General features: G+C 39.9%; 6 protein-coding genes across 12 annotated transcripts in view; 3 read left to right on the top strand and 3 right to left on the bottom strand.

Moving 5' to 3' along the window:
• Window positions 1–33,682, top strand: part of iqsec3a (IQ motif and Sec7 domain ArfGEF 3a) — a 96,735-nt gene extending 63,053 nt beyond the window's left edge. For 3 of the 5 annotated variants that reach the window (XM_034862978.1, XM_034862981.1, XM_034862982.1), the window contains 10 exons: window positions 3,835–3,996; window positions 9,035–9,157; window positions 14,070–14,236; window positions 16,646–16,785; window positions 21,665–21,790; window positions 23,027–23,126; window positions 23,436–23,594; window positions 25,736–25,828; window positions 26,171–26,214; window positions 30,278–33,682. In XM_034862978.1, the coding sequence (XP_034718869.1) occupies window positions 3,835–3,996; window positions 9,035–9,157; window positions 14,070–14,236; window positions 16,646–16,785; window positions 21,665–21,790; window positions 23,027–23,126; window positions 23,436–23,594; window positions 25,736–25,828; window positions 26,171–26,214; window positions 30,278–30,847 (1,684 nt within the window). In that variant the 3' untranslated portion in view covers window positions 30,848–33,682. Of the gene's footprint in view, window positions 1–3,834; window positions 3,997–9,034; window positions 9,158–14,069; window positions 14,237–16,645; window positions 16,786–21,664; window positions 21,791–23,026; window positions 23,127–23,435; window positions 23,629–23,933; window positions 24,075–25,735; window positions 25,829–26,170; window positions 26,215–30,277 lie in introns of those variants that run through there. The other 2 variants (XM_034862979.1, XM_034862980.1) reach the window with 2 other exon arrangements.
• Window positions 33,683–35,631: 1,949 nt separating this feature from the next.
• Window positions 35,632–48,782, bottom strand: slc6a1l (solute carrier family 6 member 1, like). Its single transcript, XM_034862983.1, has 15 exons — window positions 48,535–48,782; window positions 46,500–46,898; window positions 45,076–45,207; window positions 44,364–44,464; window positions 43,910–44,019; window positions 43,641–43,773; window positions 41,658–41,792; window positions 41,467–41,570; window positions 41,253–41,377; window positions 40,217–40,329; window positions 39,170–39,301; window positions 38,655–38,757; window positions 38,221–38,321; window positions 37,117–37,284; window positions 35,632–36,615 (listed from the first exon to the last, which is right to left on the bottom strand). Exons 2-15 carry the CDS (start codon window positions 46,738–46,740, stop codon window positions 36,520–36,522), a joined length of 1,794 nt encoding a protein of 597 aa, XP_034718874.1. The 5' UTR covers window positions 46,741–46,898; window positions 48,535–48,782; the 3' UTR covers window positions 35,632–36,519.
• Window positions 48,783–58,606: 9,824 nt separating this feature from the next.
• LOC117938782 (sodium- and chloride-dependent betaine transporter-like) lies at window positions 58,607–72,785 on the bottom strand. The gene is made up of 15 exons (XM_034863646.1): window positions 72,557–72,785; window positions 71,810–71,944; window positions 71,235–71,375; window positions 70,886–71,006; window positions 70,164–70,217; window positions 69,373–69,502; window positions 68,034–68,168; window positions 65,971–66,074; window positions 65,752–65,876; window positions 64,800–64,912; window positions 64,591–64,728; window positions 63,856–63,958; window positions 60,825–60,925; window positions 59,824–59,970; window positions 58,607–59,238 (listed from the first exon to the last, which is right to left on the bottom strand). The coding sequence occupies exons 1-15, from the start codon at window positions 72,744–72,746 to the stop codon at window positions 59,071–59,073; spliced, it is 1,905 nt and encodes a 634-aa protein (XP_034719537.1). The 5' UTR covers window positions 72,747–72,785; the 3' UTR covers window positions 58,607–59,070.
• Window positions 72,786–73,628: 843 nt separating this feature from the next.
• Window positions 73,629–78,125, top strand: LOC117938783 (protein mono-ADP-ribosyltransferase PARP11-like). 3 transcript variants are annotated; one of them, XM_034863649.1, is made up of 8 exons: window positions 73,629–73,808; window positions 74,060–74,184; window positions 75,116–75,236; window positions 75,386–75,461; window positions 75,813–75,885; window positions 76,198–76,325; window positions 76,568–76,719; window positions 76,815–78,125. In XM_034863649.1, exons 2-8 carry the CDS (start codon window positions 74,068–74,070, stop codon window positions 77,129–77,131), a joined length of 984 nt encoding a protein of 327 aa, XP_034719540.1. In that variant the 5' UTR covers window positions 73,629–73,808; window positions 74,060–74,067; the 3' UTR covers window positions 77,132–78,125. The 3 variants fall into 3 exon arrangements, with proteins under 3 accessions (XP_034719540.1, XP_034719539.1, XP_034719541.1); XM_034863648.1 differs by having other exon boundaries at window positions 73,631–73,956; XM_034863650.1 differs by lacking the exon at window positions 74,060–74,184 and having other exon boundaries at window positions 73,632–73,808.
• Window positions 78,126–78,362: 237 nt separating this feature from the next.
• On the top strand, window positions 78,363–80,355 carry LOC117938784 (protein mono-ADP-ribosyltransferase PARP11). The gene is made up of 7 exons (XM_034863651.1): window positions 78,363–78,642; window positions 78,768–78,882; window positions 78,973–79,042; window positions 79,178–79,241; window positions 79,419–79,552; window positions 79,642–79,793; window positions 79,884–80,355. Exons 1-7 carry the CDS (start codon window positions 78,541–78,543, stop codon window positions 80,180–80,182), a joined length of 936 nt encoding a protein of 311 aa, XP_034719542.1. The 5' UTR covers window positions 78,363–78,540; the 3' UTR covers window positions 80,183–80,355.
• Window positions 80,356–85,236: 4,881 nt separating this feature from the next.
• On the bottom strand, window positions 85,237–137,713 carry tmtc2a (transmembrane O-mannosyltransferase targeting cadherins 2a). Its single transcript, XM_034863878.1, has 12 exons — window positions 137,290–137,713; window positions 113,650–114,265; window positions 102,782–103,616; window positions 102,223–102,337; window positions 101,372–101,457; window positions 100,462–100,646; window positions 100,233–100,311; window positions 99,002–99,123; window positions 95,808–95,889; window positions 93,253–93,367; window positions 91,079–91,142; window positions 85,237–87,583 (listed from the first exon to the last, which is right to left on the bottom strand). The coding sequence occupies exons 1-12, from the start codon at window positions 137,370–137,372 to the stop codon at window positions 87,389–87,391; spliced, it is 2,577 nt and encodes an 858-aa protein (XP_034719769.1). The 5' UTR covers window positions 137,373–137,713; the 3' UTR covers window positions 85,237–87,388.
• Window positions 137,714–141,750: the final 4,037 nt, after the last annotated feature.

The following is a 141,750-nucleotide window of genomic DNA, read 5'->3' as shown; positions in this document are numbered from 1 at the left end:
TATACTGTGTATATATACTGTGTATATATATATATGAGTGTGTGTGTGTGTATATACAGTATATGTTTGTGTGTATGTGTGTATAAATGTAGATAAGTATATGTATGTATGTATGTATGTATGTATGTATGTATGTATGTATGTATGTATGTATGTATGTATGTATGTACTGTAAATCTCAGTACTATGTGTTGTGACTGAAAGCAAGCTAAAAACATACTTACTCAAATAGTCACCTATAGTTAGCTAAACGTAAAGAATAAATGGTTGAAATCTTAGACTATATATTAAAATGGACGGCCTGACAGCTTTCAATAGTGAAGCCAAAACATCTCAATAACCGCCCTAGTGTATGGCTGCAGTCAACATCATAGGCCGTGCATGTTAGCGGATTGGACATTGGCCGAACTGAAAAAAAATCAAAGTACACTTAAAATGTTTCCTAAAAATGGTTTCTGTCATTTTAGGTATTCTTATGCTGATGCATATTATGTTCAAGTGTTTTTTCTGCACAAAGGCATATGCAAATGTAACCAAACCAATGTGAACATTGACAGTTTAACAGTATGAGAATTGTATTGTTACAATATTAATGTTCAACATCCTGTTTGAAATCATTCAAAAATTTAAAAGTGAAACCATTAACCAGATTGTATTATTAGCACACAAATCATCTTTTTTGAATTCCCAATTGTTGAAAGTTATGGGCATTGTTGAATTTAAAACTGCACAATGTTTACATTTACATTGAGATTCAAACAAACTGATTTACCGTTTAACATGAGTGTCTAACAATAGAGACGGGATATCTTTTAAGAGGTACATTAATGTTTAAACAACCTCTTGTGCAAACTACTGTTAAAACGTGAATTTCTGTGTGTGGGTTGACCTTACGGAATGGACTAAACAATGACAACAAACAAAGCCATACCATTATACAGTTTAAAAATAGATTAAAGAACAATAATTCAACAAAACAGAATCATTATTGTTATTGTATAACTATAATTTTTGCATTTTACACACGCACGTATGCATATGTTGTAATTGTTTTTGACACTGTGAAGTAGGGGCAGGACTTTATAAGCATTATTCTTCCGCCTGCTTCTCCGTATTCTCTTGATTTTTCAAGATAAATAAAAGAATAAATAAAGGAATAAAGAATTAAGATAAAGTGTGAAAAAAGGGGGTTAGGGTACTGGGCATTGGCTGCATTTGAAAAGGTTGTAAACCACTGCTAAAAACCCCAAAAATGCAAACTCAAGATAGGAAAAGCAGCAATAACATTATATTCTTGCCTTTTCAGCAAAAGCACACTTGATGGACAAGAGCAGCGCTTTGCAACAGCAAGTCCACATTAGTGCAATGAGTCAGGGTTTTGAAGGGTTTAAAGTCACAGCACACAATCGTGTTACCACTCAGAAAAATGCACAGAGGCGCTAACCAGCCATCAATCTATCACTGGTTGGTAATGAAACAGAATGTGAGCATCTGGAGAAATAGGCAACATGCAGTGCCGACAGTTAAGCACTTGTAAAAGCCATAAAACACAGCTCTGACGTACGGCCACTGTGCACATCTGAAATAGCTCTAAAATAGAGGGCCAATAAAAGTGGATATCAATGTGATGTGCAAAGTATGTATTTATGGTAGGGTGACATTCTAAGATGGGGAAAAAGGTGTCTGTGCAACAAGGAGGGAAGCAAGAAAACATGCGAGGGCCAAAGATGTCTGGGCCGGTCTGGGCATGGAGCAGTCTTTTTAGGAGTTTAGAAGGACCTAGAATGACATCTGGGTCCTTTTTGGCACTGACTCTTGCACTTACTCCTGTTTTGTGTGTTTGTGTGTCTTTATGTTGCAGTCTTGTTCCCTTTTAATTCTTTATCCTTGTAAGAACCCAGTTTTCTGTCTTAATCAACTGCTCCACCCACAAGTCGTCAGACTTACATTACTAAAGAGATCATTTGTCCATGTTCTCCAAAATGATCCATTTGACAAGATTGGAAAACTAAAACTACTTGAAGGCTAAGGTTGGTTTCAAACCAATGTTGACTGAAGGCAATCCTTTCTCCTGAAAATAGTGTATACTATGCTGAAATCACAGTACTTCCACCTTTGCTACTGAGTAAGGACAATCCTCTACGCGATCACAAGAGTTCCGTGTCATTGGAAATGTAAACGGGTTTGTTTTCAGCATTTGAAGTAACAACACATGCTTGTGATTGTCTGATGGGGACAGTCCCGTTCTGCACCAGTCATCTGAATCTATCCATCTTGTAACTCATGCACCATTTCCTCTCTTTCCGTCCGTAGCTACACCCCCCCCCTCGCATCCAATGCTGATTATGAATAATAATCACCATGTGCGACCCATCTGTTGTTGGACAAACATCAAATGAGTGATATCTGCCAAATTCATTTGGCGAGACATCACCTTCAGCTGAGAGGGTGAGCCAGAAGCAGAGAGTGGGATGAGTCTGTCGCAGCAGATGCTTTCAGGCAGTCCAGCCTGCACTCATCGTCCTCCCTCTCTGTCCTCACATTCCCATTCCCGCACATCTGCTCTGTCTGGTTTTCTTCCAGACTCCTCCTTCTATCCTGCCCTTTATCCCCCTCTCCGTTCCCCTCCCCTCTGTCCCGCCCTTGCCTTATAAACCCATTAGCTGTGACACACACACACACACACACCCAGCTCTGTTATGTAAAGGCTATGGTTTAAACACTGTATAAAGACTGGAGAGGGAGAGCTGTGGCAATATGCGGTGGCCCCCCAGCAACTGTCCTCTGTGTCTAATAGGGTTATAAATAGTTAAATGAATTGTAAGACAAGCCATTTTTAAAAACAATAATACCAACTTTTGGTTTATAAGACATAGAATTTAAAAAATGACCTTGTCTTGGTTTAAAGCGAGCCTATACTTTTGTAAAACAGCAGCCAATGTGGCCACAAGTGACAATTTCCAAATACTAAAATAAAGTAGCACAAGACTCATTGATGTCAGTTACGCAGAATATCCCTTTAAAGTCTGCTAACATTCTGCTAATATTGATATTAATATTAGTCATCGCAAGCTGCTGTTCATACCAGCAAGTAATGCTAAATCAGCTAAACTCCAACCGTGTTTTTTATTGCTCATGTTTAATTTGTTTAATTTATTCAAACAATAATGTGGGTGGTTTAAAGTCAAAGCAAGAACGTTTTCAAAGCCATTTCAAGTTTTTTTAGGTTGATATGCAGTCTTCTAGGCAACCAATAAAGTCTAAGTTTGGTATGCTGTTGAACTTCATCAGCTTGGAGAAACAGTGAAGAATGGGTTAATAAATCACTGAAAAAATAAAAAATAAAAAAATAAAAAACTTCATTCAAACAAAATCTTCTAGGGAACGTCTCCATGCATATAAGCATGGTTTTAAATCTGCATTCTAGATCAGACATTATTATTCTGGGAGTGTCCTCTGAATTTAACGATGTTGATTTGTTAATGCATGTTGTAATGCAGCGCGGGAATGAATGCAGATGTGATTCTGCCTTGTGTGTTTTGATCACTTTTGAGCAGTATCCACCGTGCAAGTGTGCACAGTGAGCGCCAAACGTACAGACTATTACAATAAATAAATAATGAACAAATAAAGGATGTAGCTCAGTGTTGGTGTGGATTACTGCTGCTAAGTGTGGTTAAGTATCTTAAAGAGCAAATCATCTGTCACAGTCACGCTACTACCACCGAAGTAGAGGACATAATTTGCATCTGTTCAGTTTCAAAACACTGCTAGGTCACAGCCAATATTTCCTTTCACTCATTCAGTCTGATTATTCTCTTTTGTTTGTTTCAGAAACCCTGATAAGGGCCTTCAGTTCCTGATCTCCCGAGGCTTCATCCCAGATACACCTATTGGCGTTGCCCACTTCCTGCTGCAGAGGAAAGGCTTGAGCCGACAGATGATAGGCGAGTTCCTCGGAAACAGCAAGAAGCCCTTCAACAGAGATGTCCTAGAGTGAGTAGCACATATTATTTCCAGAGGACCGTTATAGGATAATTTACCGCTCCTCATGAAGTGATTCTCCTAACTAATCTTTCCATTTTCTAGGAGATCAGGGTCAGGGTTAACTGGAAAATCCTAAGCTTTGTTAGCCAAAATATAGTGGTTGCTGGTTGTGTTGATACCTGAGCCAACTGTGCATAGGGTTTTATAGAGTACATATTTCAAATCTGTATAGGGGTCAAATGATTCCCTGAAACCCTAATTTAAAACTTAAATCATAACTTCAGGATCCACTAATGTCAAAGCTGTTATTTTTGCAGACTTTAACCTTTTATTAAATTTTTTTTCTCAGTAAACTAAATGAAACCAGCTGAAATTGAAGTGTCATGATGCAACAAACATCTTTCATTTTAATACCTTGCAGTACAGTTTGCTTTTTACAGAATAAAAGTACAAAAAAAAAACAAAAAAACAATGGGTTTAGAGATGCCTCCTTTTGTATTACTCATCAAATAAATGTGTGGACACTGCAACACACTCACGTGCACATGACTCGCTTCTCCTTGTAAGTTTCCTTCCATGTCATTGACCTGATTGGCAGTGCTTGCTATAAAGCTGCGGGGGTCTTTTTCTTTTCTCATTTTCATCTTTGAAAAAATTCCTTACTTTCATTCATTTGTGTTTTATTTTTATTTTATTACATTCTCCCATTCGCCAGTTACTTCTAAATTTGCATATCACCCGGAGGACGTACAGCAGATCTTACTTTTATCCTCCCTTTTGTCCAAGTTATGAAACACCAATAACACTTTTAGTCTTTTCAAGGTTAGACATACACGACACAGCACTCTACCTAGTTGTTCACTCAAGGCTGTCTTCATCTAATATCCTTTTTTTTCTTAAATGGACACCATCATGGCTCCAAATGCATTGCATTAACAGGATTATGCTTTTAAGGCTTCAAACTCCAATTCACAGCATGGATATATTTCAACACAGGTGACATTGGGATATATAGATGTATTATTTTCCTTCTTTTGCCACAGAACAGTCATACATCCTTACTCTGCGTGGAAGGGATGTTGAAGAGAAACATGATAGAAGAGTGCAAAGTATGTGAGAGAGCACTTTCGATAAAGTGTAGTCACCGGAGAGCGGATTGCAGTCTAATGTGAAAATCACTCATGTTGATTTACTGCGTGCGTGCGTGCTTGTCTATGTTAGTGTTTTGTTTGTGTTGTCTACTGTATTCCTGGTATATCTTCTTCTTGTACTTACAAAGCTAATTGTGCCTCATTCCCTTCACATTTCTCAAAGCATTAACAACAATAGTTAAAACATCTAAAGTCAATTATGCCAAATTGTGGTTAAAGATTTGGGATCCAAAAAAAGTGGCACCCCGAGTACTAATTCGCCGATAATGTATTGTACTTGTTTAGCAGAAAAATGAGATCTGTATTCAAATTGTCATCTATTAGGCTCCTCAAAATATTGTTCCATCTGGTGTGTGTGTGTGTGTGTGTGTGTGTGTGTGTGTGTGTGTGTGTGTGTGTGTGTGTGTGTGTGTGTGTGTGTGTGTGTGTGTGTGTGTGTGTGTGTGTGTGTGTGTGTGTGTGTGTGTGTGTGTGTGTGTGTGTGTGTGTGTGTGTGTGTGTGTGTGTGTGTGTGTGTGTGTGCGTGCGCGCGCGCGCTTTGTAAACACACAATTTTGCTATGCAGACAGATGTGTCTACTCCCCTGCCAGGTACTGTGCACAGATCTACCAAGTGCATGCGAGATAACAGTAATGTGTGTATATGTACATGTGTCTTTGCCAGTGCACTTGTGTTATTATGTTTGAGTGTGTATGGTAAGGAGATAGGAGGGGGAGGAGAGGGCTGATGTACTAAGGCTAGAGAGCATCTCATCTGACATTACATAAACAAGGAGTGACAGCCGGGGAAGAGGGGAGCGAGAGGTGGTGGAGCGAGGAAGTGAGTCATGAAGAGAGCTATGAGAGAGGCTCGACAGTCAAGGGAGTTGATCAGAAGAGGATCAAGTGAGAGTCACTGTGTACTATAAACTTAACCCATATGGGGTCTTGCTCAGGCCTTTTTGTGTGAATGCATGTTGTGTGTCTGTTTCTTGTGAGTATTCTGGTGTCCCACCAATGCAGGCATATGTATTAAAGTGAGTGTGGATGGTTGTTAGTGGGAGTGTCCGGCGTGTCCCTAGCCGCTAACCTAATGTGGTCTGGTATACTGGGGTAGGCCGCAGCTATACACAACCCTACACAAGATAAGGGGGTTAGATAATCAATGGATAGTTGAATTCATTTATTTGTTAGAAGCAGCAGCATCAAGTATATTGTACTAATGGCACTTTTAGTCAGGGTGGTGCCTGTAACTTGTAGTAAAACATGAAGGAACACCGAAGGTCACTTCAAAAACAAAAAAAGGACATTCATATTATAATCATCCCATAAAGGTGTTGAGGTTCACGCTAGGAACATGCAGTAGAATTGCTGAGGAGGATCTCAGTGAGCGGGCAGGGGTAAAAAACTTCCAGTTGTCACCATAGAGCAGCGCGAGACCACCTCCCCTCCCGGATGAGCGCGGTTTACAGATGTAAACAAATCCCTGTGTGCGGGACTGCTTGGTTCATGTGGTGCAAAATCCAGCCACTAGACTTTTAACTGATGCTAGATGTAGGGCACACATTACACCAGTGCTGGCCAATCTTCATTGGTTACCTAAAAAGTGCAGAATTAATTAAAAAATTCTTTTAATCACCTACAAACCACTACACAGACCGGCCACGCTTTATATTTCTGAAATATTGTATTGCATTGTATTGTAAATATTCCATGCAAGAGGCATTATAACATGCCTCTTGCATGGTTTCTATTGTTTGAGTGTTTTGCCTCCGTTTGTCTTCATTCTGTTGTTTTTATTATTGTTACCTTCCATTTTAACTGTGTATTAATCTTGCACTGTACAGCACCTTGTAACCACGGTTTTTAAAGTGCTTTATGGAGAAAGTTTATGTACTTGCTTACCTACTTAATAGTACATTACTAGTTGAAGCTATACAATATATGTATGCATATGTATGTATATGTATGTATGTGTATAAATATGTTTACAGTATATGTATATACTGTATACGTATATATGTATGTATTTTTATATATATAAATACTGTATATGTATATATAGATTTACAGGTAAATCTACACAGATAGATATATGTATGTAGTACTTTATAATTAATTAACGGTTAATTAATTCAATAATAGTTAACATATTGTAAGAGTAGGTTTCACTGCAGTAGGAGCTGCAGCAGTAGTAGTTATAGTTAGTTATAGGAGCAGTGACTGGAGTAGTAGGATTATAGTGCGTTACATTTACCTCGGAAGCCGGAGCTGGGAATGACGTCACCCCTGAGATGAATGCGTCACAGAACCATTTACAAATCAGATAGTTCATTGTGTGGTAGGGTCTAGCCAGGTTAGCCACTGTTAGAAATTCCAATTGATAACAACTAATTACGTTGTTTTTTGTGCATACAAACCGCATAACAAGTCCACAGAATGAAATTAGACAGGACTGTGTGTACAACTAATGACTGTATTAGTTTTTCTGCATGCTAATAACTGTATGTTACTACAGATTTGTTGGATTTTGAACTTGGGGTGTTGCCAGGTTGTCCAAATTCCGAGGTCGTAAATCCGAGGTCAGTCCAACTTTTGAGTACAAATGGAACGCACCCTTAGCAAGTTACAAGTAGTAACAACTGTACTTATTGTCGCTGTGGTAGTAGTATAGTTGTAGTAGTAATGGTAGACATACTGTAGTAGTAGACCTGCTCTGGGTCAAGTAGTAGTAGTTGGTTAGTTCAATAATTGGTAGTAGGAATAATGTGCATAGGACAAGTAATAGTAGTAGTAATAGTAGTTCTAATTGTGACTGGAGTAGTTGTAAGAGTAGTACTATAGTATTAGCTGTAGTAGTAGTAGTAGGTACAGTAGTGACGGTCGTAGTGATAGACCTTTGAGAAATATTTCGGATTATATTATATTATTGTATATAATATATTAGAGGAGGACTGCTAGGTGTTGTTCTTGTAATACTAGTGGTGGTAGTGCTAGTGCTAAATGATATGGTATACAGTTCATTGTAATTGTATTGTGAGTTGGTGTGTATCATGTTGTGAAACAGGTTGCATCAGGCAGTACTGTAGACTCAGCTATCTGACTCTTTTCCGCTGGAGCAGCATGTGTCACAGTCAAGTACTCACCTCATTAACTCGATTTGTTCACAGTAATCCATCTTTGTGTGTGGGGGTGTGTGTGTGCGTTTGTGTGTGTGGGTGTGTTTGTTTCAATAAAAGATCAGAAGCAGTAGGCCTTCCATAACCATGAATGGGTAGATATTAACTGTGGAAGAAGTATATCTTAAACTAGTGTAGATAGGCTGGGAATGCCACATGCAAGCTGATCTGAGTGTATAAAAAAAAAAGACTTTAATTTCATAGTTCGATTATCAATCCACTTTGTACTTTGACAGAACGCCTCACATCAAAGCGAGTAAAACTTTAAAACCTTCCAACTCATTTTCAAAGTCACCTTTCATTTCAAAACCTCATTTCACCTCCAAATTGCCCACGTCGTATTTATCCCCCTGAACTCATTGGGACAGGATATGTTGCTTTTTTAATTAAAGACATTAAACTGGGGTTGTCAGGTAATAGGAGGATTTTCTGCTCCGAGGGATTGTATGCGTACATGTGCATGTGTGTGTGTCTTGGCAGCAGTGGCACGGAAAAGATAGCCGGGCCCAGTCTCATCCCTTGTGTATGTGCGTGGCTAATACTGCTGTGACTCGGAAGCAGGCGAGTCTTTATCTTACGTGAATAACCACAGATCACCCATGCCACCAGCGAAGGGGCAGCCACAACCATCATGTTGATATATTGCTGTACATTTTAATATATTTTCTTTTTCCTGTGTCATTCTTTCCACTGTTCTTGCTCTTTCCGTATTGCATCCATTCCTCACTGTGCTCAACAGTTGTGTGGTGGATGAGATGGACTTCTCAGGCATGGAGCTGGACGAAGCGCTGAGGAAGTTTCAAGCGCACATTCGTGTCCAGGGAGAAGCCCAGAAAGTGGAACGTCTTATCGAGGCCTTCAGGTAATTCTAAAAGCAGTAGCTGCTGTCTGGGTTTATCTCACAGTATTCTCCCTGGTATCATAATAGGAGCACATAAAAGAACTACATTTGGGATTTTTGTATTCAACACTAACCATTTTTCCTGTCCAGGCATAGCGTAAGAATAACTAGGTACACCAAGCTTTGGATTTCCCTGTTAAAGCATTGACATGATAGGGTTTTTTACCCTCTCTTAAACCAAAAATGTACTCACCTTTGTCGAGTCCATGACAGTTCCAAAATATGTGAAATGATGTGACTGACAGTATGGCTTCTATTTTAAGATGATAGTTTTGCTTTGTTGTTTGTAATTATCAAAAAACTAGTGCAGAGTAACACACTACATGAATTTGGCCATATTGTTCACTTTAAGTATTAAATGAAAATCTTCCCTTTCTAGAACTTATTACTTGTCCTGAAGAATTCATAGGGCTGCGGCCAAAGTGAAACTGATTGATACCTGATGATTGAGGTATATGATGCAGCCAGGCCTATACCAGACGACCAATCTTTTGAATTAAACTAATACCTATTTTCTGAGCGAGCGTGCTTCATCAATGGTTTTGTTTTGATGGAAGAGTAAGTTACTTTAAAACAAAAGCCTATTGCCTGAGACAGCATAAAAGCGCCTTGAGTCTGAGTCCAGACTCAAGTACTACAGCCCTGCTGCAAATGTTAGCATGTCCAGCTAACTAGCTTGTTAGCCAGTAAGCAAACCCACTTCACTTTCATTGCAATTTAGCACTTTTTAACCTCTGTCATAAATTGAAGGACCAATTGTTCCATAAATTACTTGGATTTAGAGCAGTATAACTGCCACTGATCATCATCGCAAATTGTATGTCTCTCCCACAGGCAAGTTGTCCGTCGGACATAAAAGAACTAGAGATTTGACTGTGTCAAAAAGATATTTTTGATTATTCAGAACCGTTGTGCAGAGAGAGAATAGTAGCTTTAAAGGAGTTGGATAATAACATTTATTACCTTGTGGGTTATGCAAAGTATCCCTCATTTGTTATACTGGTGTCTTTTTAATGTAAATCTGGGTGTTTTGATATTTCCTTGGATGTTAAAGGTGCAATTAAATGATGTCCCTCAAGCATTACCGCTGAGCCAAACTTGTCTTGCAGTGCTTTAAGATACAATTCACAGGTTTATTTGATCATGAAATAAGCCAACATCAGGTTTTGAAGCCCTGCTGAGAGGTACAGATGTAAATATGTGATTCATGAGATCAGGCTTCTGTGTCTTTCAAAGTTCCGGACAGAAACACACAGAGGGAACCTATAAGAAGCTAGACTAACTAGATTTAATCAGACAAAATGTACATCTATGCACGCCAGAAGAGACACATGGACATGCATAAAACACACTACTATCAAGGAGTAATAAAGAAATCATGACCTAAACATGTGAAGATAAATACGCACGAGAGTATCTCTCAGCAGTCGATTCACACCGCCTCATCAGACTTTCGATTTCTTCTTTCCTTTCTGCTTGGCTACAATAAAATTTTGACAATGCAGGGCCCATCTGAAGAGCCAGGGAGCATGTAATTTCTAGCCACAATTTGCAACAAGGAGACAATTTGCGGCACAGCTGTGGCTCTGTGTGTTAATGCTAACTGTTTGCCGTAGCCCCTCTGGAGTAACAACCACCTGTCACAGTTGTCGAGGTGCCCAATGAAGAGAAAAACGGCGGCATTGTCATAGTCATTGTGCAGAGAGGTTGGCACTGGTAATGTATGGACATGAGGCTGGCTCTGCGTGTTATCAGGAGAAATAGAGAGGGGGAGGATGAGGGGGAGGATGAGGGGGGTGATGAGGCACAAACTTGGAAGGAAGGAGGAAGGGAAGGGAAGGGAAGGAAGGAAGGAAAGAAGGAAGGAAGGAATGAAGTAAGGAAGAAGGAAAGGAGAGTGGGCGGAAGGTTTATAAATAACCAGCGTTGCGTAACCGCCACTGCCTCTCTGTGCCTGCCTCCCATGCTCCTGGGCTTTGATATAGCACACACACACACACAGAAACACACACACACACACACTGAAAGAGAGAGAAATATCCGAAGCAAGTGAGGGGGATTTCAAGCAGCAGTGAAAAAGAGAGAGGGGAAAAGTGAAATGCAGCCAGTAGCCTCAGTATCTGCTGCGTCAAGAGTGCTAATGAATAAGAAAATATGAGCCGGCTCTCAATTGCTGCAGATATATTCAGATTATATTTTCATATCTGCATCACAGTGTAGCATCCAGACATCCTTACTTACTCATGCTACAGTCACATTCAATTGCTGTATTTTCCATTAGTTTTTTTTTAGGGTTAGATACTGTAAAGATCATGCAACACTATAATCGTGCACCAAAATCCATCCTCACAGAGAACATAATGACTGTTGGATTACACCATCTTTAGCAATCTGTAACAAAAGCGAAATTGGTTTGGAAGACGGCAGCAAATGCCAAATTTGAAGACTGCCAAATCCACTTGCTGAGCCCTGAAAGCATCATCTGCTGTTTTACCCCTTCATTTTTGTTTTTTTGTTTTGTCATTTTTCTATGTATTTATGTGCAGAATAAGAACACACTTTGATAGAAAGCAGCATATAGTAATTGAAGTTTTCACTGCATGGTGCTAGAGTACATCAGGATTTACAGACAAGGGCAAAATTGCTGTTTTCTGTGGAGTCACAGTTTCCAGATACTGAGATGTGAATAAGCATCTGTGTGAAGTCTTGTGATTACCAGGCTAAAATTAATGCTGTATGAGAGACGCCACAAACACACACAAAAGCACTGCTGCTAACGGTGGGGGGGATACAATTCAATCAGAGGCTCTTAAATATATAAAAAAGAAAACACAAGCATAAGTAATATAAATGTTGTTGTTTTTTATGTACTATGTGTACATATACAGTATGTATCTAGTAAATAATCTATGGTTAAATTGGTTATTAAGCTTTCCATATTACTAGAAGTATACTTTAAAACAGAGCCACATACAGTAACTATAACAGTAACATTATAATACACTAACCCAATATTACTAGGTTACATAAAAACAAATTAATTAAAATTATAAGTGTTCAACTTAAGAAATATTTTATTTCTACTAAAAATTGAAGTATTTCACTTTATCTTTGACTTATGATCAGTTTATCGTCTTTATAAAACAATAATCTGCACATAAAACCGGCTAAATGATTTTTTTTTTTTTTGACCAAAAATGCATAGTATTATGGGGACTTTTTCCCTGTGTTGTGTCTGCTCAAGCTGCATACAGCCCCAACAACCTCCACCAATAAGGAAGGACAGCTTATAAATCTGGGCCAAAACATCTCCAAACAAAATCAAATCATTCTCTACTACTTGTAAAGCTTAAAGGATGTGAGTGCACTGTAATAACTAACTCACATGGGCAGTTTAACATTTGGATCAAGTCAGAGCTTGTCCCATCTAGATTTTGTTGTTTGGACAGTTGGGGGACACGGTTCAGTGATCTCTGAATTACAACTGAAACTATAAAAGTGAGGTAGGGACAAAAATGACACCCTTATTGAGAGAGAAACACAAGCTTTGTTTTTACCCTTTTGATAACCTTGTGATGCTTTAGCAGTATTGGAAAGCATTAAAAACGGTGTTTGTGACAAGGTATGAACCCACTGCATGCATACCAAAATGGGTTTCTACTCTTCACTCAATCCCACAGAGACATTAGATTCCAATCATGCGGCTCAGTGAGTCTGCAAAACAGTGCCACAGCCCCAATGTGGAAATGATGACTGATTAAAGTAGCGATTACAGTATATACACTGCAACATCGAGCCCACAGGGTCCACACACACACCTTCTCATTCTCACTTTACGCTGTATTTTGCACTCTCTGATTACTCACACATAATAGATGTTGTACTATTGTATTATTCATCCCCTATAACAGGAAGGGTCCATTCACTTCATAGAGAAACAATTTATCTCTCTCTTCTCAACACTTCTTTTCCTAACACACTCACTCTCTTACACACTCACACACACACACACACACACACACACACACACGTATGCCAGCCCCCAATGGATCTGTTAGATTCGTGGTTTCCAAAACCACATGACACCGAGGCATTTCCATTCTCCACCTATTTATGGGTGTCGTTGGGAACTTCATCAAAGTAAGCCTGGCCCCTGGTCGCATTTTATTCAGAAAAGTGCCTATAGGGGAATTTATATTTCAAACTTCATATTTCTTCTCTTCGACACAACAACAACCTGCATAAATCCAGCAACCAGGCCCATAAATGTTGGTGAATGTTTAAACATGGCTCAGTGGACTCACACAAAAAAACCAAGGGATGTGTGGGTGTATTTGTCTGTGTTTGGCATTATCTCGGTTAAAGCATGATCCATGTACCCACCCAATCCAGTGGGACTAATGTGTTTATACAGAGACACACCACTTCAGCAGAGCATTCACCATGAGTTCTCTTGTTGCTAAGAGGCAGCAAACAGCCTCAGATGAAGCCTCCAGCAAAATTAAAGCCATAATTATTTCTGTGTGACACTCTCATGCTCATGTAGTGTGTTGAAGGATGCTTTTAGTATCTGAGGATAACGTGTTATCTGTCTTTTCTTCCATCTTATCTCTTCCTCTCTCCTCCTATTCCTGTCCCTTATATGATTCAAATGTATCTCTCCCTCTGTACTCATCATCTGTTATAACTGGCCTCACTTATTTTCTTTGACATCCTATCTTCCTGTTCCTTCCTTTTTGTCATTCCTCCATCTTTGTGTCCTCTGTCATGAACCATCTATTACTATCTATTACTACACACATTCACCCCTCTCTTTTCCACCTTCTTTGCCCTCTACAATAATTTGTTTTTTCCCACTTTTTTACACCATCAGTCAGCGCTACTGCATGTGTAACCCCGACGTGGTGCAGCAGTTTCACAACCCAGACACCATCTTCATCCTGGCCTTTGCCATCATTCTGCTCAACACCGACATGTATAGTCCAAACATCAAGCCCGACCGCAAGATGATGTTGGAGGACTTCATACGCAACCTACGAGGTAAGCGACACAGCATTATGTTTGCGTGACATTCATGGACATTAAGGGAGTGAAATTGACACAATCGGCTCAAGTGATGCAGGTTAGTTTTTAGGCGTGTTTATGTGCGTGTGTCATCTGAAAAGGCTTTCTGAGGAGTACGAGCTGGATGGTTTGATCTAATGGTGCTGTACTGGAGCTAACCCTGGCATCTAAACTCCTCTATGAAGGGACACTGAAAATAATTTCATCATAAGAAATCAGTAATACTCAGTAAGCCACCAAAAAGAAAGATGAACCGGTGAAAGTGATTCAGTGTCCAACAGTGTTTGGATCAATATTCAATCAAACTGTCCTGCATAAATTCAAATGATAAAAACACTGTTACATTTCTATCCCTGCCTGCCTTTGTTTTACCCATTCAGAACTCATAGTGACTCTGGTAGAAAGCCTCTGTAATTCTTGTCTCCCGCATGCAGACCTGTGCTCATTCCCCTCCCGTTGAGAACAAGACAGGATGGTCGTAGTTTTGCTCTTCTTCTGCGCAATCAATCAGGCAAGGCTGAGGCCGATGCAGAACAACTTTAAAAGATTCTTCCAGTGTGTTCACCACAATTAAATTAGGTTGGAAAATCAATTTCAGCATCTTATGCAAATTAAAGTACGCCAGGCTCTTTTGGCCTCTCTATTTGTCTTCCGTTCAGTTTACTGTGCTTTCTCTGTCTCTCCATCCATTCTTGTTGATAAAAATATCATTTGGTCTGTTTATTCATCTGTCTTTCCTTGTTTGTATTCTCTCTGTTTTGTCTCTCCTGTTTTCTTCTTACTCACGTCTCTCATGCACACGGACAGAAGAATAGCTCAATCAACTAATTGGCTGAGATGAAATGCAATTATGCACCAGAAACCAATAGTAATGAAGAACCATAGAGCATTCATTAGCTCAATTAAAACACACTGTCAGTGTTAAAGCTTTCCCACAATGGGCCAATATAATATAAACCAGCTTCCACCATAAATAAATCCTTTATGTCAGCTTATTGAACAATTAAAATGGTGTCTCAGTTACTGGACAGAGAGGGTTGTCCCAGATTAATACAGGGAGTTCAGTTCACTTTGAAAGTCCTTATGTGGGCTACCGTTGATCAAAAGGCCTTATGAGAAGCCAACTTGACACTCGAGATGATGAAAAGACAAGGATACTGGGAAAGAGAAGATACATAGCCTATGCTACAGGGGAACCATAGGTAAAACCAGAGTCAATGGACATGCTAGTTATGTTCCCTCTTGTTTGTGTGGGGAGTTTTTCCTTATCCGAAGCAAGGGTCAAAAAGGACATTTACCATCTTCACCCTCTAAGTTTATCTGTACCTAACTATAAAGAAAAACAGAGCACCTTCCTTTTGTATTTAGTTATAAACCAAAAGTAATAAACAAATTGAATCTTTGACCCGGTGATGGCGCTACATGAAAAGGGATCACCAAAAGTCCCTATGATCTTTGGGGAAACATGAATGTGTGTACTAAATTGCATCACAATCCATACAGTAGTTGTTGAGGGATATCATGCAAAACCACAAGTGGCCCTAAAGGAAAAGTAAGGGGATTATTTGTCAAATGTATCATCTGGGGACCATAAAAGCTTGCAAAAAAAAAATTTGTTGAGATATTTCTGGTTGGTAGTGGTGTACTTACCATCTGTAGTCACCATGCAGAGAGACAGAAAGCAGTGACGTCACAAGGAGTTCATGGGAAGTTTTAGAACAATTTAAAGAGACATTCAGCAAAAAAAAGTCACTTATTTATCTGACACTTTACACATATTTCCCCCTGGACATCTCTTTCACTCCCTCTGACTCCATAATGTGGAGCGATGTCTCAGCGGTTTCCCAGGATGCCTTGCTGTCACTGCCATCACTTTTGGCGGCTTCATTTTCTCCAAACACACCCTGCCCCATTGAAAAGTCAGTGTAGCACACAGCGCGGTACAGCTGTGCAAATCTAATGGGGAGCATCTCAATTGCAACCTTTCAGCCTAAAGACATGCAGCGCTACCTGCATCGAAATGCCACTGCCTTGAACTGCACTGTGTTCCAGACAGAAAATGTTATGGGTGTTAACCTTTCACTTGGCAATTAACCTCCTTTCACGGTGCCTTCTGTCACTACCTAGAGACAGTGGAAGACAGAAGGACAGATGAATATTAAATTTTCTTCCACTCTTGCAAGTCAAATAACGAGGCTTAGTGTCAGAACAATATTGTGTGTATACATGTTGTCTGTACATGTTGGCGTGCGTCTCATCCTGTGGCATGGACACACACCCTGCTACATTTAAGCCAAGCAGATGTGTGGTAAATTAAAAGCATCCACCCTGTGATGTGTGTGTACTTGTGTGTAATCAGCCCTTTTCCTCATTCCTATTTCTTAGGCGTGGACGATGGAGCAGACATCCCCAGAGACATGGTGGTGGGAATCTATGAAAGAATACAACAGAGGGAATTACGCTCCAACGAAGACCACGTCACCTACGTCTCCAAGGTTGAGCAGTCCATCGTAGGCATGAAAACCGTAAGGACACACAGACGCACCTTTATTCTATACTTGGGGGGGGGGGGGACAGGTGCATTCCTTCACAACTACAAAGCAAACCCCGATCTCGATTAACTTTGACTGTAACCATATTAAAGCTTTAGTGCGTAACTTTTTGATATTAATGAACGTCTGTTACATTGAAGCCATTGCCAAATGAGTGCTCCAAAGCTAATTAAGACTTTCAGCTCCAAAAACTCTCTCTGTATTTTACATTTCATGTCATTTAGCGGACGCTTTGGATAAAATCCAAAGTGACTTTTGCTATATATATTGCTATATACAGTATGTCAACGGTTGCACCCCCCTGGAGCAACTAGCTAGGTGTTTTGCTAAAGGACACAGTGGTTGTGTGTCATATTCACTGTGCCATCACCACCCATTCAGAATGGCTTTGTTCAGAAGATTGTGTCATCCTCTGACCTTTGCTCACAGAAACTTAGGTAGAGATAATGACCTCTTCTGAAGGATACATCATGTTTTTAAAATCCTCCGTGTCCTCCTTGGTTAGAAGCAACAGCATGGAGGAGGGGTGGGGGGGCGGTTGGGTGCACGATGATTGAAGGCTTGTATCATGTGGGCGCTGACATTTTTGTTGTCATTACTTAGAATTCCTCGTGGAAGAGATTAAAAATATGCTATTAAAACTATAGCTTTAAGCTTAAAGTTGCATTAGTTGAGGGGTTTTGCAATTCTGGACAGCGCAACAAGTAGTAAACACAACAAACAACAACAGACGTATTGTTACCTTAGCCCCCTGGTTGAATGCAAATCTAATATGCACTCTCTTTAAGCTGTTCTTGGATACAACCAACGCCTGAGGGAAATATCTGGCTCTTGTTCAGGGTTCATGTTCACAACCTAGTCGCTAACTTTGTCTTTCTGCTGTCTGGTGCTGGGCAGGTAGATTCCACTTGGCTTATAAGTTTGAGGCTTTTTTTTCACTGAAAATGGCATCTAGAAAGTATGTTAACAAAAAATGTTTACAGTGCATGGCAGCTGGATTCTCACAATATCACGGGATCACATATCCCACAAAAGTCCATCTTGTCGGGGTTCAAGTCATGCATTTGTGTCTAAGCAACCAGCGGTTCAACCAATCATTGTCCTGTCAGGAGCTACCGGCAGTTTGGGGCATGGTTACAGTGTGTGTGTGACAAATGTGCTCCATCCGACCACGACTGTTTGTTCAAAACAACAATCGTGGACTTGATAGACATATGTTTCATCCAGTCACCTGCCAAGGATTTTTGAAAGTGCTTCCCCTTTTCCAAATGGTTTACAATAACGGCTTCCCAGATGGTTGTGTAATAAACCATATGGCGTATTAAGTTGATGAACAGCAGAGTCTGGTGATATTTTCAATTGATATATCGCTACAAGCAACCCCTTTTACATTAAACATATCCATTTGATTCATTTTTGTATATCAAAATATTGATTAGAGCAGCTTCAACTCTAAAACCAGGACTAAAAACGTAGTGAGGAAATGGCGTCACTATCAGAAAAATCTTACTGTCAAGGCCTTGCAAACATAGACAAAGTGCATTACTTAGAGGTAAATTAAACAGCTTCCAAGATGGGATTGAGTTATTAGTATAGTAACTGATACATAGAAACTTCACCAGTTGTTTGATGTGGATATAAAACACAGAATCATTGTTTCCATTACATAGTTGTACAAATGTTCTTTTATTTTTAACAACACATTTATAATCTTCTTGGCTTGCTTGAGTAGTGAGAAGCAGGATAAGTCCCACACAAAAACATGAATGATTACACACACTGTTTGCTTACTCCATGCCAAGTCAGTACTCATTATTCAAAGCCTTATCACTTTCACCTAGCCTTAGCTGTGTTATCAGAACACATTTATTAGCCATTAAATGTCTCATCAGCAGCGCGATCATTACCTCAGGTCATTACTCCAGCTAGATACGTCATTAACCACAGCTATCATTAAAGTCTTTTTAAAACTATTTAAGGTTAAAAAGGCTTGGTCAGTGCACACGAGCATCATCATGTAAGTGGTTGAACCTAACACTGGAATGGCCTTTAGTTAAAAGTCAACTACAGAGATGAAAATACTCACATGTGGCTATTGTTTTCATTCGCCTTGTAAATTTTTCTGTGGAAAGTTTGATGTATTTTAGACTTAACAAGTCAGAGACCGACACAGAGGCAGACGTAGTTAGCTATATAATTGATTTATTACACTGATTCATGTGGGAATGTGCTGTGTGTGCCCATTCATAACACTGGAAGGCTTTTTAAAATTGTTCAACAGTTCAGGGAATTTTTTTTTATCGTATCAGTGCACCAAGGTGTTTCAACCTTTTATTTATAAAATATATATATATATATATATATATATATATATATATATATATATATATAAAGTTGCTGATTTGGTTCTTATAGACTGGAATTAATTAGCACTGTAAAAGCATATTGCATCCACATACGAGAGCCAGTTTGAATTTTTTTCTCCACAATTTAAGTTTAGTTTTTTCTCAGAATACACAGAGTAGGCCTATTCCAGTGTCTGGATCCTCTTGGTACTTAAGTTCCATAGTTTATACAAGTAACATTTTTAAAATAGGAAGTTTTGTCTGGTGATTAAAGGTGTGGTTCAGGCGTGGCCCTGCTCCCGAACCTAAGTTCAAAAATGAACTCCATTTCTTGTCCATTCACGATATAAGCCAACATTTGGTAAATTTCACTATAGATTTACTTTTAGTTTCACATTTAATTTAACACATTGAAACTATGACATTGTAAAGATTGCCGCTGTCTTTTTTTATGGCTTGTGCCTTTAAGTGTCTCTCAGTGATGGATGAGTAGCCATATGATGACAGGCGGAGTGTTGTCATAGCCAAAACAATGATGGATTCTTGTGACAGTATGTGACTATCCCTGCCCATGGGAGCTGTCCAGCTGTGCACCATAAAAAGACTTAGATAAAGTTTCTTCCTTAGAAATACTATAACAGCAAGTGTCAGAGTTTTTTCTAATAATAATAGGAGTTTGTTGTATTGGTAGATCAAAATATTTAAATTTTTGATGACTTGATGAACAAACACAATGTCCTTAAAACTTGATATGGATTTATTATATTGTTTTTGTTATACAATTCATTTGTCAATTGTATAACTTAACTCTCTCCGGCCACACTGTTTCTTAATGAACCCATCAGGGAAGGACTGTGTTTATTTTGTTTTGAACAGGCAAGAGGCATTTCAAACTAATGATGTCTTTACATGTTTCAGACATTAGTGTAATGAGAAAGAAGGCCGGCTGTGGCCAGCTGGGCGGGAGTCTGTAGACCCTGCAGTGATGAGAGAGAGAGAGAGAGAGAGAGAGAGAGGGGGGGGCTTTGTGTGTACTCACTGCATTGCAAATCGTCCACAGGGAGCCGAGGGAATAGAAATTGGGAAATTCACTGAGAGAAAACTAAACAGAAGCTGTGTATATTTCTATTTTTTCATAAAGAGGGGATCAACTCCACGTCAACTGACAGTCGCTCAACTGCGGTTTGGATTCCTGCAGTGATACAACATAGAGACAAGAGTGTCAAGAGGCGAGAGCGTGATTAGATCATTCTCCGCCATTTTTGTACTGTAATCTGCTTAAACGGGAAAAGTACTTAAGTCCAAGAGTAGACAGGCCTCCAGCAACACAACTGCAGCATTTTCTTGAAAAAAAAATTACAATAGACCTTCAAATGTACCGTTGCCACCTTTGCTAATCCTATTTGGTCTGGTGTCAGAGTCAATAACTCAACACCATATATTGCAGAAAAAACGCAACACTCTATTCAACACAACAATTGTAAAAGTTTTGTTTGAGCGACTTGTGGCTACTAGAAGTAGGTAGATCAAGCATCACCAAATGAATTTCATTGTGTTCATACACCAAGATGAGATCTGTTGTTTGCTAACGCAAATTCTAAGTCATAGAAAGAGGTGTGAAATGACATTTTACTCCACCCTAAATGTCAGCACAGAAAAGTAAAGTGTAAAGCTACATTTATGCTTATGTAGGTAAGTAAGTAGCATTCATGTATGGAGTGCTTACCATAGACAAACATCACAAAGTGCTTCACATCAAACAATACAACAATAAACAACTGTATACATAATTTTTAGGAGAACACAGTTAGGATTTGGATATGTGTCTATCTTGAAACAACACAAAGTCTTATCTGTTTCTCTAATCGACGTTTTTTAAGACTCTTAGGTCAGTCTTCATGTAGTCTATATCCTTGATGTTCGACTACCAGGATTGCTCCAGTGCAACATGAAATTCCGCGGGATGCATGTATTTTCAAAGAGTGTTTTGTGTATTAATCTCTGCAGTGTAAATTGAGACAGTTAGTTAGACTGTCTGTCCAATCTGATTTTTTTTCTCGCACAGCTATTTTGCAGCAACTCCATGCGGAGCTCAGCGCCCTCCATGACGGTTGGGATTTGTTTAATGAAACGGCAATAAACCAGAGCATGTTTTTCTCCCATCCCGGGATACTGTGTGGACTAGCCAGACTCTCCTCTGCTCCGCAGCGCGTGGATGGTCTGGCAAAGCGAGACTAGTCTTCATGTCACTAATTTGTCTCAGCAAAAAATGAGTTTTGTGCTCAGCTTTTATCCCCAGTGACTAATGTGTAGTACTCCAGCCAAAATTCATTTTATTAAAAGTATCCCTGTTTCACTTCAATACTCTTTCCCTAGTTTCTTTGAGGGGAAATGTCCCCTTTATCCTCTATCTCTTCATTTAGTCTTGGATGACTTTAGAGCCTCTCAGACAGACACCGCCTCTGAGTGATTGAAGCTCTCCTTTACCTGGATGTCTTTCTCTGCAGGTTCTCTCTGTCCCTCATAGAAGACTGGTGTGCTGTAGTCGACTTTTTGAGGTGACCGATGTCAATAAGGCCCAAAAACAGGCGGCACACCAGAGAGAAGTCTTCCTCTTCAATGATCTCATTGTGGTAAGTATAAAAAAGAGATTCAATGTAATAATTAATATATTTGACATGTATATGTTGTTTACAGTGTCTGTCTAACCACCTCTAAAATGGTTGTTTCCGCTGCACACAGTCAATCTTTAAAGCTGCTTATTTTGTTGTGACAGCTGCAATGCACCTACTTTGACTGTGAGCTCTCTCTCCTCCTTTATGTTGTTTCATAACTCAGGCCTCTCTGGTCATTTCTTTAATAATTGATAGTAGCAAATGCAGTTGTGCAGTGCACTCATAAGCAATGCTCTGTCCCCTGCAGAGCAGCTTAAAGGGCCAATAATAAAGTTGTGTATCCTTTGGAGCACAGAGAAGTTTTTAATTTGGTCCAAAGTCATGTAGATTGGAAAATTATCAAAGGTTTAACGTCGGGCATAATGAATGTGCTTACAAGCATTTTTACCACTTTCATAATTATGTCAAATGTTGATATCACTCCCAAAAAAAAAAAACATAGGAAAAAGCAGCATTATTATTCCCAACTACTTGTTCTGCTAAAGTATAAAAGTAATTGGTAGCCAGAGGAAAAGGAGGCTGAAAGACAGATTTTGAAGTGAGACCTAAAAGAAGTCATCTTCCGACATCACAGTGGAATTCTGTTCATTTGGCAGTAAAAGTCATCGGTGCGATATATTCCAGCGAGACATTTTTTCCCGACAGCTTTGAAAGCGGGCAGAAATTGTCTTTGAAAGATTTTACTGCGAAATTAAATTGATGGGGACTTTACTTTGAATTTGGCCCCTGTTCCAGCAGCCTGAACATGTCAAGAAGTGTTTAAAGTGCCAATGTGATGTATTGGTTTAATATGGTTTGCTTGGTAAATTATGCCCCACAGTAGCGCTGCAAAACAGATTTGCCTCATCTTTCTAGATCTGAAAGGTCATTTTATGAAAAATCTGCATTAAAAACTCTCATACATCGGGAAATAGGCTCGCCAAGGTGTTGTTTTTCATAGAGCACTATCGCACAAGCTGAAACACTTTGAAGCTTGTAAACTTATATTCATGTTCACTCTATTTGCTCTTTGAATACATTTTAAATGATCAAATAGTTTTTTTCTGAGCTGTCTTGGAGATTGTTCTGTCATGTGGAAATCTCAGTGACGATCAAAAACATTTAAGAAGTGTTCAGAACTCTGAACAAAGTCATTTAATGGAATCACCTGTCATTCAAAATTGGTACTACTCGGGTTTGTCATTGTTTCTGCAGATCTTGAAGCTTTGTCCAAAGAAAAAGAGTTCCGCAGCCTACACTTTCTGCAAAGCCATGGGCCTACTCGGCATGCAGTTTCACCTGTTTGAAAATGAATGTAAGTCATGATGTCTCCCCTGCAGAAATGCATCATCCTGGACTTGGTTGGTCACTTAGAAAATATCACATGAATCATGCCTTTGCACTTTTAAAAAATGCAATTACGCAAAATGCCCTTCATTCCACATTCCGCTAAGTTAATTACATTATCCCTAAAAGGACAACAAAATTAGTTTACAAATCTGAATTTTAGGGCATTTGATGCAACATGGCTGTAGTATTACACCTGCTAATATCTAGGAAACAGTTCTTTCAATTTCACTTGTTAGTCTTGTCTCAACAACTGTGCCTCCTCTGTGCTCCCCAGTCTACCCTCATGGCATCACCATCCTCTCACCTTTTGGCTCAGACAAGAAGCAGGTACTTAACTTCTGTGCCCAAAGTGCTGAGGAGCTGCTCAAGTTTATAGAAGACCTGAAGGAATCAATTGCAGAGGTGTCGGAGATGGAGCAGATACGCATCGAGTGTAAGTGTCTGTTTTTATATGGTATTTCCCTTGATAAAAATCAGAAGCAGCTTTATTTACAGGGTATGAGGACACACACGAGGAGTTTTGCTTTGGATCATAATGCTCACAAAGTGCTTGCTCATACAAAACAAACAACAAAACAAACAATATAAACACATTATAAACAGAAACAATATAGACAAGTATATACAATAGTGCATGAAGAATGCAAAGTATTCTGAAGTAAATTACAACTATGATAGTTATTATTATTTTAAGTATGGAGCATAGGGCAAAGGGTGCTGTAATAAATAATATTGTGTTATACTATAAGCATTATATTACAATATGAGCAGCTAAGACAATGGAAGACTGAAGGAACATAGACTGGAAGCTGCCAAATACAGAGTGGAAAATGATGGGTATATGTGACATAAAGAAGGCCAAAATAACATGCAAATAATTGTTAATATTCATAATAGAGGCTTTGAACATATTGATTTCTTAAATCAGAATGATCCACATTCTCTATTTGAGTCTTTTGGCTGTGCATGTATAGGCATGTTTCTGTGAAATAAAATGCATGTGTGTGTTTTTTCCCGTTGCAACCAGCCTCCCATTTTGGAGAAAATTACTGTGGATTCTTAGACAGTCTGTATGGAAAGCAATATGTCCACACAGGAGTCAGAAACCATCAAAACTTGTGTTGGTGCAAAATGTATTTTGCACTTTGTTTCCTTTGGTGCACTGGTTCTCAAACAGGCTGCAGTAGGGCAGTTAATTGGAGGTGAAAGGAGGCCAGTGTTCCTGAAAGCTGCCAGGCATCTGGGTTGTTTGGGTCTGCGTGCATATGCAATTCTCCAGACAATAAGACATGCACATACTTAGACCCACATAGACAACCGGAGTATCCAGAGCCTGGCTCCTGCCAGTGGGCATCAAAGAGAGAATCCCTGCTGGGATTTGACGCAACTGCATTACCCTTCACAAAGAGGGAGGGCCAGCGGCCTGGGGAGCAGTCAACAACATATGGAGACAGGCAGCGGTTGACAGACGGAAGTTATTTCTCTCAGTAGAGAGGAACAAGGAGAATGCTACCGTGCAAAAAAGCACACACAAGTATAAGAACTCATGTTCAGACATATTTGTTTAAAGACGTAAAAACACCACAAATGTTTTTCTCAAGGCATAATATAGGAACATAATTTGAGACAAGAAAAACACCACATCATCCTCTTTCCCTCCAAGGGTTTTGTATTGTTGGCACGGTTAAAATATTTTGGGCTTGAAAGGAGAAATTACAATTTCTTTTGATATGGAAGTGCATATTTTTTTGGGGTCTTTATAATAAGTAAAAGTCTGAATGGAATTGATCATTTTAATTCAGTCCTAAACTAATGCTAAAAAAAAACTAAGCATTTCATATAATCACATAATGTTGGATATTTCGGTTCAGTTTCCTTTGCCCGTACTTTAGTCTGTAGACCTAAGTGTACCTTTGATCAATTACCCTGTAGTATACTGAGGTATATAATGATTCGGGAAAGACCATGTAATGTGCAAAGTACAGGTTCAATAGGAATTTCCTTGACAGAACTTCTCCATGCAAATCATTGGGAAAATGCTGATCTGTAAAATAAAGTGTTTCTATAGCTTCATCTGAGATCAACCAGAAAACTGAACACTTTCTGTTAGTTTGTTACATTTTTGTCACATTTGTACCAAAAATGAATCAGATGAAATTGGGTACTGCACCCTTAAGGTTGCACTGGGTAGTTTTAGAGTTTACAATTAGAATGCAGTGCAGTGTTGAAGACAAACAACATTTAGTCATCATGATTGGAAATGACATGCAATTACCATCAAGTGTGAAGTGTAATTAGAGAGATGGCAAGTTGTGTTTCGAGATTAGAGAGCGGGAGGGGAAGGCTGTGTGTGTGTGTGTGTGTGTGTGTGTGTGTGTGTGTGTGTGTGTGTGTGTGTGTGTGTGTGTGTGTGTGTGTGTGTGTGTGTGTGTGTGTGTGTGTGTGTGTGTGTGTGTGTGTGTGTGTGTGTGCGTGTGCGTGTGCGTGTGCGTGTGCGCGTGCGCGTGTGTTCATCAACATTTTTCACATGTCATGGTGATTATATGATGATTACTTGTCTTCTGTTCTCTGCAGGGGAGCTGGAAAAACAGCAGGGAGCCAAGACGCACTCAGTAAAGAACAACGGCACACAGCTAGAGCTGCGTGGCAAACAGGCCTCCCCATCAGGTGTGTGAGTGTACACCGTTGCTTTTTAATTTTAAAACCCACTGCAAAGACCTTGCCTCAACTGCATTAATTTACCTGCTGTTGAAACAAAAGTTAAACCTATACTGCTTTTATGAATTGATGAAAAACTAATTTTTACTTCCAAATGTAGGGTGCTGCACTTTAACAAATCTTAAATGCATCGCCTTAAGAGTAAGGGATGAAATGACGTAAAGTGCCTTATTTTAAGGTGTATTTCTTGCTCCTAAAACATTTCATCATGTAATAAAAGATAAAAATACAGTTTAACACAGACATTTTGCTGCCACTTGTATCCCTTTTCCCTTTTTTTTTTCTGTCCAGGAAACCAGGAGATAGATGACAGAAGTGGACACAACGCAGTGGAGGTAAGTGCTTAGTGGTAGGGCCAAGTCCCAAATAACAGGTAAGTCAGTGCAGTGAGTCATTATCAAGGTAGGATGAGATAGGATGAAACCCCAGGACTAGTCATATCTGTTGGGCTAGTGGTGTCAAGCAGGAGTGGGTGAAGAGTGGATGAGAGAACGAATGTTGCAGAGTAAAGTGCTGCGGGCGATGTGAGGTAATCCAATCAAACTTAATATTAGAAAAAAGTACCCCTTTGCCATACAAAAATTAAAGATGGTGGGTTTGGGGAAATTAATAAAGTCATAGTCACAGTTGAAACATGTTCAACCCACAGAAAACGCATCAGAATTCGAGGCTTAAATAATATCTGTAAGCCTAAAAAGAAATAGGTTGTAATTAGTTTCACAAGCTCAGTCAGAAATTGTGACTCTTTTGAAGGAAAAAAAACAGAAAAGCCGTCATTGCTAAAAGTAGCTGAGGACATGTGTGGAATGCATATACTGTGTTTTACCACATGCAGCACCAAGACCATAATTAACACAGTGGCATGCGGGTGGATTCATTTAATGCTCATTTAACCCGGAGACGTCACCTCCCCGCCCCTCTGCCAGATCTCGGAGGGAAACGCTTGTGCGAACATTTCGTGCAAGCAACAGAGCAAGCTGAACTACAGTACCCATGGGGCTTTGCAATTACCATTCTAGCGGCATCCGATGACCTTTCCCCAGTCATTTCTTTAGCTGTTGAGTCGAGGGGCTGAAGTGAAAAGCCAAATAACACAGGGTCAATTTGACACTCAGTGGCTGTTTAATTCCACACAGCTCACTGGTATTATGTTAGGCTGTAAATCCGTACTCAGGTGCTGGTTAGAGCAAAAAGTAATTGCATATACATAACACTAAAAAGGGTTTAGAGCTATCTCATCTTCAAAGCCACAAATGCTTGTAGAATGACAATAATTACAGCAGAGCAAGCATGAATTCCTTGCTGCACAAGATACATTTAAAAGACATAAAAAGTAAATGTTTTTTGGGTATTTTCCAAAGGAATATCTGCTCATTTTTCTGCACACAAAGGCTCTGTCTTTCTCTCTGTTAGCAATCTTTGGGTCCTCATAATAGGGAGCTATGATAGAGACCAGTCTTCATGGTTGTCTGAGCTACCTTCACCAGCCGTCTTCCCCTCTACAATGCAGCCTGCGGTAAATGTCAGTGGCTGGTGGGGAGCCGTTAGCTGTCGAAACACATTTATCTTGGAGAGCAGGAGGGTCACACAGAGAATCCTGCTTATACCAGAGGCATGTACAGTCCCACAGCAGGCTTTTATTATCAGCAGAATTTGATAGTAAGGTGTTGAGATTGTACTGTCTCCCTCAGTAACAATATGTTGTAGTTTCAGTGTGGCCAAAGAGTTCTAAGACAGTCAAGGGTGTCATTTAAAAGTTCCTCACTACTTTTCAAAATCCTTTTTTTTCTTTCAATCTACACCCTTGAAAACACAGTCATGGTAATGGACTGTCAGTCAGCAATGCCAGTGACATGATGATGACATGTTTGAACAAACGTGTGGATAGTTTTTTGACGTGAAAAGCAAAACCACACACAAAGACAGCAATCATTACTTAAAAGACTGGCAAACAAAGATAGTTAGGTGCCATTTGAAAGCTCCAGCAGCGTCTCCTCTGGTGCAACCAATCCAGCTAACGCTGCACCTCCTCGTGGCCTCGACAGTCTAAATCACATGTACTATAAGTTTTGTTCCCAAAGAACTGTAATGCATCTGAATAAATGAAATAGAAGATTCAGACTGCAATGCTGCGTTGGAAAAACAAACCAAGTCACTTATATTGAGATTGCAAATCAATAAAACTCTGTCAATGATCATTCCTTTTTTTTATATACTTGCCATCCTAACAAAAAAGTCCTGTTTCCATGTTGTGTGGACATACATATTTTATTGTTTTAGTAATCACAGTCAGCCAAGTTAGTTTTTCTGCATGGTAAAAGAAGAAGGGAATTTCAATAGGAATAGCTCTATTTAATGTGTCATTGGATTCAAATGGCATTCATTGACAGCCTAAATGAGTCATTTTTTGGAAATGTGCGTATTTGCCTTCTTGTGAGAGTTGGATGAAAACATCAATACACTCACCAATCTGTCTGTCAAATATGGAGGTAGAGTCAGGAGAAGATTAGCATAGCTAAGACCAGAGGAGAAACAGCTAGCTCAACTTCAGCACCTCTGAAGCTCACTAAATAACACATTATATCCATTTATTTTAATCCATAAGCAAACTGAAATGTAAGAATGACAACCTGTGATTTTACAGTTATTTTCTAAATCTGTTTCTTGGTTGGGCGTATTTGCTTCCTGAGCTGGGTTGAAAATCACTCCCTATGCACCACATTTACTTATGTGTATTTGTGTACTTATAGTAGTACATTTTTGTCATTCCATTGTGAGCATTTTTGAGGGGAGTAGTACAAAGTACATTACTGCGTAAACAGTCAAATATTCAACACTTAAATAAATATAGTGCACTATATAATAAATAGGGAGTGATGTTGGACACATTAATCAGAAAGGAAAGGTTAGTTTTTTGCTGTTTTTTAGCAACCAAACTAACCAAATCTATTAATGTTATTGAACGATTTGAAGGAAACTTTATATCCAGCACTTTATTTCCTTTGGTCATCTGTAGAAAAAAACATTCTTTATACTTAGACATCAAACTTTTGAAAGGCACCAGAAAGTCATTCTTTAGTGCTTCAGATCTCATTGGTGCTATATTCTTTGGTATATGTGCCAAGTCGTCAAGGAGAAATAGTGGTTGACAGATTGAATAGGAGCAAATGTTAATAGAATTCGTTCACACAAGAGTTACATCGGCCCTGGAAAGAGAGTGCGTGAACACCGCTGTAAGCCCTTTCTTACCTCAGATACTTCACATTAAAAGTCTATTAAATTGCAGGTGAATTACCGTTGACCTTTTTCACACAGTCACTGTCGTGAAGAGTTTTGCTGGGAAACTGTATATTCTGATTGACACACTCACAGTATGTTAAAGTGAATTTAAAACTAAGATATTTCAAACTACTATGACTGCTTGAAAGTATGGAGTTAGACAGTCTGCAAACTTACAGTAAATAGCAGATCCACAGACTTGGGACTTGGGTAAATTCTCTACTAGAAGTGAGAGTTTTCTTCTTTAAATTTGAACTGAAATACATTTAGTTTTATTGACCAATAATTTAACTTATACTTTACCTTGTTAAAGGTGACACTATGCTAACCTGAAACATAGCCGTTATATGCATTTCAGATTGTGCTCACTCTGTGAATTTTGATGATACTAATGTAATGTAAGGACATGACAGGACATGTAAGGACATGGTAAAGACATGTTCCCTACAGTTGGAGACATATAAAGACTTAAAGACAGATACAATAAAAGGAAGATAGGAAGCAGAAAATAATCTTTGAGTGAAAAGAAAGTATATCTACAGAAAATAGAGAGTTGAATAAATGTGACATAGAGAGGTTTACATTCTGATGAGTGTTGCCTGTGGACGTTTGTGGTTGTCAGTCTGCTCACCTGCTCACCTCCTCTCCTTCCACCTCTCCCTCTTCTTCGTTTGACCTCCGTCTATGTTTTGGTTACCCCAACCCCTCAAGTCTCCTTGTGTCCGCTGTCACCATAGCACCACACAGTGGTTTGGAAGGGAGACACAGGGGCCCTCAGTGTCCCCTTTGGAACCATCGGGCCCCTTCTGTAGTGTTGCACCAAATCTCTTATCACCCCCTCACTTTCCTTCTGACCCCAGTCACACACCGGTGTTCCCAGCATCCAGTCTACGCTGTCCCAGTACCTGCAGGGGTGGAGGGAGGGGAGTGTGCAGTAGTCACAATGATTTTACACCTCCACCGACCCCCAACACCTAAGACCCCACGCATGCCCTGTGTGTGTGTGTGCTGTGCGTTTACCACCCCCCCCAAAAAAAATAAAGAGGGCTTGACGGATTGTAGAGGAGGAACCAGTTTTATAACATTTGATGCTGTTCTCTTGGCTGTTTTCTAAACTAGGTGTCAATTCACAACAGGCTTCAGACGTACCAGCTCAGCAGCAGCAGCACGGCTCGGAGTCCCGAGAGTTTGGCCCTTCTTAACCACCGGGGGGAGCTGCTTTTCCAGCAGGGGCCCCAGGGGCTAACCCATGGGCCGGTGCCTCCACCTCAGCACCCGCAGTTGCAGTCAGCAACAAGCACCCCTGCCCATCACCTCCACCTCCAGCAGCAGCACCAGCAGCAGCCGGCTGTCAGCATGGCTGATCTGCGGCCCGAGACACTCATCCAGTGTCAGCAGATCGTTAAGGTCATCATGCTCGACAACAGCGGCCACGGACGCATGGAGGCCTTCCTGAGCCAAACGCCCACTCACCACCACTACCAGCATCACCACCACAGCCACCACCAGCTCAGCCAGTCAGCCATGTCCACGCCGGTGCGCTCGCCGGACTGCTCCTATGGCACCGATGGCCACCAGCCCCCGCTGCCTCCCCCACCTCCGCCTTACAACCACCCGCACCAGTACATACCCCCTGACCCCCGCCTCAGTCTACACCGGACCCCAAGTGGCTCTCGGAGCATGGTGTAAATAAAGGAATTAGGATTCTTTCCCTGAAAACACACACTCCCACACACACTCCCACACGAACCCTACCCCTTCTCTACCTATTTAAAAGTACATAATGCACATATATACATACAGATGAAAGAGTTATAATGAAAAAAAAGAAGTCTCACCTATATGCATATTTAAGGAAAAAAATGAACAAAAATAAAAAATTAAGGTTTTAAAAGAGAAACCGAGAAATAAAGTGCATATATAAAGTTTTACTTGATTCCACATGTATTTTGAAATATTATGTAGTTTTAACAAATTTCTATAACTTTTTGTCAGTTTTAACTCTTGCTAGAGAAAGCAGATATTCCGTTTCTGGATGGATTCCTTCTAGTTCTGGTATTCATCACCAACAACAACAGAAAGGGACTGTGATGAACGGACACATTTCAAGGACCTTCCGCTTCTGTTCGCTTCTAGCATCCCAAACCTCATGCCTACTGTGCTGTATGTGCACGTGCGTGCATCGTTGACACTTAATGAAAAGGTGTGCCAAAATACATTAGCCTCCACTAAACACTGGCTTCTTTGCACTTGACTAAACGCTAGGGCTAGAAGAAAAAAATGAAGAAAAAAAAAACTCCTTTATTTTGCTTTGAGAAAATAGTCACACTTCTCCCTCAAGGAGCACAACAAAAAAAAAACAGACCTGAAATTTCTTTCTTTTTTTTAAATCTCCCTTTGCGCGCTCTTGCTGATTTATTTATGTGACGGAGAACCTTTTCTCTTCTTCTCTGCTCCCCTTGAATAAAAAAAAGGGAAAAAAACAAACTTCGATAAACTGCATTTCTCATCGGCTCCTCTGTCGTGTTGGGGCTCTCTACCATCAGAAAACACTCTCACTCACTTGTCACTCTCCATAGATCTTTCTACAGTGAAGTATGGCGGGAAACAAAAGCAGCTAATCACGCGGATTGCTTCCAAAACCTAAACTTTAGCCCAGGATGGTCCTGTTGATTGTTGTTTGTTAATCTCCATATTTAATCGGTAACTCTTCCCAGGAGTACGTTCCACATGTTATCTGCTGATGGACGGAAAGTTTTTCTCACACGATGAAATCGTTTAAGCTGCTGAAACTGCTAAAACTACAATGATTTACCATTCACATGTAATATATGTACACTGTGCTGTCATCTATTGTTTATGAAACGCGTCTTTGCTTTTTCAGAAAATCACCATGCATTTCCATGAAGATGCTTCCGCTACAACTGGTTAAATGTCAAGATCTGTGTTTATTTTCTATTTGTGTAAAACATATTCCACCGTTGTGTGTGTTCCGTCAGTGGATAAATGCAGGACACCCACAAAACATCCAGACACTGGCTATTTATGCCGCTACAACTCCCAGGTTTTGTTTCAGCTCCTTGTGACTGTTTTCTCTTCCTTCCTAGACTTTCAGTTTGACATTTTCAAAAAGGCCAAAAAACTACAGACACGGCTTATGTTGCAAATGCTGGCATTAATGGTATTGTTCGTGCTGGTGGCTAGCCTGCTTTAAATAAGAACGGGACAAAAGCAACATATTATCTAATCTCTTTCCATTTCACCCCAGCCTAGATTGTAAATACCACATTCAAGCAGTGTCGGAAAGGACAAGCAAGCTACCGCTAGCCCTTCAAAATGCTATTGCCCTGTCACACGTCCTTCATTCTGAAATAGGGCAGCTGAATGCGTTCATCTTTTAAACATAAGCCCTCCTAGGGACTGTGGAATGGATGTTCAGTTAACTCTGCTCCCATCTGACCCCCACCACGTTTTGTTGATTTATAATCACAGAGCCACTGCGGAGAGGTCTCTATCTCATCTTTTCTGTCCTTTTTCACTCATGGAAAAGAATGTGTGTGTGTGTCCATGTGTGTGTCCTCACAGAAGCATCCTAACGTTCCTGTAAACCAATGTGACCTCTCTCCAGTTTGTCCCGGTAATTGCTTTTGTTCATAATTCAATAACATAAAGAGAAGAACTAGCGCTTTCAAAATGAGTGAAGAGCTATTATGACAATTTTTATATTTTTCCCCGGCTATGAACGGACTTTTGGTGGTTGCGTAATACATTTCAGCATATAACATAGAACATTCTGATATTATGGATTTAACATTGATGGATGATTGTTATGATTTAGATCAACATTCACATATAAATGTGATTCTTTTCTCATGCATGCTATCGGTTTAGAGGCCTATTGAACTGATTCCCATTTTTTATTGTTTGTGCATGACTGAATTTAGTGAAAGATGAAGATGACACATTTTTTTGTTTGTGGTTAAACTAAAAAATATTATTAATCATGACAGCAAACAGCCCTTCAAATAGAGAATGGATTTACAATGGCAACCAGTGGCCATGTTTGTTTCCCTGTCTGTCACTATCCTTTCTTAATGGCTGCACAGTTTTTCCTACATGAGTGTGTCTAAGCATTTTGAGAGAGAGACATCCTGTGTGTGCAAAAAAAACATAAAAATGAACCACACTGAAAATCATGACTTTATGTTTGAAAGCAAACCAATGTAGCATTTTGGGAGTGCAGCATATGACATGGAAGAGCAGTAGTGGCTAACTTTCTTTAAGAAACTGAAAAAAGGGCTCTGCCATACCAGTGCACTGCTTCATGGATGACACGTGGAGCTTGCCTGCCTCTTCAACACTGTGTTTGCTCAAACTAATTTAAAAAAGTGGATATGTTTAGGGTAAGACAGGTGGAAACTGAGTGTAACCGAAATGAAACATCACCTCCCTCAGTTGGCTTTGAATCCCTCTCTACCTGTCTTTACAGTGTACCAACATGATATTAAAGATGATTTAAGTCTATTCACCACAACGGTTTGCTTTGGTTGTTGGATTAAATTGTCTGATTCTTCACAAATTTAAAGCCGCCTGGCTAAAGTCAATTAACTTAGACCTGATGTGGAAATGTTATTATAAAAGAATTTTGAAATGTAATTTTACATTACATGTCATTTACATGACACCTTTATCCAAAGCGACTTACAATTGCTATATATGTTAGAGGTTGCACGCCCCTGGAGCAAGCGTCTTGCTCAGGGACTCAAACCCACATCTCCCACACCAAAGGTATGTGTAACATCCACTGCGCCTTCATCACCTATTTTACCATGCATTACACACCACAAACCCAGACTCATGTCAGCTAACATTTTTATTTTACACCAGAAAGTTGAATCATGATCGACCGTATGTACAAGTTAAATAGCGGGGTTCCAGCTCATCAATGGATGAAACTGTTCTATTGAATCAACTAGCAGGTTGAATAGGGCCCTATCTCCGTGGTAGTGGTAACAACTGCTGTACACCTATTCAACTGGCTTATAACATGCTAAACGGGTACACCACATGACAATTTTTATGTGAAAGGGGTTGCTTGTAATAACAAACCCACAAAGAATTATCACCCAATTCTCCTCTTTTGGCTGCTTCAGAGTCTTTCAGTGAATTGTTTTTATATTCCAGCATGCAGCTTTAATGTTTTGGGAAATCTCTGCTCTCATATATATATATAGCTCCTATTCTTTTCGCACCCTGGGCTTTACTCCTGTAACTTTTCCCACCAATTGTCAAATAATTGTATTCAAGATTTCATCTTCCATATCACCAAGAGTGCTGCTCTGAATACACATGGCTCTACAGTAAAGTCAGTCCACAAGCTCTAGGGTTTATCCCAACAGGACAAGCTTTTGGGGCTCAGGGATAACATCATCTCTGGAGTTTCCAGGAGCAGTTTATTTTATTCATGTTTTTACTGACATGAAAAAACTGAAGTAAAGTCAGAGCAAAGCCTTCATACACCTCATTTGACATATTCTCCAAAACAGATCATTCTATGTTATGTACCAACTCTTTGCAAAAAACATACTTTAATCAAACAAGCTGCCATTAAAGCTAATACTTGTAATCATACAATGTAATTTATCTCAAAGCAGTGTTAATTGAAAAACTGTCTAAGGTGAATAGCTTTTAAGACTTTAATCGATAGTTTCATTACAAGTGTTTGTTTGTTTTTTTCAACTGGGTGGCCCACATTTATTGCTGGACAAAAATATCACAGTGACTGGTTGGTTGGTTCTTCAAGCTACCACAAGTAAATACTCTTTGATGCTTTACAGTTTTACATGTGAAATCAAGTTTGAACAGATTTCCATTTTTTTTTTCAATGCTTCTGTACAACAACATTCAAACATTTGTGGTAAGCTTAGACAAAGACAGTGATTTTGTTGAGTAGTAGTGAACATGTACAAGTAAGAAGGAAGATTTAGATCAACATGAATGTGATATACAGTATGTACACAGGTTCAAGGTTGATTCGACAACATTCAATTTACGGTCAAATCTATCCTCTAAATTTATGAAAAATGACCCTCATTTTCTTATTTTTATTTGCCGGATTTTTCGGCCACAGTTTTCAGTTTTAAATATTGTATTCATAACATATTAAGAAAGAAAACAGACAAGACGTTGAAGCGGTTAACAAACAGGAACCTTACCCGCCTCCTCCCATCCCTCCCTTTTTGTTTTTGCTTAAGGAAGAAAAAAAAATAGTGTATGCTTCTTTGTAGGAGTCAATTATCATTTGTTTATACAATTACAGAGTGTTTTGAAAAGTATATGAAGACAATTGTTTAACTTGCTTTCCCATCTCCTATAAGACTTTCTCCAGACATAAAGATCTAGAGAACTCTGTGAGCCAGGTTCCAAACAGGGTGATGTCCACATAGATAAACTGTATATAGGGATGTCCCTTTGTTCCAGACCATGAGAAGGATATTCTTTGCAATGACCATTTCGTACTGCATCAACAAAGTTTTCCAATGACTCAGCATTTCCAGCAGTTGTGAACTCAAATCCATTAATATCTGATTAGCAATGAAACACTTCTGACCAAAACCTTGAGTCCGATGCAGAACAAAACATTCGAGCCAGCATTCCGTCACATTGTTTGCATTGAATACAAGTGATAAGAATGGGCAGAAGAATGGCAATTTAACACATGAATGATGGAGTCTGTGTATGACCTCATACTGAATTAACTCATGTCATGTCATATTAATGCTGTGAAGACGTATTCTGAAAATCCTACTCCTATTTCTTTCTCTGAGGATGCCATCAGGTGCTGTGGAAATGGAGCAGTTGGAAACATTTGCAAGCATAAAGACCAGCTTTTTGATTCACATTTCAATAGGAACTGAAGTTCATCCGAAGAATTATAAGTTTCAAAATTTTTGATGTGAATGTTTGAAATGTTTCCTCTAACATTGTTCCTGATTTGTAGGACTTGGGCATTGGTTTTTAATTATACAATGTGTTTTATGTCTCTCTTCCCCCACCAGATAAAAGGCATGGTAATAAAAAACAATGGTTAAAAAATAGAAAAAGGGCAAGGTTACAATTTGTATTGCATTAATGTAGCCAGTCATTGACAGGGGGGATGTTCATTAATATCCAATGTCACTCCTGAGTTTATGCATCATAACTCTATTGTGCAGATGCATTTTTCAGCACAATTTAATGTAAAGGAAAACATCAGAGAAAAAAGCAGCACAAGGCTCCATCTGTCCAAATGTCAAATTTCAGTGTTGACTATAGTACGTCCTGGCAGACATGGGAAATTATTTCGACCTGAACAATCTTGGCTAGACAGGAGCTTCGCCCATGCTCCCCATGTGTGTAAATTCTTCATGCCCCGATGGCTTTTCATCCTCCTGGGAAGTTGTCATCTTCCGCCAACGCTGGTCAAGTAAAGAAAGTCACATCAGTCTCACCTTAGCAATCAGTGCTTCACAGATTTTCTTGAAGGTTATTTCAGACATGTGACGTTAGGTGGACCAAAACTTAATTGTAAAACAATAGTGTGAAAAGTGAGCAAAATTTGCTTTTAGCTGTCATTCACATGATTTTAATTCAAGGAAAAGCAGAGAAAACTAAATGTTGGTGCAGGGCAACAAACTAACAAAACATGAACTCTGTGCTCACTTTCAAAACATACCTTCCTACCAAAAAACTGAATAATACTGTTGGCCTCGAGCCAAATCCATTTTTTTCTGCCTCTTCCTGCAGTCTTACCTCCTGCCTTCCTGCACCATAGAACAGCTGGAACTACTGTTTATTTTATCCACTTTCAGTTTTTCTCCCTTTTGAAGATCCACATAGTAGTATCCTACATAACTGTTTCACTGCAGGGAGTAGACAATAACAACAGAGAGGCCTACAAGAGTACAGGTGTAATATACCTGTTTGATGCTGCCCTTGGTGATGCAGAACATGTAGATGAAATAGCCCGGGATCAGTATCATGGAAGACAAAGCCATGAACCAGCCAATCAGTTGGCCCCACAGCGGGTACACATACTTCCCCAGCGTCAGAGGGGTCATCTCAAAGGCACTGAAGGTAAAAACCCCCTACAATATACAATTAAGTTATTTAGTCCATGTACTCTTTACCAATAACAGAATGAAATCACTAAATGATTTGTAAGCTGACGAACATCTTGGTTAAAACTGGGCTGGAGACGTTTTTTAATGCCTATGTTGTATGTAACATTGTTTGAAACAGCTTTTAGATTGTTTTTATTATGTTATGGACCTGTATCACACTCAAAACAACAGTTATGTGTCACACTTGATATCTTAACAAGCGTCTACAGCCATGCTAGTGGCAGCTAGCGGCTAGATGGTGACACTGTACTTAGGCACAAAAGGTCAATGTCAGAGAATGCTAACATGCTAACAAAAACAATGCAGACACGCCGATGTTTAGCGGGCATAAGTTTTAGCGGGTATTTTGCTTAGCCGGTATAACGTTTACCGTGTTCACCTATCATTTTATTTATTGTGTTAGCATGCTAACAGCTAACATTTGCTAAATACAAAGCACAACTGAGGTTTAATGTCACCATACTGGACAATAAAACATTTAAACCTGATGCTTGGGACGATGGGTGTGCCGAATGTTATAACAATCCATATCACAGTTTTTTTAAATTTTGTTCACTTTTTAATCAAATTTAGCCCAGTTTTAACCGTCCAAGCTGCATTTATTACTTGTGGCAAAACACAATTGATTTTCCACATAGCTTCCTTTAACATTACAGTTCCATTTAACCACAGTATTGTTGAAAAAGCCATCACCATGATTACCCTGAGGGTCTGACAGGCAACATGTACAAATCCCAACATGGTGAAGGAAACCAATTCAGCAATGTCATCAATTCTCTACCTATTGGCACCCGGTGCAGCTTGATAGATCTCCATGAGGGAGAAGGAAGAACATGCATTGAGTCGAATTAGAAAAACTGCATATTATGGAGGTTAAATTGATAATCATTCAACACCTACCAGGCAGATCAGTGGAGTGAAGTACTTCCAACAGAGCTTCCACCAGCCACATGGCCTATAGCCGATCATGTCCTCAATGTTCGTATAAAACCTTTCAGCTCCTGTGGCATAAAAAGAGGAGGACAAATAAAAGGAGTGTGTGTGTGTGTGTTTGGGTGCGTGTGTGTGTTAATGTGGAGACTTATGGGTTGAAAGAGAGGGAAAGCTGATTGGGCAAATAGTCTTAAGACAGAAAGTGGAGCAGATAGATGTAATTTCCTCTTGGACAGTCTCAGTATGTATAAGAAATTGACATGCTTGATTTCTTCGATGACTTGGCCCAATATAGTCCTTTTCTATCCAGCTTCGGCTCAGCTTATTTCAGCTGTGGTTACATTTGAGTTCACTCTACAGTGTTTGGTTTAAGCGCTGACATCATAAAATAGATTTCCTACCATAAAACCAGGCTATGGAAACGGTTTCGAAGAAGACGAGGAAGAGAAGACACATCCCACTAGCCGAGTAGTAATCAAACAGCTTGAACACGTACAGACCACCCTGGGAGATTTCCACACACACAGAGACACACATATCTACTTAGAGACTGAACAGTAATACTTTATTACACTCTCTTTATTGATTCAAATATATGCATTATGAGTGTACCGCTGGTTGTTGTGAGATTGTTTTGTCATTATGTATAATGCAATAATGCAGGAGGGGGCTCATTTCTCTAGTGTGCAAATGTTCAGGTAAGCGTGTGTGTGTGTTTGTGTGTGTATGTGTGTGTGTGTGTGTGTTTTGGGGTTTAATACAACTGCCTTCTCATAATACTTAGTAATGTATTCACACATGCTGCAGTACAAGTTAACATCAGTGACTTTAATAAACTAAACAAAACCATCTTTTCATACCAGAGAATCACCATGGACTGAGGGCATGTAATACACAGAGATGTACACAACTGCACCTGTGTGACATTGGAGAAGCCGATGATGAAGGAGATGAAGCAGACAATGAGGATGAACATCTTCTTCCTCTTCCTCAGCACCATGGGATATTCATCCATCAGAGCTGTGATGAAGCCTTCCACTGTGCAGAACTAATACATGTCATTATAAAGAGACATGGGTCAGAAGGTACTGCAGTTTGTTATTTAACAACCCCAGCCCACCCCACCCCACCCCACTAATTTAGCATTTCTTTCCTGTTACATTGTCCAACTCACAACTTAAAAAGAATCAAAATACAAGCAGCAGAAGCAGAGATGTAATGTCTCTTTTTTATTATTCAATTAATGAATGCTCTTTGTCAAAACCAGGCCCCTACATTACCCACAATGCAAAGCAACCTCTTGTTAGTCGGTCACTTAGAGTTTTGGGTGTTATGCCAGCAGCAACTAATGTAGCCTCGAGTTGTCAGCCTACAATTGAGATTTGGTAAAATCAGGGCTTCATTGAATCCAGGATTTGAGTTTGGATTCGGCTGAATACTGGGCTTTTTGACAGGTTTCAGTTTCAGACGATTTTTTTCCCAACAAACCAAACCCTACGCTTGCACTACACGCGCTATGCTGGTCGATTTAATGACACCACAGTTGATCACGGGAAGCTGTTTACGTAGGTGGACTGCTCAATGCAGTAGACTGTGAGAAAGTGAAAAGAGAACTCTTAAACAGGAAGTGTTGTTTAGCAGTACTTTCAGTCAAAAGAAGGTGATTCAAGTTTAACCACATGTTCAATTTGCAATGCTGATTTGTCTCGTGGTGCTAAGGATCTGGTTAGCGAAAATTTGACAAACAAAATTCTCACTCATTTGCACATTTCAGGTTTTTCCATTATTTATTCAATTACTAGTAACATCCCATCTGAGCTCTTCAGTGTTGGTTGGAAGTTAGTTGGTATTTCTATGTATAGGACATGATCTAAATCATTAATGGATTATTTATTATTTAAATTGTACTGCAGCTTTCTGTTCAGCAGCAGGTCAAGCAAGTGTGTGTGTGTGCTGTTTGTACCTGACTGTCCAGGCCCAGCATCATGAGCATGGAGAAGAAGAGGATGGCCCACAGAGAGGACAAGGGCAGCTGGGTGACGGCCTGAGGGTAAGCTAAAAACGCCAAACCTGGACCTAAATGTCACACAGAAGACACACCATTTGAATATCAAATGCTTAATGTTATGACATTATAGTGTAGCCTAATGAAAATCATGAGCACGGACATATTTATACATATCTAGAAAACATAAGAAACTGGACACAAACGTCACAATACTATTTACTTGTTTTTTCTTTTCGAATTTGAGTTGCACTTGGTTAGCAAGCCTCTAATCTCGCTTTGCCAGGCAGGGTCTGGATAATCCACACAGCATTCCGGGATGTGAGAAAAACGGGCTGTGGTTTAATGGCATGTCTACAAACCAAACACAATCCTCATAGGCGGCGCTAGGCATGGGGCAAAGCCACAATGGCGCTGCAAAACAGCCTCGGGCAGGAACTTGTTTTGGTGGAACGTGTGCGTTCTAAAGTTGTTTTAGTCGTCAAACAGAAAGCTCAGATTGGACAGATCATCCAGCTAGCTGTCTCCATTTACCCTGCAGAGATCTGAGGAGCAGTTGACCATAGTCTTCATAAATCCATTGGAGTTTAAAATTACAACATAAAGAAAGAGCAAGGGAACATACATCTAGTTGAAAAGAGTGAAATCTGGCAGCAACGAAGCAATCCTGGTAGTGAAACGTACGCAAGATTCCAACATTTAAAAGCATTTTTAAGGTTGACGAATACATAGGTACACTTAAATGTGGACTGAAAGCAGGTCAATTCATCTGAGGATGCTCTTTCCATGTAAAGGACCAATACACCACCTGTCTTAAGTTTTCTAGAACGTTTCTCAACTTTTGGATATTGGTGTGTTATTTATTTAGTTAAAGTATCTGGAATTTGGAAGATAATCATACAACAGTTCCAGACTCATGTCTCATTGGAAGTACCACGGCAAAGATAAGAAGAAGTCCTTGCCAAACAATTATTTTTACTGTACAGTACTGCACCTGATGCTGCTAATTCCTGGACAGGTTTCTTAGTGATATGGGACATGAAGCCTACAATGGAGAAGATGACAAAGCCAGCAAACATGCTGGTGCAGGAGTTAATGCAGCACACTATGATGGAGTCCCTGCCGAGAAAGAAACACAATTAACGGTTGGGATGACAACATGATATCAATCATGAGGATGTACAAAGCTTGTGACCGCGTGTCCCTACCTGTACACATCGTTGTTGTAAGGGTTGTAGCTCCCCAGGGCAATGAGCGAGCCCAGGCCCAGTCCGTAGGAAAAGAAGATCTGAGTCGCTGCATCCAGCCACACCTGTCGGAGACATATATGCGCCCATTTTCACTTTGTCTGTTTGTCTGTGAATATGTTTGTGTGATTGGATGTGTGCAAACTATCTACCTCAGATCGGATAAGCTTTTTGAAGTCTGGAGTGATGTAGAAGAGGATCCCGTCTATGGCTCCAGGCAGAGTGACCCCGCGAAAGAACAGGATGAACAGCATGACGTAGGGATAGGTGGCTGAGAAATACACCACCTAAGAGAAATAGACATGGAGAGTAACTTCTTTTTTTTTGCGCATTCAACTTAATTTACTGTAGAGATCTACTTTGTCAAATCCAAAACCCCACATTTGAATTACACAGAACCTAAAATGGAAGTAAGCCTGTTTTAAGACAGAGGTTGAATCTTGTTGTCAGGTTAAACACAATCGCAAACATCACAAAAACCATTCCTCTTAAGTAATTAAAAGTCAACAATAAATGCAAAATCCCTTGTTGCCACAGTACACAGTGTGAAAAATGTCTTGACTAAAATATTTCCATGGCTTCTCTTTGCTAGAAGACCTTGCCTAGCTGTAAGAACGTGGCCCACAGCTCTGTAGCATAATCATTATGCTTAATTGGTAATGTCCATCAAGGACGTGGGCCGTGGGGGAATTCATTTTTCTCACTGCTCTCAGATGCCACACATTAAAATCCAATTATCCACCGGCGGTGAATGTTTAAATGTGTTTCTGCTCACATACATCGCTTGGACTTGCTGTAATTTAAAAAACTCCCAGGCAGAGTAAGTAGAGGGATATATATGTATTTTTTTCTTTTTCTAACTCTTTTGCTAACACCTCTAAATCATCCATCAGTTTTGAATTAAATATTACATTTTGCAACCATGTCTGTTAATAGGAGAGAGAAATGGGGTGTGGACAGCAGAACAACAGTAAATACAAACAGCCTGTCAACATCTGAGAAGAATAGATAAGTACTGTGGAAAATTATGATTAATAAATAATTCCAATATATTTAAGTTGTTGTTCAACTTGGTGGAGCCGATTAACACATCCTCTGACTCTTTTACACAGTAAATCAAAAAAGAGGTAGAAATTTAAATGGATTTATTTCTAAATTTTGGGATTAGTGTTATCTTTTTTTCAACTTCAAGGACCGATCTATAACCATTCACAATGATGAATATTATCCAGCTGAGCTGTGAATTTATGAGCTATGGCTCATGTCAATGTGCTTCGTAAACTAAACACGTAGACAATCAACTAAAATGAAAAGGAGACAGGGCTTAAATAGTACAGCAACCAATCGCAGTCTCTTCGAGCCGGATTTCCTTTTCTTGTCCAAGGAGAGACCTAAAATACAAAACACACTTACTGAAAGCTGTTTACTTGTGTCTTTTCTGAGGGCCCAAGTTGAATTCTGTTAATAATTGACAGATAAACCTCTACTAACTACTCGTCAAAGAAACAACAAGCTGATGGGAATGTCATCATTGTAACTGATGATTGTGAAAATTTAGGGATCACATTTATTACAATTTGTCTTGAGAGGGACATGAATGTTTTTACCAAATTTTCATCCACGAACCGTTGAGAAATTTCCCCAAAGAAAACTGAAATATTGGCCCATTGATGGTGCCATAAGAAAACTTTGAAGAGTGCCAAAATCAAAAGGCTTCATCACCCAAGGCACCACAAATGTCTGCACAACATTTTATGGAAATCCATTTAATAGTTGTTGAAATATTGCCATCTGATTCAGCGTCACATACACTGCTCGTTTTCTCTTGTAGCCTATACTTCATGTTTTCTCTGAATTCATTTCTCTCTTTAATCCACCAATCAAGAAGGAAAACAGAAACATCAGCTCTGCCTCCTGAGTAGCTCTGTGTCCTGTCCTATTTGCATGATTAAAACCTATAATATGCAAAAAATAGGAAGAAAAAAAGCATATCAGATAAAGCAGACAGTGTGCTCTGGCAGAATCAGTTTGCGGAGAGAGAGTTGAAAGATTTGTGAATGTAAGAGGATAGGGGAAGAAGAGAAAGAAAGAAAGAAAGGGCAAGAACAGGGAGAAACGTAAGCACTAATTATGACCTTTCCTGTCCACTCCACTCCTTTCCAGATTGAGAAATAGACAAGGACCCAGGCCAGTGCCAGAGTGCCCACTAAAGGCCAGCGAACCTCTCCTGGCTCCTCCAGACCACTGGACAACTGGTGCATGTTACGCCTACAGAAACACACATACACACTAAATTCAGACACAGATAAGCACAAATGGCTTCCATTAATAGCTTCAACCTATTCTTGCACAGGCTATCTTGTTCACACACTCATAATGTATAGCAGGAACATATGTCACTTACTCCCAGAACTCGGTGACAGCACTGGTCAGGTTGGTGGTATCTGATAGAGTGTAGTTGCAAAAACATCTCTCTGTGTTCCAGGTGTTATCACAGCTTTGCCAAGGCAGCTCCTGCGCACAAAAAGAACATATGCATGAATGTGATGAAATAAGTCTGCTTGTCATCACAGAAAAACAGAAACTCCAATCAGGTGTCTTCTTGGCTCTCCACAGTCAGTTTTAATGATCCAACCACGTTAGGGCCCTTAAGACAACAAAATTAAACAATATCAATTTTTCATCCCTGCATCTCAATCCTCTATTTTCCCACAAAAAGAGCCTCTTGCTCAATGCCTGCAAAGTCTCAAATTCCCTCCACACAGCTTCTCTGAGCCGGGCGCTCACACAGACAAACACCAAAGCAGAGTGAGGAAAAGCCGAGACAGAGAAAGACAGACGTTAATAATACAACATACCGAACCAAAGGAGTTGAATAAGTAGTAGAGTGCCCAGGCAATGATGATAATATAGTAGATGTTGAGCCAGAAGGACAGAACCACTGCAGCTAAACCAACACCTGAAGAAGGAAGAGACGCAGACATCAGCGTTTTACATCACGGTGTTATATTGGTCAGCCTGCAAATCAAATGTAATATAATATGCTAGAAACAACTCTAGAGCAGGTTTCTCCTCAAACAGCGTCACTCAGCATGTTATTTATAATCATTATCATTCTCATCATTGCTTTTTTTTGTTATTTCTAATGTTTACTTGCTCTTGGTTTTGGGTACCAGTTGGCACAGCGGCACACTCACTATCACTGCTGCTGTCTTGACATTATAGAAGAAAGAAAAGTTGATCACAAAACTATTTCCCTCTTTTATGTTTGCTTCTTTACCCCTTCGCAAGCTTAATATCCTTGTTGTTTTTTCAAAGTGCAATGGCACGGAGAAAGAGACTGATGACAAGTGGAAATATTGTGCAAAATGTCATTCAAAGTAGATTTTGGTTCAGCACAAAAGGAGAATTAGTGCTAATAAATCAAATCTATCTGGGGCATATATTATTGGTGACATACCTGGTGTGTTTCGTGCAAAAACATGTCAATAAGTTGAATGTATCTGTATATTTAAATGATATAAGAGCAGATGTACATCCATATCTCTCTATTTTACATCTGCAGCTTACCTTTCATCATGGGGATGAGCTTCCACGCCCCCAGCCCTCCCACTGAGGTGAACTGTCCCAAAGCCGTCTCCAAGAGGAAGAGAGGTATCCCAGCAAACACCAGGGTCAAAAAGTAGGGGATCAGAAAGGCCCCTGATAGATCATAACATGATTTAGATAGTCATTACAAGGATTGCAGTACTGTCATAAACTTGCCAGAGTAGGACTACACTTCAACAAAGTGATGTAACTTTATTAACAGTGCATAATATCGCAAGACAAATTAAAACTAAATATTAAAATTGAACAAATTAACTTTATTTTTGATTACTTTAGTAAATAACCGAGAAGTGAAATATTGCTGTAATACTGTGTTAAGAATGACATATCTTTTTCTCCAATTTTTTAAACCATGGCTCTTGCCTGAAGAACCACTTTATTAATATATTATTAGAATTTTATGAAAAATGCTAGAAGACAGTCTTGTTAAATATTGTAAAATTTGCGTGCAGTAGACACACATCTTCCAGAGAATATACACTCGCCCAGAGTATGTGATTAAACAGGTTTTTGTATACGTTAATGGGTTTCTAAGGATCTTATTCTTGTAAAGTGTATTCCTAGAGGGCAATGTCAATCAACTAACTTATTAAAACATGCTCATCCATTGATTCATTGAATAACCATTGATCAGTATACCTCAGAAAGTCAATAAAAGGTATGTAGGCCAAGGGCTAGTGACAGGGGCACATGGACAACTAATTCAGATCTGAGAGCCACACTCTGGAAGGGTTCAAAGGGACCATGGATGGTTTTTGAGAAGATGGGAGATTTAGACTGTGGCATGAAAAGGTTTGAGGTTTGTGAGAGTACATGCAGGCAAAGAGGGAACAAAGAGACTTGCATGTGGTATTCTTCAATTTAGCTTCAGGGAGGGCAGCACTTACCACCCATAAAGGCAAAAGGCAAATGCGATGACAACCATCCCTACCACAGCACCATGTTAGCTGGACACTAACTTAAAGTGCACTGCAGCCAGTTCATTGTATTTCATTGCTGTGGTACTCTGTACTAATATGCATATGACAACTTGAACTGAACTGTATAAAGCTGTGGGTTAGAAGAAAGGCATGACCGGGGCAAAGATGGGTAGAGCAGCAAATGACTGACAGCCAGATAGCAACATGCTAGATACATGGAGAATGTTCCCCTGTCAGAGGGCCCAGTAGAGGCCAACTGCAGGGCCTCAATCATTTAACATGAATATATGAGGAATGTTCACCCAACTTTTGTCACTGTCATTTGTTGACTTTGAATTTATAACTATTGTGGCTTTGGGTGAATGAGTATGTGCTCTAAAAATATCAAGTATCTCATCAGAATTCACTTTAACTGACTAAAGATCTTTTCTGTCAGTCCCAGGTACCTATGAATTGTAAACTTACCTCCACCGTTCTTGCCACACAGATAAGGGAACCTCCAGACATTTCCCAGGCCAATGGCGTATCCCACACATGACAGCAGGAAATCAAACTTCCCCTTCCAGCTTCCCCTGTCAGGTAGCTCTTCTTTCTTCTTGTTTTTATTTGCAGAGGGCACCACAGGGTCCAGCTCCTCAAAGGGAACGGCTTGTTTGACCTCTGTTGGGGAGTTTAGGTCCACTGTACTCTGCCCAGTCTTCCCCATGGTGAGACCACCACAGTCCAGTGGGGTCAGTAAGTCCCTCAGTCGTCACGGCCTGCTATGGTGACGAACTAAAATCTCTGCCCGAGCCTCTCACACTGAGTTTGGTGATTGACTCGACAGATTGAGAACAATGTGCGGACGCTGAATCTGCAGAAAAGCTGCAGACAGAGGGAGAATACCACAGTTATTGCAGAGCAGTTATACCAATGATATATTCATAATATTAAACACTTTTGTTGTGTTTGACGGTGTTCTCATGGAGAGGAATACAACTCAAATGAATTAATTTACTGATGTTGAGGCATTTCTATGGTCTTTTTAATGTACTGGGGAAACTATGTATAGTCACACTAAATAAAAGTCGTTATTTGATTTAATGTGGTCTTTGTTGGTAAACCAACTAAAGCCAAAAAAGTAGCACAGAACAAGTACCAATGGACTGATATGAGCAGGAAGGTGGCGCAATCCAGGTCAGTCCAGGAGAGCACTGCACTGTGTCTTCATCAGTACTGACGCAGCCCCTACCTCACCTCTCTTTGCAGTCCACCACAGTCAAGTTCATGGTGAGTCACCACAATGCCAAAAGAAAGCAAAAAATACCCCAAAGGTTCCACTACGTGATATCCACAAAAGTAGTACTGTATGTACTGCCTACAAACAAGTGGACATCTAGCTGTAATGTGAATTTAACTGCTGATTCAAATTGTTCAATACTCCCTCATCTCATGTCTGGATGACATCACATGGTCAGGATGTTTATTGAAAGGAAGTTGTTCATGATTACAAATATTGATTGACCCCAAAAAATGTCCATGTAACTTCATGCCATTGCTCGAGACTGTTGGCTGAAACACTCGCTAAAAGAACAAAGATCTTTTTCGAGAAAAAGGTCACTGCTTATTTTCACACACAGAGGCGCTGTGAAACTGCAGGGTACCGCTGAGCTTTCTCATTGTATTACTCTTCTGCATCCTAAATCATCAACCATGTTAGACTGATTCAAAAAGCCTGCAGTACTTATTTGTCTTCTTTTTTTGGTCTGCCTGATTCATTGTGCTTACTGACTGTTTCAAAGCATTCAAATGAACATTCATGTTCAATTGCATATTACTTGTGATGAAAACCCTTTGCAACATTTAACATCATGCAGCCCTCATGCCTTCTAGCCTTTGATGATGTTGATGAAAACAAGTATTGGCAAGTGTACTGTGTATTTGCTATGGACACAGATAATTCAAAATACAAAAGAGTGCATTTGGAAAAAGTTAGAAGAAATAGAGTACATTTGAAACAGGTGTGTGATGTTTACTATAATCAGCATTGATCAAACCATTGTCTCCGGCTGTGGAAAGTTCCACACTGTGTACCAAAGTAATCAACTTCAATCCGGTATTATGCTATTAAAAAAAAAAGTACTTTCAAATAGTTGTCTAGGTGAGTAACTGCTTCAAAAGCACACCGTTAATACCAAAAACACATCACAGATTCACTTTGATGATGTCATCCATTCGATTAAACCTGTTTTTTCACAGTGGAGATTTTAAAGATGCAATTTATTTTATTATGACTTTCAGTGGCAATCAAGTTTTTGTCTCTTTCAACAATTACTAACAAGGTTTCATCCAGTGACTGAATTCATATTGATTAATGCAATTATCTTCATGGTTTGTGGCAGTCCAATGAACTAAATCCAACGTTGTTGACCATGCGTTTTGTGGACAAAATCAACTTAATAACTTTCTCGATGACAGACAGTTTTAAAGGATGGAGGAGAGGGAATGAGATTCATCCTACCTGAGAGATTTCCAAGTCCTCTGTCAGGTCATCCGCTTCAGTTCTCTACAGCACAGAGTCTTGAAAGTTCAAATCAACATCCAAAGGAAGAAATATCATCTTTGAGTCCAATATTTCGAAGCTTCAAGCCGGCTCTCCGGGCCCATGGGAAGCCTCAATGTCTCTGCCGCTTGAAAAGCCGTTTTTGATTTTTGCTCCTCTTTCCTGTCGCCTATGATGTATTTTGAAGACCCGTGGCTGATCCTGCAACTGGTATCGAGTGCTTGATAATCAAGTTCGATCTGTGTATCTACTTTGATTGCTCAGTCCTGACTGGTGAGGGCCCGAGGCCATGGGGGGACGTGTCAATCGCCCAACTCTTGTGGGGAACTCTAGCGGCAGCAGTAGTGTGTGCTTGTGCTTAGTGCATATGTGTTTGTTGCAATGGCTGAGGTCAGTTCTTGCCAGCGCTGTTACCATGGTATTTCCCAACAGAGAAGGGCCTGATCAGTGAAAGAGCTCGTGGAGTTTTGGAAAATGAAACGAGCAATGGCTGCTGGCAAAGATCCTGGAAATGTATGACCACAAATGCGGTCATGCCAGTATCAGACTCGGCAATCAGCTCATAAAGAGACCAAATGTTCATTCTCATTGTCCTCACCTAAATTATTACAAGGTGTGTAGGACATATCAAAGTATATGATTGCAAAACAATCTTTATTTCTCTTCAAACGTTTCGGAGGCTTAACTGCCTTAACTTATGCCTCTGAAACGGACACTTCAACTCAACAACCTCAGGATTAGGTTCCAAATAATCCCAGCTGGCACTTCTAAAGGAACATCCAAACAAGACATTGCTTGCTTTGGTTAAGTTTTTTTGCAGAACAGTGATCACAAATGGCAATTAATGGCACATTGATTTTCCCAATGTTAAGTCAGCTGAGAGAAACTCAAACTGGACAACAAGCAGGAAATAGTGAGGTATGGTAATGACAGAAACATCATTAGTAAAGTTTTCTAGCATCATCATAAACCTGTGATGTTATGGTCAATTTTTGTATTTGTAGGTAAAACACTAACACTGTAAACCCATATTTAGTTGGGATTCAACTTTTCAGTGGTCACTACATAGTCTTTTACCTTTTAAAAAAAAACTACATTAATTATTAAATCACATCAGTTGTTTGTAACAGTCAGCTTAATTATGAAGCGCACCGATATGAAGCATATAAAGCATGAAGCAGAGATAATTTAGTATGTATGCATGGAAGAGGCGGGGTCAATTGAACTGCTCTGGCCTGAAGAGATACAAAGGCTAAAGGGGAAAATAATCTTCTGAATGGTTACTGTCCTAGTGAAAGTGTGTTTTAATAATGTTCTGTTAGTGTTTTGGTTGTGCATTTATGATATCTGGGTTTTAGTTTAGTATGTTTGATTTAGGGTTCGTGTTTAGCTGCATTTATTGTTGCACCATGACTGAGACCCGGGGGGAGTCTGATCTCTGCTGGGCAGTTAAAGGAAATATTTGAGGAAATGTTGTTGGAGATTCTACTATGCTGAAGCACATGTATAGAGTATATATCGTAGTCCAAACTAAGTTGTTTTAAAATCAAACCATTATTCTATGTCTAGGATGTGTAACTTTAATAGTGAGAAGTAACCTGATGTTATCTTATGTTTCTATGCATGTTTAAAGCTATTAGTGCATAGCTGCCGTCTCCCCCCATTTTAAGTAATGGCAACAGAACTCTTGTTGTTATTGTCCATAAGCTACAAGCTAAGCTAAAAGCTAAGCTACAAGCATTTTGTGAGCATGCACCTCCTCCGGCAGTTGCTAGTAGGCAAGGAGGCCACGGAGGATTTAAACACGATGGACTCTTCAGAAGAGGTAATTATCTTCACTTGTTTCTCTGCGCATTAAAGTTGCCGTATGACACAATCTTTTGAATATAGCCATGTTGAGAAATACAGAGAGAGTTGTGTGGCGCTGATCAGTCCTAATTAGCTTTGTATCAACTCTTTTGTCAAAGGCTTGAATGTAACGGACGTATTAATATTAAAAAAGTTACGCACTAAAGCGTTGACTTAACATGCTTATTTTAGACTACAGAAAACAACAAGTTTTTGTTCACTTATGATTTTTAGTAATGACTACTAATAGAAACTCTATTTGTCGACTGTACCCACTTGCCATTCTGTAAAGTTACAAAGGCTGAGTGTGAAAATCCCTTGTCAGTGCTGGATAAACTATCCAGATCTTAATTGAGTGAAAGTAGAAGTATCACATCGTAGAAATCAAATGTTACGAGTGAAAAGTCTAGTATTCAAAATTTAACTTGACAACAAGTAGCATCATAACCTAATGCACCAAAAGTAAAAGTACTCATTATGCAGAGCTGCCCATTTCAAAGTATTATAATGACTAACTACTTTATGTACTGCTGGGTAGCTTAATCAGTACATCATAATGCATTAGTTGATAATATTCTGTTATGTCAAAACTAAAGCAGTAAAATAAACATAATGGAAGGAGAACTACAGCGTTCAGTTTCTATGCTCCTCAGATCTGGAGTAAACTCCCAGAAACCTGCAGATCCGCTGCTACTCTGTTCTTTTAAATCAAGGCTTAAGACCTTTCTTTTTGATGTTGCCTTTCTTTAAATGGCTGTTCATTTCTTTAATGTTTAATTTCTCAGGCTGCACTGTAACTTTTGTTCTTGTGTTTTATGTGTCGTAATGTTTTTATTTTTTACCGTTTATTCATGTGTTTTATCGGTTTTATTTCTTTAATGTTTAATTTCTTATGATGAATTTTGTTGAGTAAATGAATACGCACACGTATAAAGGTTGTGTAATACAAAGAAAGACAGAGAAAGACAGACTTGAACGGTAACGCTTTAAACAAAAAGTGTGAATGTGTAGTGTCAAAATAGACACGAAAGGCAGCACTAGATAGGCTTATTTAGTGTGAAGAAGAGTCCAAGGAGGCGAAAGGTAGCGTCTCTAAAAATAGAGTCGTGAAGGGTAGTGACACTGATGGTGATCACGGAAGGTAGCACTAACATCGACTAATCAGTGTGAAGGTAGTCTTGAGTTTATAGAATTAATTTAGTGGCTAAATGTTTTTTATTTTTAACTGTTTACACTTGTGTTTTATCTGTTTTTTTTTTTGTTTTTGTTTTTTTTAACTGATTTTGTGTAAAGCACTTTGAATGTGCTGAAATTTGCTATACAAACAATGCTGCCTTGCCTTACAAGTAGCAGAAGTATAAAGTAGCAAATACTTGAAATGAAAAGTGCAAGTACATCAAAGTTGCAAGCAGGTATTATGAAATGTACCTATAAATAGGGAATGATTTTGGATGTATCCAGTTTAACTTCATTGCTTGCCAGGCCATTTTGTCACCTGTTAAACTGCAGACACCATGCAGCCATATTCTCCATTTAAAAACATGTGTACTTGTGTCCTGGCAGTGGATCCAGAGATCCAGGGAGGTTATGTATACTGTCGTTTTAATGACTCCAGTGACAGTACAACACTTTCTTCATTAATATTAATGGAATTAGATATGAGACATGAACCTCTCTTGTTTCTCCTGGCAGGTAAACTCCTAACATTACCTGATCCAGATATTCTATCACCAGCCAATGTGAAAAAGCTAATGAACATTCCCACAATGCCCCTGGCAGCAATGTCCATTACTGGGCCAGTGGGTAGGGAAGAGTAGTAGATATTGGGTTTCAACAGTGATAGATTTAATCATATTAGAAGCTTAATTACACCCATAGCAAGCACTCCTATTAAGAACAGATTCAGTGTGATCTCTGGTGGGGTTTATTGTCCATGTGGACCCAAATGATGATAGCTGGCTAGTTTGGAGTTGTCAAAGCTGTTTTTTGTCAATCTGTTTACAGCGGCCCCAGATCAATGCAGCCTAATTATAATTCCAGAGCATCCACAGACGAGAATAATAGGGAGCGATTAAATGTGACAAACAGAGGCATAAAATTATAAAATGACGTAGAGACAGAGTGTCTTAGAGCAGAAGTTACAATTTTTCAGAGTTTGAGGATTATCTTTCAGTTTCTTTGTATCTTTTTATCTCATTCCCTTCTTATCTACCCAGGCTCTGGTTAGAAAAGAGACAGAGAGGAAATGTAGTGGTTAAAAGTTAGAATTTCTCAGAGATTATCAGCATACCATTCCTGCAGTAAGGCTTGTTGGCTTTGCCAAAACAGAGTCGGAATTTAAGATGTCCTTCGTTACAGACGTGAGGCCTGCCGCAGGTTTCTTAATACGGAGCAGTTAGGGCTGCAAGACCATATACAGAAAATGGACTGCAAAACAGAAGCGATACACCAGGAAAAAACAAAAAACTATAATGATTCGTAAGACAACTGCTTCACCTTGACATAGTGTCAAACCTCATGAACACATATGTGGACGTGTCATTTACTGCATAATAATCTTTGGGGATGCTTTCAGGAGGTGTGGCATGATGCGTTGAGGACACAATTCAGTCCATTGCGATGTCTTGTTTTCTTTACTTTGCAACAGCAACTTAACTTGGGATGTATACTTCTGAGATATGCTGAGTCTGTATGGCCGGAGGTAAACTTTAGCGGCGTTCATTTGTATGCATGAGCTCTGGTCCTGTCACTGTGTAATAAGTGCCTGGAGCAACATCCAAACACTCTTTAAAAAAAAAAAAAAAGCAAGAGTAATAGCTTATATACCACATTTAAAATAAATCATGTGAGCAGTTTTTGAAAAACTTCTGTAATTATTTCTTTGGACCAATGCTTAGAATAATACCATTGCAGTAGATGTATTGTATTGTAGAGATAAGGTGAGTCTAACGTATTCTATTTTTTGTCAAAAATATATAAATTGTGTGTTAGGGAAAGGGCTCTGCCGCATCCACATTCCAAGTGTTCTCACATACTACACATTTAAATAAATCCTTCACTGGATTAGTTAGAGAGCTGCACTACCTTATGAAACATGTAATATATGACTACATGAATATATGAATATATGAGTAAATCCAGATTTTAACAATATGAATGGCAATGCCGGTCTGTCAGTTAATCAGTCCACCACTTCGGTCCACCTAAAATATCTCAATAATAATTGGATGGATTGCCATGACATTTTATGTGATGTTCATGTAAAATGTATACAATCACATGTTGTATATGTTTTCCAGATGATATATCTTAATGATGACACTGTGGCCCCCTGACTTTTTGTCTGAAGCCACTAACAAATCTAAGTTTAAACTTATCTAAAAAAATATCTCAACATCTACTGGCTGGCCCGGCACACATTCTATGTTAATAATTTTGGTGATCACTAACTTTACCTCTAGTGTCACCAGCAGGTGGAAATGTTTTTAGTGTATGACAAAATACCTGCAAACAAACAACAGTCCCATCTGCCTCGGCTGCACATTATGTGTTTACCTAATTCATATCAGCATGCTAACATTCTTAAATAAGAGGGTGCCATTGTAAATGTTCAACCTGCTGACCATCAGCATGTTAGAATCGTCACGTTGAGCTTGTTAGCATGCTGACGTTAGCATTTAACACAGAACCGATTCATTCAACATCTTTCAGGGCCGATTCTAGAGTAATAAAACCACAGTTAAATTGCTAAACACAGCAGTAATAAGACAATGTATACAGAACCAAACTAATGCAGTTACTGCAACAGCTTATTTTTGGTGAATGAAAGTGCTATGGTCAATACATCATAAAAGTAGTACATCTAATTTTGATTCAGTTTATGATGTGTGCAAGTAACCATATAACAGAAATGAGCAACTGTTTAGAAAATAAACTGAGCTGTGTTTAATTCACAACACGTGTCATGGTCTGTGAATCACTGCAGGGGTTATTATAAAACACGGAACACCCAGCGGCGATTGGCATGCGTAGAGAGGAGGCTGATATTACCAACATTTTCATCCTGTAATGCAGTAGGACAGTGCATGGCACATGCATACAAGGACAAACGTGGGGCGAGGCGCACATCAGAGAGACCATGATTGTGTTTTATGACAGAGAAAAGATTAAAGATGATGAGGCAGGCATGTTGTGATAAATCATCGCAAATAATGAGAAAGGGGTTTATAAATGAGTTGGGAGGCAGAATGTAAAAAATAGCGGCAAGTTGACAAGTTGCAGTAAAGCCTGGGTAGATAAGAAGGGAATGAGATAAAAAGATACAAAGAAACTGAAAAATGATGCAGAGGAAGATTGTCCCATTGCTGAAGATAAAAACTTAAAGAGATAAGGCATCTTAATTTATGTCTTGTGTCTTAATTTACAGTTTGCCTGATACATAGGTGCAGTTGAGTTTCAAAGGCGTCACTGCAGAGTGTGCTATTCCTCCCTGGAGATCTGTCAACCACCTAATTCTCCTAGTTTCATTTTGCTCATCTTTTATTACTGCTGAGTCAGGTTTTATCATTCAATTTGTCTCAAATCAATGCAACCTTGATATACGCTAAGTCACGGTCCTTAGTATGCCCCAAAATAAATTGCATCAAGACACTGTCACCATAAACACCCCAAATAAGCACACAAGCAGAAATACAATCAAATGGTCGACTGAAAGATAAGGTCAGACATTTGTTTTTTCCTTTCTCATCTCTCACTCTGTGGGAATTCAATTGATGCTGAGTGCGGTAAATTAAAGCAAAAGCTTTACTAAACACCGATGGAGATGTACTGTATGGCTATAACTATAGCACAGAGTGATGCATGTCCTGGCGACAATGTCATTCACTGACATGTATTCAACACATGAAACAAACACATTATTTTCCAATGTTCTATCAACTGGCACTTGCTCCCTCTTCTTCTGCAACAGTTTTATTGGCACCCAACTGGAGAATTAGGACCACCAAACGTTTCTCAATTTAGTAATATTAATGATACATTTTATTTAACAGCGCCTTTCTAAACACTAAAGGTCACTTTACAGACAATAAAAGACAGATACAGGGAACAGAAAAGTATAAAAAGACATGGACAGGATGACAGGAACAGTGTATTTATAAATTAGCAAGCTGGAACAGAAGATTTGCCCAACTTGTAATATTCCCAAAACAGTAGTGGATGAAAATTCTAATTCACATGCGATTTTTTTGGCAGATCTTTCTTGAAAATACGTCACGATTGTGTTAAAAACACAACATCCAAAGAAGTAGTTTTGTGTCCTACATTAGTTTTGCCGCCAGTTTAGAAAAACTCTTGACAGTAGAAAAGCTCTTCATTGTTTTTATTGAAATCTAATATCTGATCTAAGGCTTATATGTTTAACATGCAATGTCTTTTAATCAGATTGCCTACTGCATTTGCAATTAAAAGGTCTTGTTAAGATATCACTAATTACCTGACAAGATAACAATTACCATTCAGCTCCATGCTATTAATTAGCCTATGACAATATGACACTGCCCATAGAAAATCTATCATCTGATCATGCAGAACAAAAGCCAATGCGATTTTCATTAAAAAAAAAAAATTATAATCCCCTTAAAGGAAGAAATTCAACTAACAACTGTTTTTTTTAAGCTTTATACCGGTCCACGTGCAGGTAATACCCACAACCACAGAGCCTGGCAGCCGCATATTAAACGAATAATGTGTGATACCCAGGTTAAAAACATGTGTTCTTTTTCATGCTTTCATTTGTAATATATAACGTTTTTTTAAAATCGTGTACAATTACATCTGCAAACAGTATTGAATATTTGAAAGAGACAAAAAGGCAGACACTCATCATCACTAATTATTGTCTAGTGGTCAAGACCGTTGGCTCTGAGATAGTTTGAAAACATAGTGTGATCAAATCGTTTCAAATCAAAAATGAAGTGTCTTGATTATAATTACAAATGCAGACAACACCAGTCGAGGGTTTCCTGTGCCAAATGCCTTGAAGCGGTTTACTCAGTTGAACATGATGTTTTTTTTTGTAGATACAATCACATCTAGAGATTCTTTTAGGTGATTTATTTTTTTTATTTTTGTCTACTCTTCCTTCTCTTACTTCATCAGCTTGAAGATAATCAGACTCAAGGTTGGACGATGACTTAACAAAAAAACCTAAGATTTTATTTTACTGGTTGAAAACCGAAAGAAAATATAACTTAAACCAAAGCAAGCGGTATGAAGGCAGTAAGTCCCAGGGATCTGAATCTCCTTGAACGTTTCTGCAGGGAGACGCTGGGCAAACTAGTAGATTGCAAGACATGGTAATAATACAAACCATACAAAAATACTGTGGGGGACTTCAGAACCATATGGTTTCTCTTAGGCTTACTTTTAGGGAATATACTTTTTAACTCGGGGTTCCTTATTTACCAGTTCCCACCCAACAAATGAGAATGTCGACTGGTAAATGTCAACGTTTACCAGTCAAGGAAGGAAAGACATTATCATGTTGTATTACGGGAAATGTAGGTCAGTGTTTCTGGAGTTTGAACATGTAGGCTTCTGTTGCTTCGATTTTGACCATTTCTTTTTTAAATCCATTTCTTGTGAGTCCCCAAATGTACAATGAACAGTAAGTACAATACTAAACTGCTGAAGTACTCCTTTAATGTAGCTGCAGTACCAACTCTAAGGTATTTTTAGGTACTTAATGGCTGCTATTGCAAAAAGATTAAAAAAAACATACATTTAGAATCAACACTTTTTTTAAACGTTACATAAAAAGATAAAAATGATCTCATTGTAATCGCTGTTTCCATTGATAACGTCCCATTTTGTTAATTATTCTGTATTTGTATGATGTGTAGATATAGTCAATTGTTGCCAATTGTTCAGGTTTTCCATCTCTGCTCATACTAGAATTGTTGCAGCGCTTGTGAACCTACAGTTCTATCTCCGCCCTCAGGCAACCTGCAGCTTCTAGCACCATCAATGTTCAAAACGGAGGCATGTATCTTCATAATCCTACCACTGTTTTCTATCACTTTAGGAACCTCTAATAGCGTCAAGTTGTTCATTTCTAACATCTTTTAAAAAGAAAAAAAGAAAACCAATGTCCAGGTGAAGATGCACTTGGTTGGCCATACTATTTCAGGACTGAGGTCATTCCCTGGTGTCTGGGGCGGGCTGGAGGCAGCTAGGGGGACAGGAGAGGTGGGAGGCAGCTGGCCGGAATTGTCAGTTAATTGAATGCCAGACTGGATCACACGAATGACTGAACTTGGCATTATGATGGAGCAAGTTCATGTTCACCAGTCACACATATTCTGTGACATCACACAGACACAGAGCACAGTCATTTTATGATTTTGTTTGACAAAAAGAATATAGAAAGCCATGCAGAGCTATGAAGTGTTTTTTTCGTGTTAAAAACCTCTGAAACATGAGATTCTTTCACCAAACTGACAAGGTGATCATCCTGAACATGTATTGAATGTCGATCCTGTGTGGTCATAAACTAATACGGCCAGAATCAAAAGAGACACCAGGATATATAGCATTTGGATACTTTTAATGGGATTAATTATGCACTAGGTATGAACACATATAATGAGTTGAAGATAATGTGCCTGCCTATTCTGAAACAAAAATTTGGCCTGTTTGGTTGAAGATATATGGAGGTATATGAATAATAAACACAATAATTGCCTCAATGGCAAAAGTAGTAAGTTGTGCTGCATACAAACATTAAATGTACATGCTAGTAAAAAAATAAAAAATAAACTAATCTAAACTAATTCTGCCTTTGTTTAGGATCAACATTGCAGCATGGAAGAGTTTTGTCTGCATTATGTATTTCATGAAAACAGCTGATACAATTTACAATTGCAAGTAAAACATAAAATAAATCAAATGTTCCAGATGAGTTTTTTAATGGGAAAATAAACCTTTTCAATACATCAAAATTTGTTTAAGGGTCTTTGTGAGTATGACTACATTTGTGAAAAAGTTGTTTAATGTCTTTTGTGGCACCAGAGGAAGCTGCCAGGAAGCAAACCAGACCGCTGTGGTCACATCCTCATCTCGCTTTGAGGCTAGCAACTCAAGGCTACATTAGCCGTTTCTCGTATGACACACTGACATTTTCGACCCAACTGTCAGCATTCAGATTGCATTGTGGGTAATGTACAGTAGGTGCCAGATTTTTAGGAGTATTGAGACAATGTTTGGAATAAAAAATATGTTATTTCTGGTTCTGTCCACTCAGAGTCCCACAGTATTGCAGTATGAGAGTGAAATCAGTGAAGTACTTTTGTAAGCCACTTACAGTAGATAGGATTATAGGTGTATAGAAAAATGTATATTGCATGGGAATTTTCCATTATTATTAATTCCAAAAATTAAGTATTAAAATACTAATGTACCAAAAAGATGTAATACAGCATAAAAACACAACCGTCCCTGAATACTCATGAAATGTGTAAACCTTTGAACAATTTTGCATTTGACTAAAAAATACATGTTTTTTGTTTTGTTGTTGTGACATATTTCTACAATTCAATTGATGACATCTACGCACAACTTTGCTGCAGGTCTGTTCATCAGTGACCATCAAACCATGCTGGCTTCCTCCATCACCAGCTTGTCGTTGCTTTCCTCCACATGTCTGTTTGCCTTCAACTGTGCCTTGAAGATGACGTTGTTACACAGTGTGAGAATTGGCTTGTGCGGTTGAGCCTGACGCAGATCACTGGATGGTGTAGTCATTTTTTGTCGATTCTGATTGTTAGGAGGGAAATGCAATTAAAACACAATGTTATGAAACATTAGTCTCGGTTTGCCAGACCAGCCTCTACATGCTGCGGAGGAGGATCTGGCTAGTCCACACAGCTATCCAAGTTGGGTGAAAAACGTGCTCTGGTGTATTGGCATTTCTTGAAAACAGTCACAATCATAAGCTCTGCACGGAACCGCTGCAAAATACCCTCAGGAAGGAACTTGTTTTGGTGTAACATGTACGTTCAAAAGTCGTATTAGTCGTGCAAGAGAATACTCTCGTTTAACAGATAGTCTAGCTGGCTGTCTCAATTAACCCTGCAGAGATCTGAGGAGCAGGTATAGCAACCATAGTCATCGTAAATCCACCGGACTTTGAAATTCCAACACAAAGAAAGCGGAAGGAAACGGACATCGGTGAAAAGACATGCATCCAGCGGGATTTCCAACAGCACAGGAGCAATCCCGGAAGTGGAACGTCAACAATATAGACTATGAAACATGCACCCATCACAGTACAACAGTTAAGTGCTCAGAAAATTGACAACTTCAAATACAAATTGAGACAATTGTGACAAATTCACTCACCTTACAGAGTGAGATCAAAAAGAAAACTGGGATGCAAATCAGTGGAGTGATGATAAGTAGCGCTCCAAATATGTCACCCCAGATGCCAGGTTTATAACCGTACACAATGAGACTCTGTGATTGGGTTAGGTCATACAGCAGTGTGACCTAGGGGACAAGAAAGGGTCATGTTAGAGGGCTTACTTGAATAAAGTGCTGTATAGAAAGAAGTGGAACGTAAGCTCTCTCAAAGTAAATATAATAAAATCCTCTGTTTAAAATCACACTTGAATCAAATGGTGAAAAACTTAAATGTTATCAACATTTTGAATCAGGTAAATAGGCACATGCAATTATGGGGCGTTTCTCCAACTTGCAAAGGCTTAGCTTCTGCTAATAGTTCATCTCTCTATATCATTTATCTACAGGTTTCATTTCAACTTCAGGTTGATGAGAGCTGTGACAAAACCAAAACAATGAGCTGACAGAAAAAGACAAATCTGTGCAATAATCATCCACATTTTCAACTAGGCTACTACACGGTAATACTGTGAACTACGAGGCAGAAGGAAAAAAACAAACAGAAAATGGACAGCATTTGTGTATCATAAATTGTATTTGATTTGTGTGGCTTAAACACACCAGTATGCTCCTTAAACTGACTTGTCGACTCCTGTTGAGAATGAATATGCCTGCTGAACCTTCTGATGTTGTACTCATCACGCAGTGAAGTGTGTTTTAAAACCGATGAGTCCACTTCTCACCTTTTCTTTACCATATGTGAGCTCAAGCATAAATACTGATGTGACAAAATAAAGTATGTGAAACGCTCGGCAAAGACAGTGAGGCCAGGAGAGAAGGGGAACAGGAAGAAAAAAGATAAGGGGCAGCAAAAGATCTGTGTTCAGGAGTGATATAAGGTAGACTATAATAAATACACATGAAACCATGAATGGAAATAGACATTAAGAGTAGATGGATCAATAAGAGAGAGAGATGTGACACAGGTGTGACTATCTCACCCCACAGATGAGCGGCGTGATGAACAGCCAGCAGTACTTCAACACGGGAAATGGTAGGTACCCGATCATGTCCTTAATGTTGTCATAGAAACGGTCTGCACCTGCAAAGTCATGGACGGGAGGGGTTAGTCGATCAAGGGGCACAAAATGTTTTGTTTTACAGGGAAGACTCTTAAACACATGGGACCACCTGACTGAGATGGTGAAGCCTCAGCTTTGTGACATCCAGTGGTATTTCTTTTTCTTTTCTTTACACAGGTTGTTTCTTACCCTCTCATGCAGAGATCTTCAACAGGGGGTCCAGGACCCCTAAGGGGTCATTTTTAAAATAATAAAAAGACTCCAAGATCAGCCTTTAGGGGGCGCTGTAGCAAAATGATATTCACCGACGTTTGCCTCCCCACATTATGCTTTGGGTCCCGCTTTCGTGCGCTTCCTGGATCATCTTTCAGTTGTAGTTATAATTGCAGCTATGCATTTAGAAAAATGGCATAAGTAACATCATTTAACATATCCTTTTGGTTTTTATTTTGGTTGCAAACTATTAAATGTCTGTGTTGTTCAGATGTGTCATCTGGTTTGTGGCTAGGGAACATGTAATTTGATGTTTTGACACACAATGGAAAATAAGTGAACAACTAGTAAGGAGGTAGGGAGGGAAGAGGAAGAAGAAAAACCTCCAAATGAACAAAAAGCATGTATCCAGTCCAAATTTGATCTCAGTAAAAATCAAGTCGTTCAAATGAGGAGAAAAAGGAAGACTGCAGTGGTCTGTGGAGGAGGAGTGAACGAGGAGGAAGACTGAGATGGAGATGAGAAAGCTGCTCACCTTGAGCTGCAAAGGAGTGGAGAAGAAGAACCACAGAAAGAAGGAGAGACATTAAAAACAAACTGATATTAGATTAGTCGGGTGCATGACCTGGCTGATGGAATAACATCCACGGATTGATTTTTTCGCAAATGCACAATAAAGGAATGAGTTGTCGAACCCATTTAGGAAAGCAGACACGACTCCAAAAATGGTACACTAATCAACCCCTGAAACTAATGTGAGTGTAGGAGGAAAGTGAGTGGCCTCGTTTAAATTTGGGTGAGGAAGTTTCTTCTCACGTAACACAGACTCACTCTGAAGAGGCAGAGAGGCTGAACAAATGGCTAAACAACAAAGCCGGGATGAGGAAGCAGCTACGGAAACAGATTGATATCTCACTCTGCATCACTGTGCAGTAGCAGATGTGTAGCTGCCTCGATCCTGATTCTAAACCCCAATGGTCAGGACTTTTCATGAGAGCTCTTCCTAGGAATATGCCTTCAGTTCCATGAAGGAATTGCTTGTCTTGAGAAAAGAATGCAATGCATATGCGCTGAGAGATGAGTTGTACATATCGTAATGTAATAACTTAATAACCTAATACTATTTATCCCAGTATCCTTGCACTATGCTCCATATTTAAATATTTTTTATTGAACTCTGTTCACTCATGCCTCTAAATTGCTCTGTTTAAAGTATGTATATATTGTGTGTACATATTAGTTTGTATATGTTTGTTTTGGTTGTTTTGTGTGTGAGCACAGTGTGAGCAACGATGCTCCAAAGAAACATTCCTCGTATGTGTCCTCATACCTGGCAAATAAAGCTGATTCTGATTCTGAATTATAAGAAGAGAGGAATTCTCCACCAACATGTTGTAATTTAGCCTGTAATACTGCTGATAATGAAGGAGCTGGAAGAAGATTTACTAGAAATGATGGCTGAGCAGGACTGCAATATGGAAATGGAGAATGCATATTTCTGACAAATTCTGACAAATCCTGACACATTTGAGGAGAAGAAACTAAAAAAAATGAATTAAATACTGCAGCAGGTGTTGCTTTTGGTTTCATTTCAGTAGATGGAGCACTGATCCTTCTAGCCGAAGATACTCTCTGCAAACAACCATTACGCTCAGCTGACAGACAGACTGAGTTGTTGAATAAAACAGAGAAATACCTCATGTTCTGATTATTCACCTCACTACAACTGTAATGTACTGTAGGTGAGTTATAAGTTAGGTCATTGTAACCTCATGTAACAGCAAGGCTGTTAAGAGTATCAAACATGGTTGTGTCAAAATAAAATGCAAGATAATAGGAATAAGAGTCTGCAGCTATGTCACTATGGCCTGTTTGGTTATAGATATATAGAGGTCTACTCTTAAATAAGTCATCACATATACGTGTTTTACCATTGCCATGGTAAAATCCTTGGTTTTGATGGTACATTCCTGTATACAGTACACTTTCAGTTATTACAGGAGACATTACTTGTTTCTTTTGTGCATGTCTCTATCATTATATTCAGTATTTCAGTTGACTAACTACAAAGTAAAGTTGAGGGTGATGGAATGATATTAGCCTCGCAGGGATTTGCCCAAAGTAATTTGGGACACAAATTGACCCAATGATGGTGCAAAAGTTAAAGTCAGGTGATCACCAGAGTCGTTAGGATTCATTGTCTGGGCACCATGACAAAGAGAAACGATTTACTGAAGCCTCTGAAAAAAGTGCACACAAAGCAAGGACACAGTGTTTTCACAGATCCTCTTCTTACAGACGCCTTAAGAAGAGTGCATCTGCAGTATATGTGGTGTTTTATGCATTATTATGAGTAAGGGGGAGGGGGGTAGGAACTCACTATAGATCCTCTAAAAGAAAAATAAACACAGGATCCTGTTATCTTTTCAAACTCATCAAAATGTCCTTTCTTTTGTTGGTAGAGCTCTTTCAATGTAAAAATTAAACTGTGGCTATCAGAAGCTGGCTTCTTACAGATAAGATTGCACAGATACAGGAAGTTCATTACACATATGAAACACGTTCCTTTGTTGGCAAAATGTTAGACCTTAAAGTAAAAGGCTTTAGATATTTAGATCTTTCGAAATTATTTAAAGTTAGTAAAAGACTTGTGTGTTGAGGAGCAGTGCAGCGGTAGTTCACCGTTACATGCAGTTCATTGTAAGTAAGCATGTAGTGCAGTGAGGGTTAGCTTTACCATACACCCAGGCAATGATAATGGTCTCAAAACAGGCGATCATGAGGATGGTGGTTCCACTCGGACCGTAGGTGTCAATCAGCCGGAAAAGGACTATCCCTCCCTGAAACATAAGGAGAAAAACACAAAACAAAACAAAATTAAATAAAAGGACTTTTCTGCTATTTCCTGTGCGCCAGTTCACGAGATTACCACAACTGTTATACATCGGGAAATTTAATTCTTAAATAAAGTGTAGCATAAAGTGTGTGTTCTATTAACAATTTTACCAATTCCATTTTGCCTTACACCACCCATTTGAAAATAAATTATAATAAAAACACCGCAAGTTTATGCTTTGTTTGAGTTAGTTTTTTTTAAGGAACACAAAGAGTTTACGGCCATGCTAGCAGTTATGTGAGGCTACGCTGATGCTTTGATGTGCATGTTAACATGCTGATGTTTAGCAAGTATGTTCATTATCTTTGTTTAGCATGCTCATATTTGCCAATTAGCACTAAACACCAACTACAGCTGCTTTTTTAAAAGGTATTTGGTCATGAGCTAAAGTTTAAAATAAAAAACATATATACCTAAATCTGGTGCTTAATGAAAAACTAAGTCCAGAAATTTGAGCTCTGCTATCTATCACACAGCACTGCACATGTGAATCTACATGTTGTCACCTGAATTATTTGCATTATCTTATGTTTAGAATCTTTAATCCAACATCCTGTTACTCTCTCTGCTGCATACCTCAGAGATGAGTGGCAACCCCAGTAGAAAACAGGAAGCGGCGATGACCAGAGCCAGGACCTCTCTGCCGCCCTTTCTTCTCAGCTGACGTGGGAACATGTCTGTGATGGCTGTGGCCAGGCTCTCCACACACACAAACTGTGAGGACAGACACAGATTATTTGTGGATGTAACGTGATACTGAAACACTGATGCATTACGTGCAATACCTGAGTGTCCAGGCCTAGGAAGAGGACCATGAGGAAGAAGAGCACAGCCCAGAACGATGGGGCCGGCAGCAACGACAGAGCCCTTGGATACACTATGAAGACCAGACCAGGACCTGTAGAACACATGACAATGCAGCTATGAACACATGAGAGTGTGCTGCAAAATGTAACCCTGCATAATGTTGGGAAAGAAAAATATTTGTTGTACTAATTATCTTGTGACCCCTTTGACTATTAATAACTTAAGATCAACATTTTCCTTGCTAAATGCTTTCCAAAACAAAATAAAAAACTAATTAAATCACACCACAAAAATGACATAACCATAAAACAGATAACAACAAAAAAGGCAGAAGAAGGTACAACTTGTGCCACCAGAGCTTATACCAGAGTAAAAATCTTTTAACTGCGTGTAAACATAGACGCCATCTTGTGGACATTGTTGGTTATTGTTGCCACTGCCAGAATTGAAGCCACTGTGCAATGGAGCTGCAGCGTTTAGTAGATTGTTCAAGTCAAAATTAATGGGCAGCTATTTTGATAATCAAACTAATTATGTTATATATACATATATATATATATATACATTATATATATATATATATATATATATATATATATATATATATATATATATATATATATATATATACATTATATATAAATTATATTAATTTAATCTATATTCATCTTTTATTAATATCATACACTTGCTGTTTCCGGCTTCTTAAAATAAGGATGTAATGCTTTTTCATATTCTGTACATGACATATAATCTTTTATTATTGTTGTTTAGACAAAACAACAACAAAGACATTTGAAGATGCTCGAAAAAACATTTTTGCAGATTAATCAATACTGAAAAGGATATATTAATTGCAGTCCAACGATGCAAATGGAATACAGCAGCTGCTTTGAGATATTTCAGATCCAACAAATAGAACGAACGCACCACTAGAAACGACTTCACTCATCGGGACACCCATGTCATGAGCCATGAATCCCAGCACCGAGAACACAGCAAAACCAGCAAAGATACTGGTGGCACTGTTCAGGCAACATAGGGCCAGACAATCCCTACAACACACCAAGAACAAGAGCCTGCGATGTCAAAGAGCACATGAATGTGAAACTGTAAATGTGCCGATGTGCTGTGTGTGAGGACACCGACCTGTAGCAGTTGTTGTTGTATTTGTTGTAGCTGCCCAGAGCGGTCAGTACTCCCTGACACACGGCGAAGGAGAAGAACACTTGAGTCCCTGCATCGCGCCATATCTACAGTGGAGTGGGTAAGACATTGACAGCTGAAACATTTGAAGGTTGAAATTGTTCAGATAACCCAGAAGATATGCTTTTAATTAACTTCTTTCCTTACAGAGCAATCAAAAAAGAACTTGCCAGCATCAATTATGATACAATTTCTGTGATTGTGTGACTGTGTTGACATTTTTTATTGATTTTGCATCCTTTTTTTGTGTTCCTGCATTTACAAATGTGACTGAGTGTGCACTACATATACGTTTGTGTTTCTGTTTGTGTCAGTCCATGTTGGTGGGTGTGGGGGCGGGTTTGTTGACATGAATGTCAGTCTGCAGGCCTTCGTTTTAACCGCATCTGGTTAACATTAGAGTCTTACCCAGTAAAAAAAAAAGCTATATACAGGCCCCTACTCTGGTCCTGTGGTGGGCCTGATTTTTTCCCAGCCTCAGGTCAGAAATGAACGCCTCAGTCTGTTAAGAAGGATCTTAACATCTGACACTGGACAAAGAGGAAGCTTTTGTGTCATTAGAAAGCATGCGTTTTATTTTGAAGTCCTCTTAGCTGCTCTGGATACAGATTCACACATGCACAAAGACACAGAGACAAAAGGAGACACATTCACACATTAAACAGACCCCAGATTCAGGCCAGAACTCCATTGTATCTGGGCTTCAAGTTACACCATCGGCATGCTAAAGCAGCACTTATAAGAAACATCTGTTTTCAGATCTGGTTTCAAGAGCATTTAGCATTGCATTACTCTGCTTTTTGACCCATAACTGCTTTCACAGGCTTTCGACATATGCCAAAAGACATTCTCACAGTTGTTCCCTTTACTTCCTTCCATGATTACATGCTGAGATTCCCACAATGGTTCAGAGCTGTATGAGTAGGTGTTCTTACAATAACAGGACTAAATCAGATTATCAGAGTTCAAGTAAATTGTAGGATGCATCCAAATGATGATGCAATCAGAGTTCACTGAAATTGTTCCTCGTACCATTTCATGTGATAAATAAAAAAATTATTCACTGAAAAAGAAACATAAAAAACAACTTCCACAAGCAAATATCTTTACCAGTCACAAGAATGTTCATGGAAACATATGTATGCACATCAACATGCCCACAGAACAAAAAGGAAGAGACTCCCCTCAAAGACATGGTTGTCTGAGAGTTACTGCCATCTGGTTATTACATTTGACCCCTGAAGTCCTGCAGTGAGTTGTCAAGAGGAAGACAGAGATAGAGAGAGAAGCAGGGGGAGGGGAAAGGAGAGGGGTGACGACCTGTTTGGTGGGAGAAAGAGTCCTCTTTCTTAATTTGTTGCTGTAGAAACAGAGGCTGTTGTTGTGCAGGAGCATGCGTCCACAATTCACCCTTCTGTTTTTGTATCTGCTGTAGGAATGTAATGCACAGGAATGCACAGTGTGCTCATTTTTTGTAAATAAAATCATTGTTTTTCAATTTTGGTAAATTGCTGGCTTCAGTTTAAGCTTAAAGCAAATTGAATAGATTTTTTAATGAGGTAAATACACCTTTAAAATGTGTTAGAAATTTCCCATGGAAAGAGATGGTTTTTACTCCTGTGTGATGATGTTACAGTAGTCGAGTGGGAAGCTTTCTTTGACAAAGTTATCACTGAAAAATGATCCTGGTTTACTTTTCTTGTTAAGACTCGGCCTTGGGACCGGATGCAAGATTTAAAGCAAAGAGAGAAGAGAAAAAGAGGGGGGGGGGGACTCTGTTTAACAGGACACTGTATTCCTCCTGTTTTGAACACAGAGGAATCAACAGAGGGAGAGAAGCATTGAGAAACAAAGAGACAGAGGATGTTCTGGTTGGTTGTGAGGTTGAGTTCTAGAGCCTGTTTCTGCACGTTCACTGAATTTCTATACTTTGCGTCGTGTTTGTAATGTTGCTTTTCCAATGCAAACACCGTTAACAACAGTTGATGATGAAAGTGAGTTCTTACACCTGGATCAGTGATCTTGCTGAAGTCAGGAGTGAGGTAATATCTCAGTCCCTCACCAGCTCCTGGGAGTGTCACTCCACGGATGAAAAGGATCAACAGCATCAGGTAGGGGAATGTAGCAGTGAAGTAAACCACCTATAAACACAAAAATTACACAAAAAAGACCGTAGGTCATGATTTCATGTGTACACTCAAAACACTCAAAAACATTAAAACTGTATGAAGTGATTTCTTTGGGCAGCAGAAACAAGCAGAAAACACAACACTAGTAACACCTTACACATTTGATATGACAAATGTATTGGCAAACAACTTTCTTTTTGCATATTCAGTGTATGCAAGTCCATTATACAGTCTCTCTTCCGGGCTTCCCGGATGTACAGTGTGGCTGTAATGTTTGGCCGGATGGCAGACATTCTGCTACCCTTTCACTATCTCGGCTATCTAGTTTGAAATGGCATCGCCAATGGCATCTGGGGCTCAGCGCAGACAAGCCAGAGCGTGTTTTGTCCTCTAACAGAATGTGAACATTGTGCAGCCAGACCATTCGTAAGCACTTTGGAAATAAGTTTGGCAATGCGAGACTAGGTCTCCATCAACTCATTGGTGACATTTCTGTCTCTTTAGCTGCTAAATGCTCCACTGTGTTGACCAGTTAGTCGCTAACTATGTCTGTCTGCCATTTGGTGCTGGGCAGGCAGCGTACTGTGGATATATCTGAGCTAATTTTGAAAACGCCTGCATGCCACTAGTTGGAAATGATGCTGAGTGGGGTGAGAATGAACCACGAAAGTGACACTGTGGTTACTGGTGACAGCTGCAAATATGTTTGCCTTGAGCGGCTACTCTGTCAGATGAGCAATGGAAGAAGAGCATCTCCTGTACATGTTTACAGTACACCCAAACACTACATGAGCATGCACATGCCCCAGCTTTTGTCTTCCACATCATGTCCAGTCCGTGCAAGCTTTGTTTTCTGTGGATCTCAGGAGAGTGGGTAAACAATTTAAATCCCAGAGAGGAAACTCAGACTCCACCAGTAAACATTACAGCTACTACAGTAAATAGAGAGGCATCGTAAACACGCATATCAAATGGCTATTGCTTAAACAATGTTGGGCCATAACTAGTTTAATTATATTCTAAATTAAAATCTTAAAAATTATAACTTGTGCACTATTGACCGTGGTTAAAAATCAATCACCTTTTTTCCTTGGTACATCTATAACAATCACATAGGAGTGAGGGTAGATGGAGATAAAGCAAGATGAGCTAAAGAATTCATATGGGTGCAACCTTAATATCCAGTAATGTGTAAGTATATAAAAGGAGTACCCACCTTTCCTGACGATTTGATTCCCTTAAAGATGCAGAAGTAACACATTATCCAGGCAAGCAGGAGACACACAGCCAGGTCCCAGTTTATCTTACCCAGGGACATGTCATCTGACATCCTTAACACACGGTTACTGTGGGGAAGACATCAGACATAAGAGCGCACGTACACAACTGCATCCACTGCAAATTCAGCACGATGAGTGCACAGATGGGCAACACATGTAAACACACTTTGTTTCTTCTTTGCTTTTTCCCACTTCAAATAAACACAGCCTGTTACAAATGCTTCATGACTGCACTGAAAGCTATATTTCCATTTAGTATGCCCATGACAGTGGGAATGCAATCAAATAGAGAAAAAGGGCTAACATACAACAGGGCCAACATCCTAAATACAGATGTCAACATCTGCCATGGTTTATTTTGGATGGCTTTGGTTTATATTATAGAAGCTGCAGGAAACAGAGCACATATTGTTCTCATTATGCAGCACCGTTGATTTCCCAATATCTGTTCTTAAAAAAAAATCAGGAGATTATCATGTGAAGAGCAGCAGCCATGTTGCAAAAATAACTACAAATGAGCAGAAAATAGCAATGTTTTGTCCGCATTAACATAATGTTCTCCAAGCACCTCAAAAGCAGCTATGTCCTCTTGGTATCTGGGAGGAATTAAAAACTATTGCTGAGGAATGTTCCACCCAAAGATAAGTACACTTGGGAGGATGATATTACCGTCTGCTGTTTTCTTATGTTTTAAGAAGATAAATGCATGAGTAAGTGTGTTTCTCACATCCAGAACTCCTCTTCCGGTGACCTGCCCGGCGGGAATGGGTCCATTTCACTCCTGGATGTAATAAAACACAAGCAAGTATGTGGAAGTAAGTTCAAATCAAATAATAATTTACAACAATGCTTCTTCATTGTTTTAGCTTTGTATAGTTGATCAATCAACGTAGTTTTATTTTCCAAACAGTGTCACATGGACAATTTATTAACAGTGTTTAAATGGATGTTAATATCACCATTATACAGAGCCAGGCTAGCCGTTCCTCCGTTTCCAGTCTTTATGCTAAGCTAACCGTCTGCTGGCTGTAGTTTTAGAATTACCGTATGAGAGTGGTATTCAATTTCTGATCTAACTCTCAGCAGAAAAGCAAATTAGCATATGTCTTGAAATGTCTGACTATTATGGCATTTTTCTACCATTGGACACCCCAGTTGTTTTTCTCAACCACTATTGAACGAAGGTTTGATGAGTCATTTAGATTTATTGGGTGTATTTTTCGAAGTTTTTATTAAAGAAACAGACGTAAGGACCTCCTGTTCTGTACACATGGAAGCATGGGTGAGTCACAAAGCTGCAACAACTACATCTATGAAAGCCAAGACTAATCCCTGTTTGTTACCATTCTTTTTATGTAACGCATCAATATGATGAATTCAGTACTTGTCATAAAATTATAAATTGTGAGAGTTCACCCAGTACAGTTTGACAACAAAGATGCAACTTACGTGAAAGTTAAATTCTCAAAGTAGTCAGGTGGTGAGGTGTTGTTGTAAAGAAACGACCAGTTGGAGCCAGGTTGAAACAAATGGGGGTTGGAAAAGACACTAGAGTGACTGTGACATGTCTCTAAAAGGTTAAAGAAAGAGAGAAGAAATGTTAGAATGCAAAGGAGAATTTCTTTGTGCTTCCCATCAAGTCTCTAAGAAAGTCAATAAGCTGAAACTTGTTAAAGCACCATTTGATCTTTCTATTATCCACTTTTTATTCCCGGCATAGGCACAATAAGCACACCGCTAGTCAAATACAAACGTGTTTAAACAAGCAAGCATTGATTTGTCACAAAACATGTCTTACCGGTGTTCCACCAGTTATCACATGTGGACCAGGGCAACGGGCTTTTGAAGGATTGATACAGGTAGAAGATGGCCCAGGCCAACACCACAATGTAGTAGATGTTCAGATAGAGCACAATAACTTGGGATGCAATCCCCAACCCTGCAAAAAACAATGAGGTATTTTTTTATTTTTTGTTAAAGTTCCTGGCTGATTTCTTCCTCTGTATAAGAATGCAACAGCTACAGTTAATCAGTGCCTCCAACACTGATATACACATGTGTACATACTAATGTTATTTAATAGAAAATGCTTATAGTTGTCAGAAAACTTTGATACAAGTCAAGAATATTTCAAAAGGCTAATCTGGTTTTGTTTTGGAGGATCTGGTTAGAAACATTGAAACATTTTAATGTATGCCTCATATTTTACTATTTGAATATATTCAGTGTATTCAAGCATGCAAAAAGCTATATATTTATTTATTTCCAGTAGCAATGAAGAAATAACTATAATGGCAAATATGCATTCCCTGCATGCCAACTGACTAATTCTTAGAGAAATACTGCAAAAATCTGTCTGAGTCTTGATTTTACCCTCAGACATGGGACATATCTTCCTCCAGGCGGTCACCCCGCCCTCACTGGTGTATTGTCCCAACGCCGTCTCCAGGAAGAACACAGGGATGCCGCAGAAGAAGAGGAACACAAAGTAGGGGATGAGGAAGACACCTGCATATACAATATCCATGAAGAAGAGTCACTTGTATGTGATGTAAAGCAGGGGTTCCACAAACATTGGCACGCTGCATACCAACAGATTAAAGGTTGATTATATAACTAGTTAAGTGGGATGAAAGAAGTGATGAAATAAATGATAGTGGTATTACACAAATTTTCATGTTACTTTGGAAAAATCTCAAGAACCCTGCCTAGAGAATCATGAACTTAGTTATTAAAGAACTGAGCAAAACAAAAGATGTATTTTGGAGATTAGTTATCTATACAGAACAGTTAAGCTCAAATGTCAAATTATGAAATGTTTTATGACTATGAGAACACCAATGGAAACCATTCTTGGAGTGAATCCAGTTTGCAATTAATATGATGACAAATAAAATATTTTTGAGTGACAGATGTGTAAATGACTTTACTCTCTCCCATTTTGTGAAACATGCATGCATTGACACATTGCAACATGCATATGTGTACAGACGCACACACACACACACACGCACACAATTACATGTTCAGTCTATCTTTTAGTTAACCTCGGCACCCATTTATTTTATATTGGGCAGCTGCCAGCAGAAATACCCCATATAGCCAAACCCGGTCTCTCACCTCCTCCATTCCTGTAGCACAGATAGGGAAAACGCCAAACATTCCCGAGGCCAATGATTTCTCCGGCCATTGAGAATATAAACTCCATGTTGTTGGCCCATTTTCCCCTCGGCTGAACTCCTTCCTCAGCTTCAACTTTATCTGGCTCAGAGACTCCAGCAGGAGCGCCTGTAGCTGTTTCCTCAGTCATGGTCTCTATGCACACATAATAAACACAAAATGCAAACCTGTTGCGTGTGGCGTTCTCTCCAGCTCGCCCATATACTGCATGCAGATATATACGATTTACAAATTAATTAATAGTTTTCATATTTATTCAAAGAGCTCACACTGCAGTCCATAAAGTCCTCTCCTCAGATTAGTCACAGCCACAAAACTCGAAATGCCATAACTGCAAACGACTTCTAAAGAAATAACTCGACGAACTGTAGTACAGATTGCAACAATTACACAATAAGAACACAACGAGGCATTTAGCCGCAATAGTTTCTTAAAATAAAAATGAATGCAGAAACTCACCCGTGAGCTTGAGGTGAGCAACAACTGAATGTGCAAAGTTTGAAGAAAAGCTTTACTATAAAGATGGGTGTGTCCTGATGGATACCACACAAACACACACGTACACACACACACACGCACACACACACACACACACACGCACACACACATATACACATATGGTTGTCCCACATGTGGGCATTCTTCATTGAAGTCTAGTCACGCAGGAACACACAAAGATCTAAGCTACGGAAGCGCACTGAAGCGTAATGCATTCACTTGGGAAAAGAATATTTTATTTTTTCTGAAATAATAATTACATGTAATTATATTAATTCAGAAAAACTGGACAACTTTTTTTTCTCAATGCATACAGCTGTTGCATGACGACTGTACGTGTCAACTATTCCCCCACTGCTGTTTGCTTTTAGTTCATAACTTAATGTTTTAAGTGCAAGCAATTTGTTAAACCACCATTTTTTTTTTCTTTTGCAATCATATATTTAATTTATATAATAGGTGCCCAGAGTACTGTGCACGATAAGAGGGAGGAGTTACATCACAATGACGCATTGACGTTTTGTGCGTGACAAACCAGGAAATAAAAGTAAACAACGCATAGGTAGACGAAAGGGTTTTGTAGCGTCAGTCCTCCATTCTCAATAGGACTCTGTGAGTTTTTCTTATTCATAATGCGTGAAGGAGTTATATCGCGATAAGGACAGGGACCCAGTTAGAGACAGTCTGGAAACCGGTAAGACCCTCGTTGAGTTCAGACGAGTCGGGTGCGGCAGTCGCTAATGATAGCTAGCTGGAGATGGCAATTTCCTGTATTATTTGAATTTGTTTACAGATTGAAATGCCATCCCAACCATGGCTTAAAAACACCTCCTTGGCGTTAGGTTAGTCGCACGAATAAAACATCCCCTTTGGTCCCTCCCATACCTGCTATTTTAGTTGCTATTTGCCTAAGTGTGTTCGCGTCTTTTCACTTATTAATTCCAGATTTAGCTATGTTAGCCATCAGGTCGTCGGAGGAGGAGTCCACAGAGATTGAGGAGATGGACACCTCAGAGACCAACTGGTGCTGGTTCTACTTGGCTGAGTGTGGAGTGTGGCATATGTTTGAGGTAGTTCACAGGACATGACAACTTTACACATTACAATACACACATTCTTACAGTCCTTACACTGTTTCCCCCGCTATTTGCCTTTACCTTTGTGATACCTGGGTCTCTACTTGTGTGCAACTGAGAGCAAAAAGTCTGCAGGCTTTAATGCCAGTCAAAGACTATACTCGGTGCAATGTCACAGACTTGCTCTTCATTGTTGGTTGAGTCCAAATAATCAATAAAATGCCCACTTGTAGTCTTCGGGTGCCACGAAAAGTGGCAGTCAATGGCCAATTATTAGAGTCCATATAGGCTACTGTCAGTCCGATTGCAGTGTTAATTACCAATCTCCCATTAACATCTAAATGTATGGTAACATTAGTGGAGATGCAATTAATGCTTTGTCGAATAACGGATCAGTCCATAATCGATTCAATGTTAAAGTTCATTTTCAAGTGAAAATGCCAACCATTTGATGGTGCAATTGTGAGAATTTGCTGCTTTTTCTTCTTCTAATTTTGTTCCAATTTTTTTTGGGGGGAGGTGGGGGGGTTTGGACTGTTGGTATAACAAAACAACATTTCATGATGTCACCATGTGCTCTGGGATATTACTAAACATTTGCCTTGGACTGCAGATAGGTATAATTTACATTATCTGGAGATTCATTTTTCAGTTGTTTGTCTTTAAAATGTAAGTCCATGGGGAAACATGCTTTACTTAAGTCTAATATGACATGTTCAAATTTATTGTTTTGCCTGTCTAACAGCCCAACAGCCCAAGAGACAATATTCAATTTCCCATCAGTAGCAAATGCTCACCCAACAAAGTACCACCTAACCAACAAATGTTTGCCCTTTTACTTGAAAAATTACTTAAACACTGAATTGATTATCAACTTAACTTTCTGTTAAATTAGTCTAATTATATATCTAATTTTCTCTGTCAGATTGATCCAAGCGCAGCCTGCTCTGTGACTAGTTCTCAGATTGAGCAATGCTACAACAGAAACCAACGAGGTGTCATGGAATTCTACACAGCCAAGTACACTTATAGACTGGACTTCTCAGGTATGATAAAGATGATGTTGGATGAAGTTATACAAAAGGTACTTCATCGGATAGAAAATACTATATATTAAAGATTTTGATTCAGAAGTAATCCTGTTCCAGAAGTTGTGCAGGAATGTGGCTCTAATCTTTGTTGAATTCCTCACCAGTGATGCGACAGATAAATGTAACGACAGGGAAGCAGCGGCCAATCAAACGGTCCCTCCACTCTGCAACCGGCTTCAGGTAAGATTGGTTGACGATGAATTCATCTTTTTATCAAACAAAGACATTTATCTTGGAGCAGGCAGGGTGAGGCTGGGAGCAAAGAGACCCCACTTTAAATGAAAGGTCAGTGTACAAGCACGTGTATGGAGATGCCCTGCAGCGGACCCTGAACTTTGATCCCTCCAAAAAACACAAGGAGCAAGTGCATCAGGCACAGATATTTCAGAATAGGCTTACTTTCTTTATTTTATTCTTAATTTCCTTAATGAAATTGGAGTATTGACATAGAGCAAAAATGCACGTAGTCTTATGCTGTGTTAACACTTTAGTTACTTACCCTTCTTGTCTGTCTGTCACTTATTCTGTCAGGTTTATTTGTGATAATCTTGCCTTGCCTGTTCCGTGTCATTGGGAGAGAATCAATACAGATGAGCCCTATCAAGTAAGTAAAATACCACACATTACCACACACACACACACACACACACACACACACACACACACTTTGGGGGTAGTGGGTAGGGTTAGCATTTCCCCCAGAGGAGTCAGATTATTTATTGGTTATTACTGAAATAACAAATGAATGTTTTTATATTATACTTTGTATGTACAATTACATAAATAAACATATTCTCACTCTACAGTTGTTTTACTGTTCTTTTGTCTGTTATTTCTTTTTTTACGTTCCAGCCTAACTTTGACAGTGTAGCTCACTATTACTTTGTTTAACCCATGCCGGATTGTGTTTTTGCAGCTCATCCAGCTGGGAAGAGACACCTATGAATTTAAAGAAGTCGCCAGACTGTATGAAAGGACAATGGATCATCCAATCAAATCCATACAGAGGATTCAGAACCTGGACTTATGGGAATTCTTCTGCAGGTAGACAATTGTTGGATTGTTGCGAGTGGAAAGTGCTTGTTTGTCTTAGCAGAGAACTCTGCTGTGATTGGGATTAGACAAACAAAGCTTTCCTTCCGTTAAAGTAAATTGACAGAATGAAACCCAGTCGAGAGCATTCTCACTTTTACTGAAACATTGAATTCATTTCGAAACAACGTCTTAAACCAGTAACAGAATTATGATCAGTACTCTGTGTTGTCATTCATTGGTTCTCCCCTAAGGAAGAAAACACAGTTACGAAAAGTCAAGCGCACATTGGATATTGAGGAGCGAATGCTGTTTCATGGCACGGGACACAGCAACATACAAGCTATATGTACATTTAACTTTGACTGGCGGCTGACAGGAAGCCATGGCGATGTCTATGGCAAAGGTAGATCCTTCAGTGTTGTGATGTAACACCATGAAACAATTCACCACACTTCTTGGGCTTGAGTTTAATATTATATTCAATTTTTCTTCCCACAGGGAGCTACTTTGCCCGGGATGCCAAATACTCCAGTAAATTCTGTCACACCACAGGGAAGCACCACACCACCCTGCAGAGACACGGACTCGCCCCACCAATATTTGCAAGTGAACCATCCTACAAGACCATGTTCCTGGCCAGAGTGCTTGTCGGAGAATATACAGTTGGTCATGCTATGTACTGCAGACCGCCCTCCAAGGATGCCAGCTTCACCAACTTTTATGATAGTTGTGTGGACGATATGGCCAATCCAAAGATTTATGTCATTTTTGACAGCAATCAGATTTACCCAGAGTATCTGATTGAGTTCTACTGAAACCTAACAAGAAGACTTTTCATTGAAATATTTCGGATACAGAATCAAATGACGGGGTGAAAATTGTGAAAAAGAACCATCTTAAGCGACATTTGCCTTTTCGTTCAAGTCAGATCCAGTGCCTAACTGGAGCATGGGTCATCTAAAGTGCCTTTGGGGGAAAACAACACAGAACAAGAAGAAGACAATAAAGACTTTGTGTACAGTTTGTATACTGTACAGTATATTCTAAGACGGACCCTTGTTGTCGGGATGTTCCTGTGACGTAAAAACAATGAAAATACTGACTAAAGATCCGTCTTTGTGGCAACTTTTGTATTAAATGCAAAAATCTGTGCTTGCTTGTTTAATATCTGTGCACAGTTGTTTTAAAATATGAGTGGCACTTGCAACCTGTAGGTTCTAGGTGATGTCCTGCCATCAGCTACAGCCCCTACACATCCACAGTGCCACGCATGGGCTTATTTACAAGTCATGTAGACATAATTCCAAATGATGAAGCCAAAAACCACATCATGTTTATTCCTGCTCAGTCTTTCAGCACCGTGACCCGTCAGTTAGGGACATCAGCATCTGTGTGTACCTAGTACAACATTTTATGTAGGCATGGATTTTTTTGTTTTTGTTAAAACAAACAAACGCTTCTACCTCTTTTTTTTTTTTTTTTTTTTTTTTTTTTTTAACTAGCATCAGTGCACTTTTCCCCCTTTCCATGAAAGGTTTTGTAATTGTGTCACAATGACATAAAGTTGTGATGTCGTGTTCACTTGTGGTCCTTGAGCAATATGTTTCTGTGTATCTTTTCTGACCATTGACCTCAATCTTCAAGAGAATTGACAATGGTCGAGGCTGGATTTTGTATGCGTCTGTATGTATGAGCTCATTCTAAACCAAAACAAGATCAGTTCTCGCATCACATATTACTTAAAACCATCTGAGTGTGATGTCGCCACCTGCTAATAAGCAGGTTAGTTTTGCACCTGGAGTAAATTTATCTAAATTACTGAATGTAGCCATCACATTTATAGAACTGTAATGAAAATTAACGTGTGTGCGTGCGTGACAGTACAAGAATGGCTCTTAAGCAAGTCAGTCATGCAACACAGCAGCTGTGTGTTAATGTGTGTGTCTGTAGTTTGAACATGTCACAACTAATAAACAAACAATTCCAGTATAAGCATGTGAAACTATTATTTTTTTCAACATATTTCACAGAAGTAAACTGATGATGAATGCTTTTCCACTGCAACCTGAGGAAAGCCAGCCTACCTCAGAGGTGTGGCTATGAGTGACATCTACAGAGAAACACCAGTGGCAGTGTTATTAGCTCCCTGAGCCCACCAGAAAGAGGAAGACAAGTTGTAAAACATTTATTTAGCTTTTGCTGTAATACCTAGTTTATTTCTTTCATGACAATGTGGGGCAATGAAGAAGTGGAATACATGGACACAACAGACACCGCATGGTGTTGGTATTACCTGGCAGATTGTGGAAGGTGGCACAGATTTGAGGTAAATTTTGAACATTTTCTTTATCATCATCTGAATTAAAATATCTTATCATATCATAAAAATGTCTATTTAGTAGAATGCCTGAGGTATGGCTAACCTTTTGCTACTTTCTGTCCATCCCGCAGGATGACCCAGATAACCCCCTGAGAAGTGAGGATATTGAAAATGATTACCTAAGGAACTCAAAAGCAATGTTAAATACATATTCACTCAATATCCACAGCAAGATCGATTTTGCAGGTTTCTGATTACATTTCCTTGTTCAAATTAAGTGACTCCTCATCTATCTATAAATAACTTAGTTAACAAGACTTCTATGATCTTGTACAGCAATGTTACAGACTGACAGCGCAACAGGAAGGCAAAGAAGAATCCAGCGTGGCCACAACATTGAGAGAAGGTAAAATGATGTTTCAAACACACAAATATAACAAATGGTTTCCACTTGACAGTGAGACATAAGTGAGTTTGGTTTCATGCAAAATGAAAGTGAAACTCAGCACAGTGGAAACTAGTTTGTATTTCCTTCCCACAGTTGCTCCTGCTTCAGTGCTCCTCCTGTCTTTTGGGAAAAGGTTGACCCCACCTGTCCATATCAGGTGACAATAACTGACGATTCATTAATACTATTTAGTAAAAAGCAAGTCGTGACCAAGTAATTACAGCATATGGTGCTACAACAGGCAAACAGACACAAACCGAGTTAGAACCACAGTAGAGTTGGCGTTAAAACATTAACATGTTTATGCAATGTGTACTTTTAATATATTTTCCAGTTAATTGCTCTGAGTGAACTCAGCCCTGAGTATCAGACTGTGGCAGCTTATATGAAGACAGAAGGGCTGTTGGACAAGTCCATTGTATCAATCAGCAGGATACAAAATGTTGACCTATGGGACATATTTTGTCGGTAAGTGATGACCCTCCCTATCCTTCATCCCCTTCCTCATTCCCCTTTCTTTGTAATCAAAGTGGGCCTTCTCTATTATTGTATCAAAGGAAAAAGAAGCAGTTAATGAGAATCCAAGGTGTCAAAGAAATTCAAGAGAGAAGACTCTTTCATGGGACCAAAATCATAAATGTTGACAGCATTTGCAAGTATAACTTTGATTTAGGATTATCTGGAAAACACGGCAACTCATATGGAAGAGGTAAGTTAAATGACTTAAAAATACATAACCTATAAAACATAACTGTAAATGTAGGTCTGACTGATGGGAATTTCTTTGTTTTTTATTAAGGAATATATTTTGCAAGCCATGCATCATATGCAGACAACTACAGCAAGGCCAGCAGGGATCCATTGCCGCTGTATGGCGGGGAAACGCGAGGTGTACCGGGGGAAAATACTAAGATTATATTTTTGGCTCGGGTGATTATCGGGAAGTCAATTTTTGGAAATTCTCATTTCCAAAAACCCGATCATGGAAGTTCTGAACATTCTCATCAGAGCTGTGTGGATAATGTCGAACATCCTAAAATATTTGTTATTTTTGATCCTTATCAAATATATCCAGAGTATTTGATTCAGTACAGATGAAGTCAAGAAAAGGTTCTTCACGTTGAAAATCTCTCTCATCTCTTTATCAACATTTCTACCTTACACCGTCTGGGTGAAACACTTCCGGTACACTGTAACTTGTGATGGCTTACAAGATATTTTTTACAACACTTTTTTAAACAACATTTTTAAAAGGAGCTAGAATCTGCAATACTGTAAATGAAATACTGTGTGTTCAAAATGATTACTGGCTGACTTTTGTCACATTTGTTTGCAGTAAGATAACATTCATGAACACATTTAGCAGATTTCTCTTTGATCCTAAAACAGAGGGGCTTCGTTAATAAATTAGGTGTCACAACCAATCAAAATCTACATGTCTTTATTCATCTTCCAATGTTTTATTATCTGCAATACTACTGGAGATAAAAGGCCTAATGACTGTGGTTTCATGTACAATGATGCAGGGCAGCTGCTAACAATTCTAGGCCCACTTACACCCTCAGATTACAGAAAACTTGTTGCACTGCTCTCTGCAGGTGTCAAATTTCAACACACCCAAATCAGTGACGTCTTTGTCCATTCACAACTTGTGCAAATACTTCATCACTGCATCATGGCTGTGATGTACTTTGCATTCTTTCCATTTCCTTTCCTGCCTGCAAACATCAGTGAAATTAATAATAAACAGAGAATATGAATATGAAAATGAATCAACATTTTATTTTGTCTGATTAGGATATTATTGTAAGGAAACTCTTAAAGGCAACGTGACATTGTTTTGTTAGCATTGCCAAAACCTTAATTTAGGAGTATCTTGTGTGTAGGATATAAACTTTTGACTTGCCTTTCAAGGCTTCCGTATTATTGCGTTAATACAGGCTTGTGTTTTCTAATGGTGTTTAATCGTTTCGTGCTTATCCTCCACATCTTGAAATTAAGGGAAATTGTCAGCAGAGGACGCTGTCGACACATGCAACACTTTAGACATAGAGGTTGAAGTCTTGGCAGAGATCAGTACTGGCTGGTCCACATAAAGTTTCCGCTTGGCCGCGGGAACTAGGGGTGCGGAGTGTGTTGCAGCACCCCATAACAAAAGGACATACAACTACAGCAATAATTTTAAAAACAAAAAACTAATATTTGAAAGAAAATGAATAATAATTTAAACCTAATCCCTTTCATTGGAAATTAAATCCAAGACATTATACATTTGGTAAGTAAGAGATAAAGACATCATTTTATTAGAATGAATCTGCCGATTTTGCCAAGAGCGAGGCGCGCTACGGGCCTCTGACGCGGGTGAGTGAAGAGAGTTGTGGGAACTTTCCCGGCGGGTCAACAGCACAGAAGTTTGCTAGCCATGGCACAAAAGCGCATTTTGGATATCTTTATAAATCACCCACAGGCAAAAAGCCTAAAAAACCGTTGGCAGAAAACTCAGCAACTGTAAGCGAAAGAAGTAGCCGCAGCACCTCACCCCGACACTCACAGAGCGACCTGCTAGCAACAGACGACCAAGCAGCTAACGTTGTTAGCCAAGCTAGCAGCACCAGGGCAACCACGGAGGGAACCATAACAACGTCAACTCAGTGCTGCAGCCTCGGGGTCACACTTTTCCTGGTAGACGTTTTGGAGGTAAGGATTTTTTGTGTATTTTTGTGTTACAACTCCAACACAAGGTAAGAATGCTGGTTTATTATGCTGCCGCCGTGCAGTAAATCGGCATCAACTGTTCAGTAACAGTTCAACTGAAAGTTTATACGATTTATTGAATATAATTGTGTTTTTTTCGCCGTCTTATTGGAAAAACAGAACTGTTTTTTAACTTGTAGTAGGCCTATTCCGCCATTGTCGCAGCCGTGTGACTTGTGATGGATGCAATTAGGTGTGTGCTGGTTGACTTTGGCTGAAAACTTCACTGGAAATTTGTCAGCACCCCCAATTCAAAATGGGTTCCTGCTCTGTGTTTTGGGGTTTCTAATGGCATTGTTTGTCATTATTTGTGTAGTCCCTGTTCCAACATCATCATTATTAGTTACTCAAGGGTCACAGCCAGTGGTTATGTTCAGTGGTGAGAAGTTACTGAGTATATCCGCTCAAGTACTCTACTTCAGTACAATTGTAAGGAGTATTTTAATTTCATGCACCTTTTTTTTGTATTTCATCCTCCTCCATGTGCATCTGGGTCAAGTGTCTTTGTAACAAACATCTTTTAGTGAAGAATTGTAAGGCTAACTGTTTAATAAACCACATTTAATGCCCTTGAACTTCAGTTCGCTGAAACACTACGACATAAGGCACCATCCAAATGCTTCCGCTACTCCCATGCGCTTGCCATGCAGATGCGGTGTGGAGCAGTGGGAGGAAACCTTTCATGTGTCATGGGCCTGCCTAACTTCCTTCCCTATTGTGTAGTTTTAGGGGTTTACTTTAACTAGCAGGCCCAGGTGTTGCTCCGCTGTCAGAAGTCATGTCTGCCGGATATGGAACACATGTCGCCATCGTGTGTGAGTTACTTTGATCTTCTGAAGGACAAAAGGCAGTTTACAGTTAATTGGTAACTAGGTGTAAAGTACAGTTAGTACAGACTGTTTTCACTGAAAGAAAGTGTTACTCAGCTGCAATTAGACAGGATAACTTGCTTGTATTGTTTCTTTTGTGAACAGAGGTTCCAATATTACTACTATAATACTATCTAGCCCCTTGTCACCACTCCTGGGGGTCTTCAGCCCAAAAGGCAGGAAGAAGACGAGGTTATCAAAGTGTTTCCTTATTAGGTTTCAAGCAATTGTGACCTGGGAAATACAGATACAAGATGTGGCCATAGGAGGTTTCTTTTACCAACAATTTTAATGAGCTTTATCAAGGCAACTTGACATTTTGCAAAAAGAAAAACTAGTTATTGAATTAATTCACAGTCCCTCGTCTCTATTTTCTTTTTTTTTTACTTAAATATTTATTTTGGCTCAATATTGGATGGAGCAACATGTGTGTGACTGTTATGGTATGGTATTGGTAGTTTTTGTAGTTGGAGCTGTTTTCCAGAGCCAGGCCATCATCCCTCAGTAAACCTTTTGAGATGATATAATTGGTCCTGTGGGTGAGACGGGCAGATTCAGTGATGAGTCTAGCAGATGGTGTTTCAAAATAAAGTAGTTTCTATGCATAACAAATACGTTCTTGATTCAGTGTTTTTATTATTACATAACTGAATATTTCCTCACACATTAGTGCTACCTTCTAGTTTGAAACTATGTTCTATGTGTGAAACCGGGGCTGTGAGTTCTTGCAAGTCAATGAATCAAGTTTGATATCTCCTTAAATATTTACAGCTTGGTGTGCTCAAAGCCTGGCATGGGATTAGAACCACTTTGATGTCTGCTTGATCAGATGATATCAACATGTTGAGTTTGTGAAAAGACCAAGTCTAATTACTGTGGTTCCTCTCAGAGACTGCGTGCTTGCATGCGTGGGTGCGTGCGTGCGTGTTTCTGTGTGTCTGTGTGTCTGTGTGTGTGTGTGTGTGTGTGTGTGTGTGGCACTATTCTTTTGTCTCCAATGAAACCGAGACTAGCTGACTTTTTTTTCTAAATTATGAAACATTTAGACATGTCAAACACACAACAAGGTCTCAATTAAATGCAAACTAGTTCAGAAAAACAATTGCATCACTACTACACTTGCATCACATACTGCTCTCAATGCAGATCTGTTCGACTATTGTTCAGAAGTCAAATCTGCTGCAGCTGTGCAATGCTATCATGTCAAAATGGACCAAAATCTCTGAGGAACGTTTCCAGCACCTTGTTGGACATGACACCAAGAAGGCAGTTCTGAAGGCAAAAGGGGGTCCAACCTGGTACTAGCAAGGTGTACCTAATAATAAAGTGGCCGGTGAGTGTATATATATTCTTTGTTCATGCATGGCACAAAAAAACGATATGACATATTTCCATATTTGGTGTAACAACAATGCAAACTCAGTTTGTGGCAAAGGGAAGTGTTACATACGGGGTTTTGATAAAAGAAAACATAATGAGAGAAAACAACCTCATTTCTGCATTTATCATTATTATTTCACATAACTTGGGAGTCTGTGGGACCCCCATCTACAAGGAAGTGAAGCCATGCAAAATCTGCTGTTAAGTGTGCCTTAAACATTCGCTGCTACCTATGCTGCTGCTGCTCATGTACAATAGAAGTTTTTCATAACAGGCCTTTTGACTTGTCATGGCAGGAAAGCCACTGGTGTAATTAACAATGACGATGGCTCCGCAGCCATCGTTACGGTCATCAACCACACCAGCGTTTTTCCTGCTGTGAAAAAGGTCTATTTAAAATACTGGTCTAGCTCGCCTGCAAGAAGTATTGTAATGTAACTTTTCAAAAGCTACAAGAGGAAATAGTTGTATTTACAGGATGGTTTCCCTTCTTCGACAGCTATATAGTGACCCCATGCCAGTGGTCATGTTAGCTGTGTGTTACAAGCGACTAACTTGCTTGTGATGATGTTACTATATCATCAATGTCATGAGTTGATGTCTTGGCTGCTTGCATGGCCTTCAGAGATGCTTGTGGGATGTTTTGGTGTTTGGTGGCTGCCAATTTCTAATCTTATGCTGCTACATTGACATGCAATATCAGCATTGGTATGAATTGTAAATTGGCTTAATGTTCTCTACTTTCTTTTGGATATTGTGGCACATGGATTGTAAATTTTTCATACTAACTTGTAGTTGTGAAATGTTATGGGCTGTTTTGTGGCATGTCACCCCTTTAGTTTTGTTGTTTTACAAGATTACATTTGAGATTATTGCAAACTTGAGTCTTAAGCTTAGTAGTTGGTAATATTGTTAATGGCTTAAGGGAAGTAAACAACTGTTGTGTTGAACACAGCGGCTTCGATTTGATTTCGTCACTCTCTGCTGTGAGAGGTAGATGGAGGTGTACGCCTGTGGGAAGTGACAGGATTAAAGGCCAAATGTCAACTCAAAATATACATGTGGGTTGGCAGACTGAATTTACATGGTTGAGAAGCGGAGACATCCCAAAGGACATCACAAGGCTGACAGCAAAAGCCTGTTTTTTGAATGGAAAATTTTTGATTTATTTTTACAAAACACAACACATTTGCAGCTACACATTTTCTATAATTTAACCAAACATTACAATAATCAGAAAAACACCTAACATCATTTTAAAGAACCTCTCTGTGTCACAAAGCCATTATGTGACAAGAACCACAACCTCGTGTCCCTGAGCACAGAGAGAAAATACACATACAGTATAAAAAACACTTAAATGTAATTGTTCTGTTGCCTTCTTTAGAGAGAGGGTGGTCCACTGTGACAGTGACGGCACAGTGTTGGATTTTCACATACAATAACATGTATAAATAAATTAAGTTTGATCCTCTGATCACATGAAATGAAACATCTTCATTTGACACAAGAAGCACAACACATTTCAGTTCTTGCTTGGCACGAGAGGCGTAAAGACTCAGTTCAAGCTTTGGCAAACGCTGAGGAGTTTTGTCATGATGTGTTTTCATTTTTTTAACGGTCACAAGCATTTACAATGCACCAGGTGCAAACAATCTTCGGTGACTCAGACAACATAACGTGAATTGGCTGTGCATTATGCTTTCACCTGGTCTTTGAATTGGTTGGAGCAGTTTACTAAACAGCACTCTATTAGAGGGTGGTACCTGATGCCTGAAGATGCCTCAAAACTAGCATGCTTTTAATGTTTTAATGCATTTACTGTGATAAGAGTCAAAGTTAAAGGCAAGAGCACCATAAGGATAATTAATCAGGGTTTTCATTTTTTAAAAGAGTCTTCCAGTGATTTAGCATTGCACTCCGATGACATTGTCGAACTCACGATGGACAGTTATTACAAGATTTAAATCGATGCAGCAGAAACAGAGATATTGTCTTTTATAATGGCGCACGTTCTTCTTTTGTGTCAAAAACTGGTACCCACACTGCAACTGGACCGCTGACAGTTCAGACAAAGATTTGGGTTCGTTGTCCGTGAATCAGCTAGCCTCAAGCCGGGATTAGGAGCAGGCCACAGAGATCTGGTAAGATGACTTCTTTCTAACTGCATGATTCTTTAGCATTTTGAAACTTGTAGTTCTAACTGACGATGACTCGAGTGACATCACTTGAGGCAATTTATCAGACGTTACTTAGTCCAGCATTGTCAGACCTTCCTCCACAGCGCTGCGGAGGAGGGTCTGGCTAGTCCACACAGCATTCTGGGATGGGAGAAAAACATGCTCTGGTTTATTTGGCATTTCTTTAAACCAATCACAATCATCTTGGGTGGCGCCATGGAACGCCTCTGCAAATTAGCCTCGGGTAGAAACTTGTTTTGATGGAACACGTGTACGCACAAAGGTTGTTTTAGTCGTGCAACAGAAAACTCAGATTGGACAGATAGTCCTGCTAGATGTCTGGATTTACCCTGCAGAGATCTGAGAAAAGCTTAACCATAAGCCTCAAAAATCGACCAGAATTTTAAATGCCAAAACAAAGAAAGCCCGGATAGCCGGCCTAAATGAGTGAAATCCAGGTGAATTTCCATCGGCAACAGACTAACCACAGAAGTGGAAGGTTGTTGGTATAGACTAGACATTGCTCAGCTCCCTCTGCAGCCACAAACCTTTTTTTTTAATACAACTGTCTTTTCTACAAATGCAGTAGTAACCCCGAAACCTGTGAACACACTTTGATTTGTAAAATTGGTGGCATTCCCCTTTAACACAAACCAGCTGGCATCATTAACCTATCAGTGCTGACAACCTTTCTGCATAAGTGATTATTCAAATACGTGCTGCATCGTTATTCACGTTTTTAACGATATTTCAATATTAATCTGATTTTGAAGCCTTTGTTCTCAAGAGGTTTTTGTTTGGACTTTGCCGTTATTTACCCATGATTTCAGTGCATCATTTAACAACTGAGTATTGCTTTGTAAAATGTAATAATAAAGTTGTTTGTGTCACCAGACAACACTGGTTGTGAGGTGTTATCTGGTTGACCTCCTACACCCTTGAATTGCAAACATGCGAAGCCTTAAACTCAGGCCACAACTCTAAAGAATTAGTCTCGCCCGTCTCGTAGAGAGGACTTTTAGCCTCCAGCTCTGGCATATCCTGTCCTGCTTCCCACTCTGGAGGACACTCGGCGTCATCATGAAGGGAACAGTGCAGCAACTCTCCCAGTTCAAAGGTCGCTATTCTGCATCCCGAGCCCACGCTTTAGTCCTGAGTCCCTGCCTCTCCATGATGTTCCACAGCTTGCGCAGGTTGGACTGGGTAATGACATCATCAGGTTTGAGCTGGAGTGCACGCAGGTAGTTGGCCTCTGCTTCGGGAAGTTTCCCATTCAGGTGAAGAATGGCACCAAGGTTCATCAGAGCAGCAGGGTACTGGGAGAAGGCAAAGACACAGTGAGTAAAGGAGACAGAGTGCTACATTATGCCCTAATTACTGTGAGTGGGGACTTACAGGATAGCTGTACTTTTGGCAACTGTGTTGTCGTTGGATTTATCTATCCGGGCAAACTATTTCAAACTTGCCCTTCTGAGTTCTACATTTGACACACACAGTTATCAGAATCAGAAATACGTTGTTATTATTAATTATTTATGAGACATACACACACTTTCGGAAGCTTGCCAGTTTTTTTTTATGGACGATAGGTTAAGGCTAGGGCTCTGGTGAAATTTCCTTAAGGCTTAGAAAATCAAATATGCATTAAATTAGCCCTAATGCAATCTCAGAGCACAGTAGCAGGCATGGACAAAGACAAAAGAGTGTCTTTCAATAGTGCTACAGTGATAGGTAGCTACAGTCTGTCTTGGGTGTGTGTTAAGTATTTTATATGATTTAAAGGTGTCTTTCAGGAGTCCTATTTAATAAAATACTATCATTGAAGGTTCCAAAGTGAAACCACCTGGCCCTGCATGGCTTACCAGTCATGGAAATCTACATAAATCATGACTCTCAACAAGCCATAACTAACAAACACACCCAAATCTCATCCTAAAAGTCGAGGGCACCTCATCCCCCAGACCTGGCTTTGTTCCCAGTCCTTGCTGAATGACATATGGTTAGCAAATTGGCAACTACTTCACAGATTTTCCCTCCCCAAACACAACTGTCGGTGTCTTCTTGAAGCTGATAATTCTCTCGTTTACGTTCCACTTCTCAAGCAGTGTTAAAAAATGAGCCTTGGGAGCGGGAGCTTGTTTTTCTCACCTAATGTAACAAACACTTACGGATCTAGGAGTATTTCAAGTAGCGGCCTGGAAGACGCTGGAGAAATTATTGAATGAATGAATGCAGTTTTACAGAGAGAGATAGGAGCTGCAGTGCAGTATTGTCACCCCTTTTTCACTGGGTTGGTTTTCCTCACCATGTCCAAACAATGGTTGTATCAAGCCAATGTCAAAGTGCTTCAAACCCATGTCCTGTTCTTTGTACCATTAAGGGACTTTGCAGCCAAGACATACTAAGCTAGATAAATGAGGGTACCTTTGCCATTTTAAACAACTGGGTGATATGCAGTACACAAACTGGGTCCGGGTCAAACTGAGTCAAACTGGGATAAATCAACAGAAACGAAGCCTTGATTGTGTGAGTGTAATTCCTTTGTTTTTGCCTTTCTTTTGACGGAAACAAATATTTCTGCAGTTGGGTTGGTCTTGCTGCAATACACGCACAGTTATGAAACACATGTAAGCTCTTAACCTTCAGCAAGCTGGATATAGAGTAGACGTAAGCATCGGATCATCAGCTTCTATAATGTACCCTGCCCTGTGAGATACAGTTAACAATTACATTCAAAAAAATGTATATGATCTCCTGTTGACATAAGAAAATACTTTGCTTTGAAAACAAATATATAATACATTTATAGCTACTGTACGTGTACGCTGTATGTGATATGTTTTTGCCACTAAATATTCAGTTTGTTCCTTCAATTGTTGAAAAAAGGTCGTCAAAAATTCTTAAAATTACATTTAGAATCTAAGAATATGCAAATATTTTTCATTTCAAAAGTTGAACAGTGAGGAGTCACAGACACACCTTCAGCTCCTCAGCGAGGTAACTAGCTTTACCGCTGCGCTGCTTTGTAAACAGAGACACCTGTTTCGCTTCTGTTGTAATTCTGACAATTGTAGCTGCTCATGGAGGGTTTGGTGTCATATTAAACTGTTACCATGGTAGTCACATGTGTAACCAAATCAACCAGGATTGAAATCTTAATGATTATATATTCTACTATTAACGCATCACATTGTCATTTTTCATTTGCAGAGACTAACTGCTCTAATTACCTATGGAAGGAACATGTTCCAAAGTCAGTAGCCTTTTCTGCTCAGAGTATATCATATTATTTGAAATTAATTCTATGTGAGCGATGTTAATAAAGCATTTCAGTCTATGTGTGCAAAATGAAAAACTGGACTTGTTCTACCTTTCTCTGGAGGCACATTTACTCTCATTTACTTTCTTACCACGTAGAGAAATGAATCTTTCATGACCTATAAACTATGGATTAAGTTTTATATTCGAGAGACTGCTATTCACTAAGCAGACGTGTGCAGGGAAAATGTCAAAGACAAGAGGCACTTTACGCGTGACAAATGATAAGAGAAGCCCTCGGCATTTCTGAATCATGAATGCTTCCAGATTGAATGATAATGACTATGACTGGGAGGTACCTTCACTTTTTAAGAAATAAAATGTAAACACATTAGTTTCCAAATTAAAAATAGACAACCAGTATTCCCATCTTTCATGGATTTGCTCAGCTTTTAAGTCTTAAACAGCATAAAACAAGATATTTCTTAAAAACTGGCACACGCTTTAAAGCAGGTATTCCCAGCCAGTGCGTGTTCATATTTGGGATGTCTGTAGTTGCCAGGGTGTATGTGGAAAAATTGTAGAGCAGCTGGACTAATGTGTAAAATAAAGGAAATATACACCTGAACACAAACGATGTTGCCATTGAGAGTGAGCGGGAAAAAAAAGTATGAATGAAACATTGACTTAGTTAGCTAAACATATTGTAATAGTTAAAGGGCTGAAATCGGTATGTAAAAGTATGAATGAAAATAAACCGCTGAAATAGTTGGATCAAAGTAGGGCTGGGCGAAAGAGAAGAAATCCGATATCATGATATTCTTGACCAAATACCTTTTTAATATCGATATTGCGGCAATATTCTAGGGATGACAATTGGTGCTTTAACAAAATATCTTCACACTTTAGATAAATAATCATCTGTAATGTGGATATAATGAAGTGGGTAAAGGCAAATAATAGAACACCTAGCAGTCTGATAAGTTCATGAAGATGAAAGTCTAATCCTATCTCTCCTATGGCAACATAAGTCACAGAGCAGACCGTCAGTAAGCAGACTAACATGACAAATGACTGCAGTAAGATCCTTCTAGGTCTTGTCTGAAAACACGGGGGTTCCAATGACTCTACCTCTCCCAGACCCTTTTTCTTTGAAGTGACTGATTGATGCTTGGCAGAAACGGGCTACAGTTGCTCCCAACTTCCTCCACCACATGTGCTGACATTGAGAGACGCGATATCCCTCAAGGCTTTGTCTGTTAAACTATAATGTGATGATCAAGTATTTACTCTGAAGCTGAATGTATGAATTCCATAACTGGCAGCAGTTTACCACTGAACTCGTCTGTCTTTGGGATCTTTGAGCAGAACCCAGTTTCCATTTTATATTCTCCGTTCGCCAGGAACAACAGCACTATGATATAATGTCAGAATGATGGGTAACACGTAGAAGGTCGTAAATTGAATTTACCGTGCAGGCGTGTGTGCGTGCGTGCGTGTGTGTGTGCTTTTCCATGTTAAGTGCTAACAGGCCCACCAGTCCAGGTACTTACATCTGGTCTGAGACTCGCTGCACGCTCATACTGTCTCTCCGCTGCCTCATTAAGACTGGCCTGTCTGAAGAGAAAGAAGAACAGAGAGAAAAGAAGAGTAAGAATGTGGCATATCATGTTAATAATGATTGTACTAATTTCAAATTACTGATAATTGTATTACTTCCTTATTGTGCAGCTGAATTTTCAGTGGAATAGTCAGATTCACTGCATCTTAATATTAGGTTAACTTTACTTCAATGATCAGGACTCCAACACATCGTATTGTATCGTCACAGGTGATGAAAAGGTGGGACGGTTGCACAGCAAAAAAAAAAAAAAAAAAAAAACGCCTAGTCGCCTCTGCTCTCTACAGTAACTATGATGTCGGGTCACAGGATATCTAGTCCCGCTTTGCCAGACCTACACAGGATATTCAAAAACTTTTGCTATACCGCATCTTTGTTCTAGAATACTGGTTTTAAATTATATACTTAACTAAAATCTCTTTTCGATATGTACGTTGTGTTGTACATTTTTGGGTTCATGCTTATACTGTATTTTATTCTTTTCTCGTGCACAGGCCTCTCTTGAAAAAGAGACCACCTATTTAAAAATAGGCCGACATAAAAGGTTACTGTTTGTCATACATTTTTAATTAAATAACAATAATCCATACCAAAACTCTGTTGTGTAACAGATCCTTCTTTGGGTAAGGCAAAGGTAAAATATTTATATATCACTTTCTAATAGATCATTGCAAAACAATGTTTTATTTCAGGTGATTATTTTTTAGCTATGTAATAAGTGTGATAATACAGTTTAGATTTGATATTGGGGCACTGATTGCCCTGCTAGGGTGATGACTATCTTAATGTCTATTACACTTTACTTATTATTTATCAGAGTATGATGAAGAGAGATATATGGAGGTTTCTATAATGCCAGAAACACTTGACCAACCAGTCCTCCCTTACAGTACATGTTACACCTGGCTTCACAAAATAGCAACCGTTAATCTGCTCCATACATACAATTTTATCCAAAGAGTACATGAACCAGACTTTACAGTGCCAAAGTTAATAAAGTCAAGGAACGACATGGTAATTCATATTTATTAGACTGTGACACAAGTAAAATATTTCTTGGGACTCTAACACTTTATCAGGGGTTCCCTGGCGTTCATGATTGACTATCAAAGTGATTATCTTAAAACGTGCGTCTTTTGTCTTCGTTTTGTTTGGTCAAGTGTAGGAAAATCAATAAAGATTTAAGAAGTCAGGTTTTAAGGAAAGTAAAATTGAGCAGAAAAAAAAACATTATGGTTCAGCCCATAATATGTAAAAAAACAATTAAATAGAGGCCTGGTACATGCAAAGTGTTTTAATGATAGCCTTCCATCAACTGGACTATTGGGTCATTATTATAATGGGTGGGTTATGGTTAGTCAATAATATGTATATGTTACATGTGTAGCTGTACGTAAATCCAGCTACCTTAAAGGCAGGTGTCCCCCCATTCATTAAACCATAATCCTAATCCATTTGGATTTTACAGTCTCCGATGAAAATAAGCAGTTTGACCAGAATGATCCGTCATTTGGACATACTCTTTCCATTAGAAAACCTCAGCCAAACTTTTTACGAATCCTTTGTGGGGTTGCGTTCAGATGGATGCTAGAGAGCAGCAATGACTTTTCCAGATATGTGGAGCAAAAAGTAATGAACGCACTTGCTCCAATATATCCTTGAATTGCCTGGAAATAGAATTTGCAGTCCCTTTGACACGTTTCAAGACTCATACGCTGTCTGTGCACGTGCTTGCCAAACTTTGAGGGAAAATTCTTCAATGGCTTCTTTACAAGCCCTGGACTGCAACATCACTATGATGGACTGAAACCGTACTGCTGTTTATACATGTAGTACATAATAGCTTTTATGGCAGCTATTTCCATAGAGAGGACATTTAACATTGGTATAATTTATATTTCAAAGATGGTTATTAAATGGCTGCAGTGGTAAAGAATAAACCCACAAATGGCGAAGTGGCACAGAAGCAACGGTTGTAGCTACAGAAGTCCACAGCATTTGATGACATCTACGATCATTCCGATGTTTCTTTACTGTATGCTTTTTTCTAACTAGGGGAAACTCCACTTGCAAGCGATGTTGTAGTATGTCAGCAGTTTAACCAACCTGAGCATGTGAGCAGCGCTGAAGACCACATCAAACTCTGAGCTGTCTAGCTCTGCGGCTCTCTCCGCCATCTCCGCCGCCTCGCCCAGACGAGACTGCTCCAGCAGAAACTGACCTGGAGAGAGGGGAAGACCGAGAGCGAGTATTTACTGCTAGGGGGGAGAACAAGTTTTGTTAAGTACTTTTTTAACCATGCCAAGTGGTATGGCTTTGGGGGTGGCAATGTCGTTCTATTGGTCGGTTGATCAGTCCACCACTTTGGTCCAGACTGAAATATCTTGATGCATTAAGATGTTTTTGGTACATATATTGATGAACCCCAATGACTTTTGTGGGCCCGTATTTTTCCTTTAGGGACGAAAAGAGGTTTATTTATTTATTTTTTAGTGTGTGACTATAATAAACTAAAATCAGAGGGATTGCTATGGAATTTGGCACAGATATAGAGGGTGTCAAGAAGATAAAAACTATATGAATGAATTTGGTGATCCCATGCCTTTTACTGCAGCACCACCAGCATGGCAGTCTTCACTTAACCAGTACAATCTCTCCACGTCTCCTGGAAGGATTTCCAGGTATTCATGGTCCCCCAGTCCTCATGACCCTGACTTTTCTTCTAGGACCAACATGAGATTGACACGTTTGATTAAAATTGAAATGTCAAACTGTTGAACCTCAGCACAAAATGTCATGGGAATCCATCCATGTCCCTCTCTGGTCGAACTGTTATATCTAAGAGATCCCCTGACTTTTCATTTAGCAGCATTGTCAGGTCAAACCTTAATAATCAGAAAATGTTAGCATGCCTACACGCTAAATTTAAATATGGTAAACAGAATACAGGCTAAAAACCTGCACGTTAGCGCTGTCCTTTTGGCAAACTGACAGAAGTAGCACTGAGGGGATAAGAGAGAAGGGGAAAGCTCGCAGAGAAGCCCTGACAGACACAGATGGAGATCCGTGGGGAGACAAAGGATGATGAATGGAGGCAGTGAAAGAGAAGAGGGCCACAGGAAATGCAACAAGGCAGAAGAGACAGCGAGAGAAAAGTGAGAGAGGATTTTTTTTATTTTATTTTTTTGCTCGTTGATGCTAGCGAACACCGATGAAACGGGAGGTATTTCATGTGTTTTGTTGTGGGAGTCTGGCCACCTGGTGCGGCACCCACAATTGCCTGCCTCGATGGCTATAAATTATAAAATACGCAGAGCTCGGCCGCAGATGTTACTGAATGTAGGAAGATGGGAATGTGCGCAGGCTTCATTAAGGGGTTCCTCTGTTGGCTTTTCTTGTGCTGAAAGCTAACAGCATTCGCCTCAGTGCAGCTCACAAAAACAAGCCATTAGACACTAAAGCAGATTATTTAGAACCGGGTCATATGAGGGACTGTTTGCATTCAAATGAGTAACTGAGAACAATGGAAGGAAAGGGGGGCCTTGTTGTAGCTATCAAACTCTGGCTCATCGCTTCCTTGCACTCTCTCATACGTGCGTTTTTGTGTGTTTATCCGTTGTGTTATAATGTGGAAAGATACCATCACTCCTCACACACTCACACCTGGAGCTCATCCAGTGAACCCAGGATAACTAAAGCCAGCCAGATTTGCGATAGAGGGGATCACAGCAAATAAACATTTTCAATAGCAAGAAGCTACAAGATAACACTGAAAATCTGAAAATAGCCAGATAATCAGACAGGGAGAAAAGAGTGTAAGCGGAAACAGCTCGGTCCAAAGACGGCAACGCACCCCTCGCCGGGGACCAAACTAAACTCGAACCTCTACATATCCTGCGCAGAGAAAGCCCCGGGAGGAATGGAGAGAGATAAGGAGGAGGAGAAAGGGACAACGCACAATGGTGCTTTCAGGACAGATTTCATTTCCTATTAATACCTTGAAGATAGGGACATGGAGCAGCATGGAGCCTGTTTCTCCAAACTGATGTGAAAATACTGCATTAACAACAGCGCAGGCGGAACATGGTATCATGTTTTGCTCCCAGTTACGAATAGTAAACAGTGTACTCTGATCCTCTCCGATAAACATAGCATACATGCCTGTTGGTATGTGTGTTTACATCAGCAGTGAAACCAGCGTTGGTAAAACACGATTATTATTTTTTGAAAAATTATCAAAATAGCAGGGTCTTTGAGACTTCCTTTGTTTTCAAAACCATTATCAGATAACATAAGCTACGAGCTTGGATCCAAGGTGGTTTACAAAATGAGTCGAAAGAGGAACCTGGTGTGTTTAATGATTCTGGGTCAGAGGGTGACACTACAAAGTATCGGTCTTGGATAAAAGAGTCTAAAGACCCCTGCCTAATAATCATCCTGAGGACAGCTTTCGGCAGTAAAGCCCAATCATTACAGTAAAGCTTACAAAGGCAGCATGGCAGAGGATTGGATTACAAGCAATCAAGCATGCTATAGTTGGTAGAAAATGACTTTAAATTCTATTCTAATGGCTCTGGCAACTCTATTATTATGAATCAGTTTTTGCTAAAAATGTTTGCTGTTTCTCAAAAGGAAACCTTTTATTTGATATGTCTTCTTACCATAGTGCATGTAGCAATTTCCTTTTTTCGGGTCTAGTTGAATGGCTCTCAGATAGTACTTCTCTGCTTCTGTCTTCTGCCCCTAAAAGGAAGAGAAAGGAAATTGATTACACCTTATATTCAAGTTAAAAATGAGTTGAATGTGAGGATTGTGTTTTGTTGCCTGTAATATTTTGTAATATGTATGTAGTATATTTACTTTGTCTGCAATGGCACAAGACACACATTGATGACACGCTTTGTGTTAACGAATCATAATAATGGAGGGGCTGTTGCTCTGTGGTCGAGCGGTTGCCTGCCAATTAGAAGATTGGTGGTTCAATCCCTGGCCCTGCGGTCCCATGTCGAAGTGTCCTTGGGCAAGACGCTGAACCCCGAGTTGCCCCCGATGCTGCGCCATCGGAGTGTGACTGTGTGTGAATGTGTGTGAGTGTTTATCTGATGACACCTTGTACGGCAGCCTCGGCCACAGTGTTTGAATGTGTGTAAATGGTGAATGGTTCCTGTATGATGTAAAAGCGCTTTGAGTGGTTGAGACTAGAAAAGCGCTATATAAATACAGAACATTTAATAAATATACTAGACATAGCAGGGTCCAAACACCTAAAGCAAGCCAGAAGACATAAGGCTGGTTCAACACATGCTGTGTGCTTGTATGCTCTGGCAGGCTGGGATGCCGTCCCGAAGTGCATAATCCCGGGATCTGCTCCGGCGATTCAATTTATTTTGCACCTCACTCATGAGTTTTAATCATCTCCCAGGTGAAGATTTACTAAATGGTTTAAAATGATAATAAAAGAGAAATTGATTGAATTTTTTGTTGAATAGCAACAGTATTTAGCATGGATACTGTATAGCTGGACATCACTTGTATTTTACTGTATCTGCTATACGTTATTTTAATGCACTGACATGCAATTGTTGAAGCATATTAACAGCAGGAAACAGATGCTCATAAAAGAATACAGAACCCCACCGGCCATGCCTAACCTTTTAAAGAAAAACCTCCGAGGTGTGTTTTTGTGCTTATATGTGTGTGTTTGTGTGTGTGTGTGTGTGCCTGCAACCCAACTAAGAAACATATTGTTTCTGTGTGCATGAAGCTCAATTTCCCCACCTCTTTTGGTTCCTGCTTCAGCACTGATTGCTTCCATATTGCCAATGGACTTGCCATGCAACAAGATATGAGAGGAGTGGGCCTATTAGGTTTGCTTCATTAGCTTTTTCCTATACCATGGCCGCAATCACTCCAAAAGAATGAATGAACATTGGGTCTCAATGGCTTATTTCACAATTTGCTTTGGCTCTTTTCACTTTACATTCAATTAACCCCATTCCCCAGACATCCATCATAAGTCATCATTTAAGAGATTAATGGAAGATTTGTACTCCATGTTAAAAAATGTTTGTTACTACTACTATCAAAAGACAAATTTGTGGTATGCCCTTTTTTAACTGATTGCTGTGTGATATCTGTTTTTGCAGTATTGAGCATCAGTGCTGAATCTATCTAAATGTACAGCTGAGTTAAAATTAATAAATCCGCTGTGAAGAAGTGTTGACTTAACAAAACTTCCCTGAATGCACACTACACCCTTTTGAATCCGGCAAGGCTCTCTGACAAACACCAGGACTCTAATGTTACACTTGACTTACATGTAAGCACTTTGCCTTTGGGAGGAAGAATGCGGCAAATTAGTGGCACACTTGATTTTTGCTAAGGGATGTCGATGATTACAACACTATCAGGTTCCAGAAGATTTAAGAAAGGGGAGATGGACACTTTGAAAGTTGATGTGTAGTAGTACTCAAGAAAAAACCGCACCGCAGCACATGTGGGGTTGAACCACAGTACAAGACTTCAGTTTGACCTTTCAACCCAGTGTCTATATTGTCAATTGACTCCAGCAGCACAGCCCAAAATATAGCTGATGGAGTGATTCAATAAGGAAGGAGAGTAATTGCATTATAAGCCTGTCCAGTGGCCCATTGTCCAGGGTCCATCCAATCTCCTGTTCCCTAAGCCCTGTAGACGTGGAGGGGCCTCTCTGAGAGTCCCTGCATGGATCACAGTCCTAAGCCTGAGGGAGCACAGGAGATATCCAGCCACACTGGGCACCGCTAATCTGAACCTGTGCTTTACGTGTGTGTGTGTGTGTGTGTGTGTGTGTGTGCAATGTAGATCTTCAAATCTTTCAACAAAGAGAGGAAATGATCAGAACTATGGGTTAAAGCCCGTGACAGTTGCAGCTGCACCGCAGGTTGGTTTCCTCAGCAACCAAGGCTGTGGAAGGGAGGAGGTCAAACATGTTGAAAGGGGGTAACAGAGAGCACACAGTTCAACTCCTACATCTAAACTTGAATCAGTTGTGAACACATCTGTTGTCTCATAAACATGTTTTTGTTTTTCTGGAATGAGAGAGGTGGCGGGAGGATGGAAAGTGGGAGTCTTCAATGCAGAAAAAAAAAGTGAAGGGCAAGGTAACATTTGGGAGTAGTTGGGAATGGAACGTACATGCCCTTGATGTCTTCGAACACTTACATGTATATACAGATACACACAGTGAGGGAAGGAAAACGCACCAATAATCTGGCACTCATCCAATCACAGAGGGGTTGCTTTCATTCACAGCAGACAAACTCCCCACGTCTGTGACCTTCAGATGTCAGTGACCCTCAGACGTCTGTGACCCTCAGACGTCAGTCGTGACTTAATGCAGCTACTATTCGGCTGGTTTATTAAAGCTACTTGGCATCACTTCTGGATCGGGGTCGATCCAAGGCCACCAAAAAGATATTTATCGCTTCAATCTTGTCTTCTTTCACACTGTGTGATCCTCTTTTCATCCAAGTGGTTGTGCTCAAATTCAAACACTATATCCATGAATGCATCACAAGTCCTCAAGCTGATTTCTGATCAGGGGAGGGTAGTTTGTTATGCATGCACCTTTCACAGTCAGAAGCTCACACCTCATAACAATCATCACAGTTCTCCAGGCTCTGCGGAAGAATCAATAGGAAGGGTTGTCTGCTCCCATAAGTCACTCAGTATGTATTATTCATCACTCCACGCTGCCACTTCAGGTCCATGTATAATTACATTCAGCCAGGTTGTTAACCACTGCAATGGTTTCTACGATAATGATGTGGCATGCCTTATGACTCTTACTGCTTGTGTCAGTTATGGGACTTACAATGATGGACAGGTGTTTGCCATAAGTGAGGTGGGCAGGGATATGGTCAGGCTTGGCCCTGAGAGACTCTCTGTACCAGTGGCCTGCTTCCTCCAGCTTGTTCAGCCTCATGTAGGCCTCTCCTGAAACACAACACATATCATGATTAGTTATTTAGGATGATAATAATTCAAATTGATTATCCACGAGTGTTGCATAAAGAAAACCTCCTCATATAGTACATGATTTGTTTGGGATGTTTTGCGGTTATCATACAAGTTTTAAAAAGAATAATATCAATAAATGAAAAAATGAAACATTTGCAGCAAAAGTACATGATTTCAGTTTTCCCAAAATATAATAATGAATAAATATAATTAAAAATAAATAAAAGGGTTTACTTTACTATATTACGTTTCAACAAAAAAACAAATACGGCTGTTTTATCCTTTTTACTTTTATTAATGGCACACTAGTTTCCTCTGAACAAGCTGCTTAAGCCACATTGTGTTTTTCTAACAGGTGCAGGACAGATGAACTGAACTCTGCCTCTTATCCATAGGGTCACCATTCCTCACTTGCTGAATGAATACCCCAGTCTTGGGAAGAAAACGCAGTTTTGGCTGAAAGAACAATTGTTATGCTTAAACCTCTGTGAGATTTGGTTTGATCTGAGGACATGCTGTTGGCCCCTGGGGTAAAATGACATCAGTCCCCTGGACAGCGCACTGATGCTAACACTGCCCTCCATCTGACAAAACACACTCCCCATTCTCATTTAGCCAAGAAATATATTTGCAGATATCTCCCTGCAATCTCAGCTATGCTCTCAGGATGAGCTTCCAATTATGTTATTAGTGTTACAATAACAGAGAGAGGGATGTGATTTATTGCACGGATTAGCCTCAATTCTCTGAAAAAAAACACGAAGTCTGCACAGTGTTGTAATCAAACAGGTGGTCCAAGTCGTCTGGAGTTGTTTTTTAAATTATCATAAAAATTATTATTAGATTAAGTTGATGTCAAATTGTTGATATAATTCAAAGCTCAGATCAAATGGAACATCTTAAGCCAAATTTGTCCAAGGTCTTCATTGTTTTACTCACGTTATAAAACAAGCATGACATTATTTTTCACTATCAATTATGTTACCTCACTAGAATACTAATAAACATTTCAAAGCAGGGGTCACCAAAGTAGATCGCATTTCAAACAAAGATTTAGGGTGAAACCGGCTCCGACTGGAACTTACCCATCATGTTGAAAAGGCTGTGTGGTGCAAACTGCCTGGGCATTTTCTGGACCGCTTCCTTATAAACAGACAGGGCCTCCTGAAGTAGAGGACAAAGGTTAAATTAGTTGTTGTTTTCCATCAGTATAATACAGGCCTTGTAATTGACTAGGGACTATTTGTAAAAACAGGCTTTGCGATCTTAACAGTTTCCTGTTAAATTCTTAATGGTGAAACTTGAAGTCCGAACCTCCTGCTGGCCCTGTTCATGGAGCAGTTTTCCCAGGTTGTACAGGCAGCTGGTGACAGAGCTCTTGTGGGCGTGGGGGTCCTTTAAGTTCTCATCTGGAATGTCGGCACAAGTCAGAAAGGTGCGTTTGGCCTCTTCTAGGTTGCCCTGGTTCATCAGGATGATTCCTGTGTTCAAGTAGGCCGCTGTGAAGAGGAGAAGCTTTTAATTAAATTACAATTCCAAAACACAGGATGTTGTCACTCACACATGTTGTCACTCACATAACTAAAGTCATTTTCTAAAGCTGTTAAACTAAAAAATGCATATTCTTTGTTTATTATATAACCAAGACAGTAAAAACCTTCCGCATGTAAGAGTGGATAAGATGTGGACTATATACAAAGATAGTTGGGGAAGATGGACATGCAATAATATAACAAGAAAGGAGACAGGACAGAGGTCAAAGGCAGATTATATTACCACAAGAAAAGCAAGTAAGAAAAAGAAATTAATTGGGCTAAAAGGAGATAAAGCTGGGGAAGAATTAAAGATAACTTATCAAATAGGAAAAGCAGTCCGCAGCCTGCCCCATTTCTCTCATAAAATTGTCCTTGGTACAGTAAAAGACGAAACCTCATCTCACATGCGAGCACTCAAGTGTGCGATTGAATCTCATCATTTCCCCGTCAAGCTGAAATAACCTGAATGTGGCCCTCCGAATGAGCACATGGCATGAAAAACACCTAGTCCAGCAATCAGATTGGACCATAATGGTGATCCAATAAGGGACATTGAACTCACATCGAATTATTGAATAAACAACAAAGACCAAAGTTGAGTAATGTGTGAGAACATCTAATTGCTGACAACTCTTCCCCTGATCATGACCGCCACTATAGCATGAGGTATCTTTTTTAAATGCACTTACATGCCAGTGTTGGCCGACTCCCAATGGCCAGTTTGTAATAATGCAGCGCCTCCGAAAAGTTCTCGTTTTCCTGCAGCAACAAGCCACTAATAGACAGAATAGAAAACAAACAAAATTGTGAGATTTTACGACACCATAAACTGCCTAACTAAGTGGTTTATTTAAAATGACAGCACATCTGAGTGACTAAGGGGACTTTGGGTGAAAGCTGGGAAATAAAACAACAAACTGTGGCAGCTTCTGTATGCCTTACCCAACATACCAATGCATTACTCCCAATATACCCGACCATCCATCATATTCAAATAACACCTGTTAAAAAAAAAAAATGCACACCATTATTCGATTTTTCCCTTCTCCCTATGTTGCTTTGCCAGCTTCCTGACACTTGTAACTTGAGAGGGAACAGAGAAGTGGGGAGAAAAACAATGTCAGCATGAGAGCAAGAGACATGGCTCTGCTTTGAGGTTTTGGCACCTTTGACTCTCTTATGCTGCAGAATTGGAAGTGGCTTTGTGTCCTCCCACAGGCCCTGCAAACCAAGACTAATCAAATCAGTAGCAGAAAGTAGAAAGAGCCACCAGGGACGCACAGTTATTTCTTTGTCACACTCTTGCATCACGCTTGGCTCTGAGTCTCTCTTGCTTCTATTCTAATGCATTAGATCTATTTTTTGTGTTCTTTAGATTCTTCCTGTCTGTCACTCTCTCTGTCAGTACGCCTGTTCCCCTTCTCCCTTTCCGCCTTTCTTGTTCTGCCACTGCAACACCAAGTGATGGATGGGAGGAATCACTACTCGTTCTTGTCAAGACTTTGCAAACAGGAGTGGGAACGTCATATTTAACACTCACAGGTTATACAGCATGTCAGCCATGTTCCCTCGGTGGTGCAGAGCATTTCTATATGCCTTCTCCGCTTCTGCCATCTTGCCCTGGTTCTTTAGTACGTTCCCCAAGTTTCCCCAGGCTATGGAAGACAAGTGTCAGTCAAAAGTTGCATTTTCAGAGTGGAAAAACTCAATGTTGGCATTCATTTAAAGATAGTGCTATTGCTGTCAATTTGCTAAAACAAAATAAGGTCAAATAAATCAGGAAATTCAATGACAAATGACCACAAATTATCACAAATTTGTAAACAGTGTTGCTAATGTTTTGCATGGAGGAGTAGAAAGTCATATTGTGCATATCTCTGATCCTTAAATGCATTTAAATGTGTGCATTTATTGCTTATGAATCCAACTCATTTGGAAGACGAATACTGCTATTTTCATTCATTGAAAGGTTATACTGCCTTTCTTTAAATCAGATTTGGTGCTTGACAGTTTTTGATACTCCTACGCAGAGGTTTCTGTTTTCTTCATTATTGAGGTTTGATTTCCATCCCTCAGGATAAACGCCGCCCTTCTCTTACCTTTAGCAGGATTCACACTAATCCCAGACTTGTAGAGATTCTCCTCATTGCTCCAGTCACTGTTTCTTTGAACAGTTCTGATTCCATTCAGCAGCACTAGTCCTGTACAGAGACACAACAGTAAGGCCCTGCAGCCTCTAGTCCTCTGTCTGATGTACAAGGTTCTTGCCCCAGCAGCAACCAGTAAACAAAAGCCTATACTGGGGATGTATAGGACCCTCTCTGCAATCACAAAACCTACATAAAAGAATAGGTTTGTGGCTGGAATGAAAGGCAATGTGAGGATGCCTAACGAAAATAGTACTAGGTGTTCAGTAGGGGGCAGGGGCGTCCGTGAAGGGCAGTGGTGGAGTCCAGCTAACCCGTTCAGGGTGGTCTTTGCTGGCCCCTGGTCTGTGTTATGGTTTGCGTCAGGGGCATGGTAACCATTCCCGTTGGTGATTGATTTTCCATAAGTGACACAGGCTTTTCCATTGGTTTCCATGGCTTTAGAGGTGGGGCCACGAAGGCCAAACAAACCCAGGAGGATAAATCCTCCATAAAAGGCAACAGTGTGAAGGTTCCTCCAGTCAGCCAAGGACCTGACCAAGGGCACAGCGTCCATCGACCAATCAAAACTGAGTTTGTCGGGGCAGAGCAGCAGCCAGGCGTTGGCGACTGGCAAGTGGAGGAACGTTAGTGTTCGAGTGAGAAAATGTGGCGAGTCAGCTGCAGGGTTGTCAGAGTTGGAGAAGTTTGGAGGCTTATTGCCCATCCAGTAGAGGCGAGCTGACAGCAGAATCACTCCCCAGGAAGCCAGCACGGCGAGACTCAGCAAAACACTGATGTTTTTTTTCTGAAAGAGCAGAGAGAGAGAGAAAACTTACGCTAAAGGAAAACACCTAAATCAACATCTCAGTCCAGAAGAGCTTAGGCAAAGCCACAATATTTTGATCCAGAGCACCTGAATTTTCATTTCAGAAGGCTATTTTAATACCTGTCAAGTTATGGGTCTGGATCAGAGCAACAGTGGTCCTATAAATGTATTGGTAGTCTCTGTAGAAAACAAGTTATTAAGAAGGATGTTCCAGTATTTCAGTGTGAGCTGTTTGGGGTTTGATTTATAAGGCCACCTTTGAAAAAATAAGCTTTGAAATATATCATTCCACCATCCCATATAGAAAAAGAAACTGTGCAAAGTAATCTCTGGAATGTTTTTGATAGCTGCCTGGGGCATAAACCGCACTCACATACAATTATACATTTTTTTGTAAAGCTAGCATACTTCTTAAAATTAAAATAACCCATAGCCAGAATCAACACAACTCTATTTACAAGAAAATAGGGAAATTTGACATATTCGAACTGGTGAAAGACACACTGGGATTTGGAAAGCTGTGAGCTGTACTGGATGTCACTTTCAGTCAGCAACAATGGGACTGTTTACATCAAGTCTTTTTTTAATGGAATATGTCATTCAAACTGGTGAAAGACAGTTTGGTTTGCAAATAATTTCTAAAATGTTAAGGAGAACGGGGTAAAAACCAAACAAGAGACAAAGAATACCATGCGAAATGAAGATTTTCTTCTACTATTTTTCCATATGTTCGTGAATCACACTCCCCTCAGTTCTGACCTAGTTAAGGTCAACTTTGAAGTAAATTTGAAGCATGAGAGGCTTTCTTTCTAAGTCTCTCCTCATTGCCAGTCAGGATTTCAGTGAGTGTGACTGGTAATCAGCTTAGGACTCATTGTGTTGGTATGTAGATTCTGTTTACATCTCATAAGAGCATTAATTCTGCAGCAGAACACCATTGGGTCCTCTGTCACGCAACACCTTTAAACTCACTATCACACCCCGATTGGTTGTCACTGCAGGGCCATGCTCCATTTATAAACATAGAATCGTGTTAAACTCTTAATGGCTGTATTGATACATATTTGGGAGGAGACGTATAGGACATTTGGTTGGTGACTCTTTAGGAAGATTAGTCTTTGGTGCAAATTCGATTCAAAGCCAGACTCCCCATTCATTTTAGGTTGCTTCACAATGGACTATATAGATGTCTGGAAGTCTACAGTTTGAGTTACAGTTGCATAGACATGACAAGGTTGTGCAAGCACATCCTTAACTTCTTGACCTTTGATCACAGGCTTGTTAAATTACACCAGTGACAGCGGGGAGAGAAACGGGAATGCGTAGCGGTAAGACTGACGGCAGCGATACATCTTCTGTCTGTCAGATGCTCTAAGATTTCTTCAAAACAACATTTTGATATGCTTTCTGAAATCAATTACTGCTTAAATCCTATCAATTGGCGTGTTTTTGCCGGGATTAAGTACATCTGATTTAATTTCTTTCAATGAATACCGATTAAATTAAAATGTCATACAGGCTTATTGACAGAGACAACCTGGCGCGGTCCTGGGTAAAACCCGCTTGTTATTCATATTCCTAACAGAGTTTAACTAATGGGCAAAAAAAAAAGACAAAAGATCATGTGTGATGAGCACAGAGATGCTGCTCACTTCCTAATTTCTGAACCCATTTATTCTATCTGAGCACCAGTACTACTTAATATGAACTCTATTTGAACCTGGTCAGGGGGAATTAGGGCTGTGTGTGTGCACAAACAAATGCATGCCTTCATAATGTAAATGCTGTTTATACTGTGTGGTATTATAGCCCAGGAAAGGAGAAGTTAACATATTAGAAATCAAGTAGATGTCATAGAGTCAGTGATATTAAGCATCAGAGCCTCTATAACTCAAAGTGTTGATCCAGTGTAGCCCTACTTTTATTTTTATCTCTTAAGTGAGTTTACTCTACTACAGCAATAGTTTAGACTCACTGTATAATCTGTTTTAAATGTGTTGCACAATAGACAGATACAAGCTACACAGAGTACAAAGAACAAGCTTTCATTTGTCTCATTAATAAACTTTTGAGAGAGAAATATTCCCTCTTTTACAATGAGTATGTATAAGTATGAGCTTGCGTCTTCTTTCAAGAAGCATGATGGAAAATACAAGTTATCCATAACAAACCCATGTTAGGATTAGAATATGAGGTTTAGCATTGACTCGCGTGACCTATACTGGCTCCAGTTGATTTCTCCACATCTTAAATGGAAAAGCATGTTCTCTCAAGAAGTTGGCTGAGGGAGGAAGTGTAGGTACAGCTTGGTATGGAGAGACACTTGTCGATAGTAAGGCGGAAAAGGGCCAGTTCACGGAGTACAACATTTGGAGAAGCAGTGAGGAAATGAGAGTGGAAAAATTGGATATTGATTTGGATGCTGAAAGGTGGTACACAAAGGATAAGAGAGAGTGCCTTTTACGCAAAAAGGGGGTTGGGGGTGCTTATTGATGGATGAGCGCATATTGCCTGTCAAGGGAGGAAATTGTCTGAGAAATCCAATTCTGCTTGGTATAAGAAGATAAGCCAATTCCAGCAAGAGAGTCATTTGTGGTATTAAGGCAAATGAGCTTTATTTTACCCGTACCCGCCTTGTCTATTTGTAAATCGTTCCTTAATTGACCTCCCGATCAATCACACAACTCAAACTGCTAGAGCGGAGCCTGGAAATGATGGATGACCACACATTCACACACTCAGCAGCAAATAACTTTAGTTTTCTGGCCAACTTAACACACGCATTTGCATGATTTTAGAGCAACAGGTGGATGAATGGCAGGCAATAAGTAAAAGTATTGCTGGTTTTATTTTCTACATTATTAAAGTCTGGTATGACTTTACTTCTCTTATTTGAGTCTTCTGTGGTCAGTTGAAAATAGATCTTAAATAACCTGACCTCCCCCCCCCCCCCTAACAACTAAATTACCTAATCAACTACACCCTTTAATTTCTCTAAAACGCCATTTAAGCTCTATTCTATCTCCTGTTGATTTATTGATTTTTCAAACAATTTCAGCTTACACTGTCTTTCTGTGGTCACAGGAATATTGGCAGGGCACATACTGACTTATACAGTCCTTAAAATGAGCTGATTTTGTGTTTTAGCGTTAATTTACAACTATTTTGATTCTCTAATTGTACATACATTAAGAAAGAACAATGACTCTATGCCTAAAATGAATACAAATGGGCACCTACAGGTATCTATAAATCTGCTCTGGCAAATAAATTTAAAAAACAACTAAATTGTAAACATTTCTTGGACATCTCTAACGGTGCACACCGAGGCCCTGTTTACACATACATGGTTATTTTGAAAAACTGAGACATTTAAACGGAGAATTCGCCTTTAAAAACTAGAGTGGAGATTTTTGAAATCTTTGTTTGCACATTTGCATGTAAACTGAGACAACCGGCGGTTTAGGGAGCCGAGAAAGTGAGGAAGAGAAAACATAGGAAACAATTTGTCGCGGTTGTTGCTATTTTTGTGATTCTGATTGGCTAACGTGGGCTGGTGCTTCTCAGAACACTGCCACCTACAGGTTTGTCATGCTATTAACGGCATGGGTGGCATATGTACACGGGCACGTGTAAACGAGCACTTTCTGACAGCTGTGCACAATGTTGTTTTTTTAAATGTAGAGGCGGAAATGTCCGTTTATGAAAGTAGCTGGCCAAGTGTAAACGTAGCATGAGTCCTGGCAGGAGAAGCACAGGTGCAACTGATCACATTAGCGATGGCCCTGCCACACGGTGTTCCAGTGAGCTCAACACACACAGCACAGACCTAATTAGGGTTAGGAGTCACACCTCTGTTCAACAAGCCCAAGTAAAAATAACAAGAAAGGCATATTCTGCTTCTACACCTCCTTGCAAGCAAAAAGAAGAAAAACATTGTTTATATAAACTCAATGAAAATTGCCATTTACACCAACCTTGTCTGATTTCTTGGCTTCAACCAGAAAACTCAAATTAAGTCAAATTCAAGCATTTATGTATAAATGCCTTTTCCCATGTTAATGGCCATTTGAACTGATGCTACTGGTGCTAATACAAAGTCCGGCAAAAAAAAAAGAATCGTATGGAAAGTTACTCCGGACTGAAATCCAAACGCAGTAAACCAGAATAGCTAATCCAGGGTGTTACTTTCTGGATTTACTTTAAGTTTTCTTCTAATATCCCTGTTTTCAGCTTTACTGCTGTCTAACTTCAATTCCTGGGAACATGTTCTAGCTATGATTGAGTGGCCTTCATGCGATTTGTGTGGATCCATGGAGAACAGCTGGCATAATCCACAGCCAACTGTCAAACGCAACATCCCGCGTGCTCAAAGCCCTTGAAACCTTCCACATATCTCCTCCACTTTGGATTCTCATTTGGAAATTCAACGTCAATTTCTGTGGTTTCCCCTTTCAGCTTATTATCCACTTTTTTGCGAATTAACCCTTCTTTCGTTCCCTCCGTCTCTCTCTTTCCACACATAAACATGCAGTATTAAACTCCCTTCATCTTTTAACGGTGCCATTCAATATTAGCTCTGGTTTTATTAATCCCAGAAGTGTGTGGTCAGCCTGTTGACAATGTAGCGTGCAGAGTGTTTAAAACATATCTGAAGAAACAGCGGGATACGGCTGACTTGCATATGGGCACTGTTTAAAGCGGCTGTGGACTGACGCAGGACAGCAGGGGATCAATCTTTTGGACATTTCTAGTTAAAGTCATGTCCAATTTAAACGGTTCATAACTCTTTCCAGTACACTGGGCTGATCTTGCATGCAAAATCTATTTAAGAAAATGTTGGTAATTACAATAACCGTAGATTTAGTGGATCATTTTGGAATGAAATCTTGCATTAAAGTTGAGGTGGAAGCTACATCATCCTACTGTGAAGCAATTCTTTCTCAGTGACATGTGCATGGAAAGGCCTTCAAAGTTCTGGACATACTGTATTTACGCAACACACATCCAGCAGCACTCACATTTGATGCATTACCAGTGACATGCTTAATTGTGATGAAAGGTACAACGAGGCATGCAGTCGGCTCTCTGATGTGTTCTAGATTCTGCTGACTTGGCTCAAGTCACCCAAGTCATCAGACAGCAGCATTGGCTGGCATTGAGAGGGCTGACTTTGATAGAGTGACCTAATTACCCCATAGTACTCTCCATGAAAGCCCTGCTGCTGCTGGAGCAGAGACCTGTAATGAGACGGGTCACAGGTCGAGGTCTCGCGTGCTGTCTGCCAAGACAGCTGATAAAAGCAGCGGGTGCCGGCAGTGTTAACTGGACACTAAAAGAGCTTCCTGTCTGAGTAATATAGGGACATCCGTGTGAAAGGCAATAAGCTTGACGTAATGTCATGCATCTGATTTAGCTTTGTTGGCTTTGTTGTAGTTACTTGACGGACATTCATCGATTATTTGTGCTATTGGAGATCATTATGAACATCTTAAACACTCAGTCCAAGTACAAAAATACAATGGGCCTCATGCAAGAACCACTTACACAAACAGATGTGTTCTTAATTGGCATGTAGTGAAGTGATTTGAGGCCCCATTTACACGTTACTTCAAATGTCTTGTGTCCGGATAAAATCCGCAATGGGAATAGAGCCCGACCGATAAAAGATTTTTAAGGCTAATACCGATACAAATATTTGGTTATTTAAAAATCCGATATTTATATATATTGTTTTAAAATCCAGAAACGCGTAACAATACAAACAGATTTTTCTAACATGCACCTGAAGCTGAAGATTGAATGAGAATTAGGCCGCAAGGAAAATGACATGAAAATAACAATGCTGCTGTCTGGTGACTTGCTGTAACTAACATGTTAGTAGCATGTTAGTTACAACAATTAACACTTAGCAACAACTATGTATAGTCAACCACATAAAAGAACCCAATTATGGACTGTAATAAGTTAAATTGAGCTATTCAAAACAAGTTTGTGCAGTTAAGATGGTTTGCTGAATCTGCCTTTTTTGTGTAAGAAAAGTTTGGCATTAAAAAAAGTAATTGTACTTTTGGCATTGTATAACCATGAACGCAAGTTAAATAAAGAGCGTGCAGCAGAGATTTCAACAGGGGGCGTAGTCTCATATCCGAATGCCTTTGCTACATGGAAATTTGGCATTAAGAAAACACAAAGGTGTGAAGTATGGAGAATTAGGGCGAGCGAGATAAAGTCCTCACATATAATCCAGCCTTTGAACTACTGTATTAAATGTCACACCTTTGATTCAGAGTTTTTATCGCAGGGTATAATCACTGACATCTTTGTTGTTTCACGGTTTACCTCAAGCTTAGCAAAGAGATCTGACCTTCGCTAATACCAACAAAAGCAAACTATATCCCTGGACCTCGTCTTCTCTTTTATCAACTTGTTTGTTTTAGCCATTGACAAAGTAAGAGTGGAAAGAACAAAGACAAAATGATTTGATCTTAGCATATCCTCATTGTGCCTTCTCGATAGGCTGCTGTGCCTATCCTGCACCTTCCTTTGTCTCCATCTATCACTTTCTATCTCTCCTTCCGCCCTACCTTGTCTCATTTTCCAATCTCATCTCAGTGATTAGGGAGTTAATAGGATGAGAAATGGAGTGCTGGCCAAAGTGCATCTGTCCCCTCCGCTACACTGCAGCTGATTTGCATTTCCTTATTGTTGGTGGCTGCTGATAGCCAGTGGTGGGACAATGTGATGTGGAGGATTTTTCAGTCTTTTGCTTTATTGTGAAAGAAATGGAACATTTTTGGATTGAATCACGCATCCGCATTGTTCTCTGCCAAAAAATCTTTGCAACCTCTCCATCTTCCGTCTTATTTAATGGCTGCTGACTCTGTCTCAGTGGCTGTGATACAGATGCCAAGTCCTCCAATAGGTGAGAAAGACCAAGAACAGATAAAGAAAAGGAAGTGAGGGCATAGTTTCCCTCTCCCTTTGCTTACTCTCTCTCGGTATCACTCTCCCCTCTGTGTTCCCTTGCGTCGCGAGACGTCTGGCTCATAATTGAGGAAACGACTGCCCCCGTGGCTGGCCCCGGCAAGTAACGAGCTTCCCACCAAGATAACTGTGACCGGGGCAAAAAGAGGAGGGCATTGCCAGAGTGATAAACGAGCCAGATGTACTGGAGGTGGCGGTGGGGCGCTGGGGGTTGGCACCAGGAGCTGACGGGCGGGCACAGAGATGCTGGCCAGGGCTATTGTGTCTGGGAAGAGAGGTGGAGGCAACTGATGATATCCCAGCCCTCCTGTTGGATAAATTCAAAGGGAAATGGGATTTTTCATAACGGCTTATGACAAGCGCTGAGGGTGATGCAATCTTTCAGACCGTAATGCAACCGAATGGAACAGCCATTATTTATTCATGGGCAGGCAAAAAAAGCTGTGACGACGGATTATAGCATACATATTGTATATACATTTACAACATTTTAAGAAGTTTTGAAATTTCTCATTAGATTTCTTGTCAATATTTCTTTCTATTTCACAATTTTAGGTTGAGACTAGGATGGGTGGGTGATTCAACACTTATCAACTCTTCAATCCCACTGACTCACCTGTTTGTCAGTCACGACAAACTCATACTGTGCAGCCAATGCAAGGCAATTCATTTAAATTCCAATATGTCATATTTAACAAAAGTTAGGCCCTGAATCATGTTTTAGTTTAGAACTGGTATTCTTCCTCTGGCCATTGAGGGTGTCAGATTCCAACATATTCAGTAGGAAAACAAATTGATTTGAAGTGGGAAATAAGCCATTTTTCTTTGTACTCGTGATTATATAATTATACAGTATATCTGCAAAAGAGTTGCATCCTGCTTTCTAGATGCTCCAATATGATTTAGCAGCTTTAATAAATTAATGGGCACATTGAACATGTGTTGTTTGGCACCTGTTCAAAGGTCCAGCAGTTGTGACACACACACCCACACACACACACACACACACACACACACACACTTTTCTTCTCAGAGCACTGAGAAGAAAAAACATTGCTCCCTCTCTCTCAGCTCTCTTATTTCTCTGGACCGCTCACCGCAGGCCCTCTAATAACAGTTGCGGGTTATCTTTCTGCCAGAAACGTCTACTGGAGAAGCTGCCCCACAGGTATGGTAAAGCCTTACACACTTGAAGGTAAAACATGTTTTCATTCGCAGGCTTGCTGCGTAAATAGGATAGTCACGCTGAAGTTTGCAATGCGCTGCAGTTTGTACACACCAGAAGGTTTCACAGGACGTTTGTGATATATTCTACAAGGATACAAACCATGCAACAAACAGAGGTATTTATAGCTGTTTCCTCAAGAAAAAAACAACTATAAAAAGATTCCCGTGCACGCACACACACACCATTTAGTACCAGACTGTCCTTGCTCAGTAAACCCAAGGGGACTTTTTATTACGCTAGTTATGCATTTTATGAGAGCCATCATGTTGGCTAAGGAGCAGTTTCTCTAATCAAATGTCCTATGAGAGGAGCTTTTTTTCAGTCAAATACTGATCCCCTTTAATCAGATGAGTCACTGCGACAAGGTTGTCCTTCTCAGATAACTGGAGTTTGAAGGGTAAAATGGAGTCCTGTTGAGTTCTTCTTGCAGAGAAAGCATGGGCTGTGGTCGAATAGTCTTTTTTGCTTTGGAAGGTTTCCAACTGAGAGAAATGACCAAAAGTAGTATCTTACTGGCAGTCACAATCAGAGTTGGTCCAATGCTTCTTTTATTATCTCCCTGACGGCACTATACTTTAAAACAGAAAAAAAGATAATGCCATGCCCATATTTCCTGGCTGCAGCAACATTTTAAGCAACACATCAATATGCCATCCACGGAAACAAACAATATGCCTGTCTGCTGAAATTTTAGAAATATTTTCATACAATTAAAGTAGTTGGGATTCATGTTGATAAATCTGTGGACATGAGCCTGCATGAAACAACACTGCAAGAACGCATATAGGGCAAAATATCTAAAATACGCTTTAAGTAGTCCTTCTCAAATTGTTGTATTTCACCACATCAGACCCACTTCAATAACATCATTAACTTATTACCTTTGGAACGCTCTCCAGTTGGACCTAATATCTGAGGACACTGTGGACAATTTTGAAGAGCAGATAAAAACCAATCTGTTTAGACTTGTTATAGTTTTTAGCTTCATGTCTGCATTTTAAGTCTTTTGTTTGGTTTTAAACTTGCTATAGTTTTTTCTGTTGTGAAGCAGCTTGTGACATTTGCTGTTGAAGGGTGCTGTACAAATAAACATATTATTATTCTTATAATTCCTATTATCCGGCATCACATAATTACATTGCCAAGTGTAAATGCAGTAGGATTATCTTTGTACCGGGTTTATCTTATCCTATGTCTTATATCCATGAATTTTACTTCACATCTTTTCTTGACCTTGTGATGTTTTCCATCAGGGTAAAGGAAAAGTGTTTAGGAAAAGACATTTGAAAATTTGACTGCAGCCGTGGTGTGTGTATATGTTTGGACATTTGTGTATGTTTGGACAGCTTCCTCAAAAAACTCACCCCGAAAATAGCTTTTCCTGTGCAATGGCTCTTTACCCCAAAACAAGCACAAACACACATAATGAGGCTGAGATCCTAATCTAAATCTCGTTGCATTAATGTGTATCTATTTACTCCAACGAACGGAAGTTGGTGGCAATGTTGCGAGGAAGTGGAAAACTTCCCCTGTGCGTATAGTTTCTTCCTGTTTAGCAGATGACAAATGAGAATAGCTTTTTCATGCACCAACTGTGCACTTTGCACCAGCTAACAGCTTTCCTAATTACACTCCTAATGAAAAGCAAACAGCACGCACATACAAAACTTAATCCATCATACAGGAACCATTACAAGCTGGCTGGATGAGGTATGCCTCTGAGGGAAGGAAGAGGAAACTGGTAGAGACGCCAAGAGCCATTGAACACACCATGCCCTACGGCATGCATTCCTTTACCTTTCCAAGCAGGAGAAGAAGCGCCTGGCGAAACCGGAGTCTCTGGAACACGAAAAGGTCGTAGACAGCCGACACTGCCAGCACCGTCACCCCCTGCTCCTTCCACAGCATACTGGCTGCTGCACACCACAGGCAGCCCAGCATCCAGCCCCAGCACCGGGTGACCGAGCTGCCACCAAATCGCCCGGCCTGAAAAGTCCCACGTGGGTCCCTACGAAGTCCACAGTGTCTCATATAACAGAGAAGAGACAGCAAAAAAAACAAAGCAGCACCAACGTCCGCCCTCCCAACCACACCAGCCACTGCTTCAGTGTGAACAGGGTGAGAAGCAAAAAGAAGGCCAGCCAGAACGCTCCAAAGACCTCCACCCAGAAGTGGGCGACTGAAGGCCGTGAAGAGGGCGGTGACAAGCCCGTGCAGCACAACGTTCAGCAGGTGGTAGCCCCAGGGACGCAGGGCATGCAGGGTGTAGTTGAGGCGGAAGGAGAGGGTGCAGAGCGGGCGGTAGGACTTGTGGCTGCCACTGTGCGTGAGCAGGGTGCCCCAGAAGTCGTCAAACAAGATGTTGGTCCACGGAGTCTCAGGAAGAAGGTCCTGGTTGGTCTTGATGGCTCGGCTTAAGGAGCAGAAGAAAAAAACATTTCATCAATGTAATCATTTTATTGTTTTGGATCATTTTTCTTACAGTAAATTTGTGGGCCATAAACCCAAAACAATGAACAAAAAGTCGTCATTGGGAACTGCAGAGTTGGCTCTTACGTCACAATGAGTGAAGTAGTCACGTGAATGATTTTTAATAACATACATATTTTTGCAATTAACCTCTATATAAAATATATATGGCAGCTTTAAGCTCAATAAAAAACATTGTATTATGAAACTAAGTAATTTGACATGAGTGTGAATAAATCATTTATTTTTATAGGCTTTTTTGGACACACGCATTACAACATGTGCCCATATGGAATAATATGTTTTCCCCAATTCTGACAATCAAATCATAATCAAAATCACATGTGTGCATTGTTGCTCTCTCTCACTCACACAGCATATACATATGTCACAGACACACACACGCACACGCACAGTTTCTTTCACACCTCCGAGGCTGCTGTGGATTCTCATAATTAGCAGATCATTACTGGGGACACGAGCGTCAGTTGTGTACCATCACAACCTGCAACAAATGAGGTTCACCACAAGGATTAAGAGTGATGAACAGCAGTTACAACAACTCAGAGTTGAATGGGATAATCTCCTACAAGACTAGTATTATGAATAAAAAACATTTAAAAATCTGAATTTTGATGGGAGATAATAGTAACTTGATGCAAAGTCAGCTGGTGGCTTTTGAAGAAGGCCTTCATAAAAACGACACTCTGCTGTAGACAATGCCAACTAACGAGTACCAAGCTGACTCATGTACTCAAGTAAACAAAGAAAATCTTATTTCAAATCCTCTTTATAGTCAATGTAAACATAATTATTAAAGAAACTTTTAATGAAAGGGAAACCATGCCTTATGTCCTCTGAGGACAACCACAACACATGCAGATATTTGTACCAGGACACAGGTTTGCAGATTGCAACAACCTATGGTTATTATTAATGAATTTCCAAGATTTGATCACGCTGGGCTAATGGCAATATTCTTTCTCAGGGCTTGATTACAATCAGCGCTGTTTTTGTGCTTGTGAGAGGGACAACGACAGGGGGGCCGGCCGAGGACTTCCTTTGTCTGGAGACTGTAACTTAGTGCTGAGTGCATAAAGAAGAGGGAGGGAGAGATTGGGCTGCCTGCCCCCACCCAGCATGAGGGCAGGAAAGGTGAAACTGAAAGATTGACAATGAGGAAAAAAAGCAGAAGAATCCGGTGTCAAAGCGAGAATTGCTCTTGGTGTTAATCCTAATTTAAATGTTTGGTTTTCTCCTTCAATAGCCCTGTCATCGCGTGAGCTGTAGTAAATTCCTTCATTTCCCAGGATTGTTCTCCATCTGGGAAAGGCAAGGGGTTGTTTCTCAGGCTCTGAGTCGCAACAAGCCAAAGTAGAACTCTCCCTTGTCTGATATTTCTAAGGACTCAAAGCATTACATCATCCAGTTTACAAATCTTTTTTGTCCTGAAGTTCCACAGTAAGCTATTAATCATAAAACAGTTTACAGTTCCAGTGCGGAGTATGATAAGATAGCAGGAGGGCTCGGGATATAAGAACAATAAAAATGTCTTGAAATGTAATGATTATTAACATTGAAAGTTTTAGTAATGCTATATTTACATTAATGTCCTTGGAGACAATCTCACATTACTAAACAGACTATGTGATTTCCCTTAAAATTCACATAAAGGATTGAAAGAGAATAAATAGCATGTCCACCAAAACCTACAATTCTGGCCATGTTTTTTTCCCATTTTACTGTCCCCTCAGGCAATAACAGCACACTATCAAATCCAAACATGGCTAGATTCACCCCCACCCAGCGCCCTTGAGTCCCTTGGCATGCCTCGGATCTCAATACTCTCTGGTAATAAATAATTTAAATATTCAAATCAGCGTCAACCGCTCATCTCCCCTCCCTGCCTGGCATTGGAGGATAAAATGAAAGCAATGGCCATGATGGTTTGGGCATTGGTTGAAAGTACTGGATGTGTGTGTTTGGAATAAATAGCTACATGCAAGGTGTCTGTCTTTGTGTTTGTGAGTGTGTGCACGTGTGTGTGTGTGTGTGTGTGTGTGACAGCAAAGGCTGCTCTGACGGCTTCATTGAGACCTGCCGCTGCAGCGGTGCAGATAGAGTGGTCTCCCGTAGTGATTGCTCTTACAGAGGGGAGTCTTTTGTATTCAGCCACCGTATGTGGGGCAGGCAGGCTGTGGAGCACTCTATTCACAATCCTCAAAGTACAGGACGGGCTTGGTCTTTTCAATTTTCTTCTTCTTTTTTTGTGGGGGGAGGTAAAGTCGGAGGGATTTCCATCAAATGCTGAAAGGAGACATTTTTTAAGGTCCATTTGTAATGGGGTGAGGTCTTCTTTCACCTGCCACTTCTTTTAGTGAAGAGAAAATTGGCTGTCTCTCAGTGTTTGTGTGTGTGTGTCTTTTCAATATGCAAATGAAGCACTCCACCACCTCCTCAACAACAGTGATCTCACCACCAGTGATTTGCTTTTCCATGTGCTGTGGCTGCCTACAGACTCCCACTTGGTTTCTTGTAGGGACTGTAGGCAAATATACATTTAAATATGCAAAATATAAGGAACTGACTGATCTGTACACCGATTAGGGGAAGTAAAAGCCAATATTCCTTTTTTATACCTCTTCACTCCCAAAGGAAGAGATGTGGACAAAGAGAGGAAGAGGTTGTTCTTTTAAAGATAAAAATCGTTGCTGCCCCCAAAAATTCAGTCAAAGTGGAGCAGAATCTACCAGAAGATATCCCATTCCAGCTATCAAAAGAGTTGGCCCGTGGAATAAAATACATAGATTTGTCCTCCTCTGTATAAATTCATGTAACTGAGGGGATGATTATTTTCTACCTACAATAATGTTAATGTTAATCGGGTTATCAGCAGGTGTATGCATGTAAGTGAATACTTCTTTAGTTTCATTACTCAAAATTATCTTAATATCCAAAAGTGCTCTGTAGAGTTTTCTTGTACACAAAGTTGTGTTAACAACAGAAAACTGCATTGCATTGCATGTATTCTTAAGGCCAAACAACATGTTAAATGCATTTTTTTTCTCATAAAACATTGGCAAAGACAATTTTTTTTCTCCAAAAATGTAAATTGACCATTTTTGACTGCTTGCTAGTATTTCTCTACACTGCCGTTGTTTGTCGGATTTCTACGTTTCGTTAGCACCCCCAACGGTCGATCAGAAGAATATTACGAAAGCGGCGACAGGAATGAGCGTCACATCGCCAATGTTCTCATAAATACATTGCTATACATACAGTTTGGCAACGAGTGGTTAAAATCGCCACATGGTGCCTTTAAAAAAAAAAAAAACACTATATTATATGAATGTAAGTTCCTTACAAGCAGACCAACGCATATGAACACAGTAATGTAAGCTATACAGGCTATCCCAAACAACTATTCCTAACCAATATCAACATTTACTATGAAAATGTAATCACACTGCATCCTATGAAAAGAGTTGTTTTTGTAATTGCATCCTTGTAAAGTTCAGTTTACAGATTTCAGGTATGCAAAACTACACACTGCACTGCATTACAGTACATTACTCTCTCCCACTCTCTGTTGCCTGAGTCAATGATAGTGTGCTCTATTAACGAACAGCAATATTAAGTGCGTTGCAAAACAAAGCACTTGAGTCTGTTTTAAATATTTGGGCTCTCGTCCTGCCTGTCTGCAGCATGAGCACTGGCCGGCCTCCTCCGCTCTAATAAACATCTGCAGAATAAACTGCCTTCACTTAACGCAATCAGGACTGGCTGAAATACAACCATTTGTAGCAGAGTGCATCCTCCCGCTCCTCGCCTGCTGTAATGAGATGGATTAGGCAATCATCATGAAACCAGTGCTCTTGATGGATACTGGCCTGGGCAATATTTAATGTATCATCACCTCTTTGTTAATTTTCCCTTTTTTCCTCTTCCATTTGCTGCAATTATGTCTTTCTTTCTTTCCAACCACCATTCTTTTATCTTGATTTCTAGAATTTATAAAGGTTATATCATTTCATCCATCCATCCATCTTATTAACATAACCATTGCTTTCTTCCTTTCTGCTCTTTCATCATTTTTATCTGTCCTTCCTTAATAATGTAACTCCTTCAGTCTGCTGTGGTATCCATCCCTTTTCAGTGCCCCTTGTCTGGCCAAGATCTATTAAATTTCTATCTCCTTACTAAGCTATCTGATTTCTAATTAAGCACACCAACAGAGAGCTGCGGCAGACAGGCCTATTTACACAAGGCTAATCCTGGGCTGGCGCACCGCTGAAGTAAACACACCACTGATGCTGCTAGCTTTCTGTGGGACTAAGAGGAACGCACATGATTAAGATTGGGAGACGAGAAATGCTCCGTACTGAAAGGGCCAAACAAATCCATATCACAGTGGCATTGTGGAAAATGTGTTGGGGTTAAAGGGCCATACACATTAACTCCAACATCCTCAGTTTGATTCCAAAGAACCTTTTGTTGCATATCATCCCTCAGTCAATTCAAGGGGCTTTGATTAGTCTCTCTCTCTCTCTCTCTCTCTCTCTCTCTCTCTCTCTCTCTCTCTCTCTCTCTCTCTCTACCCCTAATGTTGGCTTTACTGTTACTATCAATACAATGTACAGCAAAAATAGTAAGACAACAGTGAATCAAGTGAAGTCAATATCAAGCAAGATCACCAAACACTCTTTGGTTACAGCTTCCCAATGTGAGGATTTGCCAGTTTTCTATGTCTTATATCATATCTAAGTAAATATATTTAATGTTTGGACTGTTGGTCAGACCAAATAAGGCATTTGACAACTTCACTTTGGGCCTTAGAATTTTTTGATGGACACTGTTTGACTGTTTTGACATTGTCTAACCCAAAAAAAGATACAGAAGTAGACTAATTCAGTAACATAACGGATAATACGTTATTTAAAGCTATCCATCAGTAGATTCCCTCTACCCGTGCTAATCTGTAAATCAATTATACTTCCAATGACTCGTCATGATTAAGTCAATAACTAAATGTTTGATAATTTACTGACATTGATTTTAGACACCAAGTTTTTTCTGACTTCTCAAAATGATTTGCATTGGAAAGAAAGAATCACATCAAGTATCAATTATTGATTTCATCGTCATCATTTAGATTCCGTCTCACGAGCCATAGCAGGGGGATAAGGGGTGGTGTATTAAGAGGGATGGAGAGAGTGCTTGTGTGGGTGGAGGTCAGGGTCCAGATCACCTCTGCGTTAATCCAACTCTAACAGGATTAGAACATGATCATAGAGTGCATAGAGTTTCTGAGACATGCACTGGGGATCGGGGTTAACAAGTAATCTGATTTAAAGATTGTGTGTATATGCCTAAAAGGCTCCAGACACACACTCTGCACATGTAGAATGACACGATATGTAATCTATATGTAATTCCATGTGGTGTTGGAGTTGGAAGGAACACACTGTTCATGGCTTTGTTCCCAGTGAACGCCACAGCTGGTTGAGGAATAAAAATCCCATAAATTTCAGCTCAATGGTCACTGCACTGGGGGAGCATATTGTACAGCACCGCATGAGGCAACTGAACACATGGAGATGGCTATCTCATCTTTAAAAAAAACAAATTGTATCCTGGATGTCCCTACCAATCCATCACAGTGCGAGGTTGAACGATCATGAGTAAAGCCGTTATGCTCACTGGCTGGGCCTGAGTGATTCATCCATTGGCTGATCATCAGCTGCTATAATCCGGCCAATATACAGCCACAGCATGGTGGCATGCAATGAGGAGATGGTGATGAGGATGGAAGAGTAAGATGAGCTCTGGCTTTATGAGTTCATGTCCTCATCCATAATCTTCCTACCTTTCTTCTCCTCACTACATGTGATGCTGCAGACACATAATCTATACAGACATTAATCAAATATTTACTTAATTTATCCACTTTGTGTATATGTTTAGTTTGCATATCTGTAGGCTGAAAGGATCAGGAAGTGAGAATTAAGGGTGTGTTCAAACATTGCACGTCAGCGGCACCACCGACAGAACAATAACCCGACCAGAAGTGGCAACGCTGCTTTCCCACGCCACACTGGCACGAATATGGAAGGAGAGGAAAAATGCATAAATGTCCAGATAGCATTCATTAAACTCATACTCCCAGTGGCCTAGTTGTGAAAGATTTATGCTCAGCGTTGCAGAGGCTCTTTCTCTTTCTTTTTTTTTTTACTGCCGAAGACAAAATTTGACATTAAGTTGACAGATATTATGCCGAACTCAGATGGTATTATTTGTTTCTTTCCATCATTTGTAATGTATGGACAGTGATAAACTGCTGCTGAATGGTGTTCAACATAGCTGGGCGCTGATGACATGAAAAAAAGAGTTAAGCAACTTCCAAGATTTGTATCTTTTTATACATTTGTGAAAATAAATCTGAGACACATAGGATACAACTTACTCTGTATTCAAGGCGCTAACCTACATTTTATCTCTTTTACTCAGTTCACTGGATCTGTCTTTTCATTGATTAAAAACAGGCCATCCTGCAGCTCCCAACCTTTTTCCCAAGAGTGCAAAATAACCAGCCAGAAGTGTGATGAAATAAAAAGGCCAGTTAAATGATTTATTTTTAACTCTTAATGAAGACACTAGCATGAAATCCCCGCAAACTCCACAAAGCCGTCTATTTGAAACAGTGTATTTTCTTCTAAACAGATGCAGGTAACACTGCAAAGTTTTTTTTTTTGTGTTGCTCACAGATCCAAAGGCGACAATTACCATACTAAGTAATACATTTAGTGAATTTAATTGCCAAGATCAAGAACACACTTCTGGAGAATTACTCCTCATCACTAAAGTCCAGCTGTTGTGGCAAGCCGAGCTCAACAGTCAACTCATTCCTGATTAAAATAAAGTCTCCTCCACATTCTCAGTCTGTCCACGCAGCCAATCAGGAGAAACAGATTCCTTCCGGGGGCTCTCGGCTTCAAAGTGGCTGAAAACGTCTGAGCTAAGCATCAGGAAGTTGTCTGTCTGTCCTCTGTCAGGTCAAGGACTCGCTTTCATGTCGTGAAGTCGGTTTCCTGATTGGCAGAACAACAACTCTAAAATAGGCCAGGGTCAACTCATTGTACTTAGTGTAATGTGAATTAAATAGACTATGACTTAAAAATATATACTAATTGATAAATAACTCAAATTAATGCCAAATTATGCTCCGTAAAATTGTCATACCCACAACCTCTGTTTCAGGATATTACTTTGAAAAGCATGGGCTGAGAGCTGATAGTGCCATGGGTAAATGGAGAGAACACCTCCCTAGGGAGGCGCCCAGGAGGCATCCTTACCAGATGCCCGAACCACCTCAACTGGCTCCTTTCGACGCGAAGAAGCAGCAGCTTTACTCCGAGCTCCTCTCAGATGACTGTGCTTCTCACCCTGTCTCTAAGGGAGACGCCAGCCACCCTCCTGAGGAAACCCATTTTGGCCGCTTGTACCCTGGATCTCGTTCTTTCGGTCATGACCCAGCCTTCATGACCATAGGTGAGGGTAGGAACGAAAATTGCCCGGTAGATTGAAAGCTTCTGGCTCAGCTCCCTTTTTGTCACAACGGTGCAATAAACAGAATGTAATACCACACCGGCTGCTCCGATTCTCCGACCAATCTCACCCTCCAAGACCCCAAGGTATTTAAACTCCTTCACTTGGGGTAAGGACTCACTCCCTACCTGAAGAAAGCACTCCATTGGTTTCCTGCTGAAAACCATGGCCTCAGATTTAGAGGTGCTGATCCTCAGCTTTAAAATCGGAAAGCAAAAAACTCAAACGGCCATTTGCGTGTTTATCCTCTCGGGTACGGGAAAAGCAAAGGAAAGCACTCTGCAATCATCTGTTGATTGGTTCAAGTTTGAGTTGCAAACTGATTCTTTTATCCAGCCACTGATGACCGATCCCAAACATAACACCTAACCTAAATATGCAAAGCAACATTTGTACACTTGTTGTACACGGATTTATCTTATATCTTAAGCCATCTAACTAATTGTTAGAAATGTTGTTCGAAATGTATCATTTTTAATGTATTATTTAATATGTTATTTGCTTTCTGGCTGAAAATTAGATAAGATTGATACCACTCTCAGAGTTGAGAGTGGTATTCATCTTCTCCCCTGACTATCAGCAAGAAAACTCTGCCTTTAAGGATGAGCAGTTCAATATTGTGTCTGATCAAGTGATATTAAACTTAATAAATAAATACATTACATGTGTGGAAACAAGTCCACTGTCATTACATCATATTCCAGAGAGACATTACTTAATACGCTACACTTCTAACCAATCATCGAGAGTGCAACTCCTTCATCTATTTTTCAGCAGATTGATTGCCCAGTCTTTTCCTCCATCTAACTGATCGATTGATCGCTTCCTATTAGCTAGTTGCACATAATAGAGGGGATCTAACAACAATGCCACCACTGCCACCTCAGCTAAAAAGGAGGCCGAACCCACCGCAACGTCCCCTGAGTGATGGTGTCAATAAAAGGCTGTGATGAATCCTCTGCCCACACCAGGGGGAAGGCTGTGGGAAATCAATGGTCAATAAAACTAAAGGTCTACTCTCCCCAGGGCATAAATATATCAAACACAGTGAAGGAAAATACTGTGTTGGGATTTGAGGGGGTCAGAACTCATGCCTCAAAAAAAGCTGTGGAATTAATTGAGTTTTTATGCAACGAATATGAAAACATAATGTTTAACTGCAGATGCACGAGTCTGTTTTGTCATTGCAGAAGAGCAGCTTGTTGAAGCAAGCTTCCAAGCAGAGCTGCTAGAAAGAGTATGTGTGCTATAAAAAAAGCAATATTTGTGAATGCAATCAAACTGAAAAATATTTTAAAAATAACGAAAGTGTACAGTTTAGTTTAGTTCAAAACCAAATAAAAGTTTAACACGTCCATGAACACCCCAGAGACCACCAGGAACATCTCTGGGAAAACGGTTGTTTCTTGTTGTTTTGTGAAATGCATAGGTATTTAAAAAAAATAATAAATCTCACCCAATAAATATGCCATATGCCTACAATATGGTACTGTGCCCATCAGCATTCACAGTGAGAAACACATTTAAATTAGCCAATATCAAGGAGCACTAGATGCAGAGACTTTTGTAAGGTTTCTAAAATCATTGGCCTTACCACACATCCAGCACTTATCATGGAAACAGTGGCCAACTTGTACACGCTCCATCCATCCATCCATCCCCCCAGTTGGGCCAGAAAACAACCTCCAGCATGTTACAAAAAAAACTAATGAGCAGCCAATCAGCCTGTACAAATTCTGCATCCAGTATGGTCTTGGCAGTTGATTACAGTGTCTGACTGTGGACGGGTAATTAGGGTGGCCTCCCTCGCCTGCATCCACGGTGATAAATGTGACGCTTGATTAAAAAACGGATTGACTGCTATTCTCTGACTTTGCCAAACAATACATAAATCCCAGCTGTGTGTAGGCTGATGATATGATTTAAAATGCCAGACAGATGTTGCAGTATCTCAGCTCGCTGCTGCAGATACAACATTGTTGCATCTAGGGGAATTTATGCAAAATTATGCTACTTTGCTGAGGTCCTAATTTGCTGCCTTCATAATCTAACAATTAAATGCAAAAATGAGTAACAGGGCTGTTACCTTTCGTTCAGAACTCCATCTACTATTTGAATGAGGAACATTTTTATATTCAATCTTAGTCTATAGTGACAATACATTTAACTTTCATGGATTCAATCTGAAACATCTCTGCATTTATAATATATATATATATATATATAGTATACCTTATATGTTCATAGTAGTACCTTTTTGTTCCATTATGGAATTCTTGAGGCCACTATATATACTACATACTTTGCTCACGCAGATATCAGACACTCAAATAGAATAGATGAGAGTAACATACAGTGAAATACACTGTATATAGTAAATATGGAGTTATTTCAGACAGAGCCATAGTTTTGGATTAGTATATATGAGTTAGAATTAATTTTAACTAATTAAGTTTTACTTCTTATTTGTTCAAACTAAAGTTTTTTGATAAAGTGTTTTTGTTCAAATAATTTAAATATTACATCTCTAGTGGCATGGTTACTTCACTATCACCAGCACATGGTCATGTATTTTTTTTAGCAGAAGGTACAACTCCAATTCCCTTTTCCCTCACCTCCTTAATTCATCTTACCTTCTGCTTTCATAATCAATTCCACTGGCCTAGTTCCAGAGAAGCGTTGGCACAGTGGCCTATAAAACCGTGTACCTCCAGCCACCTACGCTCATGATTATGGAAGCCCCACTTCCACACTTAAATTAAAAAGGGGGGGACTTGAACAAAGGACTAAAATGTTGCCTGGCATTGATTTCTCTCTACAAGGAATAGATGGGTCGTGAGGGGTCACGGCTAAAAAAGGACGGGCCCACTTTTCCCCTTAGTCCAGCTGTATAATTTGCATGCACATGATGCGGTCTAGTTGGTAAATATTCCTAACACACACGTGTTCCAATTTACTCACACACTTGCCTAGCACCAGGTGTGGACTAAGGCTGCACAATTAATCCCAATTTTATTGAAATCACATACAATTTGTTAAAGGCAAAATATGTGTCAAACCATTCAGAATTGAGTTTTGTCGTGCTGCAGAGACGTCCAATCCTACCAATCGAATCCCACAGACTAAAGAAAAAAATCTTAGTTTGATACAGATACTAACAGAAAATCACACTATAATCATTTTACTATAATACATTTTAATGAAAATGAAAATAATGATACAAACATGATCATTCCCTCCAATATCGTGAATCAAAATTGCCATCACAATATCAGTCAAAATAACTGCAATTAGATGTTTTCCTCATGTTGTTGAGCCCTATTTTGCACACACTGCATCAACATTACCCACAAATAAGCTCTCCAGAGTATTACAGGCCCACTATATTCATATATATATTCATATATATATATATATATATATATATATATATATATATATATATATATATATATATTGATATTCATATCAATGAAGATCTTGACAATGTCTAGCTGGGTCTACTGTCCGAGAAAGTTCCTTTTCTCTATTCTGCTCCAACAGTCTGTGTATCAGAGTGTGAAAAAACATTGGAACTTGAACTTTAGTGTTCCCCTGACACTTGTTCTGCTACAAAGTAGCGCACAGGAATAAATAGTAAAGGGTACTATTGCTGATGTCTAATCAAATGTCGATATGAAGAGGCCATTTTTTGTGGTGCATGTCCTTGAAGACCAAAGTTTGGTTCAAAGTTTGGTGTTCCTTTAAGAAAACAGGATCATTTTGACCTGCTGCGGAGATTAAAAGAAGGACAACTTTAATTGCTGATTACAAATCACGAAGCCAGTGGAAGATCCGAGTGTTGCAGCGCAGCCAAGTGAGCAGCTGGAGAAACAAAGCAGCATTCTGTTTCTGCTCGAAAGTCTTCTGTCTCTGATTAGAAAGAAAGAACTACACTAAAGCTCCAGCAGAATTGGTTTGGGATTTGATCAAAAATTTAAATATGCAGCTATTTTGAGAATGTATAGGATTTGTGCCTTTATGTTGAACGTAATGCATGAGAACAGAAAACAAAACACGCCGCAGATTCAGGAACAGCGAGGTTTCTCTCTGTTTTATCAGCTTTCAGTGGCCAGATTTACATGCAGCATTTGTAATGGCCAACTCTGCTGCACTAACACGCCATACAGCACTGTATCCAATCCAGAATAGGCCCTCCTTTCTTCTGCCGTGACCAGTTGTCACATTCCAGCATTAGCCAGAGAGGAACTATAGCTATAGAGAGGTACCACAGGGGCCAACCCCAACCAAATCTGTCTTCTTTTCAAGGATCTGTGCTAATTATCTACGATCTTTTCAAATTCTGATCTGTGATCTGTTGAACACGGCTGGTACAACGAAACCATTTGCCTGAACTCGACTCTCACATTGGAACCAATGATGTCAAACCCATCCATTTGACCCTTAACTTAGGTCAAAGCAAAAGTTGGCTAAAGTGGTTCAAAGGTACTTTAAATCAAGCCACGTTTTCAATCAGCTCTGAAACACCTTAGCAATACAAATTCTACCAGTAGTCCAAGGGCGAGCGCAGCAACAGAATCCAACAGAATCCAATGCAATAATAAAATATGTCAGAGGCAATTCCCTGCAGAAGGTTTAATATAATCCAAGTTTTTTAAACAATCAGCAGGGGTTCCAAAATGTATGGCCCTGTTTAAAATGCTGCAGGAAACTCCATTATGAAACCATAAAACGCATTGTGTAACATCATAAAAGTACCATATTCCCTTCTGAGATGGACATACATGATGTCATGCTACAACGTCATGACATTTGTATGGAAGACTGGGTTACAAGTAATGTCAGCCAAGCTGTTCTTTTTGGTATTCAATATATAATTCACAGCTATAGAAATCGCTGATGGAAAGAACACTTCCTCTGCATTTCCACAGTTAAAAAAGGACACGAGGCTACATGCTTAAAGGAAAAGTTCAACTGGCAGTAAGCTTAGCATAGCAAAGACTGGAAACGGTAGGAAACAGCTAGCCTGGCTCTGTCTGAAGCTAACAAAATCAGACTACCCAAATTTTAGAGATACTAAAGAGATATTTTGTTACCTTTGGACAGAGCCAGGCTAGCACTTTCCCCTGGTTTTTAGTTCCTTTGTGCTAAGCTAGGTTTAACAACTACTGGTGGTTTCATTGGTGTACAGACATGAGAGAGGTGTCAAACTTCTCATCTATCTGTCAGCAAGAAACTAAATAAGCATATTTCACAAAATTTCAAGCTTGTCCAACCTCCCTACTGCAAAACCAAAACAGTTGGTGTATTGTCACTCTATGAGGCCATCTCTCCATAAAATAAAAAGAAAGCATGTGTGTCCATGTCTTGGTGAAATAGGATAAACCTATTTCCTATGTGCAACAGGGATATCACATGGATTGTTCCTTGAGCTGATAAAGCTATCAGTGAATAGATGCTGCTGGTTATAGCATCTACTCACTGAAAATACAGCTAGACCACAGAATTTAGATTAAATAGTTGCTGTCAGCCACCTCAGTAATGGATTGACTGGATGTGGTATCACAGTAATGAGCAAGTCTTGGGGGGAAAAATGTGGATTTTGATGAAATCCACCCAGCGTGGTGGATGAGCTAGCACTGTCACACTCAGTGGTGACCTCTAATCTGTCTGCTTGCCATGTCTACAGAGCAGAGATACCAATCTACAACAGGACAGCGCCCATCAATGTTTCCTTAAGTCAATCCCACAGAAAAAGTAATTTCTTGGATGCTGAATTTCGTTTAGGCGAGGTGCAACTAATCAAAGTATTGACATAGTCCAAGCTCTCTGTTGTGGGTTTCTTATCAAAATGAAAGTGAAAATGCATCAAAGAGCTCATATACACTGACCATGTGCAAAAAGGAAAACATGCATAATTCAGTGCCCTTCAATTCAATCCATTAAAATATAAAAATAATACATTGAAAAGGAAAAAAAACATGTTGAACTTAGTGGTGTGGTAGATTTTTCCAAAAACACATCAAAAATGCATTAAAGTGTTGTCACAGCTCATCATGAAACCACTATAACCATACAGCCTGCCCCATAGCTAGTGATCCATGAATATCAAAAGGATGGTGAGAAAAGAATTGCATTCTGTAGAAAGATAAATACGGTGGCTGGTTTATCTCAGGCTGACAGAAGCGAGAAAACAGCAATTATCAAATGCAGATTTATCCCATTTATCAAGGATGACTTCCCCCTTGCAGTCAGGAGCGCCATGTTTACTTAAACAGCGATTCACCCTATCTCCAGCAAGCTCTGAGTACCTGAGACTAACTGTGCGAAAATGAGGTTCAGTCCCCCTCCGTGAGATGGGGGAGCTAACTAATAAGCAACGCTTAAATGGGCAGGCCATCACAATGGGAAAATTGGCTCAAATGTTTCCTGACCCTGCCTAGATAATCAAGGAGGATAGTTAACTTGAAGGATGGTGCGCTTTATGGTTCTATACACAGAATAATTACCTTGCTACTGAGCCAAACCTGAGTGAATTGGTTTGTTTCGATTGGGCTTGAAATGGTATACCACAAAGCTGTATGGTGAGGCAGGAAACTACAATTTCAATGTAAACTCAAATATCTTAGCATTAAGCCATGCGGATTCCCTGTTTTTGAACAAAACCGTTTTTCAAACACTGTTGCCAGTTCCTTTTATTTTCAACTCTCTATAATAATCACTATCATCTCCTCATCACTCCTCCAAATAGCCCTCTATTGTGTCACAATGACAGAACCATTAAACAACACGCTTCCTGTATCTGTATTAGCCGGTGAAGTTCTGGGTTTGTGGTCGCTTATCAAGAGGAAACAGGAAAAGGAGAAAGGCTATCTCCCTCCGCAGAATAAATCATGTGGATGTGAATGAAATATGAACATACAATATCCCCATATATATGCATGTTTTACAGTAATACAAATTTAAACCTTTTTATACATGTACAAATGAAGATACAATCACAAATCACTGCATCTAAAATCCCTCACAAAACCTTTAACGATAACCTCCTATAGGGTTTGTTTCCGGCTATTTTCTTTGTGAAGTCTCCAATGTCGTGCTACAAAGACATTAAAGGCAAACAAAATACCAGCTGCAGCACACTTGTGCAACAAAGCTTCTAGTATAACCACTTCACTACTCCTACGTCTCAATACCAAATACTATAACGGTTCCCTTGAGTAAAGGTAACAGGGCTGTCATCTGACCTCCCCTGAATCTTAACTCCCTCAAGCCTTCACACCATCTCTCTCAATCTCCCCCGCTCAGGTTTTTATGAGGTGAGAAGCACAAACCGATATTCCCCCACACAATGTTGGCCCTGTTCCGACCCAGAAAGCCAGAAAGCCTTATGCATATTAGTATATTTTACAAGAGTAAGCTGGAGTAGCCATGCGTGAAAATGGAAAGAGAGTGTTTTGTGCAGTGTTCAGCTAAGGTTCAGCACCGAGGTTGGCAATCTAATGAATTTGTATTGGTTTTGTGAAGCTACTGGTACTCATATTATAATTAAGGAACAACAGTGTCAGTATCTTATGCTGTTTTATCATAGCTTGCATAACTCATTTTTACCTCATCATGTTAAAGGTACATGTCAAACAAACAAAAAAAATCAGTTTTGCAATACAAAAAGATGTGTTTCTTACATTATCTTCAGCAGCAATTTCTTGCAACTCAGTTAAATGCATGGGGCTTAGGGGGTGGGGGGGGGGGGGGGGGGGGGGGGGGGGGGGGGGGGATTATTGCTTCAGGTTATTATAACAGCAGGCAGCTTAAAATGTTAGTGCAGCTCATTTTCGACCAGCAGTTATGTTCGCACTTTATGTGTATTCCAAAGTTCAAAGAACAACAGGCTGTAACTTGCATGGAGGTCTTCATTTGCAACTGGAACTGGAAAATAGCCAAACTTTTTTGGTGGAAACCACCCAAATGGTATAAAAGTAGCCCAAATTATCACAGCTCGCCCACAACTATTTTACCCACCCATTTAAATAAAAACTAACACAATCTGTCAACCGGCTTCATCATCCTGATCATCCACCCCATCAACTACTGGCTTCACCGTCACCAGGGAAAGGCTGTCAGTGCACATGAAGAACACAAACACCTCCACACGCACCGACAAACCATCTCGGCTTCCCGAAAACTAGCTGATGAAAGTCGAGGCTCACTTCGGAGTGCTTTTCACAGTCAGAACTGATATGAGCCATAGTGAAATACGAGTGCTTTGTCAAGTGCAGCGGGGGGGGAAAACACTTTTAATTTTCTGTTCTGACAGCTGAACTGGGCTACAGACATAAAAAACTCTACAGTCACTGAAAGAGAATACTCAATGGCTATTGATTACAAAAGGTAAAAATGGGTAACTGGTTGCAATTTGTGTGATCCCCTGCTTGGGTTTGGTTTTGTATTACGCCACAACGGCTCTAAGTTGCTTTAGAAGTCCACCTTGTAGTTTAAAGAGAGAAAGTGGATGCCAGCATCTAAGTGTAATCTAACACCACAAAAAGGAGCTTTGCTTACAAAGTGAGTTTATTGCGCTGAGAGAGAAATTCAACTCCATGCTGCTGAACCGTTATGAAGGCTTTCAGTTGGAGGAGAGCATGATGAACATGCATGCGGTTAGCCAGATAAGAAACTTGTGAGACTATGTTTTCACCCCTTTATGTATGGTTTGTGGTTGTCATCCTCCCAAATCTAGCATGGGTGTTCCATGACAAATCTATGGCTTTGGCATGTATATCTTGCAGGGCGCTGGCAACTAAGCCCGGTTGTCCGTGGAAACCAGTGTTTTGGGATCCACATATGGTGTGTATACAGGGAGGGTCGTGGGACTGAGGTTTGGCGGTCATGTATTAGCAGATGGGCGGATTGACTGTGGCCTGTGAAGCATAAGGGGTAGCCAAGGGTTAGCAGCAGCCTCAACCAGCACCGTGCATCACCGGGACCCAATGGGAGGAGGATAAACCCAAACAAATGTAACCCATCTCTTCTCCAAGTCTGGGTACTGATTACCAGATGCAAGGGTGGTATTACATTAATACAAGTATTACAGTTATTAAGTATGTCATGTATGCTTTCTGCTTGCAGATAACAGAAGAATTAACCAAACTGTTATATAAATTTATATATAATACTTTTTTTTTTTGGACGTTCTTGGTCTCGGTACATGCTTAATTAATCTGGTGATCTTTCATTCCAAGGTGCCATCTTCGAAGAACTTTTTTGTCTTTATTCTTAAATAACTTAAACCATTACTATCCCAATGTCGAACATTCATTTTCTGTCAAACTACTACTTGAATAAAGACTGGTGCCATCTGTTTTGAACATAGTTTTACATTCATACCTACCAGCCTTTGCGTTTCCCAAAGTGGGTTTTAAATCTATGTATGGATGACTATACCACAATAGTACTGCCAAAATTAATCATATGGCTACACAAAACAAATGCAACTGATGTAAATAGCAATTAAGAACACACAAAATCACTCAGAGTAACCTTGGGCAGCAGCTATTTTAAACTCTGACCCTTGACTATGAAAATACTGTGATGTCAAAATGAAGGAGATTTAGTTGATTGTGACAATACCTTTCATAAATGTTTCTGATGAAAAGTAAATCTGCTTTGTGCGCGCCTACCCTTTCATTATGAGGAACAAGCCATGCGAGCTCTTCTGTTTGCCAGGAGACTGTTTTTCCTGCCCCTTTAAGGATTGCAAAAGCTGGAGCATACCCCAGCCGAAGAGGATAGGCTTTATTATTTCATCTTCTGTCTTCAGCACATGCACCGCCATTTCTTTGCTTAGACATAGAACCAAACACCATTATAAACCCAACAAGACAATTTAAGCCTTTGTATTGTGGTTTTAAAGCAGTTTCAACGCCATATCATCTGCAGAGTTGACCACTAAGTGCTTTCGTGACTTAAATCTGCTAGTAATCAAAATGCGTTCCTATTGCTTAACTAATAGTTTGATCCCTCAAACACCAAATCTCAAGAGGCTACGGACTGCAAAAACAAGACATCAGTAAAAAAAAACGTTGTTATGGCCAATGAGAAAGAAAACGTACTACTGCTTACATTGGGATAGTTCATAAGATGGTGACATCTTTTATTCACAACCGATCCACACTTTTCATGAGGTTTCTCCTTATGTATGAAAATCTGATTAAATGCCTCAAAACCATCTCAAATTTCTTTTCATAAACATTTTCTTGATCAGTTTCACTCACCGCATTGTTTAATTCGATTCTCTACTTTCCTTCCAGTGGCGTTACTCATTTCTAAAACGCTTACAGTGAAAATTCCTCTTGACACAAGCTTTTGCACCTCAACTGTATTCCTTACTGCACACAGTCAAAGAGATTTGTCCCACTCATTTCATTAGCCTATATTTTCCCTCAATATTTGTCTGCTGAGAGCACATACTGTAACTTAAACAGCCTCAAAACAACTAGGGCATATGTTGTAGATAATTATTCCAATTGAGGCACAGAGATTCCTGGCAACAGTTACTACCGTGGGCTGAAAACCACAGTGAGCCTTGGGCGCGCCAACCCATAAGAGATAACAATTATGAGCAGATACTAAATACAGAGAAAACGTGGGTCCTTTTTCATGAAACACATGCACAAAGACGTGCATGAAATGCGTCAACTGTTTGTCAAGTCAACAAATTTACGTTACCAAAAGATGTAGTTCATCGAGTGGCCGCTAAAAGCTCCTCATTTTCACCCTCATTTTTGCATTAGCCAACACCAGACGACAATAGCCAGATTTGTCAGTTTGCAACCCACTTTGAGCTTAATTTGGGCTCTGTATAAACATATGGGCGACATCACCATATTTTATATGGGCTATGTTGACAACCCTTTTGCGACGCTAGGTTTAGAGCAAGGATAATGATACATAATATATAGATATGCTTCGCAGAGCATGAGCCATGTGAATTAAAATATAGAACCTACAATTAGTTATTAAAGCATTAAAGATAAAGATGCAAATGTTTTGGCTTTGAAGGTGTGGACTTTACCGGAGCTCGGCCAAGTAACAAGAGTACTGTCTCGTAATAAGTACATCATGTAATTACTTTTTCAGTTATTTATATGTAGCCTAATTACAAAATGATTATATTTCTCATATAACCTGCCTGACAGTGGTCATGTTACTATGATTTAAAATGGTACAAATAGCTCGAAAGTTAGTAGTTACGGCAAAAGAACAACCAGAAACACTAATAAAAACTGCTTCATTTAATTTACTGCTTTTCTTATCTCAGTTGATACAAGCACACGGACATTCCTGACACAACAATGCTCCTTATTTACTGAACATACTTCCACAATCCAGATACGTGCTACGTACAGATTCATACATAGAACAACTGACAGTTATATGGAGGACAGAAAGAAGGAAGCAAGAACGATTATTTCCATGTTTTTGTTTTGTGCTCTCTGGAGGAAGATATTGTTCATATTTATAGGTGATCCAGGGGGTTAAACTATGGGTGCACTATCCATAAAGGCAACTCAAAGCACTATGGTTTGAACTAAGATGAAAGGGCAACCCCATATTGATGCATTTATCGGTCAACCTCAAAAACCAAAGCTAGAAAAGTAACAGATGTTGCAACCAACAGACTCTGTGTCATTGTGGTCCTTTGTGTCATTTGTGTGGCATGTTAAATTGTTTAAACCTTAACTTGGGATGAACATTTTCAGTTTTAACAGTGAGGAAATTTCAAATAGAAAATTAAACTGAAATTATAGAGGGGACTGTGCCAGTCAGTGACATTTTAACCTCACTAAAATCCTCCAAACCCAGGCCCTTGCCCAAACAATGAATTGTTTTTCTCTTTTGAAACAACTCGGGAAGATGTTTTCACTTCAATCCCCTGAGAGACGCATGTGATGCATTTAGCACGCAGAGGCAATGGTGACGTGATTGGGGTCACAGATCTTATGGTACACGACTCTGAATGCTGAAAGCCACTTAGGATGCATTTCATTTAACAATATCATCTCCATTATCTCTTGTCCTTCCTGCACTCTTGGCGTCTGCATAATGTCCAAGCAGTCCTAGTAGAGACATCCATTACTGGGTCGATTCATCAAAAGGTGTTGTTAAAAACCAATATCATTGAAATGTCGGCATCAGGCGGGGGCTCATTTGTTATCCTATCAAAACCCTTGATGATGAGTATTCAAAGGAGAGTCCAGACATTATGGTAAATATATTTTCCAATCTATGACCACAACTCTAAAGCAATCAATCTAAAACTGTAAAAATATGAATATATCAGCACTTTGAGTAGCGCGTTCAAATCATGATAAATTCTACCTAACCAGAGAAACTGTAAATCAGCAGATTATGTCTTGATTGTTTCTCCGAATCAAAAATGCGCCTTGCTCAAGTCCTTATCCAGCTCCCATAAAACAAAGTCATTTCACACACAGAGGCTTTTCATTGGGATTACTGCTGGCCAAGAGAGCGCTCGGCTGGGCCCTGAGCAGTGCCCGGAAAAAAACCACTCTGACGTGATTGAAAAAGCAGAGACTGACCAGAACATCCCCACAAGTTGGAGTGCCTAGAACTATCTGCTCCGCCATCTTGTCTCCGATGTTAAGAACCGCATGTGACAAGAATTTGATTACAGGGTGAAAGGTCAGACGAGACTGTCTCGGCTCCCAAAACACAGCTTAAAAAAAACAACAAAAAAACACACAAATGTAGAAGAACAAATTTGTCTTCAACCAAGACAATCTTTTCAAACAACTCCAGACCAGAATGATTAGTGCAATGCTCCTCCACTTTAATCTTTCTCTTGCTGGAACCTTTTGCTCATAACTCTCCGCTTGTCCAAGAGGGAAGAGACCGGGAGCACGTGACTCTTGACCCCGAGAGAGGACGCCGTTTGATGAACGACCAGGGAAGGTCAGACCTCTGATTGGTATTCAACCTCTTCCATCGGAGATCTCTGAACCAAAACGCCAGAGTGTGTCCCCAAGAGCCTAAATTACCATGGTGACATTGATAGATCCGCATCATCGGCAGACACTGAACTTTCACTGAGGGGATGGAGTGCGAGCGTGGGCCGAAGCGGGCAGGCCAGCGCAGCGGTTGTAATCTGTCACCAAGGGGCTTCTTGACAACCTCTAGGTGTCACGGTCACACGTACAGACTAGGCTGATAGATGAACGACCCCGCTGGCCGCTTTTTACAGGGATATACTTGGCAAGGTGTGATGGAATTGGAGACGGCATACGGAGCTCATTTCTCCCACCACGCTATGTTTCTTTACTGCGTCCCCTCTTCTTTTTTTTACCTCCACACACCCTCTGTCTTGCTCACGCGTAACACACAGAGGGGTCACTGATGGTGCTGAAAAGTAAAGTGGGAGGATTTTTGACCTTTGAGGGGTGTCTGGAGATCCTTACCCGACAGCAACCACAGACGGAGCTGTGGACGGATAAGGGAGGCGACCCGTTCTCTGTTCATTCTTTGTATCCACGGAGAGATCTACCACATACCTTGCATATTCCAGTTGCCAAACCTGTGATTTAGTACTTGATAATGAAAGATGAATTCATATCAGTTTTGACAGAACTCTTGCAGGAGCCAAAACCCCATTATGCCCATATATAGTGTTTCAGAGTCAATGAAGAACTACCTGTCCAGTTCTTCTTTTTAAAAAGGAGACCAGCTGTGAATTCTTACATGAAGGGTGATTATTCTCACAAGCACAGATGTATGGCAGCCACACTCACCTAACAAACATGGTTGTTGGATGTGAAACACAACAGGCTGGTTTAGCCATTTAGATTTGTCTATATCAATATTTCCCAACCCTTTTTGGCTCAGTGACAACTCGTCACAGTTTACACGCCCTGAGCATGGAGGGTCATGAGTCACGAGCTGCAGCCTGACCAAATATTGATTGTTTCATTTGACTGATGTCCAGAGGCCCAGACAGATGAGGCCGACAATTAGAGAAAAATCAGCCAATAGGCTCAACATTACTTTGTGTAAGAAATGTGCATGATATATGGGCCAAAACAATTAGATTAATTCTTTTCTCTGTCACATCATTGTTAAATGAATGTCTTTGTTTTCTGACATATTATGGATGACTATTCGATTAAAGGATAAAATAATCAGATTATACTGATTTGATAATTCATCTTGAAATTAACTGGGACTCCAGAGGGTCCTGACCCCCCCACCCCCCCAGGTTTGAAACTACAGGTCTATGATAATTTAATTTAAATTTAATTTTAATCTGTTTATTGATCCCCAATGGGGAAATTACAATTTACACTCTGTGTCCACACTTTGTTAGTTATCATACACAGTCCTGAACTACACATACACCAGCGCCCTGAGCGGTTGGGGGGGGGGGGGGGGTACTGTGCCTTGCTCAAGAGCAGCTGGCAGTGCCCAGGAGGTGAAGTGGCATCTCTCCAGCCACCAATCCACACTCCAGTACCCAACTCCCTATGGACTGAGCTACTGCCACCCCTACCAGGCCTACTAAGCCTACTGATGTAACTAAAACAGTATTTTTTTTGTAAAATACATAAACACTGTCACCTGGGACTAAAACAGCTTGTTGTTAGTGAAAGTTCCTGATGTCGATCCCCTTTCCCTTCAACTCCACCTCTACGGTAGCCTCCATCAGGAGTTTTCTCCTCCACAGCATGACAGTGTCGACATGTTTATTCAGCTGTTTGCTATATGAAACTCCCGGTTTAAATTAGCTTGAGATCCCTCGGGAGGCAGGGCGTTGTTAAAACACGCACGAGTGCTTCATCAACACAAAGAGCAGCCGAACCTGTGCGTGTGCGCAGGCGAGGGGACTTCACAACGTGTAGAATGACCCCACTTCTGCTGTCAGTTCCTGGACAAGGACCATGTGATGTGCGCTGCTGTGTCTCATTTTTAAAGTATCTAGGCTAAGAATACTAATTTGAAGTCCCTGGAGTAACGGTACACAACTTTAGGGACAAAACACGGGCTACAATTAAGAGCAATACAGCATTATGAGCTGTCTAAGGAATAGGAATACACCACTGCGGGGATATTCTGGTCACTACCATTTCACGGCGCATGGTTCAGTAACCTACGTTTCCCTTCATACTCGCTGTTTTTGTGTCTTTAAGTACAGCCGGAGAATGAGCAGGGATTTAATACAGACTAAAGACAAAAGCATGCACTCTAACCGTGCGGGCAGGCGCAGCGACCCTCCGCTTCCGTGCGGAGGTAACAGGGAGATGACAAGTGGCGGAGCGGATGGGGATGTTGCGCTCTGTGGGCGAAACCTACCTGTCATCGTAGCAGAAATCTGCGTCCAGCGTGTTCAGATAGAGACCCACAGCCACGGCGGTGCACACCAGCTCCGTGATCATCTCTCAAAACCAACGTGGGAGAGGAGCCCGGGATAGAAATGACTAGAATCGGGTCTCAAGTCTCTGTGTTATTGTGCTCTCAATTCAGCCGTTCGGAGCCGCATAGCTCTCCGGACAACGCAGGGCAGTTCCGTGACATGGAAAGTGTGTCAAAGTTAGCCATATTCCCTGTAAGCCATTGTTTTTGAGAGATGGGTCAGGGGTGTCGGGAGGTGAAGCTAAAGCCGGGTTCGGCTCGGAGCTGTGCGCATTTCGGTGCTGCGGTGTCCTCAGTGTGCGCATCTCTCCGCCTTGGCACCGGAGAGAGCAGAGCGGGGGAAACGCATGTGGTTTTCAGGGAGGATGAGCATGCGCACTGGGCTCTGCACTGTGGGGGAAAGGTGGGAAATGTTGGCAAATAGGAAATGTGTTTTTATGCATTACTGATGGAGCAGAATAAGAAGCAATCGTGTACAGGAAGTCTCATGAAATGGATGTCAGTTGTTTGCAAGCAAATGTTTACTTGTTAATGTTGACTTAACTGCAACAGACTGAAGACATAATAATAATAACAATACATTTTATTTATAATGCCCTTTACATTTCAAAAAGAAATCTCAAAGTGACATCACTGTCACGGGTTACTTAGTAAACGATGTAGTTACATTTAATTCTTTTAAGGAAACATAATAAACTGACATGAATACCTAACTTTGAGTTTCAGTTTTGAGTTGTAAAATGTAGTTGCACATGTTAAAGTTAAAATAAATGACCTAAACACAAATTGTACAAAGACAACCTGGTTAATTACCTCACCTCAAATAATTGAAAGCAATGTTTACAATGTCAATTGTATCCATATCTTCTGTAGGACCAGGGGATATGCAATTAGGACTAAAATAGTTCCATATATAGGACCCCTGGCTGTCTTAGACACAATTGATCTTTACTGGTAAGATGGACATTGGGTGTCAGGTTGAGTAATACATTGGAATATTTTCCATTGGGATGTGTGATTGATGAACTGTTGTACCTCACCCTAGGGTAGGGATGCACATGGGCGTCAGTTTGGAAGTGTGCAGCCTGGTCCTGCTGGCTACCAGCTGGACCAACGCCTGGCCCTCAGTCAGGGCTCCAGGCAAAGAAATCCAGCGCGGTCAGCAGGGGGAGAGAGTAAAACAGATGGCTGGAGAGGGATGGACAGACCGCAAGGGCATCGGCCGCCGATGGGTGAGACAGTTACGCAGCATTACGGGGGCAAGAACACTCATTTGTAACAAAGGTGCCCGGCCACCCTAACTCTGAGAAAGACTTGCCCTTGACCTCACAGAACCTGTTGGAAGGCAGGCTGCTGTGTTTTTGTACCTCAGACTTATGTTGAGATACTTCCGCTTGGACAGCATTCATCAGTGTCCAGAGGCAACAAATGAGTGTTTGGGTTGTAGGAAGACAATCAATCATTGGACGTCTTTTGACACTTTATCTGTAAGACATCCTTAAGATACAGCCTTCTTGTTGTTGTTATATTACGATAGTTGCATGTACATATATTGGGATAGTTGCATGAAAATGTGTGTGTGTGTGTATGTGTATATATATACATGCAACTATCGTAATATAACAAAAACAAGAAGGCTGTATCTTAAGGTTGTCTTACGGATAAGGTGTCAAAAGTTGTCAAATGATTGACATCTTTTGACAGCTATATATATATATATATATATATATATATATATATATATATATGCAAAACACAGGCACATATTTTATGCAATCCTTTACTGTTCTATAACATTTTGAGTAATTATCAGTACTGATGTGTACATTTTTATAACCTCAGCCAGTGTGTTTTTTTGGTGTATTTTGGGTTCCGGGCGGTTTAATACTTTGGCAAATTGACAGAATGGTAAGTCAGAGTTTTAGCAGCGTTTGTTCTGAAAAAAAAAAGACTTGTTACATGTGGTGAGAGGACAGATTTCAAGTTTAACTAAGACAAGAAGGAATGCATAGAAAGCTTTGCCAAATTGAACCTATCGAATCCAGATGGTTTAGAAGAAGATACGCAGTGCGCCGTTACTCTGCCCCATGGGGAGTCGGCCCATGTGATGAGAGAGATTAGCTGAGGAAACGACGGACAACATGTTCCTGTAGAGAGTATCAACAGGCCCAGGGAAAAACAAAACACATTACAGGAGAAGAAGGGTTTAGTCCCTCCTCTGACTGATTGCCGGCTACGTGCTGAGCGCTGTAATGAATATATTGTTAGGTGTAAACAGGCGACAGTCCTAAATACAAGATCTTTTTTTGGTTTGAGAGGAAGAGGTCTAAAAGGGGCATTTAATGGTAAATCATTGGCTCTTTTTACATTCATAGATGAATGCATTTAGTTTTTTTCTCTTGATGTTTTGTTCATCTGTTGTAGGAAGTGACAGTCATTTAGTCTTTATAATTAAAAGCATGTGGCTTTTCTCATACAAACCACATTTTGTTTTGCTCGGCAACAAAGCAATTTTTTTTTAGTTTGCATATTTTACATGACATTCGACCAAACTGTTCTTTGTTGAAGCCTTCAGAACAGGCCTACATGCTTGAATGAGTAGTGGTTGCACGTCTTCGCCAGCTTGTCCAGAAGACACCACTTTTGTGTCTGTGTGGTAAATAAATATTAGCTTAGCTTAGCACGAATAAACAGGGGAAACAGGACTTCTCATTAACCATCTGGTTTTAATAGGTTCAATTTGGCATAGCTTTCTATTTATTCATTATTGTCTTTGTTAAACTTGAAATCTGTCTTCTCACCACATATACCAAGTTTTTTTTTTTCAGAACAAACGCTGCTAAAACTCTGACTTAGGATTTTGTCAATCTGCCAAAGTAGAAAACTGCCCGGAACCCAAAATACACGAAAAAAACACACTGGCTGAGTTTATAAAAATGTACACATCCTTATTGATAACTAACTCAAAATGTTGTTATAGAACAGTTCAAGTTTGTAAAAAATATTCATATACAGAAAAATGTAAGAAATAGAACTTAAAAGCATTTACATGTGAAGTGATTTTGTCCAAATTCATTTTTAAGTCTATGTATGCCACGATCAGTGTATTTACCAATGAACAGATGGGCAGAGAGGGATTTTTTTTACATTTGCTATTTTGTTACCATCCAACAGAGCCAGGCTAGCTTTTTCCCCCTGTACTATTCTTTATGCTAAGCTACGCTAACTGACTTTATTTAATTGGCATCAATCTTCTCATGTAAGTTTTGGCAAAAAGGGAACATGAATTCTCAAAATGTTGAACTATTCCCTCAAGTATTGTGCAAGAGTTATTATACAAAATACATAATGATATGTAATGTTAGTTTTCTTCTTCAGAGTACAAGATAATGCTCCTTTTAAGTTCACTCATCTAATCCAAGAGACAAAACTGACCAACAAACTGTATTTCTGTTGACCTTGTTATTAGGAGTTTTCTTCTCCCCACAAAGCGAGTAATGGTAATATCCTCGTGCTTTTTAGTCCGGAACCACTGTTTTTTCACCGCAGCAGATACACATCACGCAGGAAACGGATAATCACAGCTGGACGGACCGGGCCTTGCCCTTACAGAAATAGCACACCCTAGGCATTAATATCAACTCAGCAACCCGAAATCAGGAGATATCGCACACCGAATCAAATCCACCCTGGTTTGTGAAACATCCGCAAGGGTGTCACCTCCTCAAGCTGTTTAGGAAGATCAGAAATATACATAACTGTGTGTTTTTGTGTGTGTGTGTGTGTGTGTGTGGGGTGGGGGGACAATTGTTTGGGTTTGGCACTGAAATAAATAAGGATGATTAGTGTTATTGTTACTGTTAAAGATGGACTGTGAAATTGCTTGAATGGTGACTAAATGGTCAGTGGATTGCATTTTATCAGAATAGACAAAAATAAAAGGAAAAACTCTCTCTCTCTCTATATATATATATATATATATATATATATATATATATATATATATATATATATATATATATATAACATTATATCATAACCACAAAATGCTGCAGCTCAAATGCCCTTTACGGTTATCATTGCTGTGTGCAATAACATGTTTTGGAGTCTGGAGTCTGAAGTCTGCTTAAAGTAATTCAGCAAGACTGTAAAATAAATCCAATTTCTACAACTCAAAGCCTGTTCTTACCTCAGGAAAGTCTTTAACAACAATGACAGCAAAGCATAGTACAAATACTGAGTGGTTTACTCAATATGACAACTTTTTAAAATCCTTAATCTGTGTGATGTTCTGCTTCAGTTTCCTTCTGTCACATCCATTACATATAGCAGTTTGTGCCAACATGGTGGAAATAGCCTACTACAGGAATATATATTTTACAATATGTACTGTAAGAGTCT

Source organism: Etheostoma cragini, chromosome 23 (assembly GCF_013103735.1).
Source record: "Etheostoma cragini isolate CJK2018 chromosome 23, CSU_Ecrag_1.0, whole genome shotgun sequence".
Classification (NCBI taxonomy): domain Eukaryota; kingdom Metazoa; phylum Chordata; class Actinopteri; order Perciformes; family Percidae; genus Etheostoma; species Etheostoma cragini.
This window is presented reverse-complemented; position numbering and strand designations above follow the sequence as displayed.

Coding starts and splice junctions, on each gene's coding strand:
- slc6a1l (XM_034862983.1), bottom strand. CDS start 46,740: ATGGGGAAGACTGGGCAGAGTACAGTGGACCTAAACTCCCCAACAGAG. Junction 44,465..45,075: donor GCTCATCCCCATGATGAAAG/GTAAGCTGCAGA, acceptor TTCCTTCTTCAG/GTGTTGGTTTAGCTGCAGTG. Junction 41,571..41,657: donor AAAAGCTTATCCGATCTGAG/GTAGATAGTTTG, acceptor TGTCTCCGACAG/GTGTGGCTGGATGCAGCGAC.
- LOC117938782 (XM_034863646.1), bottom strand. CDS start 72,746: ATGACTGAGGAAACAGCTACAGGCGCTCCTGCTGGAGTCTCTGAGCCA. Junction 71,376..71,809: donor GATATGTCCCATGTCTGAGG/GTAAAATCAAGA, acceptor TGTTTTTTGCAG/GGTTGGGGATTGCATCCCAA. Junction 59,971..60,824: donor TCACGCCGCTCATCTGTGGG/GTGAGATAGTCA, acceptor CTTGTCCCCTAG/GTCACACTGCTGTATGACCT.
- LOC117938783 (XM_034863648.1), top strand. CDS start 73,914: ATGCCATCCCAACCATGGCTTAAAAACACCTCCTTGGCGTTAG. Junction 73,957..74,059: donor AAACACCTCCTTGGCGTTAG/GTTAGTCGCACG, acceptor TATTAATTCCAG/ATTTAGCTATGTTAGCCATC. Junction 75,237..75,385: donor TTATAGACTGGACTTCTCAG/GTATGATAAAGA, acceptor ATTCCTCACCAG/TGATGCGACAGATAAATGTA.
- LOC117938784 (XM_034863651.1), top strand. CDS start 78,541: ATGACAATGTGGGGCAATGAAGAAGTGGAATACATGGACACAACAGAC. Junction 78,643..78,767: donor GAAGGTGGCACAGATTTGAG/GTAAATTTTGAA, acceptor TCCATCCCGCAG/GATGACCCAGATAACCCCCT. Junction 79,043..79,177: donor GGCCACAACATTGAGAGAAG/GTAAAATGATGT, acceptor TCCTTCCCACAG/TTGCTCCTGCTTCAGTGCTC.
- tmtc2a (XM_034863878.1), bottom strand. CDS start 137,372: ATGATCACGGAGCTGGTGTGCACCGCCGTGGCTGTGGGTCTCTATCTG. Junction 114,266..137,289: donor GATTTCTGCTACGATGACAG/GTAGGTTTCGCC, acceptor CTGCTCCTTAAG/CCGAGCCATCAAGACCAACC. Junction 100,312..100,461: donor ATGAACAGGGCCAGCAGGAG/GTTCGGACTTCA, acceptor CCTCTACTTCAG/GAGGCCCTGTCTGTTTATAA.